The sequence below is a fragment of the Psittacula echo genome, assembly GCF_963264785.1.
Source record: "Psittacula echo genome assembly, chromosome: 4".
In the NCBI taxonomy this organism is placed as follows: domain Eukaryota; kingdom Metazoa; phylum Chordata; class Aves; order Psittaciformes; family Psittacidae; genus Psittacula; species Psittacula echo.
The window spans coordinates 66,291,822-66,436,000 of record NC_137738.1 but is presented as its reverse complement, the minus strand read 5'-3'; the positions used below and the strand labels follow the sequence as shown (position 1 = coordinate 66,436,000).

The 144,179-nt window shown below is 39.5% G+C and overlaps 1 protein-coding gene across 1 annotated transcript; it reads left to right on the top strand.

Annotated features, from left to right (window-relative positions):
• Positions 1 to 43,153: 43,153 nt before the first annotated feature.
• KLHL32 (kelch like family member 32) lies at positions 43,154 to 136,804 on the top strand (the record flags this gene model as incomplete). The annotated part of the gene is made up of 10 exons (XM_080616140.1): positions 43,154 to 43,176; positions 45,840 to 46,020; positions 66,518 to 66,625; positions 77,677 to 77,775; positions 99,586 to 99,801; positions 120,121 to 120,847; positions 130,030 to 130,088; positions 132,507 to 132,699; positions 134,753 to 134,847; positions 136,643 to 136,804. 10 exons carry the CDS (start codon positions 43,154 to 43,156, stop codon positions 136,802 to 136,804), a joined length of 1,863 nt encoding a protein of 620 aa, XP_080472266.1.
• Positions 136,805 to 144,179: the final 7,375 nt, after the last annotated feature.

Sequence of the window (144,179 nt, the reverse complement as noted above, 5' to 3'; positions counted from 1 at the left end):
ACATTTTCAGAGTACTGGCGGTGAAATATGCTTGCTTGATGTTAGAGATACACCTCCTACTTCACAGAAATAAAAGCTATGTGTCACATCTAACGTGCCAGACTATTTTGATTTCAACAGTGCAGAAGTGGAGAATGATTTTGTTTAAAGCAGTCCCAGGCTGAGCCATGTTTAACTGCTCTTTGGAAATAGTGGGGGTCTAGAAAAGGGAGATGAAGGAATAAAAAAATTGTTAACTTTCATTGGCCACCAGTTTACCTGCCAACAGTACTATATAGGTTGCTTAGAGAACTGTTTTTTAGTTTCTTGTCTAACCTCTACTTTCTTTTTTCCTTTCTGTAACTGTTAGGACTGCATTCAGAACAACACACGTAGCAGAGAAAGCATTACAAGTTTCAAAACAGGACTTTACGCACTTTGCTACCCATCAGGAAGCTTCCTTCCTCCTGTAGGGAATGACACATCATCTGACTAAACCTGTTCCAAACGAAAGAACCAGGTCAAAGCAGTAACTTAGACAACTCCAATGTTATAGCAAACACTACTATTTATATATCTACTACTGAGAAGGGAATAGTTACTCCCTTACCTGTTTTAATTTCCTATTGCCCACTGAGCTTCTTTTAAGCAGGTGCTGTCATGCAGTTGGTGTTTGTCAGCTCCACCAATAAGCAGAAAACCTGAGGCTGTTACAGATTTTCTTCTAGCTCCAGTTGCAAGCTTAGAGAATGGGGTTGCAGGTATTATTTCTTCTTCCTTTTTTTAATGTTGGACCTTTATTCTGTTTGTTTGCTTTAGATGCTTGTGGTTTTGCCATGTAATCTGGAACATGCTCAGCTGAGCAAACTGCTCAGAACTTAGTGTTTGATATTTTTATGGGTTTAATCAAAATAGTGCTGCTTGGTGTATTTTCAAATGTAACTAGGATTTGGCTGCATTTATCTGGCTAATTTTCAGAACATTGAGATAACATGCATCAGTATAGCAGGTTTACATTCAGCTTTGCAAATCAGGGAGAGCACTGTAAGAGGAAATGATATGGATGTGCGGATGAGTTGTAAAATGTCTCTGAGAACAGAAGGCTTACAGAATCACTGATTGCACACAGTCACTAGAACTTGTGGTTATGTGGGGAACTCACCGTAAGTCACCATAAGTTTCAGAATCTTGCAAATCCACACTGAGGTCTAAACTGAAGAAGTTTTCAGTGTACATAGCTGAGAGTGATACATGATCCTGATATAGGATGGTTATCATTTTAGATGTTATCCAAAAACTAGAAGGAAAAAACCACTTCCTATTGTGGCTGGAACCACAATTCAGTATAGTGTTCATACTGGTTCTGGTGACAGGAATTCTGAATTTACTTTTCCTTTATGGTGTCAGAAGGAGTAACATAAAATTCTCTATCTATGTTTGAAAACAGTCTCAGTTTTAAGTTCAGCCCAGCTGTACCCTGAGGCTGAAACATGGCCATGTTTTGGCAGCAGGGAAAACTGCCATATGTTGCTGTGATAAAGAAATTACACTGATGCCAGTCTCTGAAGTCAGACTTATAAAAAATATCTAAGGGAGTATATTTGTAGCAACATGAGCTTTATATATATATATATATATATGTAAGAGTCTGACAAGTCTGTATTTAAGGATAGCTTTTATGTCTCTCTAACAGTCATGCACTTTGTAAGTGCTGCAAGCCACAATTCACTATTGTTCTTGAGAGAGGTTGTATACAATACATAAATCCATCGCATTTCCACATTACAGGGAATTGCTTGCTGTCTAGCTCCCAGCCTCTAACAGCCATAGGACAATTCCATTCCTTGAATAAGTTCTTGCTGACTGGCTTTTAGGTAGTGAGCACATACTGGAAATCGATAAGAAGATTCTTTTTTTAGCAGTCATTCAGGTCTCTATATGAGAGCACAGATGTGGAGACCCTGACCGTGGCTGGCAGCAACATGACATGCTCTTTCTTTTTTTCAAGTCAGTATAGACCATCAGTTTTTAGATCTCATAAGTGACTTGTAGTGCTTTTAAAGTCATTAATTACTTTGATTTAATGCCAGCAGTATGTTAAGGATCTTTGAACACAACAGATTGTTTGTATTCTTGATATGCATATAATAAAATCTATTGTAGGATCTATTAATAAAATGTGGTAGTTCCAAACCATATCTACTGCAGCTTAATGCAGAACAAAATATCCAGTACAAAATACTAATCTCAATCATAAACCTTCTGTTTTCTATTATAAACACTGAAGCTGCTGTTTCTCATTGCTGAAGGACTGCTACTGATCCATAAAGATGACTGAGCAGTTTCAAATTCTCTCCATTTACCACCATCCTGAGACACATTTGTCAGATTGCTAAGAAGTTGCTGAAAAAAGCAATGGTTTCCACCAGCATCTTTTTGTTTTCACTATTTATGTCCTTGAGCTCTTGAAATAAATTATCCAGAGATGCAATAAACTTGTTTTGAAGCAGAAGTTTTACTGCTGACTAGGTCCATAGTTTCTAGGTAACCATTTTCTTGCCCAGCAGTGGTGGTGGTCTTCAAACTTCTATTTTTTGACAGTACACCAGCCAATTTCTTCTGTACCTCCTGTGCTGACAGATCCAGCTGGCTTCACAGCAAGGACACTAATACATTTGAGTTCTTTGTGTATACAAACTTTGTCATTTCCACTTCTCTTAAATTCTCCCATATTTTTCAGCTGACAAAAAACATTGGTTGTTTCTTCCTGTATTTTTTCAGGGTGAGATATGGATCTCTGTCGTGGTTTAAGCCCCGGCTGTAAATTAGAACCACGCAGTCTACTTCCCCCCCCCACTCCCCAGAGGGATGGGGAGGAGAATCGAAAGAATGTAACTCCCACGGGTTGAGATAAGAACAGTCCAGTAACTCAGGTATAACACAAATCACTACTGCTGCCACCAATAATAATAATGATAAGAGAAATAACAAGGGAAGAAAATATGATACCGCTCGCCGGAAAAGAGCCCGACCGAAAAGAGGACGTGCCCTTCCAGGTAGCTCCCAGTTACATCCCCGGGCATGACGTGCTGTGGTATGGAATACCTCTTTGGCTAGTTTGGGTCAGGCGTCCTGTCCCTGCTTCCTCCCGGCCCCTCCTCCTCCCTGGCAGAGCATGAGACTCACAAAGTCTTTGGTCAGTCTAAACATCAGTTGTTATCAGCTTTGTTCCGAGGCTGAAAGTCAAAAACACAGTGCTGCAACAGCTACTAAAAAGGAGAAAAACTGACTGCTACTGCTGAACCCAGGACAGTATCCACCCCTTATTCCATACCATTCACGTCATGCTCAGATCCCACATTTTCCATATACCCTCACTCTCATTTCAGTGCACTGTTATCTTAGTGCACGGACCAATTCCTATAAAGCTACTGAGTCCGTTCGGTTCATGATGTTGGGCTCCATCTCTTGTAACAGTCTTTCAGGGCAGGAGAGGCTGTGTGCAGTGTTGGATCGTTGTCTGCTGATGCTGATCGTTCCTTCACTGTAGAACTCATCCGGTTCTATCAAAGTTCATTCTCTGTTGGGATGATGGTCGGAGGGAAGTCAGGGCCAGTCGCTGGTGCCCTGCAGACTTCTAGTTGATGGCTATAGCAGGCAACAGCGTACAATTGAGTTCATTGGCTGTTTTCCCCTAAAATCAAATCCCCTTGAGGTACGTATCGGACTTCCCCATCTTCCCGCATTACCCACCAAGTATATCCAGGTCCCTGAGCAAAAGCAATCCCACGAGTGGGTTTGCCTTTACCTGAAGCAGGAATAACCCAGACTGTCTTCCCCAGCAAATTCTTCATGTGCACCACAGGAACTTTGTCCCCCTCTACAATATGTAAAAGTTCCGACTGGGCTGGGCCAGCCCTGTTGGCAGATCCTCTGGTGTTGACCAACCAGGTGGCCTTTGGTAAGTGTGTATCCCAATGCTTGAAAGTTCCCCCACCCATTGCTCTCAGTGTAGTTTTTAACAGCCCATTGTACCGTTCGATTTTCCCAGAGGCTGGTGCATGGTAGGGGATGTGATATACCCACTCAATGCCATGCTCTTTGGCCCAAGTGTCTATAAGGTTATTTCGGAAATGAGTCCCATTGTCTGATTCAATTCTTTCTGGGGTGCCATGTCGCCACAAAATCTGGTTCTCAAGGCCCAGGATAGTGTTCCGGGCAGTGGCATGGGGCACAGCGTATGTTTCCAGCCATCCGGTGGTTGCTTCCACCATGGTAAGCACATGGCGCTTGCCGTGGCGGGTTGGTGGGAGTGTGATATAATCAATCTGCCAGGCCTCCCCATATTTGTACTTCAGCCATCGTCCTCCATACCAAAGAGGCTTTAACCGTTTGGCTTGTTTAATTGCAGCACATGTTTCACACTCATGAATAACCTGGGCAATAGTGTCCATTGTTAAGTCCACCCCTCGATCACGGGCCCATCTGTATGTTGCATCTCTGCCCTGATGGCCTGAAGTGTCATGGGCCCACCGAGCCAAAAATAATTCACCTTTATGTTGCCAATCTAAGTCCATCTGAGCCACTTCAATCTTAGCAGCTTTATCCACTTGTTGGTTGTTCTGGTGTTCCTCAGTGGCCCGACTCTTGGGTACATGGGCGTCTACATGGCGTACCTTCACCACCAGGTTCTGCACCCGGGCAGCGATATCTTGCCACAGTGCAGCAGCCCAGATGGGTTTACCTCTGCGTTGCCAGTTGCTCTGCTTCCATTGCTGCAACCACCCCCACAGGGCATTTGCCACCATCCATGAGTCAGTATAGAGATAAAGTACTGGCCACTTTTCTCGTTCAGCAATGTCCAAGGCCAGCTGGATGGCTTTCACCTCGGCAAACTGACTCGATTCACCCTCCCCTTCAGCAGTTTCTGCAACTTGTCTTTGAGGACTCCATACAGCTGCCTTCCATCTCCGATGCTTTCCCACAATACGGCAGGACCCATCAGTAAACAAGGCATACTGCTTTTCACTTTCTGACAGTTTATTATATGGTGGGGCCTCTTCAGCACGCATCACCTCCTCTTCTGGTGACATTCCAAAATCTTTGCCCTCTGGCCAGTCCATGATGACTTCTAGAATGCCTGGACGACTGGGATTTCCTATTCGAGCTCGTTGTGTAATTAGTGCAGCCCATTTACTCCATGTCGCATCGGTTGCATGATGTGTAGAGGAGACCCTGCCTTTGAACATCCAGCCCAGAACGGGCAACCGGGGTGCCAGGAGGAGCTGTGCTTCAGTGCCAATCACCTCCGAAGCAGCTCGAACCCCTTCATAGGCTGCCAGTATCTCTTTCTCAGTTGGGGTATAGCTGGCCTCAGATCCTTTGTATCCCCGACTCCAAAAGCCGAGGGGTCGACCTCGAGTCTCCCCTGGAGCTTTCTGCCAGAGGCTCCAGGTAGGACCATTCTCCCCGGCTGCAGTGTACAGTACATTTTTTACATCTGGCCCGTTCCGGACTGGTCCAAGAGCTACTGCATGAACTATCTCACGTTTAATTTGCTCAAAGGCTTGTTGTTGCTCAGGGCCCCATTTAAAATCGTTCTTCTTCCGGGTCACATGATAGAGAGGGCTTACAATCGAACTGTAATTTGGGATGTGCATTCTCCAGAACCCCACAGCACCCAAGAAAGCTTGTGTTTCTTTCTTATTAGTTGGTGGAGACATTGCTGTTATTTTGTTGATCACATCTGTAGGGATCTGGCGACGTCCATCTTGCCATTTTATTCCCAAAAACTGAATCTCCTGTGCAGGTCCCTTGACCTTACTCCGTTTTATGGCAAAACCAGCTTTCAGCAGGATTTGGATTATTTCCCTCCCTTTCTCAAAGACTTCTTCCGCTGTATCACCCCACACAATAATGTCATCAATGTATTGCAGGTGTTCTGGAGCTTGCCCCTGTTCCAGTGCATTCTGGATCAGTCCATGGCAAATGGTAGGGCTGTGTTTCCACCCCTGGGGCAGTCGGTTCCAAGTGTACTGGACGCCCCTCCAAGTAAAAGCAAACTGTGGCCTACACTCTGCTGCCAAAGGAATTGAGAAGAATGCATTAGCAATATCAATCGTGGCATACCACTTGGCTGCCTTTGACTCCAGTTCATACTGAAGGTCTAGCATGTCCGGTACAGCAGCACTCAATGGTGGTGCAACTTCATTCAGGCCACGATAGTCTACTATTAGTCTCCACTCTCCGTTAGACTTTCGCACTGGCCATATGGGGCTATTAAAGGGTGAGCGGGTCCTGCTGATCACTCCCTGACTCTCCAGACTACGGATCAGCTTATGGATGGGAATCAGGGAGTCTCGATTGGTGCGATATTGCCGCCGGTGCACTGTTGCGGTCGCGATTGGCACTTGTTGTTCTTTGACCTTCAGCAACCCCACAACAGAAGGATCCTCTGAGAGACCAGGCAAGGTGGACAGCTGCTCATTTTCCTCAGTCTCCAAAGCAGCAATACCAAAAGCCCATCGGTACCCTTTTGGGTCTTTGAAGTACCCTCTCCTGAGGTAATCTATGCCGAGGATGCATGGAGCCTCTGGACCAGTCACAATGGGGTGCTTTTGCCATTTCCTTCCAGTCAGGCTGATCTCAGCCTCCAGTACAGTCAACTCTTGGGAACCTCCTGTCACTCCAGAGATATAGATGGGTTCCACCCCTTGACAGCTTGACGGCATCAGGGTACACTGTGCACCGGTATCTACGAGAGCTTTATACTTCTGTGGGACTGATGTGCCAGGCCATCTGACCCACACAGTCCAGTAAATCCGATTATCCCCTACCTCCACCTGGCTGGAGGCAGGGTCCCTCTAACAGTCATCACAACGTTGGACACCTAAGTCGTATTGAAAGGGATTATTCTTCGTTATCATAGGAGCTGGAGTAAAATCAGCTCTTCCGCTCCATCTGGGAACCTGCTCACCAGAGACTGAAGCCGCAGCTCTCATGGGATGATTAGTCTTGACCCTTGTTCCTATTTTCAATTCATGCACCCGTTCCTCCAAAGCTGAAGTAGGTTTTCCATCCCACTTCGTCATGTCTTCTCCATGATCCCGCAGGTAAAACCATAGGGTGGCCCGTGGTGTTTGCCTTCTATATCTTCTGTCTCGAACAATAGGACGTCTTTTGTTAACAGCTGAGACGTATGTTGGTACACGTGAGGAGCTGGATAAATCAGATAGATCGTCCCTCAATTGTTTGACATCCTGGGACAGTTTTTCCACAGCTGAGATGATGGAAGGGGTGAGATTGTCTTCGAACTCTCGGAGTTTGTGAATCATTTCATCCACTGTTGGTGTTACTATGTCACCCCAGGTTACTGTTGCCAATGAATGGGCATATGATGACGGTGCATTCCGTGTAAGTTTTCGCCACATGGGTCGTGTACATTCGACTTCATCTGGGTCTATGGGTATATCTCCGTTATTCGGTTTGATGTGATAAATCATCTCTACGATGGCTGATTCCCTCAGAGACTGGATGCCTTTGTCTAAAGTAGTCCACTTGGCCGAACGACTCGTAACATCGTCCTTGTATGGAAATCTTTCTTTCACAGCTGCCAAGAGCCGCCTCCAAAGACTGAGGGACTTTTTCTCTCTTGCAATTGCTTTGTCAATTCCCCCTTCTCTAGCAAGTGATCCCAGCTGCTTGGCTTCCGTACCTCCTAGTTCGTGACCATCGGCCCCATTGTCCCAGCATCGCAGCAACCAGGTGATGATGTGCTCCCCTGGTTGACGGGTAAAATCTTTTCGCATATTCCGTAGCTCGGTTGAGGTCCGAGGTCGAGAAGTCACCTCTTCTTCTTCTTCGTCATGTGATGATGACTCCTGACCAGATGCTGTCTTGAGTGGTGAATACATTGTTTCTTCATCTCGCTTCACCCTTCTTGCCTCTTTTTTGCTTTTTCTCTTGCGTAGAGGGGCAATCGATATTGGTACGAATTGGTCCTCTGGTTTAGCTGCAGTCATCACTGTGGTTTGAGTAGCAACAGTACTTGTTGCTGGGGGTGGTGTAGCTGCTGTGGTTGGAGCTGGGGTAGCTTCGCTGTCTGTTGCAGTTGAAGTTTGAGTAGCGGCTGTACTTGTCGCTGGCGGTGGTGTAGCTGCTGTGTTTGGAGCTGGGGTAGCTGCACTGTCTGTTGCAGTCGAAGTTTGAGTAGTGGCTGTACTTGTCGCTGGGGGTGGTGTAGCTGCTGTGCTCGGAGCTGGAGAAGCTGCGCTGTCTGTTGCTTCGCTCTCAGATCCAGGGACATTTTTTCCCTTTTGAAGGTGCTGGATAGCGTTGAACAAGGCCCGGTAGGCATAGGCCAAGCCCCAGCACGTTGACATGATTTGTCCCTCTCTGGTATGACCAGGATGACAGCACACCTCATTTAAGTGTTTTACTAATTCTTCTGGATTTTGCAGTTGTTCGGTGGTGAAATTCCAAAACACTGGAGGGGCCCACTGACCTAGATACTTGCCCATACTATCCCACACACCTTGCCACTCATGGCTGTCCAGCCTTGGGGAAAATCTCTCGGTCCCCCTATTTTGTCGTCTAACCCCAGACAAGACCCAAACCCGACTCTGCTTAACTCTTGAGATCAGACGTAATGGTTGTGGACAAAACACACTCTGTATGCGTGCCAACATGGTGACCCCCATCACAATCAGCAAACAGGTCTCAACAATATTAAAAGGCCACTCAAAAATTTCAAAACTCTCAAACGATGCTGTAAACGGTCTGGGAGGGGCACTGGGAGGGTAAAAGAATGTCTCCTTCATAGGTTGACCACCCAGGAAGGAGAAAAAAGATGTATAGTTGCTAAGCATTTGTATTATATACCTCCCAAAGTATAAAGGTGGTGACCACACTGGGAACACAAGCCAGATCAGTTTCATGATCAATCCTTCTATTGTATTACAAGTCATTGCTACAAAATACAACGAGACAACAACCTTAGCCCAAGCCCCACACTTGAAAAACACCAACACAGCAAATACCGGCTCTAAGTAACCTACGGCATATTGAGACTGTGAGATCAAAAACAACAACTTTGAGAGCCAATAAATCAGCATTGTGACGAGTGACTATTAATCTAAAACACTGAATGCTTATCACAAATACGATTAGACACACTCCGGTCAGATCTGTCGTTATCTCAACCCTTCGCGCCCCACGTTGGGCGCCAAAAAGAACTGTCGTGGTTTAAGCCCCGGCTGTAAATTAGAACCACGCAGTCTACTTCCCCCCCCCACTCCCCAGAGGGATGGGGAGGAGAATCGAAAGAATGTAACTCCCACGGGTTGAGATAAGAACAGTCCAGTAACTCAGGTATAACACAAATCACTACTGCTGCCACCAATAATAATAATGATAAGAGAAATAACAAGGGAAGAAAATATGATACCGCTCGCCGGAAAAGAGCCCGACCGAAAAGAGGACGTGCCCTTCCGGGTAGCTCCCAGTTACATCCCCGGGCATGACGTGCTGTGGTATGGAATACCTCTTTGGCTAGTTTGGGTCAGGCGTCCTGTCCCTGCTTCCTCCCGGCCCCTCCTCCTCCCTGGCAGAGCATGAGACTCACAAAGTCTTTGGTCAGTCTAAACATCAGTTGTTATCAGCTTTGTTCCGAGGCTGAAAGTCAAAAACACAGTGCTGCAACAGCTACTAAAAAGGAGAAAAACTGACTGCTACTGCTGAACCCAGGACAATCTCCTAAGAAGACATTAATTTCTTTTTATGACCCTCCATCTCATCAGCCACAGTGGAAAATTTCTTTGTGTTATTCTGAAACTGACAATTCAGTTCCAGGACAATTTCCACCATATAGCTGATATATATTTAATGCTCTTCCTAATCCACATATATGCTCCTCAGTCAACCTCAACAGCTCAGCTTTACTAGCAAATGGCAGAGTCATGTTTTTTTCAGACATATAAGAAAGCAGCGGTCAACAATTTTTTAACAGAGGCGAAAGACGCTGATACAACTAATGCAAATACATTAGCTGCTGAACAGCTGGTAGATAGGAGGCCACCTATAAAATATGCATCAGATGTCAACGCATGCTGCTTCTTCAGACTGTTCTAACTGAAACTTGTATTTTATCGAACAGACCCTTCACTTCACCTGCAAATGTATTTGCACAAGAGCATTGTGTCGATCAACTGCCTTCTTATGATCCAGTTTTATATAGATATATCTTTTGTAATAACAATAAATGGCTAGCTGTGACATCAAGTTTTCTTTGGTGTTTTCCAAAACTGAATTCCCATATTCTTTCTTAGCTAGAGGAACCTTGGTTTCTTGCAGATTTGTCTGTGCTTCTTTCAGTTCTTTCTCCTTGATTTGCAGACCTGTTTGCATTGTAAAGGTTCGTTTTTATTAACTGTGAATGGTTTAGTAACTGTTTTCACTTCTTCCATGGCGCTGATTACGTCAATATATTCTGCAACTTGTTCTTCCTGAACTGTCAGCTTTCCTTTAAGGGCTTTATGGTTTTTCAATGAAAATACAGATTCCCTTTTACTCTTGTGCTGCAGCTAGGTCTCCTTTTAGATGCTGAGTCTCTTCAGTACCTTCATTAATAATAGCTCCTTTTGGCAGCTGCTGGTTAACTTCAGGCTTCATTATGTTCTTTGCTCTGTGAGCATATGCCAGTGTACTCAATGTTTCCTCAGGATTTATAGATGTGGGAGAAACTGTGGCAATTATTGATGTACTTTGTTGTTCTCTGAGAGAGTCTTGAAGGATTCCTTGAATCCTTGAGTCTTGAAGGATCACCTGCTACAAGCTCAGGAGTGTTGCATCCCAACTAGAAGGAAGTGCAGCAGGAGGGCCAGGAGACCTTGGATGGATAAGGAGCTGCTGAGGAAAATGCAAAGGAAAAAAGAGGATTATAAAAGGTGGAAGCAAGGACAGGCGAACTGGGAAGAATACAGAGATGTTGTCCGGGAAGCTAGGGACCAGGTTAGGAAAGCTAAGGCCCAGTTAGAATTAAACTTGGCTAGGGATGTTAAGCATAACAGGAAGGGATTCTATAGGTACATAGCGAATAAAAGACAGACTAGGGACAACGTAGGCCCCCTCCGGCAGCTTTGGATTTGGAGAAGGCTGAGGTTCTTAATGACTTCTTTGCCTCAGTCTTCACTGGCAAAAGCTCTGACAACACCACCCAAGACTTGGAAGCCAGACGCACGGACTGTGAGAATGAAGACCTTAGGTCCACTGTAGGAGACAATCTGGTTAGAGACCATCTTAAAAACCTGAATGTACACAAGTCCATGGGACCTGATGAAATCCATCTGCGGGTCCTGAAGGAGCTGGCGAATGAAGTTGCTAAGCCACTGGCCATCACATTTGAAAAATCGTGGCAGTCAGGTGAAATTCCCAATGACTGGAAAAAGAATAAAATAATCCAATTTTCAAGAAAGGGAAAATGGATGACCCAGGGAACTACAGACCAGTCAGTCTCACCTCTGTGCCTGGCAAACTCTTGGAGCAGATTCTCCTGGAAGGCATGCTAAGGCACATGAAAAACAAGGTGGTTGGGGACAGCCAGCATGGCTTCACTAAGGGGAAATCCTGCCTGACCAATTTGGTGGCCTTCTATGATGGGGCTACGAAACTGATGGACAGGGGCAGAGCAGTTGACATCATCTACCTGGACTTGTGCAAAGCCTTCGGCACTGTCCCACATGACATCTTTGTCTCTAAATTGAAGAGACATCAATTTGATGGATGGACCACTCGGTGGATAAAGAACTGGCTGGGTGGCCGCACGCAAAGAGTTGTGGTCAATGGCTCGATGTCTGGCTGGACACCAGTAACGAGTGGTGTCCCTCAGGGATCGGCGTTGGGACCGGTCTTGTTCAACATCTTTGTCGGTGACATGGACAGTGGGATTGAGTGTGCCCTCAGCAAGTTTGCCGATGACACCAAGCTGTGTGGTTCGGTTGATACGCTGGAGGGAAGGGATGCCATCCAGAGGGACCTTGACACGCTTGTGAGATGGGCTGATGCCAACCTGATGAAGTTTAACCATGCCAAGTGCAAGGTCTTACACCTGGGTCAGAGCAATCCCAGGCACGGCTACAGGTTGGGCAGAGAAGAGATTCAGAGCAGCCCTGCAGAGAAGGACTTGGGGGTGTTGGTTGATGACAAAATGAACATGAGCCGGCTTTAGTGTGCACTCGCAGCCCAGAAAGCCAACCGTATCCTGGGCTGCATCAAGAGGAGCGTGACCAGCAGGTCGAAGGAGGTGATCCTGCCCCTCTACTCTGCTCTCGTGAGACCTCACTTGGAGTATTGTGTGCAGTTCTGGTGTCCTCCACATAAAAAGGACATGGAAGTGTTGGAACAAGTCCAGAGGAGGGCCACGAGGATGATCAGGGGACTGGAGCACCTCCCGTATGAAGACAGGCTGAGAAAGTTGGGGCTGTTCAGCCTGGAGAAGAGAAGGCTGCGTGGAGACCTCATAGCAGCCTTCCAGTACCTGAAGGGGGCCTACAAGGATGCTGGGGATGGACTCTTCATCAGGGACTGTAGTGACAGGACAAGGGGTAACGGGTTCAAACTTAAACAGGGGAAGTTTAGATTGGATATAAGGAAGAAATTCTTTCCTGTGAGGGTTGTGAGGCACTGGAATGGGTTGCCCAGGGAAGTTGTGAATGCCCCATCCTTGGCGGTGTTCAAGGCCAGGTTGGGTGAGGCCTTGGGTGGCATGGTTTAGTGTGAGGTGTCCCTGCCCATGGCAGCGGGGTTGGAACTAGATGATTTTAAGGTCCTTTCCAACCCTGACTGTTCTATGATTCTATGATTCTGTTAAGAGTCTCTGTGTCTCCTTCCACAAGAGCAGTAATAACTCTTTCACGAGTCTGAACAGACTACTTGGTATTTTCACTTCCCAAGCTCTTTTATCAACCACCCAAAACTGAAGTGTGTTCACTTCCTGCAAGATCATCCAAGTTTATCGTCTCAGTTCTAGAAAGCTCTTGTCCATCTGCTCTGGCTTCTTTCATATGGATGGTAACTGAAAACACAGAGTAGGATCAACTGGAATATGAATCCATGTTAGCAGCTGCAGTAGTTCGTTTTGCTGCACTTGTTTTCAAGATTTGGTAGGCTTCATTTTTGATGTGTATTTCTTCGAAACCTTTCACATTTACACCTGACTTGTTTATGGGATCGTCAAACATCTGCATTCCTTCTCCAGCACTGGGAATAGGATTCGGAAGATCAAAAAGCTCTTCAATATAGATTTCCATAAGAGAGAATTAAGAAAACAAAAAACCCCAGTATTAATTTCTGAAAGTTTTTCTAATATTCAGTACAATGTATTGTACCTGGTAGTCTTCCCAAGCATGTTCTTCACTGAGGCTCCCCTTAAATTGTGCAGGTCTTTCCAATACCAGTTTGGCCATAAATGATGACTGTTGTACCTATAATAAATTCATCCAAAATGTGATAACACTCCTGCACATATCAGTTGTCTGTGACTCATCCAGTGCAGACACATGAGTTAACTGGCCCTGATAGGAAGCATTGGCCCTGTGTTTATGTTTCTGTTTTGAAATAGAAACAGGCCTCTGCCTAGTATTGCACTGCATCAGCACCGACCTCCTTTAGGCTTGACCTGGAAAAGCTTTGCGTTACTACACAAAAGGCACCACATAGAGCATCCAGTGCTGTGCACTCTCTGAACTGACTTTCCAGTTTTTACTGTCTGCTCTGCAGATGGGGAATCATGGTATTTCTAATAACTTTTGTGGACAAATTATGGCAGAACAACTAATCTGTCAGTAGGTTTAACTAAAGGCCCACACTCGGAGAAATGTTTTAGGGAACTGTTATCTGAAAAAATCTTGAACTGTTCTGATGTGACATGTATTTAAATTTTAATATGGAACTATATTGGAGATGGAGACAGAGGTTTTGATAATCTACTGGTTTTGTACTAACTGTACAAATCAGAAAGCCAGAACTGACTCCCAGGAATATCCAGTAGCAAGATGCAGACTCTGCTCAAAACTAGAGCTCCTCCATGCAATTCTCAAAATTATATGTTCTCCTATATATTAATGCACTGCCCAGTCTTTCTTAATTATATAAGTAGTTCACGAATCATTAGATTTCAGTTCTCCTGAATGTTCTCCACAATCATATTAGAGAACGAGTTAGAGGGCAGGGAAAGAAAAGCTCCCACTGCCCCACAGTTCCATGAGGTGAGGTTGAAAGAAAAGCAGTTACTGAGCCTCATCGCAGAACTGGGTATCATGTCCCTGCAAAGACAGCATCTGCAAAAATACACTACTGCAGCATGCCTGCGTGCAGCAGGTTTATCTCAGAGAGATGTCCCTCATCACTCTGGCAATAAGGTTTTAAAAAAGCCGCATCAAAATCCTTAATAGGATAATAAAGCACTGATGCTTTAATAAGCTGGGATGTAGCGCTCAGGCCCTGACCCTGCAGCGGGCCTGCCCTTCTGGAGACCTCTCCCTTTCCAGCTCTATTTCTTGTCCTAAAATCCTCCTTCGCAGCTCCCCGCGGCTGACAGCCCGCTGTCCCTGTGGTGATCGCGCCTCTCAGGTGCTCTGCCTACAAACTTATTGCTACTTCAGGGGCTTGGCCGGATCTTCTCCCTCCATCCCCCCCAAAGCGCCGCGGCCCGGGCGGGGGGGGGAGCCGCTGGCGTTGGTGGCGCTCTTTAGACGCCGACGGCCCTGCAGCTTCTCACGGGTGACCAAGGATCGCCAACACAATCCCGCGGCCCAGGCCTGGACCCTCCGGCAGGTGTGGGCCTGCCGCGCCGGGCCGCTGCTGCGCACTGGGCGGAGCGGGGCGGGGAAGCTCCTCCTGTTCAGGCACCAGAGCTGCACAGCCGGGACGGCGGCTCTGCAGAGCGGGAGCTTCTTCCCCCGCGGCCGTCGGAGCGGGGCGGAACAGGCGGTGCCACTGCTGAGTGCGGGCCCGGCACCTGCCGCGAGGTGAGCGAGCGGCCGGGCCTGAGGCGGTGCGTCGCTGCCGCAATTACCTAACCGGAGTGGCGCGGCGAGGCTGGGGGGCTGCCGCTCCGGCCTCTCAGCACCGCTGCCTGAGGGGGGACGTTGCGGTGGGGTGAGTATCCTGGTTGCCAGGGAAACCGTTCAAACGGCAGCTCCGGCCGTTGTGGCGTCCCAAGGTAACGGCGGATGCTCGCCTCAGCGGTGCTGCTGGACCTGGGCTCAGTGTAACTTCGGTGGCGGTGGGGAGGACGAACCGGAGCCGAAGGGGGAGGCTTCGCGGCGCGGTGAGTCCCGCTCCCTCCGGGGTTGTGTGGGGACGTGCTCCAGGTGCTCGGTTTGTGGCTGTTTTCTAAAACATGGCTCTGCTGCCTCGAAGCGGGAGATGAAATGCAGCTCCTTACTTAATGCGACATATTCTCTTTTTGTATCCAGACTTGAAAGTACTCGTTTGGGTGACAGAAATAAGCTTTTGCTCTTTTCCGGTGTTTAAATATGGGAGAACTCCCAGCTGGGAAAGAGCTAGGCACCTTGATTGCTGGAAAATTAAATCTGCAGCACTGGGAATTTAAAAGGTACTGCTCAGGTGGTTGAATGCCTAGCTCAGGTTGGGGAAAGATTTTGTTCTCGGCTCTAAATCTCCTATTTGGTCGATCTGGAGCAGTTTTACAAAAAAATAAATCACAGGTTGCTGCGATGCTGCGTCTTGCAGTTGACTCGTTACTGCCAGACTCCCTGGGCATGGATGGAGGGTGAATTCAGCCTGCAGAGCAAATCCGGCTTGTCTGTACGGTCTCTGGCAGAGTCCGACTGACAGTTGATATACATAACCATTACACAAACACTGGGAAGCAGTATACTTGGCACCGTACACCGCAGTAAAATGTGGAGGAAATAGGGCTACAGTTTAAAACTTAGCACGGTAAGTTAAACTGCAGATGTAGATCTTAGCAAATAGTATGAATATATATATATTTAACCTTATTATAAATTTGGCTGGCTTTGTAGGGGTAGGAGGATGTCTTACAAATGTATCAGAAGCAAGGTGTTTTATTTGTGTAAATCTTAATGAGAGCATTTCTTCAGTCATGCAAAGATCAGTTGTAGACCTAGAGACCACAATCCTGGTAAGTGTAGCACTTAAGGTAAAGAGTTACTGTAGCCTTACCAGTTCCAAGGATCCATTCTGTGATCTGCCTGCATGAAGCGATTAGCAGGGGCAAGGCCTCTGAAGGATCTTCAACAATTGTTTAGAATTGTTATCCAAAACCCAAGTTTACTATTTAAGTAGATCCTACAGACATCCAGCGATATGCCAAATGAATAATGTCATTACCACAGATGCTTTAAAATCTAGCAGTATATCTGCTCAGTCAGATCTCTTTGTTTTTCTTAAGTTTACAAATTATTAGAAAGAATATTTTATTTAACTTTGAAAGTATTTTGGAAAAAAAACCCTTTCATCTTTTGTCTCCTTTTCAGATTGTGAATAATTTGCTGATATTTGTAAAGCACTTTGCAGTTACTATGTATGAAATACGAAGCTAGGTATGGCTACTCTGAGAAACTGCTAGGAAATAATAAGCTCTTCCTTTAGTAGGACACTAGAATAATGCAATCATACCATTTAATGAATGCTTCTTAAAATATAAGAGTTCTTTAGATGCTTACAGTGTTCAAAAAAAAATAATTGTGTTTTATTGTGCATATGAGAAACAAAAGTCCCTGTTACTTTCTTTATAAGCATGCATGGAGAAAATGTGCATTTGTGTAGCTATGGAGTTGACAGATGTGGGGAAAACAGTACTAATATTTAAAGGGGGAAGAAGCTGCCTAAGGGTTTCTTTAAAAACAATCCAGTTAAATTTGCAGGTATATTTTGCATTTAGTTCTGAGAGCAAAAACGTTCAAGGAAGAGAATTTTATTACAGAAATTGGGATATTGTTTAACTCTTTATTAGATCAGCATGCTATATGAACACAGATACGATTAAGCATTGTCTTTACTGTTAGAAAAACATGGTATTCTAAAAATAAGGATGTGAACAGCTGTGTTTGAGGTGGCAACTCCTGTTATAAAGTCTGTGTATTGCTAAATGTGTAAGTTAACTTGGCTTGGGATTTGAATTTGAGCACACAAAGAAATTTGAGTAACATCGGGGAAGGTGGTTTCAGTTTAGTTTTTTTCCTCCCTGATCATTCCCTTTGTATTAAAGGATGCAATAAATCTGCAGTTACAGTAAGGAGAAGTATTGTTGAAACATTGGTAGCAGATGGAAATTTAGGCTTGCGTGGGTCTTTACTTGCAAAGTAAAATGGGCAGGATTTGACCAGAGAAAATGCAGCATTCATTAAATTAAATGTTTTTTGTTATCTCCATTTTTGTTTTGGAATGACTTGCTTCTGCCTGAAAAGCCAGAAATTGATATAATGTAGCTTCTGACACTGATGATCAGCTTTTACACCTAAGCAAAAAGGAATGTTTTCAATATGAAATTGATGGCACTGCTGTGGTGATTTTGATTGACTCTGCTGACTAGCATATGATTGACTTAATGGCCAAGAATGACAGTAATTTAATGCCATGCTAGGCTGGAGAAGTGATGATTATAAATTGGACTAGAAATGAGAATTGGATTAAGTGACAAATGAAATTAATTTAAGCAGTTGTGTGAGAGCAGTTGACAGTGTTATCAGGAGAAACTAGCCATAAATATCATCCACTGCAATTATGCTCACCTACAATAACCACATAGTTGTCTCATTTTAATTCTTTTTAGTGTAAAGAAATTATCTTTCAGATTTTTCATACATCTAGGGCTTTTATATGGCACTTGCCAGTGTGTTCTATACTCTGAGGACTTCAATTACTCTGGAACTGATTGTGGGGACAGGGAGGGGAATCTCATGTTCAAATTTAGTATCTCACTTCTTTGGAGATGGTTAGAGAAACAGTGCCAGGATACTAAAAATTAGAGGGTTTCCTAACAAATAATTCAATTTTTAGAAACATTATTTTGATTTTTCTATTTATTTATTCCCCACAAAAATTATTAACTGATTGAGATGGTATAACCTCTTAATTTCTTGAATTATCTGACAATTATACGTAGTCAAAGATATAGGATCCTTGACATGGCAATTTCTGTATCTTCACTTTGTATTCTGGCTTTTGTCATCTTTTGACCACTTATGAGATAAAATGAGGTCTAATGTTGCTTCTGATGTTCTATATGCTTACCCATTTGCAAGAGTATGTGCTTGTAGATGGGGTGCTTTAATTTTACAGGCTTTTACTAACTTGATTTCAAAGGGATTTTTTAAAATTTTCCTATCAAATTTAGGTTACTGAAAATCAGTAGGGAGCAGATAATTTTCACAGTGTTTTTTTAAAGTTTTTAAATCTTGTTTAAACGTGGGCTCATGAGTCAGATCTACCTTTGCCTGAATTTTGGGTGAACGGTTAGAACCTTCAATTTGAGAATAAATGTGGTTAGGAGAGAATTTGAGGGACATTCTTGCTAAGTCTTTGAAGAAATCCCATGGGCCAGAAGCACCTCCGAGGGGGGGTCGTTTCAAGGGAAGAAAATGAAGCAATGCTGTTGGAGTTGGTAGTTTAAACTGGGAAACCAGGAGAGCTTTGAAGCTTCTGTTTCTGTGTGTTCCCATGTGGATCAACCACCCTGAATATGAATCTCCCTGACCTTTATAGAAAGGGAAATGTCTAATGTAAGCCAGGAAGGAGCTGCAGCATGCTCTGGGCAGGTGCTAATCTGAGTCCCAGGGAGTCTGTGTCCCAGGGAGTCTGTGTCCCAGGGAGTCTGTGTCCCAGGGAGTCTGTGTCCCAGGGAGTCTGTGTCTGTGTGATTTCCAGCATGCATGGAGGAACTTGGTGCTATTGACTGCTGAACAACCTAGCCAAGAGTGGAAAAGGTTGGATATAGCTAAGATTTGACACTGAAGTCCCTTACCAGACTTTCTGTGGACAGCAGTGTTTCTTTCTTGGGAAGAAATTTTGCACTCACAATTTAGCTGAATTAGAATTATCTTTTATGCTCTATGATGTCAGTGGACAGCTAAGTCACTCAAAGGGCAGTGCCCTATAGAAACTGGGGCAGTACTGATGGGTCTTTGTACATTGCTAACTCTTCAAAATATGTCTCTCTGTTGGCTTGACAAATGAAAGGTGTCATTTCAAAAAATTACATTCCAGTAGTGAATGCCATGCAAATTCTATTCACACTTGTGCCAATTTGAAGATATTGACTTGGATATCTGCAGTTGGGGATTTCTCTGTGATAATAAAGCAACAAAATATGTAAACAGTTATGAGTAAAATAAATCAGAGGCTTCAGAACATCAATAATACTTGAGAAAATATGATTTTTTTTTCTTATGTTAGGTGACTACACTGAACAATTATGTAAATTGAGAATGTGTTCTGCCAAAATTTCTGTAGCACTATGCTGCAGCAATTTAGAAGAGCTTTAATTGTAGAGAATGAGCCTTATAGGGAGATAAATATTGTAAATATTTTGATTCATCTGTACTTATAGGTTGTGGTTGTTCTGAAGGGTGTCTTTTTCTGCAGCCATCTGTCTTTATTTTTCCTGACAGGAATGATGTGTATAGTTGTGGGTTTTGACAGTATAGAAGATGTGATTTTGCAGCCTAATTTAGTGTTGTGTTTTTCTGAATGCTGTGATTACTTAGGATTTTTCTTAAATATGTGTATGTGTATTTTTTCACCCAGTAGACTAAACTTTAACAGCTTCAATTTTTCTAACCCCTTGAACCTCCAAAACAGCCTTTCATTCTACTCTTCAGAAGAGTATGCTTGAAAAAAATTCTCAGTATCACTAGTTCATATAACAAGGGGGGCTTTTGTTTTTAAGGTATCATATCTAAGAGTGATTGAGGTCCAATTCTGCTGTGTTGATATGACTTGATTCCTATCTGGTTTGGTTTCTTTCTCTTAAAGAAATGGTTGGTTAAGTGTAAACACATTGCTTAAATTAATAACAAATTTTGAAGTGGACATGAGCAAGCTTATGGCCTTATTATGTCTGAAATATTTTCCATCAGGATTCACTTCAGGTTAAGTAAAGTAAAAGGGTTCCTGCACTTCATAAGCTACACTGGGATTGTACCTGGCTTATCAAGACAGAACAGATAAAAACCTGTGGTTGAAGAAATGTCATCAGGATATGTGGAATGTGTACTTTCCTGGTTTATTTTTGAAATTCTTGAAAGTTAGTATTAATGTTTTTTCCAACAGCTACACTTATACAAAGAGAGTAGCTTTGAATATTTTTAAAATCTATGTTAGATCAGGAAAAAGTGATGTTTCTAAATAATAGACCATCAAAAGGTTCTCCCTTTAAGGATTTTTTTTTTCTTTTTTTTTTTCTCCTCATATTATACTTAGTTTTGAAAGCTCTCTTTCAGTCACTGACCTTTTAGTTGCATAAAACAAGAAAAACAAACAAACAAAGATAACTGAGGTGATGTTTTAAGAGCAGAGATGGGACTTTGACTTCAGCAAACTGGAGAGATCATAATAGAGATCTTAAGAGCTGCAGGCTGAAGCGTGGAACTTCTTTAGTGGGCATAACAGTACCTGTTCTGTGGGTTTGGTATATTCCTTAGATGAACTCCTTTCCCCTCCCTCTTGCCCCCTCTCCCCCCTGCAGTAGAAAACTCAGTCAAACAAGCAGGAAGGGAACAGAAAGGGTCCTTTCTGTCAGGGTCTTAATGCATCAATCACAACTGAAGGCTCTGGCATACCCCTGCTGCGCTGGGCTTCTCATCCTCAGTGAGGTTACATTAAAATACACTTTGCATTTCTTGTGGTCTGTGATGACCTTTGCATACAAATGCAACTGCTGTTATTTGCTTGTTGGAAAAGTGCATAGGAAATTCAATGATGTGGTACAGCTATGAAAACATGTGCATTTACTTTTCATATATGTGCTCCATACTCCAAAGAGAATTAATTACAGAAATGCAAAACCATAGGAGTTGCTGAAATGTAAGAGGACTGGATGTGCTTTGCTTGTTTACCTAGACAGGATAACTGAATGGAGGTGAATTCCTACAAAAGTATAAAGAAAAAGCTTTACAAGGAGCAAGTCAAACTCCACAATGTTTCTGTAGCCATGGCTGGCTGCCTAATACCTGGAGTTCTCTTGTACCAATGTGACTGGATGCTCAAGTATATACCTAGTTTGAAACATGCAATTTTTTACTTATTTTATTAGGTTTGTTTAGTTTCTTTAAGATTTTATAATCAGGTCCATTGTGTTAGATGCTTTATGGAGTCAGATTCCATGCTTTAGATCATTGGATACAAATCATAGAATCATAGAATAGTTAGGGTTGGAAAGGACCTTAAAATCATCTAGTTCCAACCCCCCTGCCATGGGGCAGGGACACCTCACACTAAACCATGCCACCCAAGGCCTCATCCAACCTGGCCTTGAACACTGCCAAGGATGGAGCACTCACAGTCTCCCTGGGCAACCCATTCCAGTGCCTCACAACCCTCACAGGAAAGAATTTCTTCCTTATATCCAATCCAAACTTCCCCTGTTTAAGTTTTAACCCGTTACCCCTTGTCCTGTCACTACAGTCCCTGATGAATAGTCCATCCTCAGCATCCTTGTAGGCCCCCTTCAGATACTGGAAGGCTGCTATGAGGTCTCCACGCAGCCTTCTCTTCTCCAGGCTAAACAGCCCCAACTTTCTCAGCCTGTCTTCATACGGGAGGCGCTCCAGTCCCCTGATCATCCTCGTGGCCCTCCTCTGGACTTGTTCCAACACTTTCATGTCCTTTTTATGTTGAGGACACCAGAACTGCACACAATACTCCAAGTGAGGTCTCACGAGAGCAGAGTAGAGGGGCAGGATCACCTCCTTCGACCTGCTGGTCACGCTCCTCTTGATGCAGCCCAGGATACGGTTGGCTTTCTGGGCTGCGTGCTCACACTGAAGCCTGCTCATGTTCATTTTGTCATCGACCAACACCCCCAAGTCCTTCTCTGCAGGGCTGCTCTGAATCTCTTCTCTGCCCAACCTGTAGCTGTGCCTGGGATTGCCCCTCCAGTGTATCAACCGACCCACAGAGCTTGGTGTCATCGGCAAACTTGCTGAGGGCACACTCAATCCCACTGTCCATGTCACCGACAAAGATGTTGAACAAGACCGGTCCCAACGCCGATCCCTGAGGGACACCACTCCTTACTGGTCTCCAGCTGGACACTGAGCCATTGACCACAACTCTTTGCGTGCGGCCATCCAGCCAGTTCTTTATCGACCAAGTGGTCTGCCCATCAAATTGGTGTCTCTTCAATTTAGAGACAAGGATGTCATGTGGGACAGTGTCAAACGCTTTGCACAAGTCCAGGTAGATGACTTCAACTGCTCTACCGCTATCCATCAGTTCCGTAGCCCCATCATAGAAGGCCACCAAATTGGTCAGGCAGGATTTCCCCTTAGTGAAGCCATGCTGGCTGTCCCCAACCACCTCCTTGTTTTTCATGTGCCTTAGCATGCCTTCCAGGAGAATCTGCTCCAAGAGTTTGCCAGGCACAGAGGTGAGACTGACTGGTCTGTAATTCCCCGGGTCATCCATTTTCCCCTTCTTGAAAGTTGGGTTATTTTATTCTTTTTCCAGTCATTGGGAACTTCACCTGACTGCTATGATTTTTCAAATGTGATGGCCAGTGGCTTAGCAACTTCATTCGCCAGCTCCTTCAGGACTCGCAGATGGATTTCATCAGGTCCCATGGACTTGTGTACGTTCAGGTTTTTAAGATGGTCTCTAACCAGATTGTCTCCTACAGTGGACCTAGGGTCTTCATTCTCACAGTCCGTGCGTCTGGCTTCCAAGACTTGGGTGGTGCGGTCAGAGACTTTACCAGTGAAGACTGAGGCAAAGAAGTCATTAAGAACCTCAGCCTTCTCCAAATCCTGGGTAGCCAGTTCTCCCGATATCTTCCGAAGGGGGCCTACATTGTCCCTAGTCTGTCTTTTACTCACTACGTACCTATAGAATCCCTTCCTGTTATCCTTAACATCCCTAGCCAAGTTTAATTCTAACTGGGCCTTAGCCTTCCTCACCTGGTCCCTAGCTTCCCGGACAACATCTCTGTATTCTTCCCAGTCCACCTGTCCTTGCTTCCACCTTTTATAATCTTCTTTTTAGCTTTGCATTTTCCTCAGCAGCTCCTTATCCATCCAAGGAGGCCTCCTGGCCCTCCTGCTGCACCTCCTTCTAGTTGGGACACAACACTCCTGAGCTTGGAGCAGATGATCCTTGAATATCAGCCAAGAGTCTTGGGCCCCCCTGCCTTCTAGGGCTATATCCTACGGAACCTTACTAAGCAGGTTCTTGAAGAGGCCAAAGTCTGCTCTCTTGAAGTCCAGAGCATTGAGCTTGCTGCATGCTCTTCTCACTGTCCTGAGGATCTCGAACTTGACCATCTCATAATCACTGCAACCAAGGCTGCCCTGGAGCGTCACATTTCCAACGAGCCCTTCCCTGTTGGTGAGCACGAGGTCAAGCATGGCACTTCTTCTTGTCAGCTCCTCTATTACTTTCAGAAGGAAGCTGTCTTCCACACAATCGAGGAACCTCCTGTATTGCTTGTGCCAGGCTGTACTGTCACTCCAACAGATGTCAGGGTGGTTGAAGTCCCCCATGAGAACAAGGGCCTGCGAGTGTGAGGAGGGGACAGTAATGTCCCCCATAGCTGTTCTCTCTTTAACCCGGACCCACAAAGTCTCTGTTAACTGCTCACCTGTCCCCAGACAAGAGTTCCATACTCTCCAGCCTATCACTAACATAAATAGCAACTCCCCCTCCCTGCCTGCTGGGCCTGTCTTTTCTAAAGAGCCTGTAACCTTCCATTCCAACACCCCAGTCATAGGAGCCATCCCACCATGTTTCTGTGATGCCTATTATATCATATCCCCATAGATGTGTACACATCTCTAATTCATCTTGTTTGTTCCCTGTACTATGGGTGTTTGTACAGAGGCAATGACAGAAGAGACTGAAGATGAGAATGTCATGCACAAAACCAATGTAGCTTATATTTCTTGCAGCTCTTCACATTTCCACAGGATTCCAAATCTGGCATAGTGCAACTCTAAACTACCTTAAAGGGAGGAAAACTGCTAGACAGCCCATTTGAATTTACTGTCTTTACTCTTGCACTGTGGACTTGCATTGATCTTTAGTGGTGTTGCTGGATAAGTGAACTAAGGCTGTAATAACTGAGCCTTGTAATTTGTAGTTTGTGGCAGTTTAAGACATAAATACCTCCAGCTTTCCACCTCCCTCCTCTTGTGTAACAGGGCTGGTAGAGTAGAGCACTTGCCTGCATTTTGGCTAGTTGTAAGCACTGTCATGGAATGTTAGTATGGGTTTGTACCGTAACGCAGTCACTGCCTGTACACTCAGGAAGGGGAGTGAAAGCATCTTCAATGTCATAGACTGCTTCAGTGAATTGCACTGTTTCTACCTTTTGTCCTGTCAGTGGCCTGTGTGCTGTGAATTTTGAAGGTTGTTGCTGGACACACAAGGACTGAATTTTCACAGGCTGCATACTTATTTTTTGAGAATTATTCTTTGGTCCAGGTAGTGAGAGAGATTACAATGGGATTAACAAGGAGCTCATAGCAAACCAGATGAAGCTCTGAACATTTAAAAGGAGATGATAAACCCCTGTTGGTTTAGCTATGGTGGTTTAAATATAGGAGAGATTTAAATATAGGAGAGAGGTGAAAGGTGACCTTTTGTTGTTTGCTTGTTTTTTGGTGGGTTTTTTTTTTTTTTAATGTGGTAGGGTTTTGTTTTTTTCTGAAGCCACTTGATATAGTCTGTGGGAGGGAGGAAAAAAGGACAAGGTTTCCAAACAGAAATGTTTATTTCACATCGATTTGAAGAGGGCTTAGAAGTCTAAACATTTGTCTGTTTCTTTTCTAATTTAATTTCTGATCCTAATTAAAGATCAAAGATTAAAATAATTTAAGATCCTTTTTTTTGAGTGTTTTTCCTTGAACAGAGGCATTTCTCCAGGTAAGGAAAAGTTGTGTCTCAGACTAAGGAGGTCAGGGAAATGTTGAAGAAAATCTTGAGCTATAAATTTAGAACAACAACAAGAAGTCCCTGTAGCTGTTCTTGATTATTTTCCATCTGTTTATCTGCATGATGCACATGTTTGAAAACTGTCAGAAGAAATAGGCTTTATCAGAACATTCAATCTAATGGACTTATGTTCCCTCATGCACCCTGTCTGGATACATGGAGAACAACAAGTTGTGGATCAGTCTCCTTGCCTTTCTGTCATCGTTTGATATAAGATGTTGTGGTTTAAGCCCTGCCGGTAACTCAGTTTTGTTCTCAGGCTAAAGTCGAAAACACAGCACCAGCTACTAAGAAGGAGAAAAATGACTGCTACTGCTGAATCCAGGACAGATGTCCTCCAGCAATACTGGCTTGAGGTACTTATGATCCCTCTGCTCTCCTACTGCAGTTTATTGGTCTTGCGTTTTGCTGATATCACTGTTTGTGGAGGTGTACTATGGACTGAATCACCAGTATGCCTCTTAAAGCTTTAAGGAAAACGGAAACCACCAAAACTTCCTAAAAATTGAAAAGCAACCTCACAGAAGTCTCTATACACTCTTTAGCCAGGTCAGGAAAGAGAAAGAAGCATAGAGGCCAGCATTGCTGCTGAGCTTGTACCCGTTTTCCCTTGAAAAAAAAAAAAAAGAGCAACCAGTTGCTTTACCCTGTAATGAATACATGCAGACTAGAGAAAAACATGTTGAATGTAAGTTTTCTTTCATATACTAGGGGCAATAGGTGTTAAATTAGTGTTTATATTTACCAGATTCTTGCACTGAATTGGAGTAAGCAAATGTTTTTACTACAGCTTGCCATAAATAAAAAGAAGCAGTATTTGGAAATCCTGGCCAGCTTTTGTGTAGGAGAGAGCAATCATAGCAAACTGGTGCTGTGAGAAACTGAAAACAAATAAAAGATGAGCTGTTGTTCATGGTTTACAAAGCAGAAGAGATTGTGCATAAAAGAAGCAAGTTATTTGCAAACACTGAAAACCATTATTTGCAAACCTGGGGCAAATTTCAGTAACAATTCCTGTTCTCCTGTTTTAGTCTGTAGGAGATATTGTGAAACCACAGGCAATGATTTAACCAACGTTGGCCTTAGAGAAGTGTGGAAGTCTTCTCCAATTACTACATTCAATGGTGCTAGAAATCTTCAATCTCCCCAAGATGTTTCCAAGAACATTTCCTACCTGCTTGAGTGTTACGATCTTGCAGTCACTTTCAATGTAGCAGTTAGCTAAAGCAAAGAATCCTTTCTTCTAACAAAACTTTTCATAAAGGAAGGCTTTTCTTTTAATACTTACATTAATGAGATTATTACTTACTACATTGAAATTATTTTAGTTGTAGTTTTGTGTTGTCATTTTTCAGTCTATCATTGCTGTCCAAAGTGATAGGTAGGCAATGCTCAGATGAACGGAGTACTCATTTCCAGTTGTGCAGCTGAAGGATGGATGGATGGATTTGTGAGTTGTTTTAGGGTGGTTTTTTTGGTTTTTTTGGTTTTTTTAAGCAGGAGTTGTTAAATCACACCAAATCCCAAAATCAATATTCCATTTTTACATTATACTGAAACTCGGGGTTTTTGACTCAGAAATGTCCAAGTATCTTAATTGCTGATAACTCGCATTGGCTTTTTTGCAACTCTTTTGTTTTCATGCAATCACACCTGTACCAGAAAGAAAGTCTCTAGCAGTAAAGGATAAGGGTAGACTCAGACCAGAAATGATGCTGATAAAGTGATAATAAAAATCATGCCTAAAGGTGCACCTTTTTCTTGGTTATTCCCTTTGTGGAGCAGAAACCTGTCTTAAGCAACCTTGGGGTCTTCACAGAGAATCTCTTGGTTGTAGGGTTGTGTTGGAACCAAGTAGTCTGGAAAATTGTAACCACAGATCAAATGGTTTTGTGACTGGTGGTAGGAAAAAGAAATACAGTGTTTTACAGAAGTGATGAAACCTTCCATATAAACATATTATCAAGACATACAAGTTCACTATGCTATTCAGAGGTACCCACTTAGTTCTGAACAAAGTAGCAAAGCCTGAACAAAAAAGCAAAGTAGGAGCAGTACTGTTAGTACTCTACTTCGTGTAGGTAACACAATGTGAAACTACCCAGATGTCTTTGCAAGCCTCTGCATTGGGCTATGTTGAGTGCAAGTGAGGTGGTGATCTTTTAGGAATTGCAGATTAGTAAATTCCAATCTAGATTCAGAAATTTTATTCTCTGTGAGAAATAGACTTCAAAGACCACAATTGCACAATGGTAAACTGGGGAAATACTTGAATCCTAGCACTATTGCTGTATCAGATTTCAAGTTATGTCTGAGAAGGTTCGTACTGTTGGTAATGCATACTGACAGAATTTCATAAATACTTAAGATCAAATAGCTTCTTTTAGTTCTAGTTGGTCTGTAGTTTGTGCTCTTTCTCTCCTGGAAGTATATGGGAAGAGCCTTTATCTGCTTATCTCAGAATCAGTATAAATTCAGAGGTAAAAGCTTGCATTTGGTTTTCAAATATAACCAATTGTTGCATGAAAGCGTGCTGCAAAGCTAGTCATAGTGGTGATGCAACAGCTTCTGTCTGGTCACTGACAACACTGTCAGATCAAAGGGTTAAAGAGCTGCAAGGTAGAAAGAGATCTTTCAAACTTTTTTTTTTTTTTATTTCCCCCTTTTTTTTTTTGTTTATTTATTTATTTATTTATTAGAAAACAAGTGTCTCTTGATTAGGTATGGGTGACTGTAGTGTTGCCAGGTAAATGAATGAACCTGGCCAAAGCTAGAAGTAAACCCTTTGTTTGGTTATAGTGACTCAGGTCATCTAGATGCAGTCCTTCTCTTCTTGGCTGCATTCAGTATGTTGCTGTCCAAACATGGAAAAGAAGCAGTAAGTCTGTGCTTGGATTGCTGGATCATGTACAATGCAACTGCTCAGTTTGTTGGCAAGGTGAGGAGCAGTCTGTCCCCTGAAAATCCTCTGATTCAAATCCAGGTTCTTGTGTGTGCCATTTGGTAAAGAGAGAAATCAAACAGCGTTTAATTATCCTCTTAGTCCTTGGATCTATCTGCAGTATCCTTAGGCCTAGTCATTGAAGGAGATGGGTGGGTACTTCGCACCATCTTTATTCCAGTCAGCAGCTTTTGGACCAGTGTGTCTGTGTTGCCAGCTCAAGACATTGATGAATAGCTTCCATTTGTTATTCAATGGCTTTTAATTTTACCGTTGTCAGCCTGAAGCATTCTGAAGTCAGTTCCCAGGCATCAGGAATGAAATAAATTCAGACACTTTCCATTAGAAGTTGTAAGTCTGGGGCTAGATTATGTTTTCAAGCTTCTCTTGGTAATCTTCAGACCTATAAACTTTCTTCTGTGTTTGAAATGAATGCTCCAGGTGCAGTTTGATTCCAGGAGATACATTTGGTGACAGGGAAGGAAACCACCACAACTGTTTTAATTTGGGTTTTCCTTAACTTAAAATGTATTTATTTTCTGATCACTGCTTACCTTTTTTTGCAGCAAAACTTTTCTTTAGTGGTAGAGACTGAATAAGCATTTTTCTTCCTAAATCAGTCTGTATCAAATTTTGATTTAGAAGGTCATTTGCTTTTAGTGGTGATGTTGTCTTGTTGATTTTTCTGGAAATATACTAGCACTGATAAATCTAAATTTTATTATTTGCTGTGGACCAAATATAGAGGCAACAGACAGCTTCTATGTGGGTTAGAGGCTGGGAATGTAAACTAATGAAAAAGTAATTGGAATAAAAGAAAATCTTAAAGAGTCCTGATACAGCGTAAAAGTCAGAATGAACTGGTTTGTCCTTAAATGTGTCCATGGAGAAGATTTGGAGGAACAAATGTCTTCAGAATTCTTTTGTAGAATCTTGATGTTACCATATGCAGGAAAATCTTCAGTGTTTTCTGGGATATGGTAATAACAGTAACAGGCCACTATTGTCCTTTCTGTAATTCATGGTCGCCTTTGTTTCTGAATTCTTTCTCCGCCTAGCAGTGCGTTTTTGATAGACTTGTCCACCAGGGCCTCTATGAATCCCATTTTGGAGCCTACCCACAGGAAGATGCAACTACTGGCTAGGTTGGCTTTACACTTAACACTGTTGATTTCGTGCTGAATGACGTGCATCTTCTCCAGGGACGGCACATGCCCCCACTTTGCTCAGTTGTAGCTTGCCGGTTGACTGACTGCCTTTTCCAGTTCTTCCCATTCAAACTCAAAGATCTGTTCTATGCTGAAATCCTAGGTATCAGGGAAAAGTGTAAAAAGTTATCTCCTACTGTGTAAGGAGCTTAGTTCCTTTTACTGCAAGGTAATGATTAGAATATGCATGATTTATTATTTAAAGACTTATTTTTTTCTTTCTTCACTAGTGGGAATGTTTTACACTTACCCTTGGAGAACTGCTTGCCAATAGCTAGGCATTTCATAATTTGCCTATCTGCATCTGTAGGAGTGATCTAACATTAATATTTCACTAATTTTTTTCAAATATATAGCGCATTTCTCCCAGCAAAGTATGAAACATTGCAATAAAGATTCACAGAAATGTAGGCTGTTAAACTGTGAATTTAGTCTAATTCTCATGGAAGATCTTGACCAAATTATTGATGAATTTAAAAATAGCAAGGTTTGACCTGAAATAAATAGTAGGATGTGATATATTTTGTGTAAGTTTATGCATGCATACAGTATATTCATAATCTTCTCAGCTGTACCATAGAGAATCACACAATGCACAGAATCATCTAAGATGGAAGGGAGCTGTTGATATCATTTAGTTTACCCACCTCTATTCAGGTAGGGTCAGCTAAAGCAGGTTGTCCAGGACTGTGTCCAGAAGTGATTTGAGTATCTCCAAGAATGGAGACTCCACAACTTTCCTGGACAATCTGTTCTGGTGTTTAACCATCCTCACAGTAGGAAGTGGGTTTTTTGTGTTCAGGTGGAATGTCATGTGTGTTAATTTGTGCCTATTACATTATAGAAGAAGCAATGTTTTAACTTGAATTATGGGTAGCTATTTGTAGCATTTAGTGATTTTTAACATGGTAATTATTGACTAATTTTTTTAAATATACATGTTATTTTAGAAGCAAGCGTTCCTAGAGCCTTGTTAAATTTTATCTTTTTTTGTATTATCATGTATACAGGTGTTGTCTTAGCAAAAGCTGAGCTCCAATTTTCTCCAAGGAATTAGGCTTGGCACTGTTTTCAATTTCTTAAATGTGGTGGGCTTCTAGTGATTGGCATGCAATTCACAAACTTCAGTTCAGCATTTAGGACTGTCTCCACAAATCATCTTGTGTTTGGTTCCAGGAGCAGTATTCACAAACCCCAGAGACTTGTTGAGCTTCCAGTTTAATGTCCAGGCAGTGGCAGATTCTTGAGAATGAAGATTCTCAACAAGCTGCAAGAAGTTTACATGTATATGAAGGGAAGAACAGGATGTCACTTTAGCTGATAGGAAAAAAATAATGGTATATGTGTTTAAAATTCCTCACTCTTCTGAAAGTAAGCACTTAACTGTAGCCTTGCAAAGTCTTTAGTGGGTGCCTATGTTCACAGCGCCCTTATGAATTTCAGCAGCAAGTTGTTTCACAAAAGAAGTGGTTTACTTCTTTATTTTGAAATTCAGCTTCTCCTGGTTTGTTTTGATCTTGTTCTTTTTTTAATAATCTAAGTATTGTTGTTGCAGCACCCACCTAATAATGGCTCTGAGTTCAGTTGTCCTTGCTGTGATGAGCATTTGAAATGTTCTCTCACTTCCTACAGTAAGTAAAATAACTGTCAGACTACAGGCAGAAGTAAGTACGCATGGGATGATTGATTCCCTCCTGCTGTTGTGGTTTATTGTCCAATGAAGAACATGCACTTTGGGTCAGAAGGACAGTGAGTAAGAACAGGTATATCCATTATCTAGTGATGGAGGTGGTGTTCTGGGAATAGGGAGACCTGGTTCTGTCCTGGGAGCTGGGACCAGAATGTTGAATTGGTGTTTGGAAAACAGGGCTGTACCGCAAGTTTCATGTACAAGCTGGTGCACAAGTATGAATGAAATGGGAGATTTGTGTTTACTTTTTCTTGTTTGGTCAGCTGTAAAGCACAGCTGATATAAAATACAGATGTTCAGGGTTCTCTGGTTAGAGTATCTCTGCATTCACTGAGTACTTCTATGTGTTTCCATTGCTGAGATGAGGTTATTCTTTCCTGCTTCCATGTATTTATGAAAGAGCAAATGTAATAAATAGAGAAAAACAAATTTTCTAAACCTACCTATGATGGTTCCAATGTTAGGAGTTTGCTACAACTTTGAATATTCTAGCACACCACTTGTGCTTGATGTGAGGATTCAAAAGTCTTGTTTGTGTTAGTAACTTTGCTCATTCCAGGCCAGAGCTTGAAACTCAGACATCTTTCTTAGTCAAACCATTACAACAATCTCTGGCAAGGTCTTGTCCTGAGCCATTTAGTGCTCTCCAAAAACATTGCCAGGCATAGCCTGGGAGCTAATGGTTTTTCCCAGTTTGTTGTTTGGATATGGCTATGTTGTTTTGGGAGCCACAAGGGACAAAATGTGGGCTAGTTGGCTGTATCGGCAATGGAACCAGCACTGGCACAGTTAAATTGGTTTAATACTGATGAAATTTTCCCAGCTTTCTGAAGATGCATGTGGGTGAAATTATCTACACTTCCAATGAAGAAGTGTTTAGGGTTTCTTTTGGCCTGTTAAAGTATATGAAAAATGTCACGCTCATTTAATGACATAAGGTAAAATTGATAGTGATTTTAGTGAACGGTTACTATTTGACTTGAATAAATTGTCAAAACAAAAACATGGAGGTCAGTAATCTGTTGCAGTGGTGTGATGCTTGAAGAACTGCCATACTGTCATACTGTTATGTACAGGCTGTTTTCTTTTTCCTGATTCCTGCTGTTGAAAGCACCCACCGAACAGCAAGCATTTTGTGCTATCGCAATTATGCCGCGAGTGGGAGGGAAAAGACTCCTTGAAATAGCCTGGTCACTGTCCTGGAGGTAATTATCTTCAAGTTAAGTTCTGCCACCCCGTGGCTACTGAAGGTCATTCTTAGAAGATGCATGATTGCTTAGCTACTGGTACTCACAGCCTTTCTCCTTTAAAATCGATGAATGTTTTTTTTGAATATGAATATTTTCTCCACAATATTTTGTGGAGAAAGTTGAAAGATTACTGTAGGTCCCACGGGGATATTTTTTACTGTGCTTTTACTGAAAGATATAAATACTCTTCAGTGGCAATGCCATTAATTATAAATCTCATGATAGTGTAGTATGTAGACACACAACTGGTCACCTGGACACCTCAGTTATGCAAGGTGCATATGCAGCAATCACTTATGCTTTTCTTAGGGTTTTTGTGTGGTTTTAAGCGGCAAACATGATCAGTTACGTTTCAGTCATAGGTATAAAATGTATAAATTAATGTAGACTAATTGCCAAGATTATATACTCTCTACAGTACTGTATACTTCTGTCTGACATAAATATTCCATATGCAGATTTGAAGGGGTTTCAAAAACATGCCCATGTATTTTTGACTCTTACTATTCTAGAGAAGAATGGTGGTTATGTTCAGTAAAAACGCCTTGATGGTCGTGACAGTTAAAACTCCAAGGCTTATCTGAGTGAGGCCTTGATGAAGTTGACAGCGTTTCAGAGCATGCCTTGCTCTTATGTGACAACTTCAGTGTTCATTTCTAGAGTTATCAGGAGAAATAATTATGATCTCTCTAGTTAAATCTATATTGCTTTCTACTATAAAGCATTCTGACTTAATTTAGAGAAAACGTCAACATTTTGCAACAAACATGTCAAATTTCCCAGAAGAAAAATGCTTAGGTTTAAAGAACGGGGTGGGGGAGTTATTCTGTTAGTTTTTATCCAATGAAAATGCAAGTGAAATACTAAAAGAAAGTTCAATTACAGACTGCTTAAGTCACCCTGGCTTTTCTTTTCTTGAGGTCCACAGGAACTTTAGCACAGTAACTGAAGATTTGGGTTCATACCAGCGGCAATATGCCTTAAAACTAAAATACCAGAGAGTTTTCACCCTGTCATTTTGTAATGACTGGGGACTCAATGTGTGGTTTAGGTATTTCACTTTGAGAGTGCTTTGCATAGTTGTTGTTCAAGTTTCAGAAAGATGAGAAGATTAGTTAGTAGAATTATAGAATAGTTTGGGTTGGAAGAGGCCTTCAGAGGTCATCTAGTGCAGTCTTGTGCAATGAGCACAACATCTTCAACTAGATCGGGACCACGATGTGATGTTTTTCTTCCAACTGTTCCCTAACAATGACACATGGGTCAGCTGTAAGGAATGGATTTCTTTTGCCACATGAGTAATTAGTATCATAGCTTAAATGACGGCAACAGCGAGTAGCCCTGACAAGCTAAGCTGATAGTGCACAATGTTATGTTATGTTATTACAGTTGTATAAAACTGATCTTTTTTTCAAACAAGAAATATACACACATCCTGGAAACAAATGTATTTGGAAAGTCATCAGACTCCAAATGTGTGGCTTCCAGTAGAGCTGTGGACTTTTTCCCTTCATGGGTAGTATGCTACTGCATTGAGTTATATGATTGCATGCAGTTTTATCAGTAGAGTGCAGCAACCTTTTGCTCAAGTGGTAGTGTAAGTAAAATTTGCCTGAAGTCACACAGATGACCATAGACCTGGCTTTTTATTTTTGATTTTTTAATCTGGATGCCTCTTCAGGAAAAACTGTTCCAAATACTGATGTATCCAGATACACAGAAGATGTAAACCTACAAAGAGGATATAAAGATGTAAAGATCTGGTTCTGTTTATACATCCTTTATCCCTGTGGTTTAATTTTAAATTTCTGTGGTTTAAAATCTTGATGATTCTGTGAAGTCAGATGGCAATTGGGTAGTCATAGACAATAAACTTGCGACTGTATCTGATGGCCCAAAGATAGCAATGACCTTTCCAGTCTCCCAAAAAAAATGGTTTGTAACTAATCAGAATAGTGTAACAGTCTGATTTTGGTTTGGTTTTTTTGTTTGTTTGGTTTTTGTTTTTTTTTTTTTTTTTTTTTTTTTACTGTGTTTTTACTTTATAGTTGATTTTGCTGGATGTTTTGTTGCAATCTTTTGACTGACTCCTGTTTTTTCCAAATAATCTAGGTTTTCCATTTTTTTACTTTGTTGGTATTATGTTCATTAAATCTAAGGTATTTTTTTCACTACTATGAATGCTTTCTCTTGAAAGTCAACTATATTAAGGCACTACATTAGATGAGGAGCTTGTGGTTGAGCTGAGTTATGATTTCACTGACAGCAGTGGGAAGTAGCAGTTTTCCTCACACTTGTGGCATTCTTGAATGTTTTTGCATGGAATGAAAAAGTATTTTACCTTCAAAGGTCTTAACAAAAAAGGGAAAAAGTACTGTCTTCCAGGTAAGGAGGAGAAGTGCTCAGAAGAGCAAGTTTGCAATCAAACTTTCTTTTTAGCTGTTTCCCTTTTGACAAATTAATTTGAGAAAGGATAGCATTATCTTCTAGTTTTTTATTTTCTGTGAATAAAAAGCTCATATATTCCTTTTTCTGAAGAGACTTTTACCCAGAGAAGGTGAATTATAGCATGAAGAGATGATTTATTCTGACTTACTAAACCCAGAGTACTTTAAAGATAAAACAAAAAGCTCCTACGAATAAGGATCTAAACTAGGAAAAAAATTGCCATGGGTAAATCTTAATGGTCTATTCCTTGTGTCCGTGACAGTCTCCTTCAAGATCTGCTATGTATGAAGTCATTCTGGAATGAAATGGATGTAGTGTACTGCTGATAGTTTTAAATGTTCCGTTTTCTTTTTAAATAAAGACCAAACTTAAACCAGATATTTGAAGTTGTCAAAGGGAAAATAACATCTAACAGAATACAAAAGCCTTATGTCCTGACATATGTAGTTGGTTTGAAATTTTGCTTTCCTATAGGAAAGAGTAACATGATGCTTATGATCCCTTCAGTTCATTTTTGCACCTGGTTTATGATGCTCTTTCTTCTAACTTAAAATGAAGAAGGGTGGAATGAGTGAAATTGGTTTTCAGTACTTAAAATACATGTCCTGGGTTCAGCAGCAGCAGTCAGTTTTTCTCCTTCTTAGTAGTTGGTGCAGTGCTGTGGTTTTGACTTTCGGCCTGGGAATAATACTGATAAAGCCGATGTTTTCAGTTGCTGGTCAGAACGCTTACCCTGACCAAGGACTTTGTGAGTCTCATGCTCTGCCAGGGAGGAGGGGAAGCCGGGAGGAAGCAGGGACAGGACACCTGACCCAAACTAGCCAAAGAGGTATTCCATACCACAGCATGTCATGCCCAGGGATGTAACTGGGAGTTACCCGGAAGGGCTGGATCACTGCGGGGTGGGGGTGAGGTACCGGTTGGTGAGTGGTTGTATTCTCTTCCTTGTTATTTCCTTTATCATTATTATTATTGATGGTAGCAGTAGTGATTTGTGTTATACCTTAGTTACTAAACTGTTCTTATCTCAACCCATGGGAGTTGCATTCTTTTGATTCTCCTCCCCATCCCTCCAGAAGCGGAGGGAAGAAAGGTGGGGGGGAAAGTGGACTGCGTGGTTCTGATTTACGGCCTGGGCTTAAACCACGACAATAACATAATTTGAAACAGAGAGCCTTGAGGGAAAGAAGATATCTAACTGAAGATAGCTACTTGAAAATGCAAAATCTCTTGAATTCTTTATATATTATTTCTAGTCTTGTTAACAATTTTTTTACATATGAATTTTCATAAGGTTCTGTCTAATCTAGTTTGGCAAACTGCAAATTTAATGAAAGTAATGTTGATTCATCATTTTCCAACATAACTAAAGAGTCAGAATTAATATATTAATAAACATATCTGAATGGAATATTGCTAACGGAATGATACATTATCTGTACTCATGGAAACAAAAAAAATAAAATCACATCTAGTGTGAAATATTACAAATCAACAGGTTTTAATAGTTACTGAAAACAGAGACAGTTTAGAAAGATAATTAAAAGCTACATACGTGGAATGAGATTAAAATCTTAAATCTTAGGATGGTTGGAAGTGACATTAAGGATCATCCATTTCCAGCTGCCCTGTCATGGGAAAGGACACCTTCCGCTAGACCAGGTTGCTCAAAGCCCCGTCCAACATGGCCTTAAACACTTCCAGGGACAGAGCAGCTGCAACTTCTCTGAGCAGCCTCAGGTTTTGGCTAGCTGGTTTGAATGAGTGTTAAAATTGATAATTTAAAATAAATTTTTTGATAGGTAGGATTTTTTAAATAATGTGGAAATAGATAAATGAGTGGCTTTCCCAAGACTAAAAAAAAAAAAAAAAATAATAGGGGCTTTTCACACACTAGAGGAGTAATTCTGAAATAATACAGTGACTTTCTGTGAAGTCTAATGGTAAATAGATGATCAGGAACCTTATTTGTGATTAACTGGGTAAAAGCCTTCTCTGTACTACTGTAAAGGACTCCCCAGTTCCCTAACTTTCTCACAGCATTGTTTAATAGGAGATGAATACCACAGATCTTCCCAGAAAGGCAAGCCAGTCTTTCTATCACTGTGTGAATGGGTCTGAAGCAGTAGTTGTTGTGGGGAGCAAAGCAGTACCTGCTTCGTTCCACTTGAAGACATCCTTAAGGGTCTTTGGCAGCCTGCTGTCCTACCTCACTCCAAATATGAATCGTCAGAAGAGCAGTGGTGTCAAATCTGGTTGCAATGAAGATTTCTGTATGACAGCTGTGTGGATCTCAGTGAGCTGTCTGAAAGATATTTGGCTTAAATTTTGTGTTGCAAAATTTCACAGTTACACTCTTTGGTGGGGGAAAAGGTATAATTTGCTGTGTAATTTTATGACCTGTCTTTTAGAAGGGTTCTGATGCTGGCCATGATTGCAAGAAAGGATCTTGTCTGTGTACAAAAACATCATAGAATTATAGTATACCAGCTTGGAAGGGACCTCAGGAATCATCTGGTCCAACCTTTCTAGACAAAGCATGACCTAGACTAGGTGTCCCAGCACCCTGTCCAGCTGAATCTTAAGTGCCCGACATTGGGGAATACACCACTTCCCTGGGTACATTATTCCAATGGCAGATTGTTCTCATTGTGAAAAATTTTCCTCCTGTGTCCAACTGGAATTTCTCCAGGAGTAACTTGTACCTGTTACCCTCGTCTTTTCCATGTGACTTTTTGTAAAAAGGGAGTCTTTGTCTTCTTTGTAGCCATCTTTGAGTATTTCTTGAATATTGTACTAAGCTGAACACCCTGAACTGGTAGCTGCCTGTGTTTCACTTTGATTTTTCTCAAATTGCAATTTGTCTGTCTTTGCCAAGTTTCTGGGAAGGGCAGAGTCTCACTTCTCACACAGCAGCACAGTGTGTTACTTAGAACTAGAGGCAGATGAGCAGAAAGCAGATGGATGGAAAGAGCAGCCCAGTCAAGGCAGAAGAGGATCCTCCTCTGTAAACTGCGATAGCTAATGACCAATGCTTAAGTGATCTGTACAGCTCTGTTAAAATGGAATTTTCTGACTTCTAGATAGTCAATAGACATCCCACTTTCCTCTAAACCCAGTGTGGGGCTGAGGGCAAGGAATGAACCTTTTGACAAGAGGGATAGGTTAGTAACTGCTGCCTAGGATGTAATCACCTTAGTAAAGAGGACAGAATTCATTTCTTATTTAAAACGTTTTCTGTTATTGTTTTAAAACATTACTTTTGCAGTAGGAACACATTCAAAATCAGGATTTTTCAAATTGCTTAATTCTTTCCTGTGAGGGTGGTGAGGCACTGGAATGGATTGCCCAGGGAGGTTGTGAATGCTCCATCCTTGGCGGTGTTCAAGGCCAGGTTGGATGTGGCCTTGGGTGGCGTGGTTTAGTGTGAGGTGTCCCTGCCCATGGCAGGGGGGTTGGAACTAGATGATCTTGAGGTCCTTTCCAACCCTAACTATTCTATGATTCTATGATCTTCATTATTTGTAAGTGAATGTCTCAAAGAAATATGTAAAACAAATATTTTAATGGCAAACTTAGCATGTATATCAAATGTAAGATCTAGAAAGTGTTTTCTGTTTGGCCTATATTTTTGCTGTTAATCTCCAGTGTAATGGAGTGTTTCACTAGAACAAAAGGATTTAGGTGGAATTAAAGTTTTCCATTCAAACTAAAAGTCTTATCCTTAAATTTATAAACTAATCTTTTAAACCGATTTAGTTACTTAAAGGAGTTAAATAGAAAGACAGTAGAATGTCTTAAACTTTCTAATACAAAGAGTTTCCTTATATATCAGACAGTTTACATAAGAAGAGAGATCCAGCTATCTGAAACAGAAAGAACTCTTAGTACACAGAATTTTGGAACTGTCAGACTCAGCGCATCCAGGCAACAGGTCAAAGTGCCTGTCTTTTTTTAGAAGGAGAAATAAATACATGAGAATTTCCAATTATTAAAAAGTTTGAGTTGCATAAAGTAATTCTATATGGCTAAACGAAATTAGTGCAGTATAGACTAAATGATTAAGATGCTGTTATAGTGCTATAGTACTCTTGTATAATGTGATGTAGACTTAATAAAAAGTGAACAATAAATAAATAAATAAAAACTGTTATAGTATTATAGTACTCTTGTATAATTTGATGTAGACTTAATAAAAAGTGAGGCATGCTGCACTGGCACTGGGGAGGAGAAAAGATGTATGGCAGAGCTTAAGAAAGCTTTATTTTTCTGAGTAAAACATTGAACTGAGTATGGGACTGTTTAAATGTTTTATTAATTCTTTGAAGAATAGGCCTTAGTTGTTTCCCTTGTCTTGGCCCTTCTCCTGTTTGCTTTCACTGCTGCTTGGGGTGTTTTGTGGGCTAGAGAGTTTGGACCTCTTGAAAAGGTCAGAAAAAGCTCTAATTTCTTCCCTACTAGTCTTGGGCTGGTGTAGGATTTCCTAACTGCAGCCAGCAATATCAGGAGTGTTGGACATTTCTTGACTTAAAAAATTGGCAGATTAGAGAAGATGAGGAAAAAGAATTGATTAAAGTTGGTTAAAGAAAATCCTGTTTATAAAAATGTGAATTGGGCTCTGTTGTTTCAGGGGAGTTTACCATTATGAAAATACTTGCTTCCACTGTGCCATGATGAATAGGGAGGAGGGTGGCCTGCCGAAATTTCTGATGATTTGATTGAGAAGCTTAACAGTTTATTGAGCTGTATTTCTAGTAGTGTTGACTCCGGATCATGAGAGGGACAGAAATAGAGAGAAAGCCCTTAGTAGCCTGTCTGCACTCAAGGGCCCAGTCAGGCCCATGTTTTGAGGTACCCTTGTATATGATTGCAGGGTGGCATGAGAACAAATCCAACAATGTGGAAAAAAGGCAGTGTATCCTAGACATGTTTTGCAAACCCTGATGAAATCCCCCTTGAAAATGCTATCAAGCTGTTTGAAGGCATCTAAGATTTTTCCTATTCTGAAACTTACATTCCTAGAAGAAGAATGGCCATTTTTCTTTCGTTCTTCAGAAAATGTTAAGTTCTGATGCCCTGAGACTGAAAAAAGTACCTTTGTTCAGATGTGACATCAAGGTGGATTGCTTTAGACTGGGACAGTGGCTAGTAAACCAATATGCTATGATCTTTATTCTTATGCAGGTATTTTGTATACATATCTTTATATATATATGTTATATATTTAATCAGAATGTCTGATAAATATATCTGCATAGATTTGATTATTGTAAAAGTTCTCATTTGATTTAGCTGAATATTCGGGCACCTAAGTATATTTCTGATTTCTGTTTGTAATGCATTGTTTTATGATACAAGGAATTCTGCATATCTGAGGAGAGTTGCTTCTGGACACTGTCTCTCCAAACAACAGAGTTCAAACCTTTTATTTGGATGTCCATATTCACAACTGTGGTGGAGTAAGGAATTTTTGCTCTAGAATCCTTTGTGCCAGTATGGGCAGTGCTGTCATTTATATGGATGTTGTAGTGGTGTAATAGTTACAGATACTAGTTCTGTATTAGCAGTTCTGGCACAAGACTTACACCATTTAAGGACCTAGTTAAAACTTTTTGTGTATATAAGTCAACTTAACTGCTGAGTTTCCCCTCTTGGTACTGACGAATGCAAAGTTAGAACTAAAAAAAGACCCCTTGCTTTGATGACTGAAATGTTTCATAGATCACACATTACTGTATACATAGCAGGTGCATTGATCAGGAAATGTTTGCATTGTTAGTTGCCAGCAGCAGGGCCACTTACTTATTATGCTGTGTTTTTCTGTCTGTGGAAGGATGAAGTGTCTTAATATAACTAGAAATGAAGTTGATGGTGAGAGTGAAATGTTCTGAAACCATCATTGGGAAGCACTGCATGCCAGTTTGCTGAGCATCCAGCTGAATCATCAGCATGAGTTCTCAATGACCTCACTGCCTTGCTCAGCATTACGGTCTTTTTGGAAAGGGGAGGAAAATAGGAAACATCCCCATTCTTCAAATTTTGTTGAACTATAACTCAATGACTGTGAAGTATTACATTAAATGATCCACATATGGTTTAAATAAGCAGCCAAAGAAAGCAGTATACTTTTCTGTTGACTATTCCATTAAAATCTATTTTTTCTTTTACATTACACGTGATATATGGAGTTGAAATGTCATGTGTTGGCTGTGCTGGCTGTTACATCAGTTAATAATTTGCCATACAACCCTGTCATCAAAAGCTTATTTCTTTGGATACTTCAGCTGTTGAGGATGTAGCTTTCTATGCCAGGATACTTGTTCCAGGTTGAAATTTTAGGAGTTGCTCTTTTTGAGAATGAGATGGAGAAAAACTACATTTTACCTAGCTAAACACACAATTGTATGTGAACTGAGTGGCTGTTGCTCCTTCTGTGGTTTAGAATAAGGACTTGAAGTCTACAAGGAATTCTCAAGTGTTCCTTCTATTGTGTTCCTAGACAATCAGCTAAATAATGTTACCGGACTCCAAAATTAAAACTCTTGTGTGGTCCTTCCACTGCGGTGGTGCAGGTGACAGCACTTGCCAAAAGGTACATGTCACAGTGCCTCCCTGGTGTAAGAGCTGTAGTTTTGTCTGTAGAATTAATTGTAATTGAGAGGAATAAGAAAAGGATTAATTGTCCTTTCTTGCAGGTTGTTTGTTTATTTGTTTGTTAGCTGGCTAACAACTAAGGGCTTAATTCTGCCTTCACATATCCATTGCAGAGTCTCCATGAAATTAGTGCTTTCAAAGTATTAGAAATTAGGCTTTCAAAGTAAAACTGCCAGTCAATGTAAGATTCACAGGGAAAATTAACAACAAACTAATACAAGCAAGGAACTGGATTATTTGCACTTTAATTAGTAACACTACAAAAGGGTGTTTGTGGTGTTTCAGTATTGATCTTGGTGGAAACCTCTGATAGCACTTGCAATAGGGCATAATGTTAATTGGAAAGGAGAAAAAAACCCCTTGTAGTAAATATGACTACTTCTACCGGGCAACACTGGCAACCAGCAGTGTCACCTTATTCAGGTACTGGGAAATCGGTGTAAGACCTGTAATTGTATGGCAACTTTTGGGGAATAATTATTTGTTACAATATCCTTTATCCTTTTTGTTACAAAGTAACTTTCAGTAGTCATTAAACAGCATGGATTAATTTATGTGGTGACTTTAATATTTTGCCTTTTAAAAAAAGCTATAGAGTTTATAAGTCTGATAATATCACTTGTATGTACTGGACTGTTTATATTTGCCAGAAGGTTTGTTCATAGAGTAATAGAATAACATAGGTTGGAGATGACCTTTAAGATAACCAAGCCCACCTGTTAACCTAGCACTGCCAAGTTCACCACTAAACCATATCCCTAAGCAGCACATCTACACTTCTTTTGCTTCCCTGGATAGCCTGTTCCAATGCTTGACAACCCTTTTGGTGAAGAAATTTTTCCTAATATCCAGTCTAAACCTTCCCTAGTGCAACATGGGACCATGTTCTCTTGACCTATTGCTTGCTACCTGGGAGAAGAGGCCAATACTGCCCTCACTACAAACCTCCTTTTAGGTAGTTGTAGAAAGTGATGAGATCTCCCCAGAGTCTCCTCTTGTCCAGGCTAAACAACTTGAGTTTCCTCAGCCGCTCCTCATAGGACTTGTGCTCTAGACTCTTCTCCAGCTTCATTGTCCTTCATCCAGGTTAACAGAGGTATCTGGTCATAGCACTAATTAGTCAATTGAAAGTGTTGCTCTGAGGGAAGTGAGAGCTGCCTGCCTTTTGGAGTATACAGTAAACATATCCCGTCTCCCCTACTAAATTGTGTTTTCAGGATAAATTAATATAGTCAAAGCATGATTTCAGGTGTATGGCAAACCTCCTAGACCCTGGAGAGGCCTGTGAGATTACACTGCAAGAGATGTAAGATTTTTATAGTTGTATGTTATTCTGGGAGGCAAGCAAACACCTATAGATGCTTCTGGCCTACTCTTCAAATTGAGGGATTTTGGGGAAGATATTTCCTTCCTCACCACTTTTCTACTTTCTTGAAATAATGTGTCCCAGAGTTTGCAGACAGGAGATGTGCCTCTAGGGCAGTAGGTGCAGGAAGTTCAGATGGTAGGGTGTGAATTTCTAGAAAAGACTAGGGGAAAGGCCACTTTCAGACTGTACTCAATCTAGCCAATAAAATTTCATCTAATCTATATGGCATGTCTTTCTGCAATAGAAGAATTGAAAAAAAGTTGCTTTTGAATTACACATCCTGAGAAGTATTGATTTGTAAGGCTGAGGCTGTGTATGCTTTGAATTTTAATGTGCCTTTCCTTTCTCTCTTTCTAGCTGGAATGCTTGCTGCTTTCCCTGTAGGATTATAAACTTTGATATTCAGAAGAGCAAAACTGAAAGATGCCATCTGAGAGGTGCCTGAGGTATAGTACTTGGTAGCATGTAAGAAGTTGTTCACATGTAGGATAATGTTTACCGAATCAGGTAACAGAAAGTACAAATGTGATACTAATGGTTTTGTTCATTAGATAGGAATTCACATTATTAAATACATATCCATGTTATAATCTCCAAAATAGTACTTTCTTTTTACCACTTATCTCTAGCAAAGGGAAGCATGTCTGGGATTGATATGGGACCCCTAGTCTCTTCATATGTTATCTTCTTTATGCCTTTGTCTATACTTGGAATTTTTTATTGTGGTAGCAACTGGCATTTTGCATTCATGCACCTGAATTGGTGGCTGGTGATCATTTGTGTGTATAGGGTTCAACTATTTAGGACATATATTACTCTTTCAGTTCTTTGAAATGGCTCCAAAGCATTCTTTCCAAATTCATCTTCCTGCCTTCCAGAATCCCCCATTCTCTTTTCCTCTATTCTCTTTCCCTCTTAAAGAATCTTATTCATATATATGTACTTGCCACTGTAGCCTTTCTAATTTATTTGTGTTGTCCATTGTGTCATCAGATAATTTGTTATTTATAGTTTAATTAGTTTTTGAGAGCACTTTCAGGCAGAATTTATAAGTCTAGTTGCTTTTCTGCAGAACCTTGCACTAGTCTGACATGCTGCTGTTTTACTGAGTAGTTGACACTCATGGACTGATATGGGAGCTCAGACACCTACCTGATGATATTAATGGGACATCATATCATTCCAGTTGTGTTCTGCTTTCCCTGCCGTGTTTCTGCAGCAGAAGGAAATCAGGAATTCCTTGCATTTGATAGCTGTCGAGTTTATCAACTAACAATATCACTACAAGGTGGCCACATTATGTTTATGAGTCAATGCCTTCTCATTCATAAATAACAGTTAAATTGCCTTGCATATGTATACATTCTTTATATGTTGTTAATGCAAGGGTTACAGGCAATTGATTTTCTGCTTTGGTCATTGAATTGAAAAAAGGATTATGATAGACTTAAATTTAAAACCAAAGATGCCTCTGTGTGTGTGTGTATGGATGGATATATTCACACATGTGTATATAAAATTTCCCCACAAAAATTACCCGTGTACCTTGTCCCTCTCATCTGTTTTCTGTGGAGTGAAATAATTCTTTTCTTGTGGAAAAGGACTTTGACCTCTGAATGATGATGAAAAAAGCAGTGTAGGAATGTAGGTCTTGGTTCACAACACTGGGTGAGGGGCTAATAAAAACAGAAATAAAGACATGCCATCTCTAGCTACACCTAGCTTTTTTATACTTGTGCCAATTTGATTTAGTCACTTTGCTATAGAAATTACAGAAGTAATTGTTAGAAATAATTCCCTTGTATTTTAACAAGTTACATTTCTTGATGATTGTCATTTAGAATATCAGTGCCATTCCACAAACAAAACAGCTGAAGAAAAAAGAATCAATTGAATCCATCAGTTTGAAGTGTATGTGGAGTATGTCCATGTGTGAAATCTAAACTATTGGAGAGGGAGTGAAATTCAGATGCATGTTCTTCTCTCTGTTTCCACTTTGGCCTTCCTTCTTCTAGAAGTAATGTCTTAGTCCTTGGGTTTTTTTTTAAAGATTAGCTTAGATTAGAGCAAACAATCTGCAAGGCAGGTCTGCATTAGTTTACAGATGCCCAAGGTGCAGGAGTGAGATAAGCAGTACAGACAGTGTGCCTTGCTGGGAAAGGAGAATATAGCAGCCACACAGCTGCTGTATAGCATATGTGCAGTGAGTTACATGACTGTAATGGAAAGACAATAGCTTATTTACCTCTTAATAAAAAAAAAAAAAAAAAGAAAAATAAATTAATTTTGATTTTCTTGGGAATCACTCTCTTGAAACTCTCCTTTAGTGAAAACCTAAATTCTTGGGTAATAAAAGTTGCTTTAGTCTCACGGACTTCAAATAAACTGCATTGTTTTGTGCCAAAGAGGATTTGCAGGTTTGTTTGATTTGTTTCTCTTTGCATCAACAGTTACATTGTCTCTTCTGCTGTAGAATAAGAAACTGCGATCAGATAGTCTTAGGCTGGATGACATGGAAATTTGTATTCATACATATTCAGAGGTGGTAAGCCTCAGCATTTTAAAAACAAGCACACATCCCTTCCCCAACACAAACCAAACAAACAGGAAAAACCCCACAACACTTCATAAACGTGAATGACCTGAAATCAGTAAAGCAGTGTATCAGACTTACGCAGGCCATCTACCAGTAGTCTTCATCCTTTTTAGTAGGACCAGTAGGACATACAGCTTTCCACTAATGTATCAGTTTGAGTTTTCTATCAGTCCATTGGCACTTAGGCCCTTTATTCTTCTCACTTAATTCTAAAATTATTCTGGATTAATCCTATGAGTCCAGCTGGCTTCCAGTGCAGGAAATGAAAATCATAACAGTTGAGATTTTTAAATTCAAATATATAATCAGGTTTCATAATACTTTGTTTTACTGAGCTTTTCTTGTTATGTCTATGCCAGATAATGTTTTTTGCCTGACCGGGTTCATGACTTTTTTTCCTTTCCAAGAATTATCAAACAGTATTGTCAGAAATAGTGAAGAACTTTTTCTAAGACAGACCCTGCTTATTTCCTACATTTTTTTTGACAAAATCTTTCTCTTTTCACCTCTCAGCGTTCAGGAAATGCTGACAGGTCAGAGGCTTTGTCAGTCCAGCTCCCATAATGATGCTGTTCTGGCAGCTCTGAACCAGCAAAGAAGTGATGGCATACTTTGCGATATCACCCTTATTGCTGAAGAACAAAAATTCCACGCACATAAAGCAGTCCTGGCAGCCTGCAGTGACTACTTCCGAGTAAGTGCAAAGTTATATTTTTTTCTTTTTTTTTCTTTTATTATAATGATATTAGAATTATCTAGGAGGGGCAGGGCAGGGATGGTATAGATACCATACTGAACAAGCTTTAAATTTGAGCCTATGGAAAAGTCAGGACTATTGCACATTCAGTAAAATACACAACTTCAAATATCCACATGCATGTCATAGGAAAGAGATGTTAAGATTATTAAGGGGTTTTTATTATTATCTATAATTAGTCTTCCTCCATCACTTAATAGAGATAGGCAGTACACATCTGCATTTGAATCTTATGCCCTAGTAAAGTCAGAAAGTGGAAGATTTTCAGAGCCTTGGGCAGCGTGGTCTAGTGTGAGGTGTCCCTGTGCATGGCAGGGGAATTGGAGCTATATGATCTTAAGGTCCTTTCCAACCTTAACCTGCTGGGTTTTTTCTAAAAAAAAAAAAAAAATATTCTATTTTTTTTTTTTTTTTAGAACATAGATGTTTGAGGCGGTTGCAAATAGAGCATGGAAGGATGGGCAAAGGAAGTTTAAATGTTAATAAATGCAATTTAAGCAAGTTCAAAAGTGGATTTTTTTGTAGGGATGCAAATGGTTACTCTCAACAAGGGGGCCACAGTAGTTTCTTAAGGGTAGTAAAACTTATTTTCAGAAACAAGCATTTCTGAAATGTAAAGATTAAAATATTCTATGGGAAATCTAATTCAAACACTCAGCATGGAATATTGAACCCAGGTGCTAAAATTGGGGTAACTGGAAAATTGAGGTTTCTAATAGGAAGAACATTCTTTATATGAAGCAATTGTACTAACATTCATTATAATGCACCAGTGCAAAATGTTGGACTGTCTATAGCTCTTCAGTTGACTGGTGTTTCTAAGCATGAGTCATCCTATTGTTATTCAGAGACTAAAGCTGAAATTAATTTAAAGGTCTGTTTTCTATAACAAAGTAAGTTTATTTAATATTTTGCTTGCACTGTAATTGCCTGCTACAAACTTCTTTATAGTGACCTTTTAGGTTTTTGTTACAATAGTAATACAGTGTATGGCAACTGTTCTGTATCCTTAATTACCTGAGCAGAATTTTTATCTTAATGTCAACTCTGCCTCTCTCTTTTGGTTAGAATTGAGAGTTAATTTATTCTGTGTACTTCAGAAATATTGTTAACTTTGATGTTACTTTCACTGTAGTGATGGTGAGCCAATTGATTGCTGGTTTTTCAAGCCTGTCTGCATGCATATGTGTTCTGCTGCTGCTGACTTTGTACTGCCATAGCTGCTTATGTTGCTTTGTCATGGTGCCCTGGCCTGCTGTAACACAGATTGTTTACCACTTTTTTCCTTTCACCCCCATGCACAGAGAGGGATTTGGAAGCTTTCTAGCTCTAGAAAGTGCTCTGTGTACTTGTTGATGATAGATATACTACAGGGCTGCTGTTCTGGTTTGATTTAAATATTTTAGTAAGGGTGTCATATAATTCCTCTGCACCTGTGATGTATATTGCTTCAAGAGGTCATCATACCCTGTGCACAGAAACATCATAAAGTGGGCAGCTGTACCCACTGTTCAAGCAGTATAGTAGGACAGCTTCTACCTTGGTCACTTAGTGATTATCTCAAGATTTGAGGTGCTGTGACTCACCTTGTTATTTCCAATTGAGTTACTTGGTATTTGCTGGACAGTTATTGCAAATTAAAATCTTAACGACCTACAGAAAAGAAAAAACCAAAACAAACCCAACAGTTTTACAGTAGATCAAATTGCTAATTGCTAAGTAAATCTTTTCCTATTAAAAAATACTGAAAGAATGATCAGTGCAGCATTTAGTAATTAGATCTGCCTCAAAATCATTATAATTTGCTAGGACATATTCTTTAGACTTTAGATATCAGCTGTAAATATGGAACTCATGCTTTCTGAAATCTGCCAAACCATTTCTATTATTAATGGGCAAAAAACCTTGTTAGAAAATTGTGAAATGAGATTTACATTCTGTAGGAATACAGCAAAAAAAGTTGCTATATGCTTTGTTCCTGATTCTAATAATGTAGAAAAGCAAGAGTTGATTAAAAAGCAGTAGTGTTTTGTATTTAAACTGAGATTATTAATGATTTTATATCTAAGGGGATTTTTTCTAATTTTGGCTATCCGAGTATTCATTTTCAAAGATTTAGGAGAATGATGCCAAGCTCCATTCAGTCGGTGAAGAGAAACAGGCATTTCCAGAGGATGATAAAGGAGGATAAAAGATTTATGTAGAATGAAATGAATGACCATCTGGAAGTGCCAGATCTTTCTCCACTGGCTGTAAAGACCAGATCCCATGTTTCAAACTTAGCTGCTAATGTTGCATAAGATGATTTCTATCCTTAGTTTTTCCTGGATTTTCTTGGGGGAATTTTTGGCCAAGCCTTGCAGGTTTTCTAACCCTGAAGTCATTTATGAAGAAGTAACTGCCATGGGAAGCTTACCTTTCACTAATTTTTGAGAGATGCAAGCTCACCCACTGCAGTAGATGAGATTCTGGGAACATCAGATGTTGGAGTTGGCTTGAATAAAACTAAGATGATATACCACTATACATCAGTGTGACACACAGAACTTACCTACCATAGTTTGTGCTTACTGTGGCTTAAAGATTTGATTAGTATACCAGCCTGTCTTCAGCCCTATCTGGAGAGGCTGTCATCCAATTCTTATGTTTTCACAGATTACTCCAGAAATATGTTTAATTCTACAAAGGGCTCCATCAGAATGAATCATGGGGGTTTTTTTTCTTTGTTTTCTCTTTTTTAGCCAGTAGAACAGCTTGTACATGAGACTGGATATCTGCTTTCTACAGAGCATTTTAAGGTTTTTTACATGTTTTTTGTCTACTTTGATTTAGATAGTGCTACTTCTGGAATTGTGTTTATTTTTTTTCTTGATAATAACAAGTCAGCTGAGGAACATTTTTTTTATTTTTTTTTTCAAATTACCACTTTTCTTTCTTTTACTGCAAAGAAAAGTTTGTTAACTCTAGAAGGGTAACTAAATATGTGTCATGTTACAGATTGAGGGAATCGGAGCCATTTTATATGGAAGAGCAGAGAAGGTCACACATCTTGCCTTATCAATTTGTTTTTGAGGTTATAGTCTGGAATAAAATTTTCATTTGCTCAAGTAAGACAAGCTGCAAACCTGAACTTCAGCAAGATATTAAGGGCCAGCTTTCTCAGATAACAGCCTGCCATCCCTTCTTCCAGTTGATCTAGTTAGTCTTGTAGTTCCAGCTATGCAGAAACATTAGAATTTAAATCCTAAGCGTAGCGCCTGATTTGAATATTTGTTACATCTGTACACAAAAATATTGTGTTTTTTTTCTGTAAGAAAAAAATCCCTTAGGAAATTGCATAGAAAGTCTGCATGAAAAATACAGTTAAACTGCATGATTAGAAATCCCCTGAAAATTAGGGTTTTCTATTTGTTTTCTCTTCAGAAGGAGCTCTTTAAAAATGAGCTAAGGAATGCAGTAGTTAGCTCCATGCCCTGAAAGATTCATATGAAGAACAATAAACATAGGTATTCTTATGAATTCTTTTTTAAGCAAGAAACAGCATTTTAGGCAAACTTTTCCATACACCATGCTGTCTATTGCAGTGAGACAGGGCAGTTGAGTTAGTGAGTATGTGTGCATTGTGATAACTCTTGCAAGCTAAGTCATTTCCAATTAAAAGATTCTTTTTCGTTTTTCCCCTCTGGGAGCAAAATGAAATGTTACTGCATGACTTCATTAGTAGGCATTTACAGTGTTGGCAGGTGATTATATAACCTCTTGTACAAAAATGCATGATTTTCTTGTACAAAATGCATTGGTTTTCCAGTCAGACCAACTTTCTTCTTCCTTATTTTTCATTCGAGTGGATTTATAGTCACAGGATTTTGATCTTTCTCAAAAAGATGCAGATTTTCTATATAATCTAGATGAACAAAATTATATCAATACCTGGAATAGATTATAAAATGTCAATAATATTCTTGCTTCCCTCCCCCTCAATGATTCTCCTTAGAAGAATCTTTCTTCTCTGAAATGAACTAGTAGATATAAATTTTGCATATAGACTTTGTTATTATAACTGACCAGTTGATTCTTAAGTGATTTCTTGTCAGGGTTTTTTTCTGTGCTGTCTTTCCTCCCTGTCAACAGATAGTTTCTTCTTGTGTACACAACACTGCCAATTGTTTGTATTTGCAATATATCATGTTTCTTGATAAGGTTAGAGAACTAATGTTTAGCAAGAAATCCCTGAGGTATGAAAGGCTGTATGATGCAATAGCTTTTGAGGTCTTCTTACAGGAATCATAAAGAGGAAAAGGCTCTCCCTAACATGTCTTAGGGTTAGATCTAAGGACCTGGCTCTGAGAAATCAAAATTACTTTTGCTTTTGCAGTATAACATGGTTTTGTTTTTCAGTATTTTACCGTTGATGTACACATACCAAACAAATGGCATTTTCCTTGCTATGTACCCTGGGAGTGCTGCTACTTAGAAATTGTCTTTCCACATAACATTTAAAAATGTTTATTTCCACTGGTCCAAATTAACTCTTCTTCTAGTATTATCAAGTCATTACTGAGACTTCCATGCCAAAAAGGTGCTCATATCCCATTTTTAGCTTCTGTAGGTTGAGAAATACATCCTCTTCTTATATGTCTAAACTTTTCTTGGGATCATTTTAATTTTGTTTGTTGAGAAATGAGAACTGGGTGCTGTTGCTTCTCATTAGGGGGAAAAAACCCCATAAACTTGTCTAAAATAAGAAAAGGCTTCTATTTTTTTTCTCTGTCAAAGTTGTACTGCTAGCATAATACAAAGGTTTAAACACAAATTAGAATTTTGTTACTAATTATTCAGTAATCCAGTTACAGTTGAATGTAAATAAAACAACATGTTCACTCATTTAAAATATTTTTTTATTGTAGGCACTCTCAATAGTTTTGCTAAGTTTAATCAAATCACTGGAAGCAATGCAGCATGGCCAAGTGTGGGGTGGCTTGTGTAAAAAAAGTTTTAGGCAAATATTACATCTGAAGTATACACAAAAATGGATTGCAAATATTGTAAGCCTTTGTAAATAAGTATTATAATTCTTTGAAAGTGGACAAAGTAGGGACATATATCTGTGTTATTTTACTTTGATCATCCTTATCTCTGCAATTAATGGGTTTTTATTCTGTGAGTCTATGAAGTAATTTTCCTTTGCTGCAGACAGAATTCCCATAGCCCAGCAATGTGGGTGCTATCAAAACCATTTACAAGATCTTCCTCTCTTCTGTATTCTATTTTTGAATTTCCAAGAGTTGTTATGCTGTCGGAGTGAATATGTTTCTGTTGCAATTCGCATTGAATGTAAATGAATTATTTGCAGTTCTGCCAATGTTGGATGGTAGACAAAATGGTATCTTACTCTCTGAGATATCTTCTTGATTATTTTTATTCTTTTTCTTTTTTGAAGTCCTTATACAGTAAGTAAGTGCACCATGAGTAAGTATGGCAGAATGAACCCTGCAGTTAGTGAGATAGGCCATAGGAGACTGTCTCATTGCCTCAAATTAATTTAGTGTTATAAAAACATGTGGTGTTTGCTTACTATTCAATTGATATATTTTCTCAGTTTAACAGCAGGATAGAAAGGGGTCAATGTAGCCGTGTTCCTGTAATTGCCAATTTTCTTTACCATCTTCTTTACTTGCTCCAGGCTACCTTGGTTCAATTTTGCAGCGCAGCTAAACAAAGTGTTCTGAAGCTGGGTTGGACTCAGCTGCAGTTTCTGTGTTGCTAAGTGTCTGCCCAGGGAAAGACAATTTCTTGGGACAGGCCTGTGATAGAGAACTGTTTCATGCTTATTTTCTTCTCAGTCCCTATAGTCTGCTGAAGAAGTCTTATATTTTAGAACATTGTTGGGTGCAGTAGACACTCCTGTATTTTGCAGTCTCCATCAGTGTCTTCCTTCACAACCTCAGGAGAAATTAAAGCTATTAATCTGTGGGTGTAGTGAAGCTGAAAGTACCATAGTGAATTATTTGGGCAGAAATACACAAGCATAGGCTACAAGCACAAATACAGGCTAGGTGGAGAATGACTAGAGAGCAGCCCTGAGGAGAAGGACTTGGGGGTGTTAGTTAACAAGAAACTCAACATGACTTGGCAATGTAAGCTCACAGCCCAGAAAGCCAACTGTATGCTGGGCTGCACCAAAGGAGCGTGACCAGCAGATTGAGGGAGGTGACTCTCCTCATCTACATCATTCTCATGAGATCCCACCTGGAGTACTGTGTGCAGCTCTGGGGCCCCCAGCATAATAAGGGCATGGACCTGTTGCGAGTGTGTCCAGATGAACGCCATGGAGATGATCAGAGGCTGGAGCACCTCTCCTATAAAGACAGGCTGAGAGAGTTGGGCTTCTTCAGCCTGGAGAAGGATCCAGGGAGACCTTATAACAGCCTTCCAGTACCTAAAGGGGGCCTACAAGAAAGCTGGAGAGGGACTTTTACAAGAGCATGTAGTAACAGGACAAGGTGTAATGGCTTTAACCTGAAAGAGGGGGAGATTTAGATTAGATATTAGGAAGAAATTCTTCACTATGAATGTGCTGAGGCATTGCAACAGGTTGCTCAGAGAAGCTGTAGTGGCCCCATCCAACCCTGGAAGTGTTCGAGGTCAGGTTGTTCAGGCTTTCAAGCAGCTTGGTCTAGTAGAAGGTATCCCTGCCCATGGCAGGAGGTTGGAACTAGATGATCTCTAAAGGTCTTTTCCACCCCAAACTATTCTATGATTTGGGCAGCATGTCACTTCTAGCATCAGTGACTAGGACCTACATACCATTTTCATAACATGAGGAGTATCCAAAGAAAGAGGCAAGACTGCTGAAGAGCTAAAAACACAATCCGTATCCTAGAATGTCTAGAGTTGGAAGGGACCTTAAAGATCATTTAGTTCCAACCTCCTGCCATGGTCAGGGATGCTTTGTACATACAGCTGGTGTAAGGATATTTTAACATTACAGAAATCGCTGGCTTTCTTTTGGATGCTCCCTCAGGGTTTCTTCCATTCCCCTTCATTTGTATAAGGAGAGTCCCATCGCAATGCATATACTTTCACCTCTTGTGTTGCACATCATGCTGGTTGGTAGTTTAGAGAAAATACTTTTCTTTAAACGAATCCTTCAATTGTTTGTCAACAGTGCCATTATTTCTACACCCTGTTCACAACTTCATTTTAGTATACTGAAATGTGATTCTGGCTAGTTGAATTCATATCACTGTAGACCTTAATCTAGTAAAAGGTTGGATTTAAGAAGTGGAACCTCTACATTTGACTGTCCTGAACAGCTTTGCAAAATGCTGCTGGTTGCTTATCTTTGGCAGGAGTTAATCTTCCTAAGTCAACCTGTTTTCAGACTTAGTCATCTAAAACCTCTCTAAGTCCCAATCCACTCTTACTGGATGATGTACTGTGCAAGTGGTGAATGAATCAAACTGCTTCTCATTCTACTACTTAATAGGTAATGCCTCAAAAGAGAGATACGCCCTTGACAGCATTGGGTGAGAACTGTGTTGGATTATTAGCTAGTTGCTTTAGCAGTAAATGGTTTTTATGCCTGGGGAAAAAGAGTAAATCCAGGCTAAGTGTACTTGGTGTGTCTGAAAATTCCCCAGGTGTTTTCAGCTCAGAGGCATTTCCTGAGCAGGTGTGATTTCCTGTCTATTCAGCAGCCCTAAATAGACTTCTCATCTAAGCTTTTATCCTCTTTCCCATAAAGCCTCTGTAAGATTTGCCATCCACTGTATTCTCTAACAAGGTGGCCTGATGTGTGAAGAACTGCTTTTTGTTCTGAATCTGATTTCCCCCAGTTTCCTTTGCTTCTTTTTAGTTCTTCTATTGGAAAAGACAATGAACCATCAGTTTCTAAGTATTCTTCTCATGCCACTCAATCATCTCTCTTCCAGGTTTGAAATTCCTGACATTCACATACAACTTAAATGGAAGCTTTTCCATATGCTTCATGATCCTTTTTGCCCTTCTCTGAAGCTTTTACAGCTCTAGTATAACTTTTGTGGGATGAGGGTAAGAGAAATGCATGCAGCAGTAGGCAAAGCATAGATTTCTGCACGGGCATAGGGTTGATCTTGTTCTCTCTTGCCTAACAATTTCTAAGCTTTGATTACTTTGGATATGAATGAGCACAGGGATGACTATTTTGTGAAACTCTCATATGCTAGTTTTATAGCTGCCATTTTAGAAACCAACCCCTCATTTTGTATAGTCCTGTTTATCACATTTGGCTATGTCCTTTCTCCTTTCAATAGCTTTGCCTCCACGGACTTTCTAGCTGCGCTGCTCTTGCCCTTTTTCAGATCTTCTCTGCATATATTAAACAGACCATGCTGAGGTGTTCCACTGGAATTATTACTTCTGTGGAAACTGGCCTGCTCTTCTCTTGTTCGCTGTTTTTTATGTATTCAGTCACTTAAAGGAAAAGATCTATTTTTCTCTCTTGCCTAGTTGTCTTCAAGGCCTTTGAAGGCCTTTGTCAAAAGCTTTTGGTATCCACTTTGTGGAAAAGTAATCTTTAGAGCCCAACATAACATACTCTTCACCAGTAGGCTGCAGCTACTGCAAAAATGTATGAACAATTTTATGTTTGTGTGTGTATATGTGCAAAAATGAAATTATCACTTACCATCTTAGACATGTGGAGCATTCTCAGGCACTGTCAAAAGAACCTGGCTTTCCAAGGTCATAGGGTACCAGTTATAAAAATAAGCAACAAATGTACACAAAGCCCATGTGAAATAAAAATTACTGACGATTAGGGTGCCTTGTGAAATGCATTTTCAGAAGTTGTCATACCTGCCACTTAAGGATTTACCTAACCTCCCACCTAAGGTTCTTACCTTGGTTAAATTTCAACCAAGAAGGAATATGTAGTGTGAGGTGTCCCTGCCCATGGCAGGGGGGTTGGAACTAGATGATCTTAAGGTCCTTTCCAACCCTAACTATTCTATGATTCTATGTGTCAAGACTATAAAATTTGAGAATATTTAAATTGATGTCATCGTGGTCTGTTGGTTTGGAGGGGATTTTGTTTGTTGGAGATGAAGGAAGAGCCAAAGACTACTAAAAATAAAATGAAGATATGATTTTACAGAGAGGTAGCTAATGGAGGACAGAGCTCAGCTGATGGTGAAAGCTACTGTGACAAATGACTGCCATATTAACACAAGCTTGGTTAGCCAAGTCATCCTTCTTTTATTTAGCATATTCACAGAGTCACACAGAATAGTTTGGGTTGGAAGGGACACGGAAAGGTCATCAGTTCACCCTGTAATAAGTAGCGACATCTTTAACTAGATCAGGCTGCTCAGAACCACATCCAGCCTGGCCTTGAATGTCTCCATGGATTGTGTATCTATATTGTTAGTGTTTAACTGTATTATCAGTAAAAGGATGTGGAAAACTGAAGAAGAATGGTCAGTGAGATGGTTTTACTCTTTGGTCTTAGTATGAAGCAATTTAATAAATAAGTTAGTGGGAATTATGGGTACTACTTTAGCAAAATTGTGCTATATTCTGACTGGAAAGCAGGATTTCTAATAATAATGTAAAATAGGATTTTTTTTGAAAATATATGAAAGGTATCTAGTTCAAACTTTCATAAAATGAGCCATTTCGAATTTCAACAGTAGGATTCTTGCATAACAAGTATGCTTTTACAATTAAGCTGCAGAATAGAAAATTGACATAGTTTACTGTTGGTTAGAACATTTGGATGCTAGTGTCTAATGACATTTACATCACACTATAAATGGCTTCTTAAGAAGCTAATTATAATAATAACTAAGATTATGTTACTCCAGTTCTGTTAGATTAAGCTTTGCTGTACAATTATTTAGTTAGTAAGAAATTTGTCTTGATGGTACTATATGAAGTATGCTTTTAAAAATAAGCTCCTTAAAGGTGTCAATGATTTGATCATGGTTTTTCCCTGCAAAAGTAAATCACAAGAAGCTTTGCCTCCCTGAATGAAATGTATTGTGGTAGTTAAAATGCTAATTCTAGAGCTAGCTGACTTTTTTTCCAGTTTTATTTTGGGCTTGCTTTTGATATCACTTGCTAAAATCATCATAGGACAGGAACAATAGGATTATGCATTCACTGGGAAGCATTAAACCAATTTAAGCCAAAATTTGCAAATGTGACTCATACTCTTCTGTGCTTGACTGGAGATGCTGGAAAAAAATGTGGCTTTAGTTGTGCTGCTCCATTTATATACCAAAAGACAGGCCTGTTTAAGAGTGACTATTGTTAGGACAGACTGTACATTAGTGGGGATTTATGCAGTGCTTTGCATGGCTCTGTCTTTATAATTCCATTTTCTTGCTTCTGCCACAATGAAAACAATGATTTTAGTATTCAGGACCACCTGTGATGACTGATTTATTTTGAAATATTGGAACTAATAAGGTTACTATGGCTGTAGCAGCTTACTTTTTTTCTTTAATTATTCTGGTATGGGGTTGCACATGAAAATTGTGGAATTACTGAGTTTCTACTGCACAACTTCAACTACTTTTGAATGTCTCTAGTGATGAGGCAGCAACTCATTAGTAGTGTGCTACAATGTATCCTTTTTCTTTGTGTCATAAATTATTTGTGCATCTAAGCAGCAATTTGGGGAAGACACATTACACTGGCTATTAAGCTGACTATCAAAACACAAATAAGGTTTGATGCAGGTTTAGCCAAGAAGGCAACTTCTTAGAAACGAATGCTTATATTTTTTTTATTTCGACTGGGACTGAAGATCCTGTGCCTTATCACAACCAAGAAAATTACTTTGTTCTTGCTGGGTTACTCCCCATAACAGGAAAAGAAAAAAACCCTGCATCCTTAAGCCATCTGAACTGTAGGCTAGATCTTTACTTCAGTTTTCATTACTTATTTCTTAGCATACTAAGAAAATTATATCTTTTTGTATTAACAGTGCAATGCAATAAATGCATAGCATGTATCATTGATTTGGTAAGCTCTTAGGGGCTGTGTAATCATATACCACTGTCTGACACTGTGATGTACTAAAAAACACGAAAGGTTCCGTGGAATTTTCTTTGCAAACAGTACTATATGTGAGACTTCAGTATGTGCATAAACCCGCATGTTTTGCTGCTGAGATTTTCTTTTATTTCTTCTCATTTCTAGAACTATATATTCTCTTTAAACTGTGAATGATATCTGACCTTTTCATTTTACAGGATTCATTTTAGTTGCTTGGTGAATGCTTAAAAAACAGTATTTAGGCAGATTTCATTGAGCAGGTGAATTACAGCAGGCTCAGTTATCAGTGACTGACACTATGTGACATTTTCTCTGGGAATTTATATAGAACTTTTTGAGAAGAATCATGTAATGAGCCTCTTAATCGCATTTCATGCCATTGGTATTGATAGATACGTTTTTCCATGTGCAAAACTCCAGAGGACATGGCTGATGATTGACTTAGGATAGACAGGCTTAAACTGGGAGGAAAACAAAGCAAAATATGACATACCTAGTTAAGAGAAGAACAAGCCGCATTTTTACATGCGGTAAAGAAACATTCACATATTCAATTAGTTATTTGGATAAGGATGCATGACCATTGCATATCTAGAACGTAGTTGATATTCGATGTGGACATCGTCATCTGTCAGCGTAGTACTTTGACTCCTGTTAGTACATTCTGAATATTTTCCTTTTTGGTGATAGGTGAAAACAGCAAAGAGGAAATAATATTGCTTAATGTAATGAAGGATTAGAACATGGAGTTAACACCTAATAGTAGTACAACAAAGGAGATTAAATAGATTATGATTTATTTATTTATATTACATAAACAGTGAGTTATTTTTAATATGAACTGCAAAGGAAAATATTTTGGCCTGAAATGCCTTAAAGTCCAAATAGATAAGACAGTCTCAGGTTAGGATACTTGTAAGTTTGAGTGACCTATATATGATATGCTTAGGTCTCAAATTAGGAAGAATGCACAACTGAGCTGTTCCATTGATACCAGTAAGATTTCTCACAGGCTTAAAATTACATATAAAGTAAAAATGTCTTGAAGTATCACATCATAACTCAGCTCCCTGAGCAGTGTAGGAAATTGATCCAAGTTCTCAGAAGAGTTAGTTTACTTTCTTCATAGTTTTTCTGATGCATGAGATAAGTGTGATCAATTTTCTGTAAAGAAAAAGATGTGAAACAGGTGAATATAGAAGTGCATATACTTGGGAAGTGAATTTGAATAAAACACTGCACTTAATGAAGATGCCTATCTATTTTAAAAATTATTTTAAAGAGATCTCAAGCAACATAATTGTGGAATTGTGGAGGCAGAAATTTGAAATTACAATCCTGTTCTAAGACAGTAAAACAATGCTAGGTAGTGTTAGTTACTTTCAGAATTCAGTGCAAGGAGATAAATAGCTAAGGAAAACCTTGGCGATGTCATTGATCAGTTCTTTACCAATTAGTTTGCTGGATAGATAGATGTTTAATCACTTTCAAAATTGTTGTAGTGTTCTTTTTCAGCTGTATGTATGCATCATTCTTTTTTGTTTTTTTCAGACATGTTTCTGAATTGGGTGGGAAAGTTTGTTAAACAGTTAACATGACTACCAAACAAATTGCTTGGTTCATTTTAGTTTTTTTCCTGTCGAGCTCAGCCTTAGTAATAAGAGGCTGGGTGGAAGACATACTTAAGGTTTAGTTTATGGTAAGACTAATAAGAATTTTTTCCCATAATATTTGACCAGAGTGCTTATAAAATAGTTGATAACTACTAGGAAAAGTAAGAGTGATTCTTTTAACACAGTGCTCTGACTTAGAGATGAGAAAGCTCATGTGTGTTGAGCTTAACTTGCTGTTAGTTCTTGTCTTCCTGGATGTTCATCTTGTTGAGTGTGGTGCAATGAAAGGAACTACAAGAATGCTAGTTCACTGTGCCAACTTTCCACTCTTCCTATCTGGTGGTGATTGTGAGGAAGTGCAGCAAATGCTTATGCACTTTACAGTAGAGAATGTATCTGATTCCTGGACAGGCACACAAGAGCAACAGCTGGAGATAAAGGCAGGCTCTTTCACATCAGTTGCAAAAGCTTTCCACTGCCAGTTAGTCAAGGACGAAAGGTGACAGGGTAAGCTTAGTGGGAGATGGACTAAGTTAAGATATATTGAGCAAAACAAGCAGAAAGATTTGCTGAAACCCTATGAGCATCATGTGAATGCAGCTTTTAATGCAGGCAATTCTACAATATCCCAGGACTTTATTATTGTACTTCCTATCGCCTGCTAAGTTGGTGGTTGAACAGAATTTGTATAGGTCAGAGCTATGCCTTGGTGGGAGGACCAAATATTCATTTTGTATTGTAGTGGACTTGGAACCAGGGCTGCTGGTGATTATCAAAACGGTGATTAAGAAAAAGAAGGAGGAAATTTGGAAATGTTGCTCTTCGGGTTATTAAAGATTGCTGTAGTAAGCTCAGCTTACTTTCTCTCTTTGAAAGCTTAAATTTCTTTTAAAAGTTGCATTTAGAGTTGAATCAAAGACAAACAGATAATGATGAATGTCTCTTCACAATCTTGCTGAGGGAACATTTGGATATTTTAGAGGTAATAGCTATGCACTGGAACCATGTACTTTCCTCCTAGAAGAGCTAGGGTATTTCTTGAAGGCAGTCATTTAAATGGTCATTTGCTCATCTCTCATTTGGAACACACCAGAAAATCTGGCTAGGGGCTGGTATAGCAGAAATAAAGGATGAGCATAAGAAGGTTAAGATAGACAAATTGAAGGCATTTTGTCTGGATTCAGCCTCTCACAATTGGTGATCTGTAACTGTTTGGTTTTTTTTAAGACCCACTCACCTAACGCTTTTAAACTGAATATTACTTTACGTGAGTTCAGAGAAGTGAAAGAAAACTCTGATTCTTATATATAGTAATTTGTCACAGGAAACAAACTTAAAGGTGCAAACATTTCTCAGTTTATTGTTGCTGTCATTGTTTGTAGCTTTCACTTGAGAAATACCTATCTTCAAAAGTTATTTTTCTTCTAAAATGAATACACTAGAAGGAACACAAATCAATCTTACCTCTTCGACTTTCATTCTCCAGTTCACTCAACCGTTTACACTTAGGATTAAAGTTTTCACCTATTTTGGGCATCTAGGCTAGGCTATGTGTTTAGGCTTACTGTTGAATTAGAGAAAAAAAGATACTTCATCCCAAGAAGTTCTGTAAATTGATGCCTAAACATGTCTATTTCTATCTATTGATTACCCAGAAAATACTTCTACTTATTTTTGTTATATAGCTACCTAACTTCAGATACTCTTATTACAGGCCCTGATGACAATTTCCTTTTCTGCCAAGTTTCCAGGCATTTTACTGGTTTCCCTTAAATCATATTATTGTTCATTTAATGCCTTTATTAATTTCCTTTAAATATCTTTTAAATGTTAAACAGGTTTTATACAGCTCTAAATTAGAAGCCAATGGTTACCTCAGTGTTCACATATATATATATATATATATATATATAAAAAATCATAGAATCATAGAATAGTTAGGGTTGGAAAGGACCTTAAGATCATCTAGTTCCAACCCCCCTGCCATGGGCAGGGACACCTCACACTAAACCATGTCACCCAAGGCCTCATCCAACCTGGCCTTGAACACTGCCAGGGATGAAGCATTCACAGCCTCCCTGGGCAACCCATTCCAGTGCCTCACCACCCTCACAGGAAAGAATTTCTTCCTTATATCCAATCTAAACTTCCCCTGTTTAAGTTTTAACCCGTTACCCCTTGTCCTGTCACTACAGTCCCTGATGAATAGTCCATCCTCAGCATCCTTGTAGGCCCCCTTCAGATACTGGAAGGTTGCTATGAGGTCTCCACGCAGCCTTCTCTTCTCCAGGCTGAACAGCCCCAGCTTTCTCAGCCTACCTTCATACGGGAGGTGCTCCAGTCCCCTGATCATCCTCGTGGCCCTCCTCTGGACTTGTTCCAACACTTTCATGTCGTTTTTATGTTGAGGACACCAGAACTGCACACAATACTCCAAGTGAGGTCTCACGAGAGCAGAGTAGAGGGGCAGGATCATTTCCTTCGACCTGCTGGTCACGCTCCTCTTGATGCAGCCCAGGATACAGTTGGCTTTCTGGGCTGCGAGCGCACACTGAAGGCAGCTCATGTTCATTTTCTCATCGACCAACACCCCCAAGTCCTTCTCTGCAGGGCTGCTCTGAATCTCTTCTCTGCCCAACCTGTAGCCGTGCCTGGGATTGTTCCGACCCAGGTGTAGGACCTTGCACTTGGCATGGTTAAACTTCATAAGGTTGGCATCAGTCCACCTCACAGGCGTGTCGAGGTCCCTCTGGATGGCATCCCTTCCCTCCGGCGTATCAACTGACCCACACAGCTTAGTGTCATCGGCAAACTTGCTGAGGGCGCACTCAATCCCACTGTCCATGTCACCGACAAAGATGTTGAACAAGACCGGTCCCAACACCAATCCCTGAGGGACACCACTTGTTACTGGTCTCCAGCCGGACATTGAGCCATTGACCACAACTCTTTGTGTGCAGCCATCCAGCCAGTTCTTTATCCACTGAGTGGTCCACCCATCAAATTGATGTCTCTCCAATTTAGAGACAAGGATGTCGTGTGAGACAGTGTCGAATGCTTTGCACAAGTCCAGGTAGATGACATCAAGTGCTCTGCCCCTGTCCATCAGTTTCGTAGCCCCATCATAGAAGGCCACCGCATTGGTCAGGCAGGATTTCCCCTTAGTGAAGCCATGCTGGCTGTCCCCAACCACCTTGTTTTTCATGTGCCTTAGCATGCCTTCCAGGAGAATCTGCTCCAAGAGTTTGCCAGGCCCAGAGGTGAGACTGACTGGTCTGTAGTTCCCTGGGTCATCCATTTTCCCCTTCTTGAAAAGGGAGGTTATATTTCCCTTTTTCCAGTCGTCGGGAACTTCACCTGACTGCCATGATCTTTCAAATATGATGGATATATATGTTTATTCATTTTTACTCCCAGCAGAAAGCTTATAAAAGCTCAATACTGAGAATTCCAGTTTGTTTCCCCAGGTCATACCTGTAAGTTACTCACAGGTTTGGTCACTGTATTTTTATTTTTTCAACAGCATAATCATTTGCTCTTTTTATATGCATTTACCCGTCTCCTGAGGCTGTGTATGTCTTTATTCTGTTTCTTGTTTTCAAAAGGCCACAAGTTGTGTGGAATTCACTGAAGGAGTTTACTTATGTAAAATACTGTACATCTTGGTTGTTTTGTGATGATTTACTGCTTGCTATGCCTCACATGGCTGTAAGATTGATGTGTAAAAATGAGGACAAGCTCATTACTCTCATGGATATGGAACATCTGAGTAAGTAAGAAAATGACTCAAAGGCAAGGAGCTATTTTGTACCTCACCATTGTGACAGTGAGCAATTTTTATTTTGGGGATTTTTAATATCATCTTGTGTTTCTGTGACCCCACTGTCTGTTCTTGAAGTTGTATGTTGTGAAGGAGTCTGTACATGTTGCTGCAGTGCTGCCTGAGTGATAAAATCAATCTATCTAGACTTTTTTCTTTTTTTTTTTTTTTATCTAATTGTACTTATTTTAGCAGTAAGATATTATTCTGATTTGGTGGTATTTTATACTTATCTTACATTGTGTTTTTGAAAGGTAAGTAATAGCAGAAGCTGAGCAAGGAAAGTTAGACCCAATGACTGTGCTAAACGTATTTTACTCAGGCTGTTCTGCCCGTAATATCAGATCTGGTCACATTTTAGTGTAGTCACGCTGTTGTTGTGTGCCATTCAGTTATGAGCTTTTGCTGTCTCTTGTGTCCTGTGTTTGCAGAAGAAACCATTTCATAAAGGTGCCTTTGGCTGCTGGGGGCAAATAGTGAAACTGCATGTAAGTGTTCTGTCTGTTATATGCCCGCCTACTTGCCATGTTACTTTGAAGTCAAACTTTCAAGAGTCTGAGAGTTGTTTATTTTAATCCTTCCTTCCTTCCACCTCTTTTTTCTACTAACGAAGTGTCTGCCTGCCCCACAAAAATGAGACCATCCTAATTTGTGGCTTAAACAAGTGTGATATATTCCACAAATGGAATATATCCATTGAGATGTTTATCTTATTGCTTTGTTTTTAATGTACCCAAGGGAAAAATAGACTACTAGCCTTGCATTAAAAGCATGACTGATGGATCTATTTAAGCTTAGAAAACCTCAGAGCACTTTCAGAGATGCATCTGAAATTGGAGTTTGACAGTCCAAATGTAACTCATTCTACAGGTATTGGTGAAGTCTCAAGCCAGAATTTAAGGATGCACATGTTTCTACAGTTAAAACTACAATAGGCAAGTACAGCAGTGCAAACTAAAGACTGAGTTTGAGCTTAATTTCTGCCCATGATTGAACAGTCTTATTCATGCTGGATTAAACCTTTAAACCACCAGGCTGAGTAGGAAATTTGCCTGCTGGTGAAGGCAGTGTGGATCACTGAGCAGTACTAGGTTCATCTGTGTGGGAGGCTACTTTCCTGGAGGCTAATCCAGGTCAGCTGAATGTGAACTGTCTGAGGACCATTGCAGACCTTATCTTTCAATCATATTCTTTGGCCGTGCACCTGCCACCTGAAAAAAACAAACTGTAGTTCATACACATTATCAAAAACTTCCACAGAATACTCAGAGGGTAGTATGAGACAAAATTAATTCCATGTAGCATATGGCACACAAAGCCATTGCCTTACAGATGTGATAGCCCATTGCACTATTAGACTATGCCTGTACTAGCAAATAAGATGGATAAGGCTTTTTCTGGCCCCAGGAGTAATTTGCACAGCATGGCTCATGCCCATGTGGCTAAACCTTGTCCTTTGTGCAGACAGGTTGGCTTTATCCATGTTGTCTATTGGGAACAGCCATGGCTTGAGTTAATCCCTGAACCATAGTGAGCTATGGTTTAGGCATTCCCTAGGAGAGTGCTAATTGGCAGCAGGTCAAAGCCATGCTGGAGGCTCTGTTCATCAGACACCATGGATGATAACAGTGACAGCGGCCTGAGCCTGCTGAATTTACCAAGTTAGGTATAGTAATAAACCCTGTGTAAGACTATGCTGGAGTCTCTGTGATACAATAGAGGAATAGTAAACAAAGCCTTCTAAAGGTAAAGTTGGTAGGTCTGCCAGTTCTTCACAGAAGTGATTTGTAGTCTACAGATCAGGTTGTTTCTCTTTATCTGTAAGCTTAACTGATAGTATGGGACATCAGCCCCTGATCAGTATAGAAACTTTATTAGTAGCCACTCTGTCTTGCTGGTTCCTGTGTACCAACAGGTAGTGTACAGACAGTTGCTGCAGCACAGTCAGAGAATGCAGAGCATGCAGGATCTTGTATCACTGAGCATTTCCAGCCTTACTGCAGGCAGTCTGTGATGGAACTGAGTATACAGAGGGTGTGCAAATCTGCCCCTATGTAGACAGGTGTTGCTTTGAGACTTCAATCTCTTTATTCATGCTTTGGTGTGTGAATGGAATATTAGCCAGAAAGTTAATTTAGTATTGAATTTCTGAGAAGAGAAGCTTGTCTATTCCAAACACAAACTGCAGGTCTGCTTTTGCAAGGAGCAGATGGCTGACAGTACCTTGCAGCTTCTGGCAAGCCCTGAAGCCTCGTGATACCTATTAGAGCTCCTTTGATACATCTAAATGACAATGCAATGTCCAACTCTGATTACATATTTAATAGAATTAGAAAAGTGCCTGAATTTGCTAGACTTTTTTTTTTCTTTCTTCTTCTCTAGGTATATTTCATGAGTTTTCCTTTGTTTGATAAATCTTTTAAACTATTTGAAGCTTCTTTTCTATTGACAGTTTAGAAGAAGACCTGATATCACTTTATTGAAATAGAAATTGCAAAAATACAAGGAGTGACTGTGTGATAAATGTCACTTTTGCTTATACTGGATGATTTCCAGGTGACAGATTTATTATAAAATTATGGTGTTTTAATGATGAAGATAATAGCATTATCAGAAGAAATTACTTTTTGCAGGAAACACTCGGTTCTTTAAAGAAGCCACCTGGGTCTAGGTGGGTGCTATGTGCTAAACTGCTAGAGGGAGTAGGGCTTACTTTTTCTTTTTCCTTTAAATTCAGCAGGGCTCGGTGTACAGGCTGCACATATGAAATCCAGTGTGCTTGTTGGCTGCTTCAGTTTCTGCGGGTATCAGTCAGAGTAGAGACAGAGGGTACATTCATAAGAAGTGTTTCTTTATGAGAGATCTCCAAGGTAAAGTTTGGTAGCCTCCACAGAGGCATTAAGTTTGGCACAAAACCGACTGGGGATAAGTTTAGACTCTCTTTACTCATGACAGATGGTAGAACTGTTCAGTTTATTTGTTCACAGTTTACTGTCTGAAGACTGTGAGTGGTATATTTTGTTAGAAAACGTGTGGGAAAGTGGCAAAGAATGGAGAAAAGGACTGATAAGAAGAGGGAAGGAGTGATAAGTAGGGGTACTGCAGCAGGAATGCAGCCTGAGAGGAAAGAGCAAAGGGCAAAAATAGCCGTCTAAGTTTATCAGAGATGGGAAGAAAAAAAATTGCAATGAGGATCTAGAGACTGAGTAGGGTTGCTTCAGTCCAGGAAGGCACTGAAGACTGATGATCTGTAAGGTAAGACTGGGTGAAAAGGACTGTGTCTCTCCTCGATGTTATTTTCAGAGAAGTTCCATAGCACCTTGTCAATCTTCAGTTTAGGTTTTATGATCGGAGAAACTGGGGCAGTAACAAGTAAGGGGAGGTTGTAAATTTAGGTGACTGCATCTCCATCCATCCTTCTCATTCAATAACTTGAGTATTATTCACATTCTGGTCTGAGATGCTTATTTGGAAATGATTGTTTATAAAAGATGCTGTAATAACTGGCCTTTGTCATGAGAGTAATTGTGTAGGCCTTATTGTTCCTTCCTACATATAATGACATTAAACATAAGTATTATTTCTAGTGGTGCTTGTATAAAGTCCAGTCATTTTTTATTGAATGACACCTTATTGTGTGACTGTTCCTATTGATTTCACCTGAATTACTTAGTTAAGAAGTATATACATGGACCAAAGGGATTTGTTTCAGGTTTTCCACAATAAGTTTTTGTATTTCTTTATTGTTTAAAGGACTCAGTTGCAAGATTGATTGCTATGGGGTTAGTATTCAAAACTTGTTATAGATCTCATTCTAACTTGCAAGTCTGTTGCTATTTAGAATTCTGTCTGAGGACAAATAAAGGTTAGTGGAGGTGGAAAAATCAATACTCCTCTTCCTGTATCCTGAATGGGCATTGGTTTTTAATGGTTAGTAACATTTCTTTTCTTTCCATAGGCAATGTTCAGTCTCTGCATGATTGAAAGTGAAGCTGATGAGGTGAATTTACACGGTGTCACAAGCCTTGGTTTAAAACAAGCCCTGGACTTTGCATATACTGGACAGGTATTGTGCAGCTTTTCAAATGAAGAGACACAAATTAAAGCAAACTGCAATAAAAGCTTAAGATGACCTTTACAGAAGTACTTGTATGCTGTTGAGTACAAAGTTTTTTGATTTAAGATATTACTTTTCATATACTGTTTGTTGGCTTGATTTCTTTGTTGTTATTTAGAGGGATTGTCTAATAAAAGACTGTTTATGTGCATTGTTGCCAGCTAGTGAACCATGTAAGACTTGTATATCCCTTTTATGGTGGCTGGGCTGTTCATAAAACCTTAATGTGAATTGATTCTGCATGCTAAATTACATGGACAGAAAGTAAAAATACCCTAGGTGGTTTTCTAAAATAAATATTTATAAAATCTACTGTGTTTGACAAATTATATAATTAAGGGGAAAAGTAGTCTTACTCTCTGGACAGATGTACTCTAAGAATCTTTGTAAGTGCTTATAGGTACTGCGCATGTTTATCGTAGCGTTTTTTATGATAGCAGGTTATGTATCATGTTACATCAGAAAATACAAAGTGATACTCCTCCTCCCTCTGATACCCCACCAAAAGAAACAAATGTATATATGATTTGCCATATCTCTGCACTGCATGCTTGGAAAAAGTTGCTGTGTGACTTCATCTCAGTTCATAGATAGTGAGTTCAGATCATTCAGCTGCTTTTGCTTTGGACTCTAAAATTCTAGATAACCAAACTATTTCTGGAAATATTGCTAAAACAATTGAATCCATTGATGTATATTTATTTATTATCTAATTTTGAAAAGGAAAGCTTAAATCTATATTATGTTACTCTGGAAGAGTTGCTGGATTGTACAGTTTTAAGGCATCTGCTTCCATACTGTGGATTGAGTATGTGGCCTTATCATTTTTCAAAGGGAATTAAACAGAAATAAGGGAAGACTTTTTTTTTTTTTTTTCCCTCCTATCTTAAAGGAGCTACTTTTTTTCACCAGCCCACACAGCAGTTATACTTTAGCATTGGCTTTACAGATTAGCACTTGAAATTTCAGTGTTTCTGCTGTTATGTAGATCACTTATTCAAAGATTCTTTGATCATAGAATCATAGAATCATAGAATAGTTAGGGTTGGAAAGGACCTTAAGATCATCTAGTTCCAACGCCCCTGCCATGGGCAGGGACACCTCACACTAAACCATGCCACCCAAGGCCTCATCCAACCTGGCCTTGAACACCGCCAAGGATGGAGCACTCACAGCCTCCCTGGGCAACCCATTCCAGTGCCTCACCACCCTCACAGGAAAGAATTTCTTCCTTATATCCAATTTAAACTTTCCCTGCTTAAGTTTGTACCCGTTACTCCGTATCCTGTCACTACAGTCCCTGATGAAGAGTCCATCCCCAGCATCCTTGTAGGCCCCCTTCAGATACTGGAAGGTTGCTATGAGGTCTCCACGCAGCCTTCTCTTCTCCAGGCTGAACAGCCCCAGCTTTCTCAGCCTACCTTCATACGGGAGGTGCTCCAGTCCCCTGATCATCCTCGTGGCCCTCCTCTGGACTTGTTCCAACAGTTCCATGTCCTTTTTATGTTGAGGACACCAGAACTGCACACAATACTCCAAGTGAGGTCTCACGAGAGCAGAGTAGAGGGGCAGGATCACCTCCTTCGACCTGCTGGTCACGCTCCTCTTGATGCAGCCCAGGATATGGTTGGCTTTCTGGGCTCTTTTCAGCGCACACTGCCGGCTCATGTTCATTTTCTCATCAGCCAACACCCCCAAGTCCTTCTCTGCAGGGCTGCTCTGAATCTCTTCTCTGCCCAACCTGTAGCCGTGCCTGGGATTGTTCCGACCCAGGTGTAGGACCTTGCACTTGGCATGGTTAAACTTCATAAGGTTGGCATCAGCCCACCTCACAAGCGTGTCGAGGTCCCTCTGGATGCCATCCCTTCCCTCCAGCGTATCAACTGAACCACACAGCTTGGTGTCATCGGCAAACTTGCTGAGGGCGCACTCAATCCCACTGTCCATGTCACCGAAAAAGATGTTGAACAAGACCGGTCCCAACACCAATCCCTGAGGGACGCCACTTGTTACTGGTCTCCAGCCAGACATCGAGCCATTGACCACAACTCTTTGTGTGTGGCCATCCAGCCAGTTCTTTATCCACTGAGTGGTCCACCCATCAAATTGATGTCTCTCCAATTTAGAGACAAGGATGTCGTGTGAGACAGTGTCAAAGGCTTTGCACAAGTCCAGGTAGATGACATCAAGTGCTCTGCCCCTGTCCATCAGTTTCGTAGCCCCATCATAGAAGGCCACCGCATTGGTCAGGCAGGATTTCCCCTTAGTGAAGCCATGCTGGCTGTCCCCAGCCACCTTGTTTTTCATGTGCCTTAGCATGCCTTCCAGGAGAATTTGCTCCAAGGTTTTGCCAGGCACTGACTTGAGAGTGACTGGTCTGTAATTCCCCAGGTCATCCATTTTTCTCCATGCTATATTACTGAATAGGCTGAAGATCTCAGTGTGTGAGTTGTCATTGATATGCTTTTTGTTTTTTCCACCTGAAAGGTTGATAGGTCAATTATTCTGAAGAGGGAATTCCTGTTGCTAAATGGAAGTATCTTTTGAGAAAATGGGTTGTAATTGATTTCTGTCTCACCCATCCTGTCTGCTGTGAATAGAGGTGTACTTCCCTATCATTCAGCCAAATTCAAAGTCTAATAAACCTGTGCAAAATACATTGAGAACCTTGAAAGGATGGATTTGGCTTTTATGTAAGCCAAGAATTCATCATGTTGCTTCCAGGACAGTATCCTCAGCTCACTAGTAAATAATATGTGCCTTTGATCCTTTAGAGACTTTGGAGTCTTTCATTTTCAGGTATAATCTACTTTGAATAAATGAGTGCGCTCCTTGGGTTAAATATAGATCTGCATGTATGTACAGTTGCTCATGTATGTAAGTGATTATAAAGGAAAGTTTGCGCTGTCCTGTCTATCAGATACACCAAGTGCTACTTCGAAGCACAGAGAAATGGGAAGGATTCTGTAGTACTTCTCTCATAAAGATGCTTTTGAAGCATATCTCAGTGATATGCAGGTCTGAGAATTCGCAGTGTCAAATTTTCCTTTGTCCTTAAAATTCTCTTCTGGCATTGGTTTTATATGTGTTGAGCATTGCTTACATACTGACTCAGGCTGACAGAATCTGGGTGAATGTTTCAAGGTAAGTGAGAGGGAGTAATCCACAAATGCTATTGATAAATAAGGGATTACTGCATGCTTACTTCAGAGTTCTGAAAACAGAGTTGCCTTTAGTTTGAGTCTGTGAACTCTTTCTGATGTAAGAACAGAAACTAAGTATTTCTTATTAACCCAAAACTCACTTATGGCAATTACAACCTGATATTACTCTGAAAATGTAGGTATCAAGACATGATCTGATGTGTTTATTTTTAACATGTTTGGCCAAAGCCTTCATCCCAAAAGTGGATTTTTTTTAGGTAATGCTATGGAACTGACAACAGTTTAGTGCCAGTCCTAAGGTATTGTCCTGGTTTCAGCTCTAACAGTTATTTTTTCCTCCATCCTAGTGTCTGGTGCAGTGCTGTGTTTTGGCTTTAGTCTAAGAACAATGCTGATAGCACACCAATGTTTTAGTTGTTGCTAAGTAATGTTTACTCCAATCAAGGACTTTCTGACTCTCATGTTCTGCCAGTGAGGAGGGGAAGCTGAGAGGAAGCAGAGATAGATCACCTGACCCAAAGTAGCCAAAGGGATATTCCACAACACAGATATCATGCCCAGTATATAAACTGGGGCAAGTCACCCGGAAGGACAGATTGCTGCTTAGATTGGCTTGGGTATCGGTTGGCAGGTGGTGAGCAATTGTATTGTGTATCACTTGTGTTTATTGTTTGGTGTTTTTTTTTTTTCCCCTTATCCTTTTAGTTTATTATTCTCTCCCCTTGTTATTTCTCTTATCATCATCATCATTAGTAGCAGTAGTAGTATTATATTGTACTTTACTTATTGAACTGTTCTTATCTGAACCCATGGGGTTTACATTCTTTCGATTCTTCTCCCCATCCTGTCTGGAGCAGGAAGGGGAAGAAGACTGGAGTGAGTTGAATGGCTTTGTGGTGCTGAGTTACCAGCTGGGTTTAAAATACAATGGGTATCCATGTCTAACAAGATAAATATTCAGTTTGAACTTTCTTCCCTTTATTTCTTTAATACTTTGCTAAATTTGCATCCAGTTTGAAGTGTAGTAGCTCAAATATAACTTTCTATGTAAAATAATCTATTGGAGACATCTGGTGGAAATACTTCATATTGCATGATGGCAATTTTGGATGCCTGCAGTTTTTGAGTAATTAAAGTGAAGAAATGTAATTTTTAGTATGACATTGCAATCTGAAATGAGACGGCCATCCTTGCTGGTGTTTTTTTTTGTTTGTTTGGTTTTGTTTGTTTATTTGTTTTGTTTTGTTTTTTTCTTTTCCTTTGAAATATGCCTGAGAACTGAAAATACAAACTTCATCTTCCTGTCTGCTTATGCAGACAGTGCCTTACCATAATTGCTGCTGGAAATATTTTGCTTTTAAGGGAAAATTGATTGTCCAACAGAGGAAAATATTGTTGTAAAGCTCAAGTTAAATATAATTAATATCATAATTTCAACTGAATTGAGCCAGTACTATGGTCCCTAATCATCACAAAGAATGAAATGTCGGCATGGAAATAAATACTAAGTAACAGAAGGAATAGCAGCAGAATTCAGTTTTGTTCTATGTGTGTAGGCTCTCGGTAATACTCTAATAATGAAATCTTTAGCAAAAAATATCATAAATACATTCCCTCTTGGCTATAGACATTTTACCACATAATCCTCATATTTGATATTCTGAGATGCAGCTCTTTTCCTGTCATAGTTGACTCTTTACCTGTTGTAGTTGGCATATCCTTTCTTTATAAAAGGGCTTTAAGGTCGTTCTCTTTACAACTGGCAGCAGTAACACCAGACCAGAGTCTCAGTGACAAGATTGCTCACCCTTCCTTCTCACAGGGGCATTCTGCAGGTGTCAGATATGTATTGGAAGGGAGATGGATGAAGTACAGTCAATACAGAACTATATATTTTACCTTATTAATATAGAGAAACAGTTCTTGGTGAAAAGTTTAGACCTCACAATTCCTTCTGTCAAAATAAGTCTTAACCACTGGCTTAGAGTGTTGTGGACACTGTTAACTGCTTTTTTTGACTTTTTTTGAGGGCTTTTAGCTTTTCTGTTTCCAAGAAAGAAAATCTAATTTGGATGAATGGGATAGGCCCTAAGTGGGCCAGTGTAGTTGGGTGGCAAGTCGCTCATCATTGTAAGAAAAGGTGCTTTTGATCAAAAGGAAACCTTTAGGCGTCTGAAAAGTTTCAGTGCTGAAAACAGGCTTTTATAAACTGGAAGTGTTGGGGGACTAAGTAGTTCGAACTGAAATTTTGAGCCTTCTGAGTTTAGATGAGGCTTTTGAATTCCTCCTCAAATTTAGGTCCATCAAAAAACTACATAATTTATGCTGATCTCATATGCATATGCAAAATCTAAGTGCTAACCATCGTTGAAATCAGCTGACAGGCACTGCGTCATAGTTTCAAGAAAGAATTGTGCAAGAACACTGGATTTAATTTGCAGTAGATGATAATGATCCTAATTCAACAAAAATACAAATACACAGTTGGAGTCCTGTGTATACTGGAATGTTTCGCGGACTTGAACTTTTCTTCTTTGTAATTATATATTCTATCATATGTCTTTGTAGTAATAGAAATATTTTGCATTTAGCTAGAATTTTACTTGAGGACCTCAAAATGCATTACAAAAGCAAGTAATTGCTTTTGTTTGTTATATCATAGACAGGAAATTGTTTTGGGAAAAATAACTTTCTAAGAGAAACACAGCAACCCAACAGCTTTATTAGGGCTTAAGACCAAGTTCTGACCAAGTCCTGGCTGGTCTCTCTTTTTCTAAACCATAATATTGTGTTTCTTTATTAATAGAAATTAAGTTGTTTTCTTAAAGTTATAACATTATTCAGAATTATCAAAGCTGAAAAGAAAGAATCAGAGAGGCAGCCTCCCCAGGGAAGTGGTCATGGCACTAAGCCTATTAGTTCAGGGAGTATCTGGACAGTGCTCTTAGCTGTATGGTTTAGTTTTAGGTAGTCCTGCAAGGAGCACTGAGTTGGACTATGATTCCTAAGGGTGCTTTTGAACTCAAGATATTCTATGATTTATATGCTGTGCATTTAATACAGATTTTCATTTAGTTTTCTGGAAAAATATTATGACGTATCAGAGAAATACTTTTCAGGATTCCTTCTGGTATTAACTAATGAGACATCTGGATTTTGTAACAAGTGCTATCAAACATTATAAGTCAGGGCTTTGGGCAGTTGCCTGCAGCAGACTAGAACATTCTTCCCCTGCTCACACTTTTCTGAAGCAACACTTCTCAATGTGCAAGGAACTCAGGATTCCACTGAAGCCGAATAAACAGGGAGACGGGCAGAAGTGCTCTGATTGCCAGTGAAATGCAGTTTAAACTACTCTAAAAGAAAAGTTAAGTTTTTTTTGATTGCTCTGAAGCACACAGAATGGTCTCCAGCAGGGAAAAACAAGTGGTACTTTTCTTAAATGCCTGTCTCATTGGAAATGCTGATCACCGCAAGTGGAATCGGGAAGAAATTTTCTTTTGCATCAGACTGGCAGGAATTTTAGAATTTTTTTTTTAATTTTTATTCTTTCTGTGTTAAATTCCATAGGGTTTACTTTCTAGAACTTCCTGACATGACATTACGTATTTCCCTACTGTCATAGCATAATGCGAGTTTACTTATAATATGAATCGTGCCACCACCTCACTTATTCCATGGCCCCACAAACAGCTGAGAAGGAAAGAGAGGTGTTTAAATGAATAGCTGTAATGAAGGTGATAGAAGTACCTCCTCCATCACTCCATCTTTGAGCACACAGTTTATCCTCCTTGGGCCTACAGTAGCTTTAGCTTAGTGTCTTTAAAAGTGTCTGGATGAAATATAGTGCCCTGCAATTTTACAGGGAATAGATTAAATCATCTAATTGTTTTTTCTAGATAGAAAACTCATGAAACTTCATAGAGGTGATAGTTAATCTGGACTTTACCTTTTCCCTCAGGCTGTAAGTTTCTTTGTTGGGAGGGACAGCCACATAAGTTTCACTCTTTTTTGTCCATTACTGCCCTCTTTGCAATGACCTTACAATTTTTCTGTTGGCCCATACTGGTTTGTTGGCTGTAGGAGGACGAGAGGCATTAAAAATCTCAGTCTGGGCAGTGTGAAGGTGAGGCATGAGTAGTTGTCCTTGAGGAAGGATAGTGGCACATACACTGTTCCTGGCCCAAGAGGTCATAGCTACTAGTTCCTCTGTTTTTCCAGGAAGTCTCCCAAAGAAAACTGATTGGAGAGGCAAGACATGTGATCCCAGTTAATCTTTTCCATGCTTACCCAGACCCCAAAGATGTATTGGGTTAGAGGGGATGCAGGGGGAGTTGGGAAAGGAAGGGAGAAATCTTGGGGGAAGGAGGAATGGGTTCCAGTTTTAGAACTGCTGACTGTAGGGTAGATGTACAGGGGAGAGTTTTCAGGGCCATGTGTATCTGTGACCTTTGACCGTGGGGCACATTATACAATTCCCATTTTTGCCTCAGAATTGTGATTCAGAAACTCAGGTTTAATTTATGAAAGTTTCTAGTTCTTGCATTTATCGTGCAGCTTTCCTCAATATATCAAAGAAGCATAAATGATGCATTTCCAGATAAATTTAAATAATACGTTTAAGAACTGTGAATGTAAGAAATTGTTTAATCTGACTTTCTGGCTCTTGTGAACTCAGCATTCTGTTGCAAAGAAACACCAAATTAAGGCATTTTTGCATCCTTTCTATCCCTTAGTCTACGGATTTGACCACAAGAGGGAGTGAAGTGGATTTAGCGCATGCTATCTGAAGGGGTTTTGGGAAGATGGGGGGGTAGAATGGCTGCCTTGAAGAACAGAATTCCTGTTTGAAAACACAGTTATTGTGAGGGAGGATAAAAATAGCTTGACAAAGGAAATCAGTTGGGAAACAAACAGCTTATCAGACCTGGTGGCTTGGGAAAGTAAGTTACTCAGACTAACTGCAAGACCTGCCCATTGCATGCAGGGAGGTGTTAAGCTGATTTTCTTGGTAGCATTCATGAGTCAGAGAAAAGCTGAGAGCATAATGAAAATTAACCCTCAGAAATAAGGGTTGAATAGAGGACTGATTGTAACATGCAGCCAGGTGCAATACCTGAATTGCGACTAATTGGTTTTAATATAAATCTAGCAGAGAAACTGGTCTGAAGAGTGCATGTGTCATACAAAGCACATCCTTCACTGGTGAAGACTGCAAAGTTTGTCTGAAGTTGATGGTTTCATATTATTATTTCTGCCCTTATAATTATGCCTTGTAACCTTTGGGTCAAGGATGGAGTAGGGAAAATTATTAAGCTTCTCTCTCTAGTTTACACATTAACAATTTGTGATGAATTTTTAAAGTACAAATCCAAAGTACATCTTGCTTTCCCTCTTCTTAATTTTCTGTAAGTATCATACTGAAGACCTCAGAGCTATTTCTTCGAGGGTTAGACAAACAGGAGAGTCAGTCACTGTGTGTACTTGTGTGAATATGGTGGTATTTATGTGCGTTTACTGTTAAAATTCAGCTGGTTGGCCTATGTAGCATATAAACAGCTATGCTGGTAATTAATAAATATCAAGTAATTGATTAATGTATGGGAAGTAAGAGCTCTGGAATAATTGTTAATTACTCCAGTTTCGATAGAAAAGAGGCTTGCAGTATTTTCTTCCATCTTTACTTATTTTTCTTTTTCTTGGGGGTTTCCCCAGCATGCGGTTTGCTGATGGTGAACTAATTCATAAACATAAATGAATTAGTATTTTTGCATGTATCAAAATGAGTATTGAATAAATACTCCGCTCCATTTAAGGGAAAGTCTTAGGAAGAGACAAAGTAGACTTTTCTCAGTTATCTTGGGAAAGACAAAGGTGGGTATGTTATCTAAGCAGAAAAAATATTGCCTGGGCATAGGAAAGCTGTAAGAAATGGAAAAACATCTAAGAAACATCTGTCACCTTGAAATGAACTTCTTTTGCTGTCTTTGTGCAAATCAAATACACCTCTAGTTAGTAACCAGTCACCCTCCTTGTCTCTTGTCCTACTTCTCATCTCATAATGTTACTGGTATTATTTGTAAATGGATTTGTGTAGCTTTAAAATACATTAATATTATCACAGTTAAATATAGTTTGTCTGTCCCTTCAAGGTAGTAATCTGCTTAGGGTTCTGGTTCTCTTCATGTTGTGTCTTTGACAATGCTAAGCTGGTGGCCGGCAGTTAGTAAGTAATATGACATCGAATGACAACTTCCTTAGTGTAAATGATATCTGAATAACAAATGCTGCAAGGTCTAAAGCAGCTTGTTTCATCAGTCTGACCTTGAATTCTCACTTGAAAATATTTGACAGTGCTGCTCTTTTTTTCAGTATACCTCTTGGAGATATTTTTGTAATTGAAATCCTTTCTAGCTTTCTATTTGAGCTGCCACTCATCATGCGTAGCAACCTCATTAGCACCAGCCAAAAACTCAAATTGTGCTGGCCCTGGTTCTCAGTTACATTAAGATCCTTACATGTCTTTCTGACTAGATAAAGAACTTTTATACAGTATGTAAATTACATATATGTTCACTTAAAACCTAGTATGACTATATATAGTGATTTACACAAGCTTTACACATGTCATATACTGACAGGACTCAATGTAAGTGAGTTCTTGATGTAAAAAAGAATCAATCCTTTCTTGCTTGTTTCTAATACGTACATTATGTTAAAGATACTTTGTGGTTTTGCTTGAGGAAATGAGTACTTGTGTTGTTTTTTTATTTTAATTTCTCTCAAAAACAGTCTAATTGCAAACAATGCAGTGTCTTCCTTTTTGTTTACCATCCTCCCTATGCCACTGCATTTAAGACATATAAATGATACATGAGATTAAACCAAATTGTGTGGGCAGAAGAGAAAGGAGCTGAAAAAAAAAAGCTTTACTGTGGAGCAGTGAGAGACTGACCTCATGTGGTGTGAAACCAATGTTGCCAGGCAAAGTACAACAAGGATAAAACTGAATAAACTGAGTGTCTTTGAAAAATTAATTTTTCTCATGCATTTCTGGTTTTTTGATGTTGCACCACTTCTATTTAAATATAATATTAGTTTGGATAGTTTGTAATGTGATTGCTGATAAGAAGTTGACTTTTGTGTCCTGAAAGGGATGCTCTAACAAGCTGACCTTGAGACAGCAGACCAGGCGCTGAGGCCCAATTATCCTGGCTGCTGCCTGTGCGTGATTTTAATTGAAATGAGTAGGAGTTTCATGCGAGCAAGTGACAGAATAATCGGTCTTGGTTTCGAACCCCTTTCTGGCACTTCCCCAGTAGTATGCTTGCTCTGTGCTATCACAACCTTGCTCTGTAAAATGAACACAGTGGTTAGGAAAATTAGGAAGTGGCACCATGCAGAATGGGAAGGGTGTTCCTAGTCTAAATATATTTTTACAAGCATGAATAATATTAATAGTGGAAGCTTCTGAGTCAATTCTGTTGACCTGATTCATCAGTATACATGGAAGCATCCAGGTATATGGATAACAAAAGGAGGTTGTGTTATTTTGAAAATTCTCCTTTATAAATAAATAACAGGCATTTACTTTTAAAAAATGTAGCTGTTAATGTGGTTTATGGACTCTAACGGGACCATCTGCTTAAAAATCCTTTGGGTAATTCAGGTGAATTTTGCAGGGTGGGAACTCCATCACCATCCTGCAAAGACTTCTCCATGTGCTTAATGGTATTCTTTCTCTTCTTTTATGTTAACTTAAATGTCAGAAATAACAAAGGCCTGTTACACATACTCTGAGTTCTACATGCCAACCTCCCATTTTCTTCTTTACAGATCCTCTTGGAACCAGGGGTGATACAGGATGTCCTAGCAGCTGGGAGTCATTTGCAGCTGCTGGAGCTTCTCAGTTTGTGCTCTCACTATCTCATTCAGGTAAGGCTTCTTTGCCCTATTATCAGCCATTTCTGTTTAGTAAACATTTGTTTCAAGTTTAATCTCTGTAGGAGAGTATTAGTGCCATACCTGGTGTAACCTAAATGGCAGTAAATGGATTTCAGGAGACATGAATTTTGAATGTAATTTGATGATCAGTTTTTGGTAGATGCTTTCTCTTCCCATCCATTTTGTCCATTTGAGTTCTGAAAACAAGGATGGTCCACTGATCATGCACATGGGAGTTCGATTCTCTCCTTTACCAGAGAATTTACTTTCTTCTGCCTCAGTTTACCAAATGTTTAATGTTTCACTACAGCAATCATGTATGTTCACAACAGAATATTGATGCATGTTCCAGGGCACTACCTATCAGAGAAGGGGTAGGCCTTATTACAATGGCACCTTATGCTTAAATACTGCCCCCCCCCCCCCAATTCTGATAATATTATCAACATTAGGGCTGTCATTATGAAGCACAAAATCTGGCTCCAGCGAACTAATTTTTTGCACTTGGCTTGTATAGAGATGGCTCATGATGGTAGCAACAGCATAGCTTTGAGGTGTATCTATGAAAATCCTTATTTTTAAAAAAGGCAATAGAAATTCTATAAAACTGTTTCCTTTCCATTGTAATTTTTCAGTATCGTTTCTGAAATAAGGTGCATTTGGCTGTATCTTTGCAACAGCTGGGCATGGAAGCGCATGTCAGCACAATCCTCTCTGTATGCACTTGCCTTCCAACAACATAACCGCCTTTGAACAGTCTGAGTGTGTTTGGCAGCACACTGAACTACTGAGTACCCTAGGCATGCAGGATCTCATGTTAAAAGCTCCAGGATGTACTTGAAGGCTCTGTGTCTTAGGGAGAAAGAATCTGTTCTTTGAGTGTCAGCCTTAGGGAAGCCTTCAAAATGCATGTTCAGTATGGTGGTATTAATGTGTGCATTATAAATTGATTAAACAGTTAAAGGAGCTGGCAATTTGTTTCAGTTTGTTTTCAAGAATGCATGAAGGGATTTAATTTTTCTGAGAAAATAGACATGGAATATGAGATGCCAAAAAAGTCACAAAACCATTTGGCCAGTTGTCAGGCAGGTGTGGGAAGAGGAGAGAAAGAAGATGCAATGAGAAAGAAGATGCAATGAGAAAGAAGATGCAATGAGAAAGAAGATGCAATGAGAAAGAAGATGCAATGAGAAAGAAGATGCAATGAGAAAGAAGATGCAATGAGAAAGAAGATGCAAGCCTAACACTGATAGTCATACAGTGTATTTAGTGCCCCCCTAAATAGTCAGTGTGAGCATGTCTCTGCTGCTTACATGCAATGTCTTTGTCAGAAATTAAACCAAAGAGACCATTGCAGCAAAGAAGCTAGGAGAAGTGTTAAAGAGTAGGGAAGAATCTGAGTATTGTAGTGCTGGTGAGGTAGGGACATGAGAGGGTTCTAGGAAAGGACCAGGTATATGCCCACCTTAAGTTGTTCTGCTATCTTCTGCCATGACCTATGCTGAGTAACCTCTGGTATTTGCAGATTTTCCTTTAGCACCACCTTAATACTTCTAATCCTGAAATCACTGCAGTGGAAATACAGACAACTGTAGAATTAGCAGTGCTTTGGATCTTGCCCATGATGTGCAAGCCATAGTCAAGTATTTAGGAACAGACTACTAATTAATTTAAAACAAAACCAACCAAACAACCAAACAAAAACAAACCAACCAACCCTGAAAACAAAGCCCCCAAAACCTGCAATCAAATCAAAACAAAAAGTCAACCACAAAACCATACCACATCCCCCCTTCTCCCCCAGAAAACCCCAACAAAAACAGGGTGAGCAATCATTGCTGCCAAATGGACAGTAAAAATTCTCTGGAAGTGACAGTCAACATGATTACTCAAATAATGTGCAAGAGCTCTGTTGTACTCCAAAGTAGCCTGCCAAGATAGGGTAACTGGAGCTATGCTGGTATAAGAGTGAAGTGAGACCGAGTGTCCAGATTTACGGTGATGGAGGTAGGGAATGAGAAGGAGAGTATGTATTGGGAGACAGAGCAGTGGTAGTTTTGTAGAGTATTTTTGAATCAGGGTCTTTTTGTAAGGTATCAAATCTGCATGGACATCTGTGAGATAACTGCAACTTACATCATATCAGTCTCTAGACTGCATTTTACTCTTTTTGCAGTATTTTTAATTTTTTAATATAATACCAGATTCATCACAACAAGGCATATCTGAAGGCAGATTTGCAGTCTAAGTAGATCACAGTAAGAATTAATGTCTTGTTCTGCAAAGCTGCAGTCCATGCAATTCAACCCTGAATAGTTGTGTAAGCTTTTTTAGCAGAGGTCAACAAGGTACCATACATAAAGACAGTGATATCTTTCAGGGTTCAAATTAATTAGATGAAATATCTGTTCATTTTCTACATCCTATTGGTTAATTAAAAAAGTGTTTATAGCTTTACTTTAGTACTATCTAAAAAGAATATCAAAGTAGCTAAAGAAGGCTTCCCTTGAAGTCACTTAATGCTTCCTGCAGTTGGTAACTGGAATGTCTTGTCAGCCCACATGCTATGATAAAGATGCTAGTAAGAGAATAATGTTTGCCCTTTCTCTTCTTTCTGATGAATCTGAGTGCTGCAGAGTTCTTCATTTACTGTACTAGTTCATTTCTTTCTTGCAGTTTTGAGTTGTTCAGGTATCAGTATCTGGAATCTAGCTGTTATTTATTATTGTTGCATAATGATGACACAATTTTAAATGTGTTAGGATTGTTTAGGACCAGGCTTTTCCCATAAAATAGTGCTGCTCGTATTGTTAGAGCTTGTTCCAGCTCTTCTCTTTCACTAGATGTTCCAGCTTGTCAGTTTCTTGCAGCTCAAGACAGTTTCATCTTTTCTTGCTACTTTTATTTGGGGCCTGTAATTATTCTATAGATTTCAGTAAGACTTTTTTTTTTTTTGCTGCAAATGCAGTTGGTACAGCTCATACGCATATCAATTTGAAGACATATTTGTAGTCTGTGAGGTTCCAAAGTAGATTGCACTGATCTAATCCATTGAAGATGGTGGTTGAAGTGTCTAATTGTTGAAGGTGATTTGCAGTGCACTGGAGCAGATTCATTTCCAGCCAATGCTGCCTTTCATATTCACTGATCTTTAAGGGCTTTCATCTCAGTTGTCTCAGAAAGAACAAGTTGTTATTTTGACTGTAAGACAGGTTCTATTCCTTATAGACCAACCAGCTTAGAGCACTCAATAAAATGTCAGTAACAAATAATTTGCATCACTATTTTTATTTTTATGAAGAGTTTTTGATCAAAGTAAAGACAGAAAAAAAGAGAAGGAATATTCTTTCTTCCCACCCCAATTAAGTAATATTGATTTCTAAGATGTTTATGATAGCAGGATGCAATGGAGGTTTCTGACAACACTGCTAATTTATTAAATGCATTTTATCATCTATAAACTTCAGATTATTAAATGTTCTGTAGCATCTGATGTTGATTCCATTTTCTCACTGGAAAACTCCTCATTTTGGCTTGAAAATTTACTGGTTTTTATTTTAAAACAATTGTAGATCATATTTTCTCTACTTGCCAACACGAGAAATGCCCAAGCATTCCTTACTTTAGGTCTAAATTCCAGCTTTGTGTTTTGCAGACTTCCTTCCTTGCTTCAGCAGTGTCGTATCTTGAATTATGCTTACTCTCCAGCCTCTGCTGTTTGGGGAGAGCTTGCTTTTAGCTTCATTTGTAGAGGGGAACTTTTTTTGAAGCATGCTGATGTATTTTGCTTGAGATGCATACGTATTCATGACTCTCTCTGATCATGTCATCTGCATAACTCTCAGGTACTTTAAACATTGAAATAAGGCTTGAAATCTCATACATCTGTCTCAACCTAAACAAACAGTAAGACAGTGTGATTGTTCTTAGCTGCATTGCTGCTACATAGGTGTGGAAAAGTTAAGCTGAAGACTTGAGTTTTATGTGTCTTGAATTGCACTAAGGTCTGTGATTGCGCACAGCATTTGCCTGCAGAGTGCAGATCCAATTCTCTAAAACTCTTTTTTTCTTAGTTCCTCTTCCAGCTCAGACTGTTTGTCAGTTTTGGCTGAGGTTTTTCAAAGGAGGCTAATGCAGACAGCTGCAGCCAACAGGTAGATTTTGAAATATAATTGGAACAGGTTATCAGAATGTCTTGTTTCCTTTTTGAAAGAAGTTTTAGCCTTTAGAGTTCCAGTAGACTGTAACTGTCCTACTATTTGGACATTGAAAGGGCAGGGGAAAGCTAGTTGAAGATGTTGAATGTGATGGAGATCCAAGAATGGGCTTAAATTGAGGTAGTTTGGATGTTGATTATTGTTGATTGTTGATGACCTATTTTGCGCTTAATGTTTTTCTGAAGGGTACATGACAACTTTATTCTTATGCAAGAGAAGAAATGTGTTAAAAGATTTATTCAGAACATAGAAATATTTGTTTCATAAATATGTCTGAGTTATATAACTGACTGTAGACGTAAGAAGTTTTGTCTATTTCCTCAGCTGTTTTTGTATTCAGTATCAAAGAGAGACACAAACTGCAAATTATTTCAACAGTCAGAGTCTTAATAAGGAGGGAAGGCTATTGAGAATATGTGTTTTCAATGGAATTACCTTCTAGTGATCAACATCAACTCAATATTGTGTGAGTGTGGCTTTAATAATCAGATTTTAAAACCAAAGGCTGATTTTCACTGGCATTCAGGGATCTGGGACTAAGAATGTACATGTTTGAAATCTTAAAGCTAGGTGATTTTTCCGTGTTCTCTAAAATCCAGTATTATTGTTTTCAGTGGAGTTCTGTATACAACCTGAGTTACGTTCAAGGTAATAGGGTGACTGGTGTGAGCTGAGGGGTTTAAAGCTGCAGAACTGGCCAAAGCAATGCACTCGTTTCTAAGAGGCAGGACATTGCAGGATTGTTAGCATTTACCCCTATAACTTTCTGCTGATAAGTCAGGCACAATTTGTGAAAAACAAATTAAATTCACATGTTGGACAGTGTCTGGGATATAATTTATATTAATTGTTTGGACAGTTGCATATTTTAAATGCAGCCTTATTACAAGGGGTGTTAGCTGGCTGCCCTTGTACTCAGTGCTGGAATTCATTTCCTATTCTCACAGTAGCTAGGAGCAGCAAGTATAGTAGACACAAGCAGCAACCCTGATTGCCATTAAAGTTCCCCTGATTGTTAAAAATTGCTCTGGGGATCATAAATGTTTTTGTGTCAGGGGAAGCTGAAAGTTTGATGCCAATTTTCCTGTTAATTTTAACTGCATTAAGTTCCCTGCTAAATCATAAATGTACTGTATTACCTTTTAGAGTAGGTAGAACACAGCCACAGGTATAGCTGCCTCTTGCTACTGGTGTCAGTTGTAGTGTCTTTAAAGAGGGCTAATTTAAGATGAAAAGAATATTTTTGGGTGAGTGATTAAAATGAGCTTGAAAAAAATCCAGCACTCTATAGCAGCAGTCAATTAGAATTTTCTTGGAGCCACCTCTGTACTGTATGCTCTGGATTCTTGTATACAGAAGCAGACAGCAGGATCAGCCTTGGAATGCAAAAATTAATCAACTCTCAAATGATAAAATAAAACCTCCTGGAATAATTCTTGGTAATAAGTGAAGCAGGCAAATTGTCTTGGGTAGGGGCATTTGATTTTTTAACCTTCTACTGTAATGGTCAATTTAGGCTTATAAAACAAGAATTTTTATGGTGCATGAATACCTAATGATCCGGATCTTTTCTTTTACTAATTTTAAACTATTTGAATGTGTTTATAGATTGAAATATGTTACTGATTTTAAAAGGAAAAAGCTACAAATGAACCTGCCTGTGGATTTAAAAGGAGCGTTTATGGTTTACAGAGCTTCAAAGCTATTAATTTTTTTTTAATGCAACATCTCCATTTAGTGCCAACAACACAGTCCCGACTTTCACTAAGATGCACTCTTTCAGAGATGAATTAATTCTTACACCTGAGATTGAGAGCATCACCTTTGCATTGCTAGAAGCCCCAGCTCAGTTGGGATTTTAGCTCCTGGGTTTTTAATATAGAGCAAATTAAACTGCTGGAAAAAAAATCTAAAGGTCATGTAGCAACCAAGGCTTGCCTTTTTTTAACTAATACTGAGTTTCTAATCGAAGTACACACATACGCACTCTCCAGCCCTCCACTCCTCCAGAATTAGACTAGTGTTTTATAAAGCCACCACTATCAAACTTGAGTCTACCAACTTTATCCCATGGTGGAAAGAGGGACGTTCCCCTACTAAGAATACAAAGTAGACAGAAATAGTGTCATCTTGCATTTTACTGGTTTTGAGTTCCGTGCAGCCAGTCAGTTGTTGCCGTGCTAGCCTGCTGATTTTTGAAGGAGCATGTTTTGTCAGCTGTTGAGTCATTGAGCCATTGACAGACATTAGAAAAGTTTTTGTACAAAGCTCAAAAACAACTTCAGGAATTTATTTCCTCTCTTTAACATACAGATACGCTAAATTACAGAGATACAGGTTTATATATATATATATATATATATATATATAACATGAATGCAGTACTGAGGATTTCAACTTAGAGTGTCACTTAAGAAAAAAATGATGGGGGTTTTCTCCATTTTTTCAGTTGGTGCCAATGAGGAGGGTAAAAAATATAAACCCCATCACCTTGAATCCCATTCTTACTGTAACCCACTTGCTGCTATTTAGCTGCAATGTGATAGTGGATATTCTGCTCCTGTGGTGTTAACTCTTAAAGTGGTGCAACTATCGTGAGGAACTTGCTGACCTTGTGTGTGTGTGTTCTGCTTTTCGTAATGAAGTAATAATTGATAAAACTGAATTAGAACTGCTGATGGATGTGTGAAGAATGATACTAGAGTATCGAAGTTTACTGTTGCTGGCAAGACTGAAGCTTCCAAGCTGCCTAGCTATTTGTATGGATACACATTGCTGGTCTTCTGCATGAATCATAGGAGGGATCAGAAGCTGGGAAGAGGTAGATTCTGCTACATCTCCTTCTCTTTGCAGTTTCTGTCAGGAAGGGAGAGCAGCTTATAGTGTGTGTTTCTAAATAGGAACAAAGAAGCGGGATTGCTTCCCTGTTTCCCTCCCTGCTCTTCTCATGTTGTCTTTCTAGCCAATATGGCCTTCCTTACCTAACCTTTTCTGTCCCTGAGCCCTTGAAAGATTCCTGCCTTGAATCTTTCTAGGATTTTTATAAAGCTGTAAACAGAGGCTGATGAATCCCAGAATGCTTAGTGCACAAAATTCTTCTTTGGTTTTATTACCATCTGATCAATACTAATGTTTTATGTTCCTCTGTCCCTCCTGCCCCCCAATGTCTTTGGCTTTTAATTCCCCTTACTAATTGAGGTAGTTTAGATGCATGAACCCCAGAAACGGCAGTATTTGTAATTGGGTAGTACAGCCCTCCTTAACCGCTGATGTCCTCAGTGACATGCCCCATTAGCAGTCTGGCAGGAAAATTTGTTTGATTGCAAGAGATGAAACCCAAAAGGCCGAAGGCTGAACAGGACTTGAAATGAGGCAGTCGAGTCCTTCCTCCCCAGGAGTAGGCAGCAGGTGGCACTGTGAGTCCGTAACAGTTTGAGCAGATAAATTCAAGGGAAAAATCAGAAAAAATGAAAAGAAAAATTATTTATTTTTACTCCGTATTAGTCTTCTGACCTAATCAGTAAAAAAGTCATTATTCACACAACACTGGGCAATATGCATTGTAATTTTTAACAAATAATAGGAAACTGTTAATGTTTTCACAGGAAATACAGTTCTGTCTTGTGCAGCAATGGTCATTTATCACTGCACTTTGTGAAATCACTCATTTGTTCTAATTTGAATGTAAATGACTCTAAGGTTTTACAAATAAGGTGACAGACTCACATAAATGTAATTGCAGGGTTCATCTCTCTCTTTTTATATATCACTCATTAAGTTATGAATTAAATACATCGTATTAAACCAGGGGCATGTCCAATGATGATGTTGTAATGGCAAATTACTCTATGCTATTAGAGGTGTATTTTTTATTCATGGACATTAATTTGTCATTAAGCGGCATTAGTTTAGCACTTTTATGTGGAAGACGTGACCTGAAAGAGGAGACTTACAGCTCTAATGTGAAAGAACAGGAATACAGGCACCAGATAATACAGAACATTTTTATTTTTTTACGTCCTGTAAAGAAGCAGAGGGACATTTTATTTAAATCTGCTTTGATCTAAAGCAGTTCTAGTTGTGTTAAGCCATTTTAGCAAAGGTATTTCTGAAACATGTAAATGCTTTGGCTATAAAGTATTTACCAATGTGGGAAAAGCCAGAATGTTAAGTACCATGCAGTGACTATAAATCATTTGTAACCTGTGAACCTGAAGAGAACACTGGGCCTGAAGTGAGTTGCAATCTGATTTTATCTCATAAGTATTACTGTGGTAGGGAGTTTATTGTCCATCTTGTTGGCATAGCCAAAATAAACTTTTTTTTAAAAAATTTCCTTACAATTGTGAAGTTACCTCCTCTATACTTTGTATTTTAAACATATTATTATTTTCATGAGAATCAATTTCAGGTTGGAAATGTTAAGCAGGAGGAGAATCTTTCTTAAGAAAATGAATGAGAAAATGTGTTATTTGATGGAATTTGAGAGGCAACTCGGTACTTGAAATATTAAACTGAGGAAAATAGTGAATGACTTTCTCTGCTCCATCTTTAAAAGCTATTAAAAAGATCGAGTAAATTTTATTTTAATTTTACAGTCAGTTTAATAGATGAGACTGTACTTTCAAAACTTGGTTAGGGATCAAAGTTTATATATCCCCAGTTTGGCAGTGTTTGCAATTTAGACTTTCCCATAGACTGTCTTCTGTTAAAGGCAAAAAGTCTGAATTTGATAATCTATGTATTTGTTTCCCCACCCACCCTGATATATGTTAAGTTTTTCAGTAATCATTACTATTTGATTCACCTATCTGAACTGCTCACAACCACCTTAAGTAGCACAATGCGCAAGCTCAGTGTGAAGATTTGTAATGAAAGCCCAAAATATATATAAATAGTATAAGAAATGGAAGTACATCTAGTTGTAACTACTGTTAAGTACTATTTCAGTACTTAATAGAGAACCATTTCAGTTTGTAGGGGAGCACAAAGAAGGAAGCTAATTCTGTGTAAGGCTGTTCATGTTTTCCAGTAGATCTCTAGCAGCAGTAAGTAAAACCAGCATTTTTGCACATTCCATCATCAGTGTTTTGTTTGCACAACTGCATCAGAGTAGACTTTGCCAGGGAGCCAGTATCTTGCTTTAGAATTGTGATGTAGATTAATTCTACTAAAAGCAAAATCTTCATTTCTGTCTAGGGTATTGAATAGGCCTTGAACTGCAAATGAATATAAATGTATATATGCTGTCTTACTGAATCTTCAGCCAATATGTAATCAGAGTTTTCAAAGTTATAAATTGGCCTCATTCATGTCACTAATTCTAAAAATTAAAAGGTACAAACCTAAAGATTAGTGGTATCAACAACTTTATTAACCATCAATAATGTCCTGTGTGTTATGCCAAACTGAATAATATTTGCAACTTTATTCACTCGTTTTCCTGTGTAATCTATTCTAAACAGCTGTTTATTAATTTGGAGGAAGTTGCTGCTATATTTCTCATCTGTTTCAACAGTGTCTTACAGAATTTGTGATATCTGCCACAGAGTATGTTTAGCTGCATAAGGTGGCGTTGGATCCTGGATGACTGAAACCAGGACTTTTATTTGTGGTTCAGTGGGAACTGAGCTGGTAATGCATGGATTTTTCTCTACAGTAATGCTTATAGGAACTGTCATGTCCCTCTGGATTAGAGGGGTAGTAATATTTCATCTGAACTTGCTTTGCAATATCACCTTTGTTGTGAAAGTTGCCAAACCCACTCAAAGGAGGTTCTTTCTAAATTCAATTTCAGTATTTTCTCCTTGTTTACTGTAAGCCACATGTGTTCTAATTATATATGCAAAAGGCCTGGAATTTCCATAGCATCTAAGCTCACCTGTTTTTCATGGGGAAAGTACTATAGTAACCTCAGGTATGTTTAGCCACCAAAATACAGAGGGATAGGAATTCCCACTGACTTGAAATGGAGTAGTGTAGACATGGAAAAAGCTAGGGGTACAAGCCCAACGTCACACACCAGGCATGAAATCCGTGTTTGTGTGCTTATATTTTGTTTTTGCATGCCTCACAATATTTTTACTCATATTTGCAGCATTACCATCTTCATAGGCCACTGAAGTATGCAGGAAGTATTTGTATACAATGGTGATGTCAAGGACACCCAGAGACTGATACTGAGTGTTTGCTATAACTAAATACTTGAAAGTATTTGACTACCTAGATACTGTTGTGAGTCTGAACTTGCACGTGTATTCCACACCACTGGTAAAAAGTCCTAATCAAGTTCTGGACTCGTATACCATCATTCAGCCCTAGACCAAAAGTTGAACAGACTATTGGAACTTCTTGAAAAGGAATAAAAGTAGCAGCAAAAATTACCAGTGTGTGTGGCGAATATTTCAGAGTGGGGGTAAAAGAAGCAACATTAGATATATGTAACCTGTGATAAGCTGTTGTCAGTGTTTTGCTTTTAGCTGTGTGGTTAAAATCTTTGAAATTTGGATGTTTCAGTAGCATTTATTAAAATTTGTATTTAAAAATAATTTTAAAAAACTACACTGATTTTTATAACATTGCATGGAATAAGCATTGGCTAAAGATTTTTTCAGTAAGCTCTGGTTCATTTTTAAAAAACAGTGACTGTTCTTGTTAAATTAGCTGCAGAAATACATTCCTTTTGAAGTAGCTGAGCTATATCCCTCCTCTAAGTGCCCGTCCAATTTTTTGTTAAAGGGTGTCTGGCTTCATTCTCATTGTCTTTAAAGGGGGATACAGAAGAAGGTCCCTTCATATACTTCGTGATTTTGAGATACTGGCATATGTCTATAGTTGTGAACACTTAGAAATTGTGCCTGCAATGATCTATTCTGCTTTTAAAGGTGGTGTCTTCAAGGTGGAATCTTGAAGGCAGAGAAAATTTTGTCGTTTGGTTATGTCTCTTAAATATGCAATGCATTGATTAAGTATTTTTCTCTTCTGTATTTTTTGGGCCATGGGGGGCATGGACCAAGGAAGCCTTGGTCATAAAGCGAAAGGAATCTTGACTGTAGGCTGTAAAAGGAGTCCTGACTGTTAGCTGTTTGAGATTTCAGGTGCAGGGGAATTATTTTTTTCTTCTTGGTAAGAGCTGCTAGACACTAAATGAATAAAAGTCAGCATGATCTTTGAAGGCTTATGCTTTCTTGATACTTGGCATCTTCAGCAGTGTGAACATTCACATGTGTTAGTTTTGGGAAGACTTGTGACTTGTTTGGCACCATTGAAGATCAGATGTAAGAAATGTCGAACTGGACATTGAACCAATGTCCGCTTTTTACATTTGGGCTTTGGTCTTTCTAGGTTTTCTGCATTTGAGAGTTATATTTATAATAATTTTTGACTGAGAGGGATAAGTGAATCCCTAACAATATTTAGTGTAGAAGCAAATCCCCCTTGATCCTCACATATAGTGGATTTTTTTTTTTTTTTTAATTCAGTGGTATTTCCAGAATACTTTACGTTTTTTTACTTTACTTTCTCTATGTCGACTACTACTATGCATTTTTATCCTGTTTACTTCCTGAAATCAGTTCTGATTATTATGTAGTAAACCTACTAATCAGCACAGCTCCTAGTCAGGGAAGGGAGAGATGTTCTTTTCACTGCATAAATTTAGGACAGAGTGTTGTAGAGCGTTTTATTTTACTGAGAAATAATGCTTACACAAAACATGTTACAGACATTTTGCTGATATGTTGAGCTGTATAAATGAATTGTGTTAAAGTTGGGGGTGTGGTGAAGAAGAAACAGAAATCTCTAACTGAGAGCTAGACCACTGGACTGGGTTCCAAGCACTCAAGGTTTTTTCTATCTTCTGCATCATGGGAAATTACTCTTCCTCTCCTTTTTTCTATGTAAAATAAGAATTTGCTTTGCTTTAGTGCTGTGAGCAAAAAATTTCTTGGTGATTTTTGAATTGAGGTCAGATATTGCAGGAACATAGAGATACCGGCGGAAATGAAGAATTTTCCAAATAAGATAGAAATGTTGCCTTTTTAACATTCACATACTTACAATCAGGTTCTTGTACCCTGTTTGAAACTGCTGATTCCCCTCCTATTTTCCTGCAGCTGTAACAAGTCTTGCTCTTCAGAGGGAATGTGAAAGCATGTAACCTCAGATATCAAATTGTGCAAATATATCCTCCTTTACTATACAGACAGTTGGCAAAAAAAAAATAAAATAGTTTTCAGTGCAGTAAATGTTTTTGTTTTACTGCAGAGTTGCAAAATGTTCATAATCACACAAAGGCAATGCAAACAGCCCTGTACCTCCTAGTTCAGCGGCCAGGATAACTTTGATGCTACATTCATGAGGCAAAAACCATTTTCTGAAAATTTGGCCAGATTTTTTTTGCTTTTATATATTCTCTCTATTTTATAAATATCTTTGCTGAAGATCAAACTCTCCAACAGTCTTTCTTCAAAAACCTAAGTTGAGTACCTTGAATCTTGCAAAGTTGTTTTTCCTGCCTATAATATTTTCGTAGCTTTTAAGTGTGAACTTCAGAACTGGGACCAGTATTTGAGCCACAGCTTAAAAATGCAATGTTGAAGCAGCAAGGCGGGGTTGTTTCTTTTATTGGACAGTACTTGGTGTGCATTTTCTAAGCCTTTTTTTTTCCTCAGAGAACTGATGCTGCCATTTATGACCACTTTGCCAGGAAAGCCAGACAATGGTTATATTCTGTCACTCTCATAACTTGTTACTCCACTGCTTTTGAAGAGCCTTCTGTAAACTCTGCAGGCAAAACTGCACTGAATTCGGCCTTTCTGTACAGTATCACATAATGCCTTAAAATTATGAGAAAGTTTTGTTGCTTTGGGTTGTTTAGCATACATTTGAGATTTGAATTTGTCTGTGTTAATTAACTCATAATTCCATACATTTTAGATAGTTTGTTTAATTCTCTGGTGATATTAGATGTCTGGCTTACTACAGTTACCCTTTTCCAGTTTTCAGATGTGCCTATTAGCTTTGTAATCCTTAAGCATTTGGTGACAAGCTGTTACTTGTGGCTCTAAAGCAGAAACAGGTTTTCAAGAAAAGTGGTCCCTTGCTGGGTTTATTACAGAGCACGTGTATGGATCGTTGCAATGTTCCAGAAATAAATGTCATAAAAAGATTATGAAAGAGTTGTGTGAATCATATTATATATTCTTTACACACAACCACTTCCTCTGTTTTTATTTATACCTACAGTGTTAACATTAGTGTGCTGATAATTTGGGAATATGCTGTTTGTTCTTTAGTGTAACATTGAGTGTTGACTTCCTTTTTTAGTTAGTGACTATCATGCTATTGCGTCATTGGTCGCTTGAGATTGACCCAGGAGATGACAGTCTTGTTCAGAATGCAAGGGTAAAACCCTTTCCAAATCTTCGTTAGCAAAGACATGCCTTCCTCATAGGAGAAGGAAAACTCCTAACTTCAAACCGGGGCTGATGGAGCTCGTCTAGCCTTGGAAGGTTTTCCATCTAAGAGAAGGACACTCTTACAAAACCTACAACCTGAGGACTTTGCTGTCACCGTCCTAGATATCTAGGCTGTGGCAGATAAACCTCAGGTGTAAAGGGTGGGGTCAGTTCTGCGCATGCTGCGCCCTACCTAAAAAAATCCATTGCGCAGGCTAGAAGGGTTTACTCACACTTGCAAAGCCCTGTAGCAACAGGCAAGGGTCGAAAAGGCAGGTGACAAGGTGCACTGGAAGCTGCAGGTCCAACCATGCCTCAGGGCGGTTCAGGCCTTTGGTCGCTCGAGCTTGATCCAGGAGATGACAGTCTCGTGTGGAATCTTCCTGATTGCCTATGCAGCTTTTCTCCAATCAGTTTTGCCTATTCCACTTGCCGTTAGTCATCATGCTTGTAGTGAGTGTGGTAATGCCCTTCCCAAATTTTCGTTCGCGAAGCCAAGCCATCATCATCATCATGCTATTATCGGTCTTTGTCATTATTCATTTACATTTAAGCAGAGCAGTTGGAAGATCTATCAAACACCTAGTTTTCTCTGGATTGTGATTCTAGCTCTGTTGCTACATTCCCGTACAGTTGTTTTCTCTGGGCTTTTTGTTTGGATCCCAGGCCTTTGGTCTAGGTTTTTTTCCATGCTTCTGCATTTGAAAGTGGTATTGTCTTTCTCTGGCCTGCCAGGGCTCCAAAGTGAATACTAAGCAGCAAAACAGAAACAGACTTCCAGCCTTCAGGTTTTGTCACTATGATTTAGCCCACAGTAGTGCAGGCAAAATCTTGCTTAGCTGTGGAATGGATTATGAACTGTGCAGCTAGAATGGGATGCGAATTTTTAGCTGCAAAGTTTAAAGAAGTCATTACCGAGAATGTCCAGACTATTTCTTTTTCTAGAGGCTGATGATGGGGTGGCAATAGAAGTTCTTCAAGTGACAGCAACTCATACCGAGCAACTCCCATTCTGAATATTTTTGATGTGGAAGAGCAATGGTCTTTTCCTATCAGTCTCATTCTTAGTAATGTGTTTCACTTGATGACCAAGTTTACCAAGAATTGTCATGCATTAAATCATATGGTAGCTTTGAGCTACTAACATGATACTATCAAGAAAAAGGCAGTTTGAGTCTAGGATATTTCATGAAAGGTAATTTATAAAGGTAAAGAAATATTAATACTGCTGTACAAGGTACTGCTAAAAAATAAGAGCACTGTGAAGATTTTGTCCATGCAGAAGAAAAAATTAAGTCAGACTGAGAGAGGTATAGAAAAGGGCAGATAAGATGATCAGGAAGGCCTCTTTTACATGAGTAGCTTAAAAGAGCTTGGCTTGTTTAGCCTAGGAAAATGAGGGCTGAGGAAGAATATGGTTGTTTTCTATAAATATATCAAGGGAATAAATACTAGGGGAGGGATGAGGAGGGAGCAGGGAGGAAGACAGTGCTTTTAAAACTAAAAGATAGCATTGGCACAGGAGCAAATGCATATAAATTAATGTGTAAATTAAGCTGGAAATTAGGAGATGGAGTCTCAGAATCAGATGAACCTTCTTGTAGTAGTGTTTGGAGCAAGAAAAGTGTTTTAAGATGGATCTTTCTTGATTTATGATGAAGATGATTTGATGAGCTTATCCAGTATAGCAAAGGAATAGGCTTCCACTCCTGTATTCTCACGGCCTTAAACTGTTACTAGAGTCTGAAAAAGAATTGGAAGAAACAGTATTGTACAGTCTTATTTTTCTTTATTATTCTTGTCTATAGTTTTGTAACTGCTATGATGTGAACTTTGGGTTTCTAAAGGACAAAACTTGCTCTTTCTTGATGTGATAATATTAGCAAAACCAAAAAGTGAATATGGAATATGGAAGATTACAGGTGGTTGATGGATTAGCCAAGTAGCTCTCAGCTTTCCCTAAGCACTGTAGTAACTGAAGAATTTGCAAAAATATAAAGTGATAAAATATCTGTAAAGACTAGGTACCAATATTCTGTGATTTCTGCTGGACTATAGAATGCAGGATTATGCCATTCCTCATGTTTAAAGAAAAGACAGGCTTTCAGAATTGGCAAAATGTGTAAACATTGATAAATCTGATAAAACCGTCCCTTTGGGTTTCGACAGTCTGAAATGGTGTAAAAAAGGCCAGGTGAGGGGTTAGGTGATCTCAATGTTCTGTTTCATCCTTGTCTTTTTACTTGACAAGTAATACTGATAGCTGCAGTTATCTTGCCAGGAATACCTGGCAAGATGTGAAGCCCAATGAGATGTGAAGCTTTTCATTTGGGGAGTTTCTGTGCTAGGAGCAGTTAAAAAAAAAATAAATTAAAATAATAAACCAAATTAAAAAACATTCCCACAGCAGCCTCTGTTTAGCAAGAGAAATCGGCTATTGAAAACTCTGCAGCACCCTACCTGTGGCTGTTCCAATAGTACCATCAAGTTTTAACTGTATAGTCTTCATATTTCGTTATTATATTTCTTTCCATAACACACATAATCATTTATGCGATATATAATAGGCATGTATAACCAGGGTCACTTACAATACTTAACTAGATTGCCATTTGAAAATATTTGTACTATTTAATAACTTAGATTAATCTATGTGAGATTCTAGAAAATGTTTACTTTTTAGGTTTTATGTTTGTATATCTGCTTATGGTGTGTTTCACTTTAATTTTTGGAAGCCACACAGATGTCTCATCACATGAGCAATCTGAGAATGTCATGTCTTTCTACTGTGAAGGTCTCAGGCTTCTTCCATGCCTTCAAAGAGGGGGCTTGCTAGCACCAGCCAGCAGGTTGAACCTGGAAACTAAGCAGGTACAGGGAAACAGTAAGTGAGAAGATAAATTAATTAAAAGGAGAAAGAAAAGTAATAGGGCTGAAATGTTTTGATTTGTTGCTTTTGTACTTAGCCCCAGATCTACTTTGAAGTAATGGCATGGGTGCGAAATAACTTTTCATGCTTTAAGCAGCAAACAAAAGCAGGAATCGTAGAAAGTGTTGAGAAAGCAGTGATCTACCAGAAAAATTTAATTTCATAAAATAAGTCATTTAAAAAGACATTCTTCACTGTGCCTGTAAATACACCTACAGTCTGCATTGATCTAGTAATAAATGTAAATGTGGGTTTATTCATTGCAAAATTCTGACCCAGCTGTTCCACTGTGACCAGGCTTCCACAAAATATTTTTTCATGGTTCAACTGGAAGTCTTTGGTATTTAGCGGAGGCAAATTTCGAGTTAGATCTACAGTATGGGGTTTGAAGGATTTGTGCTTATGCTTAGTATGAACTATATATGTCTGCTGCTGTGCTCTTTAGTATGTGCACAATCTGTTAGTTCTTATGTAAATATGTGAGGTTTTGCAGAACTGGATCCTTGATATAGAAAGGAAGAGCTAGAACCAACAGAACCAGCTTTCTTTTCTTGTAAAATTATGTTGATCCCTTTTGTTGCCAGGGGAAAAATTGTCACTACAATTTTTCATTTGGCACAGTACCTTTATCTATTTAGATAGTCTTTGCTATGATTTATGTCAAGGCTCGTTCTGAATGGTGCAGCTGGTTCAGAGTATTTAACATAGAAGAGAACCTTGAAGACCAAGACGCTGTTGTGCTAGGTGCTGCTTAAGGATTTTGAGTAATCATGTCCCTGTCCCAGAGACCTCACACTTCCTCTTTTGCTTTAAAGAGGCTGAACCCCTTTTAGGAAAAGTGAAAATAGTGTCTTCTCTGTTACAGCAGCAGGACTAGTCACTTAATACCTTGATTTATAATAGTGTTGTAATATAATAGGAAGCAGGTGGAGTTACAACTGGGTATGATACTTCAGATATTAATGGCTTGGCTTGGCAGTGGAATTCTAAAGCTGTATATACTATTTCTGTCTTAATTATGCATTCATTAAAAGCTTTTATACCCAACAGAATAAAGTAAATATTGTTTGATCTCTGTAGTGTGCTCCCAGACTGTAGATTTGCACAGCAGGGTCTTGATAATCTGAATAAATTGTATTTCCCCAAGGAGTTTATCTTTCAAATAAGGTCATAAAGAAATGCATTCTTTCCCCTTAGTTTTCCTTGTGCTTTTTCTACTATTTATAACATGGAGCAGAGGAATAGAGGTTTATTGTAGTCTGCTATGTACTTGGTTATGATTAACTCTAATTTATCAATCTGTTGCATCCTTGTCTGTGGCTTGTGCAAGGCAGTTATTCTTTAAAGTACAAATGAATAAGGATAGACTTGGAAGTAATTTAAATACAATGTTTATATCTGTTTTTCCTGTTTGTCAGTTTATCATCTCTCCATATTAAATTGCTCCTCTGTATTAAAATATGGACAATGTCACTTCATTTATTTTGAATATTTAATATGGTCATCTTTCAGATTATGCTTGTTCAGAAAATTGATTTTCTTTTATGGGGATTTTAAACATTAGCTCATTGTTAAATTGGTTTGGCATCTAAAGATTGATACTACTGAATCAGAAGTCCAGTAGTGTAGAACAATGGATTCTCTTACTTCAGGGAGGGAGGAGGAAGCTGGGTGATGTGGAGTAAGTAGCATGCCTATGATCAAAGATAGCTTCTCATTTTAGAAGTAGACACTGATAATTTGACCATTAAATTGTTTTGACTTTACTGTGAGACTTTAGAGCTATTTCAGCTGTAAGTTGTAAGATCTGTATATATAAACTTACACATATTTTGTTAGTCTGAATGTGTCCCAGCAGTGTAATATACATCACATTAGAAGAGATAGGATCACTACCTTAATTCTCTTCAGCTCTTAGTGACAGTTCTGCTTGTGTTCATATTTCATCCTTCAGTTCAAAAGAAGAAAAGTGGCATGTATTTAAAAGTTTATGAAAACAATATTAAAAGTTACAATAATTTGCATAAGACTGGTTTGTACTGTATCTTTTTAAAGCAATACAGTACCAGAAGAAAGTTGCACACGCATTTTAGATTTTGTAGTTGCTCTTTTAACCTGTGGAAAACAGAGACTGCCAGAACTCTTATTCATGACCATACCTCAATTTCCTATTTAGTGACTTATTTCATTTTTAAACAAGTATTTAAATTCAATTAAGGGTTTAGTTTGACAGTCTATTAAAATCAGACTCAGTTGACAGTGATTGCTTTGATACTGCCTGATAGATTTTTTTTTTTTGTTTGGTTTTTGGTTTTGGGTTGGTTTTTTTTGTTTGGTTGGTTTTTTTTGTTACTAACTTACACACTGCAATTTAGTCTGTTGTTCTGAAAGCCATACCATGTATGAAGAGTGTGGCCATCTGATCTGTGATCTACATGGTGCAATCTCAGTGTGACAATTTTTCCCTCAAGTATCATCACAGAGACAGTAATGTGTAGCACTATAATTTAGATTTGAATATTGGTATGACAGTCTGATAATTTTCATTTGTAAAAGTTAATGCACTACTTGCTGCTTTGGCTGTGAAATACAAACCTGTAGATCAACTGTAACCTTACGGAACCAGAAAGGAATGTTTCCTATTACAGGCTAGGACCCATTTTAACAAAATATGCCTGTGATATTCACCAAGCAGTAAACCATAATTCCAGCAGGTCAGTAACACGTTATGTTAGGTGAAGCATCAAAAATCACCTGAAGCTTATCTATCAAAATAACTAAACAAAGAGACCCCCATAATAAATAAATAAAGACATATAAATAAGCAAGCATCTGAAATACAAATAAAAATAATATTGTAAATAAACAACTGGTGAGAGTTTATTTATCCATCCATAAGTAGATTTAACCTCTTCCACTATATGGCAGCTTTCATAAAAAACTTCAATTAGTGTTGATTTGAGCGGATAGGGGTGTTTGGGGGATCCTAAAATAATACCCAAACCAAAAATGAAGGCTTACCAATGTCTTTCAAATATCACTGAAAATGTAAAGTTTTTTCAGGGGAAGACAGCATTTGTGTGTCAGATTACTGTTTCTCTCTAATGAAGAAATATTTTATTATGCTATCTCCAGTACTGTCCTCTTCTGAAGTCCACCGAAAGCCATCTGTTCTCCTCTACTGCCACTTAGCAGGGTTCAATCAGGCCTGTATCTTGGTGGGGCTGTTGATCCTCAGATCATAATGCTTGATTATTTGGTTTTTTTCTCCTCTCCACATGCAGCTGTTGACTACAAATAGCTTGGTAAATATACACTGACCTCTTCCAAATTTCTTTCTGGATGTTTGGCATTCATTCAACTGAGGAGCTCTTTGGACAGATAGTCTTCCAAACCAGGGACAATAAATCATAGTTATTGCTTGTTACATGCTGTGATATTTACTTCAATTATATTCCCAGGTGTTGTTGCCACCATTGCATAGCCATCACAGAAGTAGTGGTGTGAGGTACCATCTTTGATCTGCAGATACTAAATCACCGAGCAAGCACACATACTTCTCCCGTAAAATTCATTCTTTTTTCTATCTTTCCGCAACTGGGGAAGATTCATCCTTAACTCCTCTGTGTAATGTGAAGAGGAACTGGCGCTAGAATATCTGTGGCTTTTGGGATGATGGCTGTTAGGGCTTGGCCTGACAACAAAAGAAATTTCTCTTTGTTCTTTGAAGAAAACAATGTGAACCTCCTATGCAGCAGTTGAAGTAGATAATTAATAGGATTTCTCTTGGGTGTACAACTCTGCCCGGGAATGTGCACAGACTGGGCGACTGTGTAACAAGCAGGAGCCTCCCCAGGAATTTGATTCACTTTCCTCCAGTACTGGCTCCTCTAAGCAGGTGAAAAAAATTCTTTCTCCACTCTCCATTGCATATGCATAAACAGCTCCACAGTCATTGGGACAGCCACCCAATTCACACGTTCAAGATGTAGTCCATAAAACATTCCAAAAAACCTTCTCTTCGCACTTTCCCATCTTCCCTGTTGCTCTGCTCTATCTGCCAGCCGCGCAGCTCATTTGACATTTACAAGATTTCTTGTCAGTTTCATTTGGTGCTGCCATGCCATCCAGCAGAGCAGTGAAAGTGAAATTGACTTAATTTAGTCTGTTTCTCTTTCCTGTTCTAGTCCCTATGTTAACTAACCAGCAAAGTGAAACTGACGAGACTTCTTGTCAGTTTCGCATGTGGAGCTGGTCAAGGAGGAGGAGGCTGATAGGGAGCAATGCGGTAAATTGGAAGATGAAAACCAGGATTGCGGAGGAGAGAGGAAGAGAACTGTGAGCATACAGCAAGAATAGAGAAAATGGCTAAACGTGCTGAGATGTCCTGGGTACTTTTCTCTAATATCAGAGGAATCCTTGGCCTCTCCCCTGAAAGCAGCAGTATGCTCTAGAACAGTAGTCGTTATCTGTCCAGACACTAATTTAGAAAGGATGCTAAGTTGAAAACATAGCCTGTAAATACAGGCTATCTGCCACCATGATGGAGAAAAGCTTCCTGCTCTGACTTACTGTAGTTTTTGTCTCTGCAGATTTTCTGCTGCTAGAAGGAGGGAGAGAAAGTATACGAAGCCAACATCCACTATAGGTTGATGTCAGTGGTAGGAAAAAAAACGTTTGTTTGTTCACTGAAGATAAATTTGTATGTAATAAAAGGTAGCTCAGCATCTCATATTTTGGGAGTTTTTGTGGAACTAAAAGTCGCACTACACAGTGCTCTAGCACAATCAAAACTGTAAATAATGAACAAACAATTGCTCTGTAACAAACCATTGTAGTTAACAAATACTTTTTTTTTAATCCACTTGTTAACTGCTGCAAGCTCTTGGCATACGGGGTAAATCATGCTCGTTGATTATATTATGTACTAATCCATATTTCTTACAGATGCTTTATGCATATATAACCTTGCTATATAAATTAGTACTATTATATATATTTGCATATATACATGTGCACTGGTAACATACATACATTTTAAATGAGACTGTGCTAATTAATTTCAAGTTATTTTGCCTGCCTTCTCCACAGCTCCAAAAGAAACTTTTTTCATTATTTGAGACCTGTGGGGATTTTTCTTCACTGTTTTGTTTGGGGTTTTTTTGTGAGACGTATTTTGTTTGCTTCACCTTTTTAGGAATTAAATAGTTTTAATTACTTGGACCTGTATAAGCTTGCAGACCTCTTCAACCTCACTTTGTTGGAGAACGCAGTCGTTGACTTCTTAGTAAAACATCTCTCTGAACTATTGAAGAGTCATCCGGAAGAAGTCCTGGCACTCCCATACCATCTCCTTCGAGAGGTTTTTAAAAGTGATAGACTCACTTCACTCAGTGAAGAACAAATCTGGCAGGTAAGGAGACTGGTGAATAAGCAGAATGCGTGATACTCTATAAACCATAGCAGTAATCTGTTGTTTTAAAACCCTGGAGCAATCTCGAGGGAGAATAAGCACTTGAGCAAAAACTGTGAATAACAACTGAGGGAAATTTTTAAATGAAATTCAAAAAACGTTGTGTTGTGTTAATGCAATTAGTTTGTTTGAAAGATAAATTTGTCTTACTGCTTAACTTGTGTTGCTCAGATATGGACAGAGATTTTCTTCCAGATCCAAGTTTGTTCGTGGGAAGAGGAAACTGATGCATGTAACTCAGTTATCATTGCTCCTGGTGCGGCTAGTGCCACAAGTCTGGTGGCAAATTTGCTTCTGCACTCTCTCCTGTTCACTTCAGACAAATTTAGCTGTTAAACTTCCGTTGTCATTTGAACTGTTTAGGCCACCACAGGTGACTTTCCCTCAAGCAAATTAGAGAATCATCATGCAGGCTGCTCTGCTCAGAGGTTATTGGAGGCTTCAGCAGAAGGTTTGCAGCAAGAAGCTGGAGATGGTGATCATTTCCTTTTAAAAAGCTGGATCTAAAAAAGGGCCAGCTTGCTAGCCGTAGAATATTAGTAAAATAAAAGCATTATGTTGTGACCTTTAGTGTGTGTGTGAAACCTAATATGAAAAAATCATGTAATTTGTAAAGAAAAACATAAAAGCTAAACTAAGATTTATCCTTGGAAACTTTCCCATCATATGTCTGTACAAATTGCAATTCATGATATAATGAAAGGACATCAGTATAATGTTGGTATTTCAAGGTAGAACGTAACCTGCTTGAAAGAAACCTGTGCTTTCTTTTTAGGAACTGGGTTATATTGGGCCAACCAAGAAGACTGCTGTATTTTTGAATCCCTGGTTTCATTTATATGCCGTCTTCCTTTCCAAGTGTAAAATGTGTGTTCATCTGGTGAACTTGAAGCAGTTCAGTTCAGAATTTCAAGTTCAGTTCAGGAAGTGGGGCACTTCATGTTCTTTGGATGGATAATGTCATGCGGGAGCAAAATATTTATTCTTTAAAAAAATAAAGTTAAGCTCTTCAAACCACAAAGACAGTATGCAGCTATAACTTAACCCTGCAGTCTGGTAACTGGCATATTTGCTCTCAAAACTTTGAGGCTTTAGATTATGGTGTATTTTACAAAGATTATATTTTCTGCAACTACTAATGTAAGGTTACACTCTTTCCTGGCTCTATTCTCTGGAGGATGTCTGTGCAACAGAACCTGCAGCACACTAACCATGATGGTGGATTTGGTTTGGGTTTTTCAGGCACAATGCTCTGGAGTCCTAGTTCATTTCCCTTTATCAGGAAAGGTTTTGATGTACAAGTTCCTATATGGGACATGGCTGATTGACCAATTGGGGTTTATCATAATTTCTCTGCAGAGTCACTGAGATCTCCTAGCTACATGCTTGGGTATACTTTTACCAGAAAAGTTGCTGCAGAAAGAGATACAAGGATAACCTAATGTCAGCTCAGTAATGAGCAAGCCTATCCAGAGTAATGTGGCCTCTGAAACCTGCTGAAACTGTTTTGGAAATGGGAATTTTCACAACTTGTGTCATTGCCTCGTCCTGCCGGAAGAACTCAGAAATAATTTTTTTAATTGTGTGCACTCCAGTCAATGAACACTTCTTGAAGCAAATATGACAAATCTTCTGTTCCTGTTGCAGGGTCATACAGCGGAGAGATACTTGTAGGTAATGTGCTGCTTTCCGAGTGACAACAAACTGTCCTTTTAAGTGTTATCATAATTGCCTCTCTAAAGGTTACTAATGCTGTTCCAAAAATTGTTTTCAACTAGTTTTCTGCTGCAGGCAAAAACTATGTGTGTCTTTTTAATTCCATCTGTACAAGCAGGAATAAATGTATATTTATAAATATTACAAGTCCTCAAAATGAATTAAAAGACACACGTAAATATTTACCAATTTAGTAATTCGGAAGGCAATAAGAAACTTTTTTTGGTTTTATCTTTGTAAATAAGTAATTTCCTCGTAGTCAACCCAATAGAAGAAAATAAAATCAGACCAGCTATATTGCCTCAAGTGTAGTTAAGTTCATCATTTTTGCTAAGGTTATAGTGGTAATGCAGTATACCATGGAAGAATCTAATATTCAGCCCAGGGTGAAGATTGGGTATGCCAGAGGATTAGTGTCAGGGTGCTTTATAGAAGTGAAACTTGATGGACAGGCTGGAGACAGATCTACAGAATCTCATTAAATTGCTGAATTGTTCATTACTGAGCACTCTCACTGTAATAAAGTGCTCATTGACTTTGACAAATCCCCATCCCATGTCTTAAGGAAGAACAGCAAAACAAGTGGTGTTGGGGAAGCTGGAGGAAATTGGCACGAAGTGGGGCAGATAATAGAAAAGCTGATGGGGGGGATGCTACCATTTGACTTGTCTGTTGTACCTGTAACTAGTGTGGCCTCCTGCACACACACCTGTGCATGTTATGGTGATATGAATTCAGTGTGTCCCTGAGGCACCTTTGCTAGTAGTGCTCCCATGAAGCCTTAAGCACAGATTAAAGCTTCTCTCAGAGAAGCTGGAAAGGGTGCTGCTGTCTGCAAAGCACAGGTATTTTCACTAGTTTAAATTCCTAGTTTCTACTGGGTGATTTGATCGTAATGCACAGAAAGATTAAGACAGGTATTTTAATGTATCAAAATATGGACACAGTGATGCTTGAATGTGATTTAAGCTGAAGTGACTGAAGCTCATATCTGGTACATTCTGTGTTAGACCAATTCATAGTTGCCCAATTTTAGTGAATAAGATGAAACATAACCTTGCAAAAACCAAGCTTGAGAAAGTTAAACGGGAATAATAATGGCAGTATACTAGGAAATGGATTAATGTAGAATAGTACAATAATTCCTTTTGTTTCATTCAGGAAGTTGGAGGGAAAAAAGCAAATTCTTTTGTATTTTTTCTCTTCATCATGAGCTGTGCAGCATGCGTTTTTTTACCACAGGAAGCAGTCGTGACAAAACCATAAGTGTCTAGTTTATCATGAAGTGAAAAGTGAATCTTTTCTATTTGGCATTACTAGAAAGGCTCATTGGCTCTACTTTAAGGAAGCAAATGAATTCCTTCCCTTGATAATTGAAAAAGTAACCAACCCTATAAGATAGAATGTGTTCTCAGAAATCTAGCAGTAGAGGGTTCTTGTTAGAACCTTAGCAAGTAAAAAGTAAGCCAAAGATTTAAGCAAAAAACTGATGCTAGCCTTAGTTGTAATAGTTATGCCTTATCATGTTATTAAAAACTTCAGCATCATGAGGCTTAAATATTCATATTTCAAGGATCCTCCTAATAGTTACAGATAGAAATATCTACTGGATCATTCTGCCTCCCAGACATACATTGATCAAATGCTGTTCTGTTAAATACTGCACTTGATACGCAGTGAGCTCTCAAATCATATTTGGCAAAAAAATCTTAACGTGAGATGAGTATGGACTAGTTTCTTCCTTCTCTGCCACTGGTTATGTAAGTGTTTAAAGGATTGATCAATTTTAGTATTTGCTAATACATCTCCTAAAATTAAGGTTTTCTTGGTCGTGTTTTGTGGTTTTTCTTTTTTTACTTTGCCACATAACTCGGTTTCTTGGTAATCAACTGATAAGCAAGGAGTCTAAGAAAAATTGGTTGATAAATCTGCATGAGTAGTTTATTATTCAGCTAGAAAGTATGCAACTATGTTGTGTCTTTTCCAGGGCTAAGCTCCCAAGATATTCCAGCCCTGTTCACTTCCTTGTTTGCAGCTTGTGAACTTGTGTTTATAAAGTAGATGTTCCACTTTTGAGAGAGTTGCCCTAGTTATTCCTTTTGTTACTGTGGATGTGACATGCAAAATCGGGCTCTGATTTCTGTATAATAGAAACATCTTTGCTTCAATAAATAGACAAATAAAATGGGAAGACTAATGTTACAAATTGATATGAGTTGCTAAAGATCTATTTTATAAAAATAATAAATGTATACATTCAAGTTATTACAGTCATGTTTATCCTCTTCTAAGAGAAAGTAAAGTGCCCAATTTTCAACTTTATTTGAGCTCCATTTTGAATCTCTTGGTGGCATTTGTGGAGGACCAAAATTATTCTCCAACAGAAATCCCACAGGGTTCATTACTATAGGGTTCACTACTTTAGGAAATAGTGTGGCGTACACATCATAACAGGCTGTTATGATGGAACAGTTCTCTGCTGAAGGCAGGCCCACAGACATGTTCCATACGTCTTCCGTGACGCCCACATTTTCCTATGCAGCACAGCAATTTCTAAAGTGGTTTGTCATGTTCCAGTACAAGCTTGCCATTCCTTTAGTGCAGGACTTGATTTTGTTGGGGTTTTTTGCTGTCAGTCTTTTGATTCTATGGAGCTGTTTTTAATATGGAGAGAGCAAAATTCATGTTTCTCAGGGGTATATGTATGTTTTGATGAAATGTGGACTGAGTACCTTGCTAAACGTGAACTTAAGTTTTACTGCAAAACAAAAAATGACATAAAATAGTATGTGAAGTAAAAGCATCTCAGTAATCAACGATGTATTTAAACAATATATTCTCCTTTCACTGTTCAAGAAATAAGCATAAGTACTCTCTTGGGCAATTACTGATATCCTGTCTGGTGGTCTAATGCTTGTCCCTAGTGAGTATTTACCCTAAGTAGAAAACCGCCGTGTTAAAATGTGGCTCACAGCCTCTCATCAGGAGAGGCATAGGAGGGGAAAAAAGGAGTTTGATCATATCAAGGCCGAGGTGAGCTGGTGAGGCTATATGGGAAAATGAGCATGTTGCCCGTGCATGTTTTGCTGTGTTTTCACCCCTTTTTTAGTACCCTTTTCATGAGTAGTCTACATAAAGTGCCAGAGAGCCACCCTTGAATCCCAATATCCACTGTGCTGGATCAGTGATGGTTACACTGTGTATCGTGACTAGCTGTGAGGTAGATTATATAGTTCTGCTCAAATAAAAAAAGTGTGAAAATATAACCTATGGTAGAATGTAGGTTTCCTTTTCCTAAGGCTAATCCTCATAATCACAGGTATCTCATCTGGATTGACTGTATGCAATGGTAATATTCTCTACAGCCTTTCCATACTATTTGTGTGGGATTCATTTTTATAAACATAGGCATGTGGGGTATTTTTGGTAGGACATGCAATTATATATAGGCCAGGCTGGCAGTTGTGGCACAGGATCTGCAAGATCAGTGTGCACTGGAGCTGCAGACTAGACAGGGCTCATGCAGGCTACAGTGGATTGAGGCAGTGGATATAGGCAGCTGAACCTGACATTCTGCTCTGCTGATGTGCTCAGGTCATGCACATTTTTCCTGATACAATTTCTGCATCATTTGTAATAATAATGACATTTTGGCTTACAATGAAAATGAATGCTGCCTCTGTTGGCACTGTCCCCTTGCTTTATGAAACACCTTCCTGCTTTGTCTGCCTTAATGTAAATCTAATGGGCTCTTAATCTTGTCCTTTATGGTAAAGTTTTGGGAACTTTATGTATGCTTTTGTTCTGAACTTTTGAAAGTTTCTGCCTGTTATTCCTTGAATGTTAGCTAATCTTGTTACTGTTATTTATCAAGTATAGCAGTATAGAAAGGGATTTTCTATATTAAAACTAGGTTTATGTTAGGAGCAACTGTGTGTTCTTCTAATTTTCTGTTTGATACATGCCAGTTCCAATCAGAAAACTTGATTATTTTGCTGCTATTTCTTTGAGCAATAGAGAATTACCGGAGGGCATTACTTTTGCCTCAGTGTCCTACAGTAATATTGGCTTACCTTATTTATCCCAGATTAACTTCTGAACTGCACAGAGCATCCCACTAGTGTTTAGGAAGGCTGCTGTGCCCACGGATCATGAATTTAGGTCACTTCTGCAGCAAAGCAATAGATGTCTGTTTTGATTTAGAAAGCCAAAGAAGAGACCAACGTGTGCACGCAGCAAGACCGCTTTTGTGATACTGCATTCTGTATTTGAATTAGTCTGTTATGGTGGGGTCTGTGTTGACTGTTATGCTCTTTGTGGCTCTGAGCTATTGGCGATTAACTGAAGTATAATTATATTAATACACAGGTATGTGGTAACACGAAAGTAAATTGCTCAGGCTGCTGTGAAAGCCTTTCCTTATTGGAAATATACATTACTTCCATTTTCAACTTAAAGAACAACATAAATGAAGTCTAAAACCTACAGATACCATGGATGATCAAATGAGGTGGTCTGTTGTTACTGTCTTAAGGTCTTCCATTCAGAGATAGCAATGTTAGTAACCTCTACTCATTCAAAATCCAAGTAAAGCTGTTTAACACTGTTTCTGATGGATTTAAGCTTGAGGAAAATGATAGAAAATTAGAAGCTCTTTTGAGATTTCCCAGCTCTGTATTTCAACAAGTTTTTCTTTGGGAGCTGGTAGCATTACTCTATTTGTAACTATGGAGACAAAGAGGATGGAGAAAGAAAACTGAATTACAGGTTGTCTAAACCCATATAATTTGTCCATCAGTATGCTAAGATAGCTAGAATCCAGTTTTGGGGTTAAGTACCTAAATTAAATGTGTAAAGTTAGATGAAGTAAATTTGCACTTGTACGTCTAGATCTGCTTTTAAATGGGTTAGTTCTGCATAACTTGTGAGATATGACTAGCTGTTGTCCATTGCTATCACTCCTGTCCTGAAACCAGGACACCTGTGGCTCCAGGAAGGTGAAGAGGTAAGGAGATGGATAAGTAGTAACAGTCCTGCATGTGCTTGCTTATTTCAACAGGGCAGCCCTTGACAGCTTCCAGATATGTGAGTGAGCTGCAGAGCTGGGGGTTTCATTGCCTTACGACGAAGGGGTCCTTATACTCCTTTGATCACCTTGGACTCCCTCATGTCAGGAAGAAATGGAAGAAATTACAACAAATACATTTGTCAGAAAGATCTTAAGAAACCTCATTGTCAAGTGGCTTCCAAGCTAGAGGTCTGTGTGGGAAAGTAATGACAGATCGAAAGATCAGTCTCTGAAGTGAGAATCTGTGCTAAAAAGCTTTCAAGCTGCTCCTTTAGGGTGGAGCCTGTTTTAACATTTGTGTGAAACCATAGAGGTCTGTATTTCATGAGATTCACCTTTTAGCAGCTGCAGTTGTTTCAGTTTGCTTCAGATGTTTTAGTCAGTTTAAATAATAAATACATTTGTTTTAATCTTGTAGTAGAAAAGCTCATGTTCCTAATTTATAAGATACATTTGGGATATTAAATGCATTTATAAATGTGGCTCCAAGTCTTTAAGCCTCTTTTTAAAATTAATAACATTCTTAGGATAATTAGTTGATTTTGAAAAATTAACTTATCACTTAAAAATTAATATGAGTCCTGCATTTATCTGAAGCCCATCATGTGGGGGATTAAATCAAGTCAATAAAATTGACATAATTAAGAAAATGTTATTTGATTAAAAGGAAAGCTATTTTGTTCTCAAAAAAGCTGAGTGAGCTTCAGCTAGTGTACCTGCTTGTTCTTTTTGTATTTAAAAAGCAATGGGGAAAAGATACCCGTTTGTGAAAAATCAGCCAAAAGAAGTACCAACTCCTAAAATACATATATAACTTTCTTGTCGTGCTGTCCTCTGAAGCACATTCTTCATGGGATTTGAGAAGGCAGAAGTAAATTGTCTGCTGACAGGAAAAGGCCTGAATGTTCCCACAGTTAGTATTAGTGGGCTTATTCTAAAAATGACGTTCCAGCAGCAGTTTAAAGTTGAAGAATCAGGTTTACTAATGTGTAATGTGGACTTCAGTGGCTAATGTTTGATAACTGTGGGGGTGAAGTGACTGGGAGAAAGTAGGGGACACTCGGATAGCTTTTGTCTGTGAGATCCAGAAGGGTAAGCAAACACGGTCCTTGTCAGAGGGCTTAGTTTGTTCTAAATGTTGGAGATATCACTTGTTTTTTAAAAAAATGTGACATAGTAACATAAAACCACCTGTTAATTTCACTTGTTAAAATTGACCTCAGTGATTTTATAGTAACATGGCATGTTGAGAGCTTACGAATATGTAAACCAACTAAGGAGAGTATGTACTCTGATGCACGTTTTTGTGTGTGACCTAAGGTATTAATGACATACAAGTCATGTATAGCTGTTGTCAAGGTTATTATAGAAAATGATACATTATTATGTGATTTGTTGGATTTACCTATTAAATCCATAGAAAATTATACCCTAACAATAGGGAAGAAAGGAATAGGAATCTTTCTACGTTCAAGAAACATTTAGACTAATTTCCACATAGCTGAATTGCATTTTTATGGAATTTTGTCGATTTTGTGCCTATTTTATTCTGTAACAATTTTTACTGATGAAAGCTTTTAGATTCTCTGTCTCCATAGAGAGCCACTCCTAAAATATATTTCAGGGGGAAAAATAACAAGAGAGAAATAGCAATAAAAATTATGTGTATCGGATGGTGGAAGATTGTCATTTCCACTTATAATTATGTACCAGCAAGTTATTTTAATGCTAAATGTGGCTATGTAAAATTTCAGTGCATTTGATGTCAGCCTGAATGTTTCCTCTAAAAATGAAAATGAGCAATTCTAGATTTTTAAGTGATGGCTGCTGTGGAAGGAAGGGGGGAGTGTCTCTCCTTCCACCTCCCATGTGCTCTGTCCTCACTCTGTTTGAGAAAAGAGAAATGCCATCATAAACTTTGATCTCCTTAAATGGAAATCAAGTCACAGTTGGGAGCCCTAGTTGGAGAGCTGTGTTTATGAAGAGATAAGCTTCTTTTCATTGCAACTTCAGAAAAACTTAACAGAGATAAAGCACCTGGCAGTGTTGGTTTGACCATCGTGACAAATGATGGAAGGTCTGAACTTGAGCATTTTGTGATGCATTAGAAAATGAATGGCAAGAAATTGGTACCTTGGAGCTTCTTGCTGTTTGATCCAGTTATTAAAGACAATCAGATATTTTAGGCTCCATAGGTTTTAGGAACTATGAAGCTATGTTTTAGGAATGTTTATGATTCAGAGGCTTGCTTCGTATTTCTAACTGTCTATGGCTGAACCTGTTTGAAAGGAAAAAGTGAGGTTCTGCCTCTGGGTGCCGTATTTTCATTTTGGTTTTACTGCTTTGCTTTGGATAGACTGTCACCCTCCACACTCCTTTTTGATGATCTTGTTAAAACAAAACTTACTTTGATTGCAGGAATGAGTAGAGCTTTTCCAGTGTGAGCAATCCCAGCTCATTTATTTTATTTGTGCACAGGTGTGATCGTCATTCCAGTGCATAGGAAAATATAGTGGTTGTCAGTAGTGGGGTAGCTGTAAAGTGTGTTACAACAGGGAATGCACACAGCTCATAAAAGTTTTAAACACACAGTTGTACATATGGAGTGTCATTCCTAGGTATTGTACTAGGCCTTGATTGTTCCTTCCATCACTGCAGAATGAGTTAGGTGTAAAATGCACATCTGTAGATCTGCCTTTGTAGAGAAACTCCAAATGACTGTAAACTACTCCATGGTTCGAGAACTTGATCATATAAGAATGCACTTCTCTTGAAGCATAGCGCAGGATAGTTTGGTCTTTGCTGCCCCAATAAGATTAAGAAAAAATGCAGTCCATATAGAGATGTACTTTTCAGCTGCAAAGGTATCTCAAATACTTTTGTCAGGTGATATTTAGGGATCCATTTTGTCCTCAGTTTCAGATACTTGCATCTCACTAGGCTTCAGTCTGTGGCATGGAGCACAGAAATTTCCATGATTTTGGTAGTTGAGTAGAGAGACTCTGTCATGGACAGCTTGAGGGGACAAAAGATCTTGTTTGTGTCAGCTGTACCATTGCTGTCTTTTGTCATATCACTTAATTTTTCTCTCTCTTCATTCTCATGTTGGAAAAGTGGTTGAAATGTACCCTTTTCTGAGAGAAGCTCAAGTTTTACTGCTTAAAATTGCTTTGAGATACTTGGAAGGAAAGTGCTGTATAATTTGAAGTTCAGATTCCTCAGAAGGTGTAAAATGGCAAACTTCCATGAGCTGTGATGATTTACAACAGCTGAGAGTTTACCTTCTGTCCCTACCTTACTTCACTTTGAGCTTGAGTAGATTAAAAGTTCAAGTTTTCCATTATAGTAACTCTTTGCTTTAATATAATATGATTCATTACCATATATAAAGGTATATATTAATGTAGTTAAGCTAGGCTTTTGTAAAGCTGATTTTTTTTATCATAGTTATGTTACTGCAAGTCTAAAAAGCTGATATATTTTAATTGAGGTTAGTCAATGTCTTCTAGATAGATTTGTGTCTAGTCTCATTTCCGGTAAATATAAGAAATGGTAAAATAAATGCATTGGATAAAGTGTGTAAAAGGAGTTAATACAGTTTTGAAAAGTGTACATTCTGTTCTTATGATAAAACTGATATTTTCTGTGTGTTTCATAGGAAACACCTACATAAAAAATGAAACTAATACTGTCTCTCTGACAACCTTTTTGATAAAATAATGTCCCTTTTGGGAAGGCCAGTATCATTATGTGGCACCAGGGAGGAAGGAAGCTTGCAGAAAAGCACTGGACTGAGAATGCAGTGGACTATATTTGGTTGGTGGAGAGTTTGTCTTTGGGATGAAGAATGATTCCCTTCCTCACAAGGATGCTGTGTGGAAACATTTATTAAAAATTTCTGAGATGGAAATACAGCTATTAAAACTGTTACTAATGGAGCTGTTTAATTATGACAAGGAAATCTGCCAAAGACATGTAGGTTCCTTGTACCTGTTGAAGACCTGTGAAGACTGTGTGTCTAGCACTGAAGATTGTGCTAGATGGTATCTTTGTCTAGCAGCCCTGTGAGGAAGTCAAGGAGCTGGTGATTGATGCTTTATGGCTTAAATGTTTTAAGAAGATAGATCTGACCAGCACTTGAGAAAAATTGAGAAGCATTTTTAATACATTTTTGAATCACTTTAATGCCATTAATTTTGATAAATATTTGCTATTAATACAGCTGCATTATGTACCTCTATTTTAATCACAGTATAGTATCATGAAAACATCATTTGTGCTGCTAGATAGACTTTGGCCAACTGTTCTGCTTGCTGCAGGTTATTCAGTGCTGGAAAATCAATGGAATGTGGCTTACAGACTTCAGGACTGGTTTTCTGAAAGTTGCAAGTTGTCATCTTGATATCATGTGGATCCCAAAACAGCAAAACTCCTAGCCAAGAGTTTTTCTTTACCAGACCAAGAACTTCCTAAAGCAGTAGAGTGGACAAATCCACTGCAACTTCTGCAGAGACTAAAAGGAGATCAGGGGACATAAGCTTTCATTCTCCAGATCTAATGGACATTGGGGTTCTCTAATCTTCCTTTTGGGCCTTGTATTTCCTGAAGTCATAACTCATTTATACTTGGCTTCCCTCTCTGTTACCTGAGCCTATTGTCTGATCCCTCTGTCCTCCAAACCCTGTCCATCCGTGAAGCTGTGGGTCTGTGACAGGATGCCAGTGATTATGGTTGGGTCTGGAAGGATGCATATTTTATCTTTCCTTGCTTTCTTGAGAGGTACAAAGAGGTTCTTTTGATTTACTTCACCTTCTGTACAGTGTCATCATGAGGATGGGAAGTCATGTGACTGGAATTGGGTGAGGCTGGGAGGGGAAGCTAACTGTGGCTGAGGAAATGCAGGAAATTTGAATCTTCCATTCTTTCCAAATATCTAAGCAGCCCCCAACTTTTCTTCTCCTCCCCTCTCATTATTTTGTGAGGCACTCTGATTCTGTGCTGATGAGTATGGCAAGAAGCATCTAGTGAGATTAATTTCCCATCCTTTAAAAAGTGGGAATGAACAGCCCACCAGAAAACTAAACATTGATGCTGTCAGGGGCATGATAATTGGTCTCTGCTTTCATCTCCAAACAATCCCTTGCTTGGATTTCATTATTCATTCTAAGAGGAAAAAGATTATTAATGCACTGTTCTTTAATTTTTTTCTTGTGTGTGTGTGAGAGAGAGAACAATAACGCAATAAATACATTGGCTAAGAGAAAACATTTGCAAGAGAGCCTTGCCCATTTTTTTTTAATCTTCTCTTATCATGAAGAATGTGAGCCATGACAAATTGTTCTGCTAATCAAACAGCACTGAAAGGTTAGGTCATTGAAAGTCTTTAGTCATTTTGTGCTTTTCAAGAGTGAATTTGTTAAAATTATGCCGAATACCCACTTAAAGCCTGGGCTGAAAACCCTACCTGTGTTTTATAACTCTGCACTGTCAGAACTCATAATAAGTCAAACATTCTTTCAGAGGTACTCATAAGGGAGAAAAAACCCTGTAAATTTAAGAGTAATTTCAGATTGTAAATGAAAAAGAGAGGCACGACTGTTCATTTGCACCAATCATGCCTTCCTTTCATCTGCTCTGATTAGGCCTGGTGCGGTTTCATCAAACTACTCCATCACTGAGCTGTCACTCCAGTCGTCTGTTGATTGAAAACAATCAGGGCTCTGATGGCACAATTATTCTGACCCTTTAACTAGAGGCTGCTGTGATAATGAAAGGTTGATTATGATAGTTTGTGCCTCTTTCAGTTTGCCAAGAAGGTTAATTTGGGCATCAGACGGATGTTTAATGGGCGTTTGCTGGCTACACTGAGGTAAATGAGAACGTGCAGTCTTCGATATTGCACGGATATAGTTTGGCTGTCAATCATTGTCATTTTGAGTTTGTGCCTCACAGTCTGGAAATCACATTTTATTTTTTCCTTGGGATTTAATTTATTCTGTGCCCTGAGGAAGTTCTTTCACTCTGTGACCTTCACAGTAGCTTTCTCTGTCTTTTTTCCCTTCCCTCAAATGGAGCCCAAAGGCATAATACATCTAGAGGAACATTTTTCTTTCATTTTTCACATTAAGAAAAAAAAAAAAAAAGGAAATCTAAAAATCCCTGTTTATCAACTCACCCTGAACAGAGCAAATGTTTTAATTCTGATTGTAAAATCAGAATGTGCAAATGAAAGCATGCCTGCTTGGCTAACACAGTGCCACAGAGGGGGTTGCTTATGTAGACACACATTTGTAAAACTGACAAACAGGTAATTTTAAAATGTCTCTGTGTAAAGAGGGTGGGGGATGGCAGAGCTTTATTTTCACAGGCTACACACGTATGCCTCAGCTCGGTGCCTTGTAAATATGGTCTCAGTCACTGTACTACAACTTTTTGAATTGGAAAGTCTCTCTTCAGGGTTCAGGGGCAAAAGGTATTTCATTGCTGATTCAGAGATTATTAATATTTACTGTGTTCAGATTGAGAGAATCCTATGCATAATTTTGTAGTTGTTTGGCTCAAGGTGCAAAAGAAATGCAAATACCTCATAATTTTGATTGTTCTACATGCAGCTCATTACAGTCTTATTTTTATGCACATTTTTAATTCAAAAGAAAGAGATTTCTATCTTTAAGGCTCTCCTGCATCTAGGCTTGGGCCACTTATTTCCCCTGCTGCCCACAACTGTAAAGTAGTACCTGACTGATTCAGTTGCAAGGAGATTGTGCTATGTGGTTACTTACTAACTTCTAAAAATGTTCATGTGTAACTCACGGCTTTGAAAAAGTGTGTGTGTGGTTAGTTTATTTGTTATTTTTTTTTTTCCCAGCAATAATTCTTCACCCATATGTTTTTATTCTTAAATGGGTGATACAGACCAACTAGGTCCACTTTACTTAAAATGTCCTTTGTAGTTTCTGAAGAGATAGAGGAGGACTAAGACCCTTCAGAGATCCAAATTCAGGCCCTTTGTAAAACCGCATTAATTTTGAAAAGGTGGAAGATCATCCATAGCCTTCAGTGGGCTTTGGTTTAGAGCTTGAGTAAATGTCCTGGTTTATCCATAGATTCTCCTCCCGGACTTGAGATTTGAAGAGCCAGATGGTACTGACAATAGCCAGCTGAGAGTGACAGCAGTTTTGTGGCAAGACCTTCCAGTCTGGAACACCTAAGGCTTGCCGAGTTAGATAAAATTCAGCTAAAGTTCAAATCATGTATGAGTTTAGCTGCAAAATACGTATTTCTAGTGTTCACATACTGAACTAGTTAAGTCCAGGTTTTGCTTTTTGAAGTTCCCTTAGTGCCTTAAAGTGATGGCTGTAGCTGTTGTGTTGCTTTCATGATTCTCTTTGGCTTATTTATCAACAGGAGCAGTTCTATAGTATTTTTCAGTTATATTAATTTGATTTTTTTTTATTTTTTTTTTTTTTTTTTTTTTTTTTTTCTGAAATGTTTTTGCTTATGTTAAGCACAGAAGGACTGCTCAGGTGAGGTTTGTGTTGAAAAATGTTCTTTCTCTTTCCCTAGTATATATATCATCATCAGATCGTCATGCAGAAATCAGACAATATGTGTTGAATACATCTGATCTCAGTCCAGGAAAATGCATCCCTCCACTTGTGTTTTCATATTTAGAATTGTCCTTTCTCCTAAAATGAGAATCTTCACTATGTTACTGTATTTAATATTTCAATTTGCTTTAATGAAACAGTGTGAATTCATTGTTTTGAAACTTTATGAAATTTAATGTTTCCTTTTACTTGTTGTTGCTAAAAAACCCTAAACTCAAACCCCCTCATTTTTCCCCCTACTGTCAGTTTTTGGCTTCATGTCAGTTATTGGGGACCTTAAATGGTATAAACTAGAGTAATTCCTTTGCAGTCTGTGAGGCTACAACATGAATACATCAACAGAAGAGCAGACCAAGGTAACTTCACTGGAGTTCCCATGACCCTTGCCTCTCACAGAGCTCAGGGTTAGAGGAGCATTTTCTGTCAATGCACTGTGGACAGAAACTTCCCCTGCCACTGATTTTATGACTTAAAGCAGTTTCCAGGCAAACCTGGGTCTAAATGAATATGCCAAGCTTTTTGCAGTCACAAAGTAGCTTGGCTTTTCTGGTTAGCAAACTTGCTGTGATGTAAAGTGAAGATCTGCTACATTTCCTGGCAAAGTGGAATGAGAAGGATTGCAGGGGGATGCCGAACAGGCAAGACACAGGCATGCTGGGCTCTCTTGGTACCTGGGATAGCTAGCAACCCAAAAGATCAGGTAACTACTTATTAGCACTACTTATCTTCAAAAGGAGTGAAACTCTTAATTCAGCTTTAATCTGTGTCCTCTCCAGCTGTGGCATGTGTGTGGTACATGCATCATTAACAGCAGGGAGGAAGGCCCATGTTCCGAGGCTGTGTGAATTGGACTGTTGAAGTACCCTGCTGGAAGCAGAAGCAGCTGTTGGAAATGCAATGAAATCACAATCCAGCATGCAGGTGTGCTTAAAAGTATGCTCCAACTGTGTCACAATATATTTTTCCATCTGTTTTCTGCTGTTTTGAGAGTGTAGTCCGTTGCTAAATCAAGTAATGTAATGTAACCTTGGAGAAGAAAAATCCTTTGGGTTAAGGCTTTAGAGTAAGAGAATTAATCTGATTTGAAAATCCTGTCCTTCTGAGGGTCTACTTTTGTCATTTGCTTAGTTTAGAAGATGAATATGACAAAATATATTATTTATTAAAGTTGATATTGGCACTAGGCTGTAGCTTCCTATTTTCTCACATTCATACATTAAAATTAATAGAAAAGAAGCTTCTAACAGTTTAAACAGAATTTGCCTATATGGCACTAGGAGTAGGAGTCGTTCCTCATTTTTGTAAATTATTTAGTAGTGATACAAATATTTTAAACCTCAAAATTGTGGATGGTCTCTGTGGCTTTGTTGGTTTTGGTTTGTTGTTTTTTGGGTTTTTTTTTTTTGCTTGCTTGTTTGTGTTTTAAACACAGTTGTAATTTCAAGTGCTATTGGCATCTCCTTAGAGAAGCCTGAATGTCTTTCCTTGCAGTGTCGTAAAGTGTATAATGGCTTTGAGTTTATTTTGCCAATACTGATTATAGTTGCTAAACACTACTGCCAGAGAAGCTAAGAAATAGGTCCTCTAATTAGTATGTAGATGGGGGTGAATTTGAGGGTTTCTATGTAGACACCAGGTTTATAAGTCTAGATTAAACAAAAACTGAGTAAAGGTGGTAGAAATTGTGTTGATAAATATACAGATGTTTGCTGATATGTTACATGGAAGTTTGCAAATCTGCCATATGTTCATAGGAGTTATATTTCCTTCCTTTATACTGAAGGGAATTTAGAATTGTACTACAGTCTATCAGTGACTATTTCTACTACAAGCAAAACACTTGAGAACTTAGTTTTCTTTCTTTTGAACTTCTCTAGCCTTCCAGTAGCTGCCAAACCATCCAATGACTAGAATATCACCCACACAGATAACTGTATTTTTTAACATGCCTCCACAGTGTGAAACACCACATTCTGCTAGGGAGCACTGTAACAGTGTGTGCTGCATAACAAATGTAGAAGTCTAAGCCTCAGTTTGAGTGTCCCTAAAACCATATGACCTGTTCCATAGCATTGTGTCATACTTTAGGAGTTGGTCCTGTATTCTATGAATATACATGAAAATACCTACATTTGTAGCTTAAATTCCTAGTCATTATTATTTAGGAATTTCCCAAAATGAATTTATGGCATTTAAAATCAAGTAACAGTTATTGTTATCAATAGCAAGACAAGGAGATGAAAACATTATAGCTTTTAGCTCTTAAGGCCTTTTCTCTGCCTTGTAGTGCCAAGGATTAGGTGTGGGTCACACAGGATACTGTTGTCAAACTGTGTGCAAACAGTAACATGAGTTGGACAGGAGCTTCTAATCACATTGTCATTCCTAGACCTCAGATACCTCCCTAAGACCCAGTAGAACTTCCCTACTGATTAACAAAAGCTGACAGACCATCCAGGTGATAGTGATGTGCAGGCTTCTTAGCCCCGCTTTCTAAATTATTATAGTAAAATGCAGTACTGCACTGCAAACTGGTCTGGTAAGGTAGTCTGGTCAGAGCCACTAGCAACCTACACAAAAGACAGCCTGGAATTCACCTTACTCTCTGTGTTGCAGTTGCTTGCCAGAAGGGAAAGATGGAACCAGTGTAGATCAAAGATACCTGTAAGTGCAGCATGTAGAGGATTACAATAATTGTAATTGTAAGTTGCAATAAACTTAATTGTGAAAGATTCAAATGTTTTCATAAATGTGCAGGACAGATGAGTGGGGATGAAATAATGTAGGAAAGGATTGTGAAAGTTTTGATTCAAGACTGGGAATAGATTGTACATCTTCTATGAGTGCCACCAGAATTACTTTGCACCATCGCTGTGATGGTTTAAAAATTCTGTGATTTTAGAGAAACATTAAGCGTTATTGGTTTCAGGGAAACAATTTTACAACTCCAGGAATATTCTCAGCGCAGACCAAACTCAGTATGAACCAAGTTGCTTTTGCCCAAATTCATGGAGCAGAAAAAATGTAATGCAACGTCTATCCCTTCTACTGCATATCATCACACATTCTGTATGCAGAAATGAATGCAGATACTGTGTCTTTTTATGTAGTGTTGCTTGTGTGTTTATATAGTATTTCTTGAGGTGTAGGAGGTAGGACAATAAAGAAAAGAGGAAGGATGAAGTTCTAAGATATTAGCAGCCATTTATGTTGAATTTCCTTCAAAAGCCTTGTGGTTATCAAGACCTGGTTTATAGAGTCACAGAATCATAGACTCAACTAGATTGGAAAAGACCTTTAAGATCATCGAGTCCAAGCATTACCTCAGGACTGCCAAGTCCACCACTAAACCATATCACTGAGGGTCTCATCTACATGGTTTTTGAACACTTCCAGGGCTGGTGATTCCACCACTTCCCTGGGAAGCTTGTTCCAATGACTGAAATCCCTCTCAGTAAAGAATTTTTTTCTAATATCCAGTCTAAACTTTCCTTGGTGCAGCTTGAGTCTATTACCTCTTGTTCTAAAAAGACAAGAGTTTACAAATGTTTACATTGATGCATGTGTTTAAGAGTCTGTAATACCTTTGAAGAGTCTGTCATTTATAGCACAGGTGATATTTCCATGGTGCCATTTTAGATGTGAATGAAGGCATGAACTATAAGGAAAAGAAACTAATCTGCTGGATGCAAGTGATGACAGATAAGAACTCAGGTTCTGTAAATGCTCTCTTTTAATATAGCAACTCACACCTCATTCAGTTGGTATGAATTCATTTAGGGCCTTCATCATGATGAAGGTAGCTGGAATTTCGCTTTGATTTAAAGTGTCTAGTCAATGATGAGAGCTAAGGGTTTCTGAAGACCTTGAGGAATGATTCACATGGCCCAAGGCATGGAGTAGGGAGTTGCCTAAAACCAGTTGGTCGGAGACAGTTGATACATGGATCTGGTGGACTTAAAACATATGAATATAATGCTCAGTGATTTCAAGTCCATAAACACTTTCAAATGTATTTAAGTAACACCTTTTTTACTAGCAAGTCTAAACACATATAGTTAATGCACATTTTGAAATTCAATACATTTAACTGTCTGAACTACTGTTGCAATTTTTTATGCCCTCGTTCTTTGTTTCACAACGGTTGAATAGAACAGTGAAGAAAAAGTGTTTCCAATGAATCTTAAGAAGGTGGGTTTGGTTTGTTGGCTTTCCTCTCTGACAGAATACAGAAGTAACAATAGATTTGATAGACTACACATATATTAAAGTAATGAGTAATGGAAGCCTTTCTCTTCAGCTCCTTCTTGTGACATTCTCATGAGCAGTACAGGGCAGTAAGTTTTAGCTGAAATTGTTGTTACTGCACAGCTAATTAGGAACTCCTGCTCCACAAGTTGTTTGACAGGATGAAATGAAGTGTCAAGTAGAGGAGTCCGTCTTCATCCATAACTAGTCAACATCTTTGTTAATGACTTGGATGGAAGAAAAATACGGGGTTTATGGTTTTGGACAATCAGAAGGTACAATGGTCTTCGTGCAGTTTTTAGTTAAGATTGAGAATGATCTTGACAGATTGGAGCAGTGGCCTGAAATAAGTAGTGTAGAATTCAGTAATGAGAGAGAAAGCATAACACTCTGTGAAAGTCCAGCAGAAAAAAAGAGGTAGGAATAATACTCAGCCATAAGCTTAAATGTGAAGCAGCAATGTCATTGTGCACTGGGAGTCTTGTGTAGTGATGTACAGGCAAGAATGGCAATAGATTGTCACAGTCAAAGAGATCCTTCTAATCTACTTGCTACTACTACAGCCCTAAGAGAAAGTTCATATCCAGTTTTCTGCAGCAGACTTTAAGAAAGAGGGGCATTTTCTTTCAATAGTAGAGAACTGTGAGCCATGCAACAGAGGTTTAGAAAAGGTGACCCAAGATGGATTGAGATACTTTTTCATTCAGGGAAGAGGAAAGTGCACACACACATTAAAATGCGTCAAAGATGGAGAAGTAAAGGAAGGTAGCAAACTGGAAAATCTGTCTGAGGGGATAGCTGAGCATGGGAATGGTTTTCCTGAGGAAGTCTGGGTATCTTCATCACTGGACATTTTCAATAATAACTTATACAACAGTTCTTGAAATGGTTTAGGCCCTCAAAGCCTGGTTGGATTTGATATACTTTATGTAATTTAAAAGCTATGTTTAGTTTTGGCTGTTAATGCCCGCTGTAATTGCTGAACAGTTTTAGAGGCTTTCCTTGCTGCTCTCTGTCAGTCCCAACCAGTAGAGCCTCTTCTCTGCTTAATTTATGGTCTCTTTACACTCCTCTCCACTTTATGAATGAAATAAATTAAGAAGGAAAAAAAATTGAAGGATTCAGTATGTATTTTGTTATATTCCTTCAAAATTTTGTCAAAAATAGAATGAAAGATGGAGGGGAGAAAGGGCTTTTCTTTCTAATCATCTAGTGGTAATCTTTCTTTTCTTTCTAGTGTGCCCATGGTCTCCAGTGATCACATAGTCCCTACATTAATCCTATTGCTCCTGCAGCTTGATTCTGGGATCTTGTAGTTTCCTACAGCATTACTAACAAGAGTATTGCATAGCAGTATTGCAATCTGATAATGCTGTGGAAATTCTTCAGTAGAACTGGAGCAATACAATGCTTTTATGTATATTATAGATAGAGTTTTAGGAAGTATATTTTGACTCACATGCTTTCATAACTGCTTTTTGTATTGATAGGTGTCACTACTGAGGCAAGTATACAGCAGCTCTTGGAATGCAAGCAGTTTTCAAAAGACCAGATTTCGACAGAATTGTACACAAATAATTGGTGTCTTGTTTTTCCCTTCCTTCCCCCTGCATTTAGCTGGCTGTGAGGTGGTTGGAACACAACTGCCGCTACCAGTACATGGATGAACTTCTCCAGTATGTCCGCTTTGGCCTTATGGATGTGGATACACTGCATACCGTAGCCCTTTCTCATCCTCTTGTCCAAGCTAGTGAAACTGCAACAGCTCTTGTTAATGAGGCCTTGGCTTACCACCAGAGCGTCTATGCACAGCCAGTCTGGCAAACCAGAAGGACTAAACCTCGCTTCCAGTCAGACACTCTTTACATTATTGGTGGGAAAAAACGTGAAATCTGTAAAGTGAAGGAATTGCGATACTTCAATCCGGTAGATCAAGAGAACGTTCATATTGCAGGGATTGCAAACTGGAGCGAGCTCGCACCCATGCCTGTAGGGAGAAGCCACCACTGTGTTGCTATCATGGGAGACTTTCTTTTTGTAGCTGGTGGAGAGGCAGAGCACTCCACAGGGCGCACTTGTGCGGTGAGAACTGCCTGTCGATATGACCCCCGCACTAACTCTTGGGCTGAGATAGCTCCAATGAAGAACTGTCGGGAACACTTTGTGCTGGGAGCAGTGGATGAGTACCTCTATGCAGTAGGGGGCAGGAATGAATTACGTCAGGTCTTGCCTACGGTGGAACGCTATTGCCCCAAGAAGAACAAGTGGAACTTTGTACAGTCCTTTGATCGATCGCTCTCATGCCATGCAGGATATGTGGTGGATGGTCTTCTTTGGATATCAGGTAGAAAACGTTTCACACAGTTTGAGGTACTAACAAAATACCAAAATACTGTCTCGAATGAAACTAATAAATCTTCTTTGGTTTATGTGTCATGATAACTTTTGTCTTAGAAGTTGAGTATTTCAAAGAATTTAATCCTGGAAGCATACTATCAAGCTTTATTAGAAGTATATGAGCATAACATACCTATACAGGTTTTTTTGTCTGCTAAATATCTCTCTGTGTTTCAAGCTATGTATATGCTACCTTTTTTGTTAGAAATCATGCATGGCTGACTGTCCATAACAAAGGCACAGGACTTCATGGGTAGCTTTATGGCAGACACACAGACAGAAGTCTAGGCCTTGTAATTTTAAACTAACATATCATTTGCAACATAGCACATGCAACTTATGTGCACATTGATGGAAGTTGAGGATGTTGTGTCGTCAGTCTTTGTAGTGACTTTTCTGGTATTAGTCACTTTGCAATAAGCTTGATACTGTCTACAGAAGATTTGACAGAAGATACCCACTTTTTAGTGAGTGTGTCACAAAACGTTATAAAGTTGTAACATTTATCAAGGAAGTTAATAAGTAAATGAGGCCAGCCCTTGAGGAAAATGTTCATTGGTTGCCATCTTCATTGTAGGTATCCTCTGGGGATTTTAATATGGTCTGGGATGCCTCCAGTGAGAAGATGGTCTATGAAAGAAAGATTAGGTTAGCTACTTAGGCCTTCACTGTGCTCCTCAAAGTATGTCATTCAAGTTAGTGGAGTAATTTGTAGATGTACCTTCCTGCCCGCATGGATTAAGTGCTTTATGGGAATGGATTCCCAAGCATTGGTGGGGAGGTAGTAAGTATCTATTTTTATACATATAAACTAAACTAATGAATCATGACTTTGGAATTAAAAGCATGACAGAACACAGGAAATCACCACGATCCCTGGCAGGTGCTTTGGGCTGTTTTCTTCAGCAACAGGCATTGAAAGAGTCTTGTAGAGTTTGTGCTGCATGTTCACCCTGAAGTGTGCACGAAGTGGACTTTGAGACCCAGGTACGGTACAGAAACAGGGTTTCTCCTTTAGGATGCCTGCTGGGTGTGTTCAAAGCATTACCCTGTGTTTATTCAGTACCTTTCCTATTTTATCAGTAGAGAGAGATGTGTGTCTGTGATGGGCAATTCAAGCACATGGATGCATGATGGGCAATTCAAGCACATGGATGCTACTACCATGCTGTGTCTAGATTTTTGTGTTTTCCTTCCCTCTTGTGGCTTATGTTTGTCAGCGTATTTATGAAAACCAAGGCTTTTTAGGAAATCGTGTTAAGTATATTAATATAAAATAATTGAAAGCACTAGAAATATCAGAGTGTGGTCCTTGCTTCAGTACATGAAAAATTATGCTGAGGATTAATTAATGTGCTTTGTTACGTAAGTGCAATGCATGCCTCTCTGTGTGTTTAAATACTATCTGCATTTATATGATGAAGCAGTGTGGTATTGTGTCCAAGGATATGCCTCTAATACAGCTGCAGAATCAGGAGAAGAGGTAAGTGGAAGACTATTAGATGAACTCTCTAAAACTTGGAAAACCAATGAAAAAAAATTTATCAGTATTGCTCGATTTATATTTGAAAATGCTACCAACATGACTTTGGTTGTAAAGTCACAGTAAGGAGCCATGTTTTAGCAGTGGAATAAAATAGACAGGATTTTTTGGTTGTATTTTGTATAATTTTTGAGAAAATGCTTAGCAGTTTTGAATTGCTAGATTTTGACAGGTTATCATGGAGTAAGTGAGCATACTATGCAATACTTCAGTAGGTTATTGATCTGAATTATGTACTCACAGATTGAGAACTGTTTTCTGTGTATTGAATAGAGTTATTTTAAAAATGAAAGTAGATGGAGATGCAATAACTGTAGCTAGCTTTCTCTTATTAATTAATTGCTTAGGGACAGAATGTAGCTCGCTGTACGTGTATATTTGGGCAGGGGAATAGTTACAGAGAGATGTTTCATTGCTCAAAAAATATCAGTAGTTACTGCTGAAAAAAATCCGCTATTCATCATCAAATATGAGGTGTTAGCATAAAAGTAATCAGTAATGCAGGAGACAACATAATTTTGAAGTATGTGGCCTAAAATTAACTAATTAAAAAATTAGTCTGCATTAGGGTTGTTTCTGAGCTGTATCCCTGCTGCTTTTTCTGGGAAATACAGGTCACCACTGAGAGTTCTCAAAATCAGTCTCCTACTACTGGCTGACAAGGTAGCCATGAAAATGTGCCCAGATTTTTAGTAAGTAACTAAATTAAATGTGATAATAGAAGTTTCTAGCCCTTGTATTTGTGTAGAGAGTCAGAAAAATATGACCCGCACATTGACCATTTACTTTATAGCCAAAGCATCAGTGCCTCTGCTACAGCCCCTTGTCTCCTAAAGGCTTTGCTAATCAAAAGCTGACTAAACTTAAGGGGTTTCTATTATTATTATTATTATTGGGATTCATTTTCACCTTTGCTGCTCCTTTGCGGCAAGTATGAGAAGGAATAAAAAAATTATAAAGCATAAAATCATGGAAATGTGCTAAACAAAATGCTGTACAAGTGTAAGCATATGCTGGCAATAGGAGATGTGTGGCCGATGTTTCAGGTGACAGAGGGATACCTAAGCTACACCACCTCTTTGCGGTTTTTAACCTGCCAGAAGGCTCAGAGGGAGTCTTCTGAACTCTGGAACTAGTTGGACCCTGTGGTCAGAACAAGTGGGTTCAGCTCTTGAGGTTTTTGAGCTCTGTTTATTGTGGAACATATATTTATATTTGTGTCATTATTATTATATTTTTTTCATAGCCCTCATTATATTTCATTTTCTTATTAAAAAAAAAAAAAAGAAGATGGGAATTCATTAAAATAATGTGCTGGTTATGGCTGGGATAGAGTTAATTTTCTTCATAGTAGCCAGTATATTTTGGATTTGTGCTGGAAACAGTGTTGGTAACACAGGGATGTTTTAGTTATTGCTGAGCAATGCTTAAACAGGGTCAAGGCCCTTTCTGCTCCTCATGCTACCCCACCAGTGAGTGGCTGGGGGTGCACAAGGAGTTGTGAGGGGACACAGCCAGGATAACTGACCCCAACTGACCAAAGGGGTATCCCAGACCATATGGTGTCATCATCAGCATACAAAGCTGGGGGAAGGTGGAAGAAGGGAGGGACATTCAGAGTGATGCTGTTTGTCTTCCCAAGTAACTGTTGCGCGTGATGGAGCCCTGCTTTCCTAGAGATGGCTGAACACCTGCCTGCCCATGGGAAGCGGTGAATTAATTCCTTGTTTTGCTTTGCTTGTATGCATGGCTTTTGTTTTACTTATGAAACTGTATCTCAGCCCACAAGTTTTCTTACTTTTGCTCTTCTGATTCTCTTCCCAATCCCCCCAGTGGGCGAGTGAGCAAGCGGCTGTGTGGGGTTTAGCTGTTGGCTGGAGTTAAACCAGTTAAATGTTGTGGTTTAACAAATAAGTTTTCCATACTAACAGTAGAGCATTGGGCAGATGGTTTGGAAATTTTATAGAAAAATGAATCTTACAGGCCCCAGTTAACATCTGACCCTGTGACCCATTTCACAAATGAATTGTATGCCACATGCTTGAAAAGCAAAGTATTTGAGTGAAAGAGAAACAAAATGCACCAAACCCTTTAGAGTTCAACACTGCTAACAATCATCCCCTATAAAAGCAGGGAAATATTTTCCATACAAGTGAAAACTTGAACTATGCCCATTTCCCTGCATCCTCCACGGCATGCACATGCAAATCTGGAGACCTACTTTTCTATACACGTTAACCTTCATCCTCCCATATAGGTGTAGTGCCCCCGGGGACAGAGAGGGGCAGGCACCCTCTGTCAGGCACTTCAGCTCTGGACCATTTATGCACCCAGATAAAGAGGCTTCCCGTCTGCCTTAAATGCTCAGGAGATTAGCACATCAAAAGTCCTCTCTGAAGCAAAGTATTCTGTTGTTTTGCAGAGGTCCAAGTTGCCTGACAGTGTGTCAGGAAGTGTGAAATCACATCCTGACTTGCACATGGAAATTCAACTTTCCCGCTAATGGTGGAGATTTTGACTAAGGAAAGGATGGGAGATCACATCAGTAGTTTTTTGAGAACTATTCTGAATTAGCAAGTGGTTTGGGGTGAAAAGTATCACCTTACTATCAGTATGCTGTTGTGAAGAGAAGAATTTTTTTTTTTTTTTTTCAGTAAATACCTATAAAAACCTTTTATGAAAAATCAAGCTTGAATAAATAGAAATTTGCACTGTCTAACCAAGTCAGGTTTTGCAGTGTGGCTAGCACAGAAATTACTAGGAGAGGAAGATTAAGTAGTACATTCAAATTGCCTCAGTGGCCTAGTCTTAGTCTGCATATAGAACAGTATTTCTTTATGATTATATTTACTTTTCATAGAATCACAGAACCATTGAATGGTTTGAGTTTGAAGGGATCTTAAAGATCATCTGCTTCCAACCCCCTGCCATGGACAGGGACACTTTCCACTAGATCAGGTTGCTCAAAGCTCCATCCAACCTGGCCTTGAACAGTGTCAGGGATGGGCCAGCCACAGCTTCACTGAGCAACCTGTGCCAGTGTCTCACCACCCTCTTGGTGAAGATTTTTTTTTTCCCCTAAATCTAAATCTACTCTCTTGCAGTTTAAAGCCATTGCTTTCTTCTGGCATTACATGACATTATAAAAAGTCCCTCTTCAGATTTCTTGTAGGTCCCCTTTAGATACTGGAAGGCAGCTATAAGGTTTCCCCACAGCCTTCTCTTCTCCAAGCTGAACAACCCCAGCTCTCTCAGCCTATTATTGTTATACTGTTTAAATAAAGATAATGGTTCTCACACCCTTTCAAGCATGGACATTATAGGTTTAATGCCATTGATTCTTTCTAGATTGAATGTAGATGTCAAGTTTTAATAATTTGAGAAAGCCTACTAGGGCTTGTGTCCCTGTTTGAAACTCAACTGCATCTGGGGTGGAACAGTGTTAATTAGAGATGGTGTCTTCCAGGGGACTCATTAGGGTGGGCTTACATGTTGAGGAAGGATTATCTTGTGTTTAACACACAGACATGTAAGAGACAAGAGGTTTCTATTTTAAAATAGGAGAGTGCCTTGGGGTGCATGTCATGAGATTCTATATATTCCCTGGATTTGCTGAAAGGAATACACATGGGAGCTCTTTGGCAACATGTAGTTTTACATGTCTCCCAGTGAACTCTGTTTCATACAGGCAGGCTAGCACTTGGGACTTCAGAGAGAGCTGTGAGATTTTCTGGGGGGTTTGGATTGAATTAGATTTCTCGAGTCATATGGGGGTCTTACTAGGACATGTTATAAATATGGATTATAAATTTTCCATTGGGAAAATGGTGTTGAATCTACTGCCTCCCACTCTTCTCTTTTGGAAGTGTCTTTATTGAAGGTGTTTTTCAGTGTAGTTTGTGGGCTAATGGGGGGCTGGAACAACCCAAAATATTTTCCGTGTGTGGAGAAGGGCTGGACAAAGTGGATCTTGAAATCCTTCAGCAACTTCCCTGTGTAGAAGGGCACTGTTGTATGAGTTGGGAAGTTATGGCTCTTGGAAGGCTTAAAAAGCAGTGTTTACAGCCTGCAAGGGAGTGAGCAACAGTGACTGTGGCAGTGGAAAAACACTGTAAACCCACAGGTTGAGTGCTGGGCTTTGGATGAGCATGTTGTCATGTCTGTAAGAGCAAGAGAGACACGGGCTTATCCTGAGGGTGCTCCTTCCCTCTAAGAAGCTCTAGTCCTCAAGGCAAGCTGCTCATATGATGCAATCATCACTCTGTTTATAAAACCCAGCAAGCGCTGCCCAAGCTGTTAACTTTCTGTCATTTACCCAGACAGACATTTTTTTTTCCTTTCTTTAACTGACGGGTTACTACCACGTGCTTGACATCAAATTTAATAGCAGAGTTTGTATTTTTAAATACTTCTTTTCAAGTGTTGTTATGATGCCTCCTTGCCTTTCCCCTCCTTTCCTCATAGAAAACACTGCAGAGAAGTTTAAGAAATTATCTTGGAATTACCCTGTTTTTGTCTACTGAGGAAACGTATTATTTTTAGTATCATGGAAACTTTTTTCCCCTTTTCCTATTTTTGAGGAGACTGCTCTTGTTTTGCCCTTTCCCAGCTGCCTGGAATATTTTAAAATAAAAAAATTAGTTCAAGAGGGCATTGCAGACTTGTTAAATTTGAATTTTGGCAGAAAATTTTAAACTTTTGCTATAGCACTTCAAAGTTAGGAGGAACTTGAGTTTGAAAATTGATGCAGATATAAGATGGCATATTTAATGACAGATGTATCTATAGAAACCTGTTAAGATGCAGATTATCCCCCTGGGGAGGGGAGATCAAAACTGCCAATCTATAAAATATACTTGTTAGGGGAAGGCATGGAATCTATCTCTGCGAGCACTTTGATTGCAGGGGACAGTGTAGCAGCATGTGGCATCATAACCTAAGAGCAGACAAATCAGCTTGATGACTTTCAAAGCCAAGAATACTGCTGGAGGCAAGGGTACTCGAGTCTAGAAGAAATTAAAACATATAGAGACTGTTATTAATTCCAGATCTATTTTTGTGTAGTCAAATCTGTATGCAAATCCTTAGCATCTCATTTTGGCAGATTAATCTAAAAGTGAAGAGCGGTATGTGAAGGGAATGTAATGATAAACCACCACAGATGAGCAATATTGCAGGGAAAAAATGTAAGCTGTGTACTTGATATGAGGGGCTCTTTGTGAAGAGAAGCAAATACTTTTGCTTATTTGATTATTTCATTATTTCACAAGAAAGCAAGCCCCTTCTTTCTCCCTCCATATCTTTCCCCCAAAATTAAGGTGTCCTTTCTGAATGGAAATACGTGACCCAGCATTGTGTTTCCAGTGCATCTCCTGTAATTTAACATTCTGGAGGTAACCACCCAAATAACTATGGTCTTTATTTCTCAAAAAACTAATCTGACATCTCATTTTTAAACAATACGCTAGGAGTGAAAATAACTGTGTAAAAGAAAATCAAACTGCAAAACAGGTATTAGAAAAGATTGTATTGTGCATGTGGCTGATGGCTGCTAACACTGTGAAGGCTGCACAACAGTGCAGAGAGAAATAACAGACTGTGGGACTAGACACAGGAGCAGTCAGTGCTTTCCAATGCGTATTCTTGCGTGTGTACTTCACAGGTGCTATGGTGGGCAGTGTGTGGCATAGTATTATGGAAACAGTTTGGAAAGAGTACATCTCAGCTGTCTCTTAGCCTGTAAGCATCTTTGAGGAGCTTGTGCTCCTATCCAAGTGTAGTCCCAGCACAGGCTGGTGCTTGCAGAGATGGACCCAAACAATACTGTTACTCCTTCCTGCTACTGCGGTTGAAGACAAGATTCTTGGATAGATTTGTCTGTAGTTTCTACTATCCATTGATGAGATTCTTGGCCTCACTCAAGTAATTTTGCAGTGATCAATGGGTACATCTGTGTTAGCAAGTAGCTCAGCCCAGTAGGAACAGATCAGCAGATAAAACTTTGGTGATGAGTTCTGTATATCTATCTACTCCATGTACAGTTCACATTTTTTGCTTTGGATTATATTTACTCTGGTTCTCTGGACCAGATGTTCCCAGTACTCAGCTGGTACAAAGCCATCACATCCTTACTTCCTATTAGGAACTGGACATCTGAAGCAAAGCTTTTGGTTTAACTTGAATACACACCAGTCACACCCTACAGCCTGAAATGACACATGACAAATGGGGAGTTGCTTCAAAATCACGGTATGGCTCTGAACCAGAATGCTGTGCTAGGTGCAGCTGGAAGCCAGAAAAGTCAGGATTCCCCAGCCCAGAGCCATGCTGACACTAGAAAAAGACCCAATGGCCTCAGTAGGAGGAGGGCCATAGGTCAGCCAGCAGGAATGAATGCAACTCTGCCACTGCTCTGTCTGAAACAAGGGATGTCCTCACAAAAAGAGGAGCATCAGCAAATGTAATGACAGATGAAATTCCTTTCTCTCATTGCTGTGGATTTTGTCTGTCATCAGCACATGCTGTTAAAACTGTAATATAAATAATTTGTCAATATGAATTTCACTGGTTTGTAACCACTGGCATGTCCTGGTTATGTCCAGCCCTTCTGGGAGGATGAAAGGTGAGGGGCGGTTCTCAGGTGTCATTTGTGGCCCAACGGTGATGGATAGCGAGGGGACTGGTACCTGTGGCCATGCTGCAGTGACACCATGTCCCCAGGAGGCCTGAGCACCCTCTGGTACATGTTTACGCAGGGAAGATTAGAAATTTGAGTCTGAAGAATTTTTCCACCAATGAAATTTGCCATTTAAAGCCAAGGGAGAACAGCATGATTGGGCATTAAACGTATACTGTATTGAGCTAAATAGTTGGTTTGAGGCATCTGTTGGGGTCAGACATTATTCTGGGCTTTTCTGAGGTGCTTTATCTCTTGCTTAAACATTATTGAAAAGTAAATGGTAGTGTTGCTTCTGGTGACTATGGAGGAACCTCCCAGTTTTAAGTCTACAACTAAGCCAGGAGATGTTCTCTCTATAATACAGGATTTCCTTCTAACGTGCAGGTAAGCACAGTTGTACAGGCTTGCATTATGCTTTCCAGCTGGCAGCAGTGTCCCACATCATGGTCCTCATTAGGCAGAGCTCCTCTTTGACCTCTTCCTTCTCTCAGACTCAAGCCCACCTTCTCCTCCTTTACACGGTGTCACACTCTGCGCACTTCTTGAACAGGGATGGGTTTTATCTTTGTGTCTTGACAACAGCTGAATGCACAGTCATGTATAAACAGATCAATTTTTATCTCAGTTTTACCCATAGAATTAGCTTTACAAAGGAAGTGTGTGTGTGGGGTGGTGGTGGTGGTGGTGGTGGTGTTGTTGCTGGTTTGCATTTCTAGATGTTTGACAAATATGCCACTTGTTCTCTTATAACCAGATTAAAAAGTGCAGTGGAATGTAAACATAAGTGGTGCTATGCAATGTAATTATGCCAGCAAATGAGCCCTAGAATTGGTTGTTTTGTTGTACCTGATCTTGGTCCTCGTTTTGCTTATGTGAAAAAATGTAACCTGTATAAACTCTTTCATAGGAGGAGTAACAAATACTGCACAATATCAAAACAGGCTCATGGTCTATGATCCCAAGCAGGTGGGTATCTGTGTTGTGTGCATTTTTTCTCATATGTTTTGCTTCAGTCAGGTCTCTTAGCAAATAAATACGATGATTTTGTAAGGCTAGAAATAATGACCATTTGAATTAGTGATGTTTTAAATCCACTTTGTGTGGATACGTGAGTTTAACAGAGTAATGGAGAAACTGACTTCTTATGTTTTTTTAAGCCCATAGGCATTAGAAACATCTTAGATTAAATACAAAAATGTGCTTTAAATCCCCTGTATTTATCAGTATTTATTTTGCTTGTTCATTTTTTGTGTAATCCAGCAGCCCTGGGCAACGTATACTTAAAGTCAATGTCACAAAACTGCTGCTTGTCACTGGCATTTCTGCTTTAAATTTCATATACAGGCTTTTTGCTTTCTGCATACTTTTAGAACTATACTACCTGGCCACAACTTATTCTGCTGGCTGCAAGGGTGCCTATCATTTCATTACCCAAGCACCTAAAATATCTTTTAGGGATTATTTCATACATTATGTATGTGTTTTGATTAGGTTAGCATGGCTCAGTAACCATTTCAGAAGGTTAGGGCATGGTTATGCCCTCTTGCTTGTATTAGGAATTAGAAGTCCTAAGCTTGCAATCAGAGTTGCGTAGCCTGATTTACACCCACGTGGAAGGGTATTGACTTTTCTGATTGTAGGATAGGGGCTTTGATTGCTTTATTTGGAACCAGATTGTGCCAAGAGATACTCCCGTATGGTTCCCACTGCCTTTCTAAACATACAGGTCCTGAAGCAGAAAGCAGGCAGTGACACACCTGCCTCTTTCTTTTTGAGGTGCAGTTTTATGCATCGATTGTACAAATGCCGATTCGTCCTAAATCCAAGTAGTAATTACAGGCAGCAACCTTACTTTGCTTATGAGCGGGACATGTGTTTAGATACTCTCTGTTGTGTATATCTTTGGCTTTGATTTTTTTTATGTGTTGACGGGAAAGTTGCACCCCAAAATACCAGTGGCAGGGCCACTTCAGCACGTCATGCTGACAGTGAAAAGCCTGGCCTGGCGTGTAAAGAGTTACGGAGGAACTGTGCGCTTGCATTCTTCAAATGAGGTCTGCTCCATGTTTGTACACACAAGCTCTTTTTAAAAATTCTGCTGGCATATTGTTTACGGTGGGTACTGGAAACCATCACATCTGCTTGCATCTCGCACAGAATCTCAATAACTCTATCATTCAGCACCAGCGCTTGCTTCTGCGCGAGGCCTTTGTGGCGAGTCGATAATGCCTGCCATCTGCCACAGAGCACACAGCTACCTGCCAACAAGCCGGCTGGGGTGACCTCTGCTTCCCCACCACTGATTAGTATTCACATGCCAGCTTATTAGAAATGACCCCACCAGGCCCCTCTGTTTCTTTGCCTTTGCAGTGCTTTGCGGCTCACCTGGCAGGCGCTGCAGTGGAGGAAGCTAAAGATATAATCAGGGGATGCAGGCAGGCTTTGCAAAACAGATGGTGTCTATAGTCTGGTGTTAAGAGAGCAGACTACTAATGCAGATATTAATGCCTAATATTCAACTATTAGACATTGAAATGGATAGCTATATATTGCAGAGGTTAAAAGGCAGTAGTATTAGAGGCTCTTGAGTTACCGCAAGCGGTAGCACATGTAACGCGAAAAATTTCATCACAGATTTTAACTTCCTTCACTTAAACCAATTAATCTCTTCCATTGTCAGGTTGTTTGATTTGGTAAGCATAGCAGAAACAATTGTTTTCTTAGGTTTAAAATGCCATGCTTTAATCCTTCTTCTTCTGTGCCTTCCTACCCCTCCCTGAACAGGTATAATTCTTGAATATTGTTAACCAAAAAGAAAAATATGCAAAAAGACATTACTTTGTAAGTGCCCACAAATAAAGGGTTAGCATTAAACCAAATACATGAATCATCTGAGAAGATTCTTTAGGAAATTATTTTTCCTGATTGCTTCATTCCCTAAGGATTAAGATCAAATAAGCCTCTGAATAACGAAAGGTAGAAGAATCTCCCTTCTCTCATAACAGAGCTAGTTGGTACAGATAATTTTAGCACTGTATAAAAGGAGACATCTAATAGTCTTCCTTAAGGAGGATTTACTGCTGAATTACAAAGAAGGAAAAAAGCTTTGAAACCTGATAAGCTAAACAGAAAAGATACAGAGCAAGAAATACTGCTAAATTAATGAATTTAAATTTGAGAACCGTAACCGTGTGTTGAAAGTCCAGTATGTCTAGTCAGCATTATAACCAACACACATTTATCATGTGAACAACACAAGTATATTCACTTGTGATTTCTGGCCAAGGGTTAGGAGGACACCAGCAACATGCTACTATTACTTTACTACTACTACAGGTATGTTTCTGAGCAGTGCTGAGACAAGTTCTGTCTTTCTCTTTTCAGAATAAGTGGTTAAGCCGTAGCCCGATGTTGCAGAGGAGAGTGTATCACTCCATGGCTGCTGTCCAAAGGAAACTTTACGTGTTAGGCGGGAATGATCTTGACTACAACAACGATCGGATCCTGGTTCGGCACATAGACTCCTACAGCATAGATGCTGACCAGTGGACACGCTGCAGCTTCAACATGTTGACAGGTGAGTATGGTACACCAGAAGGGGAAAATCCCTACTATTAAAATAAAACATAATTTCTTGTCCCTTTACATGCCTTTGGTATGTGGAACTCCATGACTTTGCTGCAATTGCTTCAGATTTAGGGACCATCACTGGCCAACAAGACACTTGATTACTGTTCTGGCATTCAGTGTTACCACCTCATAGACTAAATTTTTAAGAAGGTGCACATAAATTTAATTAAACCATCAAAAAAGGGGGTTTAAAAAAATATTAAAAAAGAAAAAAGATTAAACCATCAAAAATAGTACTACCAGTACTTATTTTTGATTCTTCAGAAGCTTGCCAGCAGTGATAGGTTTAGCTCCTTGTTTGAGAGTACAAAAGGCAGATGTGTCTCTACCATGATAACATCAGTTTGTAGTGCTTTCTACTGACATTGCAGGGCAAAACTTCCACTGAAATCCATTAACTGTCACTTATTTCTGAACGGTACCTTTTTAATGAATTACTTGAAAGGAGGTGTCTTTGTTGGAATTCTGTCAAGTCAGGGTTGAGCTGAGCAGCTCAGTGAAGTTCACTGTCATTAGGAAGAACTGTTACAGCAGTAACTTGCAAAGCATTGCAACTCACTGTCCCTGCCACCCAATCCACCAAATTTCTCTGCCACCTGATATAATTCCCAGATGTACTACCACCTTGAATCCCTGGGAGAGACAGGCATGTGACACATTCCCAGAGTAGCACCAACTGCAGCTTTGCAGAAAAGGGTGGATTTCTAGGACAGGACAGCATTAATGGTGGGGCCATTGTCTTGTACAGCAGAATTGGAGCTCAATTAGTAACAGTACTGGCTTTTACAGGAGTCCTAGGACTGAGCCTGCCTCACTCTTCATCCTTTTCAGTTTCATGTTGCATAGATTTCTGAGACCTACCACTGAAAAGGATACAAAGGATGTAGGAGCTTAACTAGAAGCTCAGGCTAGCTAGAAACAGCATGTCAGAGCAATGAATGTCTGACAAATAAGACAGTCACCTTGGGTCATTTTCCTCCTGGTAGGTTGAAAAGCTGTTCTAGTGGCAACTTCATTCTGTAAGATATTTCATTGGCTTTCTTAATCTCTGGGATGTGGAGCAGGGTTGTTTAGTTTCTGAATCTAGTCATCAGAATATTTGATGGACACTGGGGAGACAGACATAGATTAAAAAGGAGTTATACATTGTCAAACAGAACAGTTTTTCACATCCCCTTTGCTTTCCAGTTTTTATTTTACATTATTTTTATTATTTAATTTTATTATCTGGAGGTATTGACAGCCTTTGAGAATGATGTCATCTGATTTGCAGCTCCAAAGGCCCTGGCACTGCAGGCACCCTCGTTCTGGAGCTGACCTTATACCACTAAATGCCGTGAAATAGTAGCCTCTCCTGATACAACCTGACGGGTTGTTTGTATAACCTGCACCTTAAGAAGCCATGTAAGCCCTTCTTTGCATCTCTGCAACTGGTGGTAAATGTGCCTGTTGCACTGTGTAATGCAGACTTTCTTAAGGCTGTATTTATCCTTGAAAACTTCTAAACTTGTTCAGGAGATTGTTGCTATGGGGATGAGCTGCACAGCAGCTTCTGCAGTTGTCACCATACTTGTACCTGGAGGAACAGGGGGGTGAACAGGTGTGGGCAGAACGTGAGGAGCGTTCAGCTCTCTCGGCCTGCGTGTCTATCCGGATGTTCATGTGTGATAGCGTAGTAGCTGAGAGGCAGGTGGGGAGCTTGCCTATCACCTAGGAAATACATACAAAAACCTGTGTCATTGAGGAGGCAGCAGATGGTCCCCTGCATAGCCTCAGTTTATTGCTTTTCTGGGGTATCTCTCTGGACAGCACTGTACGGGGCTCCTGCAGAGAGCAAAGAACAGACCTCATGCTCCACCTTCACTCTTCCATGTTGTGAATTTTGAAACAGTCAAATTACTGCCAGGTGCATTTGCATCTTATTACAGAACTCCAACATTTGGTGTTAAAAGGGTTAATTAAAAACTGAAAGTGGTTTCTATTTTCTTTTTTTGCTTTAGGTCAAAATGAGTCTGGAGTTGCTGTCCACAATGGTAGAATATATTTAGTTGGTGGCTATTCGATTTGGACAAATGAGCCTTTGGCATGTATCCAGGTGAGTGATTAAGGTTTCTTTTAAAGTCTTTTCCAGTAATTTCACAAGGATACATTTTGCACAGAGGTTATTCAGAAAGAAAAATGCATGTGAAATGGAGAGATTAAAGTTGTTTCTCATGCAGCCACTGAATCTGCATAAACAGAGAGAGGAAATACTACGGATATTAAAAATATTTCCAGGTGAGCCAATAGATGCAATTCTTCTACGATATTCTAGTAAAACAGGATTGAGGAGTCTTTCCTTTGGCAAGGTTTGGATAAAATAATGGCTATATAGTCTCAGGTTAAACAATAAACTCCAAAAGTAAAAGGGTTGCAAAAGTGAATGATGGAGCACAGGCTAACAATTCTTTCAGCACATGTTTTCATTTTTTTTTCCTCTCCAAGTTGCCTTTCTGAAGAGCAGCCAGAGTTAACAAGTTGTTCTTTGTCAAAGTTCAGTCAGCCTGCAACCTGCCCTAGCACTTACTGCTTCAAAGCTTGCTTGAATGGAAGTTTTTTGATCCCTGCGGTAGGCAATAGGTTATCCAACAAACTCTTCTGCTATCTCATCTTGTATAAGAGCAGCTTGCCTGCAGATCCATGGCTTTCAGGTATTCCTGTACAGAAATTGGGAATTCTTATCTTCCTGAGTGTTTGAGTGAAACAAATCTGCACCACAGCCATTGCTTTGTGACCAGCTGAGCAGTTACAGACAGAAGCTCTTGTTTACATCTCAGTTTCTGCACTTTTGCTGATAAACAAAATTTTTATTAGCTTCCAACTTTTTGGATTTTAGGATTTCACCTCCAAACTGTCCCATAAGACTACAAGTTAGACTTAGCATAAAAAGGCAGTGTATTAGATGTTGCGCTGCTGGCCTCATAATAAACACTTATTAGCACATGTTTGTAAAGAATAGATAAGCAGTTAAAACCATGTTCTGGTCATAGCATAACTGTGTTTTACAAAAAGTTGTTGGATACCATACCTAATAATTGTTATTAGAAAAAGTCATTCAGTCTGCCTCAGGATATCATTAGCTGACATAAAATGCTTCAGATGGAGTAACAGCACAATATCGAGGTGGTGGTTGTACTCCACCAACGTGCTCTTTTGTAATCAGCAGGTACTTCGTTGTATTGCATCTGGGTTTAAATACTGCAAATGGTCCTGGGATCTTGCTTTCTTAAATGGACATTTGTCCACATCCCCAAACTGGTCATGAACTTGGCAGCCTGCTGAGACAATCCATGTATTAAAGGGAAAAGAAGGATAATGAGTGCTTTGGCAGAGCTGTGTGCACTGCCCCTTCTCAGTTGTTGGCAGTGTGCCTGGCTTTAACCAGCAAAACTAACCCTTTTATCTTCAAATACAGCAAAATTGAGGTTGCACTTTACTTTGGAAATAAAAAATTCCACTTTTTCCACACATATTCATTTTTTTTCCGTCATTTATTTGGCCCTTCCAGCTTTCGCAGAGCTCCCTTGCTCTCTATATACCACCAAGCTGACAAGTGATTCATGCCCTGTGGTAACAGTAGCACCTCTGCAGAGTACCTTACTTGCACGGTTGCACTTTCTGCTGCCAGGAAGCAGGATCCAGTGTCACTTGTCTTCTGCTGAGTGCCTTGACTAGCATTAAGATTTGGGTGATGAGGACACCAATACATCACCAGATCCATAAATACAATCTAAAAATGAGCTGAAACTACCTGTTGGGGTAGTTGGGGTTAATACATGTGGTGTGTGCCAGCAAGTTTGTTTAGTCTTTCTTCTGTGATCCCTGAAATATTTGTATGCTTTGGCCTGCAGGTGCTGGATGTTAGCAAGGAAGGGAAGGAAGAAGTATTCTATGGGCCTACACTCCCCTTCGCTTCCAATGGAATAGCAGCATGCTTTCTTCCAGCTCCTTATTTCACATGCCCCAACCTTCAGACTCTGCAAGTGCCTCACCACAGGATCGGCGCAATGTGAGATAAGGAATGTGCACTGCATAAAATCAGAAGTGGAGGGGAGGGAAAATCAAACCCTGTGTATAGAAGGGTTTCTCTGCATCAGAAGAATCAATCCAGACAGGCTGCTGCTTTACCTTTACACATTTGTCTTAAAGTCGGATCACAGTAGGCAGGAAGGAAGACACAAAAACTGTCTGCCCTTTCTCTCCTTTGCCTCAGATGTAGAAGCATTTACATGAGAGCGTTGGGCATTTCTGCTGGTGACTACTCGCTACCTGTCTCTACTTCATTTCCTTATGCAACTTCATCAGGCATTGTGAATACTCTCAGCTCCTCCTGGGGTGCTCTTCTTTGGAGTTTGCACGCTCAGTTGTTCACTAATGGCACTTTCAAAGCTGATATAAAGCTCTGTTTATGTTGACAAAGATGATATAATACTGTGGTAATTATGCAACTTACTCGATACCTTTGGCAAAAAGAATAGCAAATGTATTGACTTCCAATTCCAAACTCCATCGTTTACAGTTTCTCATTTAATAATACTTCATTTGACATTTAAATACTGCAAAGCAGATTAAAACAAAAATAAAAACCAAAATAGCTCTATAGTAAATAAGGAACAGATAAAAGTTATCTTAGCTGAAAGAGACACTGAAGCCTCATGGTTGAACCAAGTCTCAACTGAATGTGTTCGTTTGAGAATCTAAAGATCATTTGCGATGTCATTTACCAAGGTCTACTATCAAATAAATGTTACCTTCTGTCATATGATCAATTCCTCCTGACAGCTGCAGTCTTTTAATGGTGGAGAACGGCCTCTTTACTGTGTAATTAAAATGTGCCATTTACTTAATATTTTTAATATCCAGTTTGCAAGGGGTCACCACATTTACAATTATCAATGAACAGTCTCATTTTGTCCAACATATGGTCCCACAAATCACTGGTCTCCAGAGGCTAAACAGGTGTAGAACAATGTCAATATTTATTTATTTATTCTTTCGGTTTATATAGTGTGTCTCTGTTTCCTACTCCAGACATATGCCAGTTCACAATAAATACTCCAACCTGTTATATTTTGGCTTTGCTTGGCTACTGCAGCCCCTGTCTCTTGTTTCTGTGTTTTATTTACATATCTAACAACTTCGATGTTTGTAAATATTAACCAAGCATGTAATTAAATCTCTATTTATGATTTATGGGTACTATGCACTTCTCTGCTTTATCTACTGATCCATTCCCTGCCACTGTGCTGCCTGAGCAGACCTACGAAATTCCTACTGATGCTCATGCAGATGCCACGTGCAGAATATGCTGCAGCAGTAGCCTGCACTTGCTGGACAGGAACAGGTTTGACTTTGCCCAGTGAGCAATGTTTCCAAATCAAATGCAGCTTTTAAGGGGCTGGTTAGTGATCCAGGGAGGTGAACTTTATCACCATTTCTGTCTCCAGCTGGGCAGTGTACATGCAGAACATTACCTTTCCCAGTAGTTTTCAGGTTAGGAAGTTCTGTGGGGTTTTGTGGCTGAGCTTTCTCACTCCCAGTACATGGAGTGGAGCTGCAGCTCCACATGGAGGGTTTGCCTGGCACACTGAGTGCTAACAGCATCTCCCTTCTGCCTACATCCAGGCAGTACTTCTCTCTGACTCCATGGGAGCTGTTTAGAGTGTACCTCAGGATGTTTTATTTGTCTTAGTTTCTTTGGTCTCCTGGACATCAGCATGCAAGGGCCAGCCCTCGTAGACTTAAAAAATCTGGCTGGTGCTCTGCGTGGGCTGCATGCCCCAAGTGTAGCAAGTATTCAAAGCTCTACTGATGTGTGACTTGCAGGGACACAAACATATCTCATTTTCAAGAGAAGGGTGAGTAAAATAATCAAGAGATCCCTGGGGCTTTGAGCCTCCTCCTGGACGTACCGCACCAGGTAAGTGATGAGCTTTCACTCCGGTGCAGACCTCATATACACTTCTTATTTTGCAGGTGGTGGGAGAATTATTTCTCAGCCTTTGCAAAGCCAAGCACACTTCCAGGCAATAGTGCAAAGTATGTTTAGTATTTCTCATCATAGCTTTGAGGCTTTTATTCCTAGGCCTCATAGCTTACCACAGCTGTAAGCTATGGGATAATTTCTAAAGTGCTCCTTCTCAGGAGCAAATGGAGAGATTCTGATGGATCTGGCTGACTACTGAGTGGCAGCAGCAAACTGTAACAGAAGCCTGGGTTTGAGAAGTGGAGGGGCAGGTTCCTAGTGCACGGCAACATGTGCCTTGGTACAAGGACTGAAAGTCAGGAGTGTATGGCAAGAAAGTTATTTATCATGTTTGTCCTGCCCTTTAGACGCTTTCACTGTTCCAGTTATTACCCCCAATTGCCTGTACTGGTGAATAGCAGTTTTAAACAGCTGTGCAATTGCATTAAATTAGTTAAGGGTACCACAGCCACAGAGCCTCAGGACAACACATATGCTCCTATTAGTGTCAGGATTCTGCTCTGGCTCTTAATCATCAGGCTCCACTGATTACAGAGAAGTCTTTTCACGGCAACCTTAGCCCATAAGTTTTTGGGTCTTTTTGCTTTTGTTGCAGGACCTCCAGGAGAGATGGGGGTGCTCTGCTACACCTGAAGCCAGAAAATGCCATATAGCCCTTGCCAGGCAAGCACAAACCGGTTAGTTATTGCCAGGTAAGAAAAGAGAACAGTGTTGTGTGAGCAGAGCACACTGGTGCTAGCAGAGGCTCTGTTCTGGCTGGGGTGGGGGGAGCAGGGCTAGCAGGAGTCCTCCAGGCAATAGCTTCCACAGAGCCTTAAAACTGCCCATCTTAAGAATATTTGCATGCTTGATGGTTCCATTACTAGAGCCTGATCAGCACAGCATGAGAGCAGCTGCCAACACAAGTCAGTCGCAAGGTAATGGCGCAGGTTGCAACTGGTGAGAACTCATTAGTGCTCCAGGAAAGAGGTATCCTAACAAGTGAATAATGCAGCAGCAGGTACTAACTATGGTGTTTGGGAGCCAGTGCAGGTCTGTGTCCTGGATTCCTTGTATTTACAGATTAAAGCTACTTATATCTGCAAGTTGGATTTTGGGCCACAAAGTCTTGAGAGCTGTGCTGTGAGCTCCTGTTTTGGGCTATTTCCAGAAAGAGTGGTATTTCATCCTTTATATAGCATACTTCACCTTTAAGTCCTAAGATGTGTTATCAGCTCCTTCTAGCTATAAATAACCACAATAGCAATCAGCTGCTTTGTGCATTTTATCCAAAAAGGACACAATTGCCAGAAGCCGCAGCAGCACCAACAGCCTCTTCTGCCCCTTTGGTCTCTATTGAGCAATTCACACCCAAATGCTGACCAAAGAAATACTTTTTTGTATGTTATGAGCCAGTGTGCTTCTGCACGCTATTGGTTTTGTAATCCTTGCCTTTCCAGTGGCAGCTTATGATTTTCTTAGCTTTCAGGGAAGCTACCTGGCTCTCAGAATAGTTCAAACTTCTGTAACTCTTTTTCCTGTAAGTTTTGCTTTCTCTGGTTACCCTCCCCCAAACCTGTACAGACATTTAGTACATCAGTTGCAGAATCATGGAGAAATAGATAATTGAATATTCACACATGCAGAAACAACACAGGCAGAATGTGGAACAATGTGGAAACAAGCGTGAAAAGAGGCGGCATCTGTTTATTGAAAATTAGAATGTGGAATACAGGCAAGGTTAAAACACTTCCTCTGCAGGCAGAGCTTGTAGAGGAGGAAGACTTTGCAGGAAGTTTAGCACAGAGACTATATAAAGGACTTATCCAGTTTTATTTTTGCAAAATGGGCTGCTATTTTCTCTTTCCCAAGGATGCATTTTAAAGGGATAAAAACTGTCCACATGAAGAATGGTTTTCCAATGGAGATGATTATAGATAGCTGTTTCACAGTAATGCCAGAATTAAAATGCTTAAAATGTTAATTCTTTCTTACTGTGGGTAGATTAGGTGATGTTGCAGTGCTTCCAAATACTGAAGAACAGAGTATGTTTAGCAATACCCTCAATCCATGTAAGTAAGTGAAGGCCATGCTGATTTTTCTACCTGTGCTCACACGGGTCATGCTGTTTCTAAAAGGAATAATGAATTTAGCAAACTTGCATTTTTAATGCCTGTTTGGGTGGTGGTGTACGGGGAGGAGAGTAGAGCCAAGGCAGTGTTTGATGGACTGAAAAACGCAGGGAATGTGGTTGTGAGGAGGAATTACTCTGCTGGCATTTCCCAAGGCCTGCAATGATACCACATCTATGAATACAGGATTTGGGCTTTTAATTTTAATGATTTCTTTTTGTGCTATACATACCTCCACATTTCACAGATGAAGTCTACAAAAGGTTTACCATTTTAAAGCTGCTCAAGTAGACAAAAGCCATATCCTAGTCATTCATCACAAAACAAACTTAATTATGCTAGGACATTTTGACACTGCATCAGATTTTTAATCTTCACCATCATTTTATAACCATTGCTAACAGATGGGCTGATTACACTGAATTTGAGGTTGAAGTAATAGTTAAAAATTATAAAATATGATTACAGTAGAAATACCCATGCATACATAATTTTCAAAAGCTACTGAAAGGAGGAAAACCAGAGTGCAATAAAACCTCTTTTCTGTTTCCTGAGGGAAATACATTGCATTTAGGTGGACAGTTATCAGAGTTCCTTAAATGACTATAAGTAGTGTATGCTATTGGCAGCTCCTCTTCTGTGCAATTACAACAGATATGCAGAACCTTATTCTTTCCATAGGTCTGCTGCTCTATTCCAGCATAAAAGGCATAAATTTTTCTATTTCAGAAGCTCTTTTATTGAAACATACCTTCCCTCCCCCCCCCCTTTTTTTTTGTCATTGCAAATGAAAGCAAGGAGTAATTTAAATTACCATGTTCCTGCTCTTTAATAACAATAAGAAATGGGAAATTCTTATAAAATAGAGGGACAGCTCTGCGGGACTAATGGAAGTTGCATGTGAATGTTGAACAGAAGGTGTCTTTTTTTCAGTTATCATTTTAAGGTTACTAAAGGAAAGATAAGCCAGACTTTCCTCACCCTGCTATTGTTCTTGATGCACTGGACATCTGTTTCATGTCCCAAGGATGATAATGGGTCAGAGGTGAGCGTTATCCTGAATTCTGGAATAAGGACAATATAAAAATGAAATACGTTTTTACTCAGCTCTTACTTCTATATATTGCAAAAAGGAAAGGGCAGAGTAGTCCTCTTATACCCTGGAACAGTTCTCTGGCCAGTGCCATCAGCATACACAAATGCTGACAAAGCTCAGGCCTGGTGCACTTTAAACAGGTCTCCTGTCAACATTATTAGTGTTTCTAAATGAAAGGAGGTGATGGGCACGGACCATGCATCAGGCTTGGGGGAAGAAAAAGCTTGATGAAATGTAGTAAACTTGTTAAACCTCCATTGATGTACAGTGATCCTGTAGTTAATTAATGTTCAGAATGGCTTAATACCACCAATTTTTTGTTACATAAAAAGGGGAGCAGGACTAAGCCCAGGTGTAACCTGTTGAGGTTTCTCTCAATTTCATCAGGTACTTTATTTTCAGGATCTTTTCACCTTCAATTACAGCAGTTAGAACTGCAGTAAATGTCCATCCTGGCAAATATCCTCCTATTGTTGTAAAATTGTAATGCAGATGCTAGGTGAAAGAAGGGAATGCACGTTATGCAGGCTGAGTTGCTTGCCAGAGTCACTGATCCCTAACAAATGCACAGTCCTCACCCATTTGCTGCAAGCCCCTACAGTTAAGGGTTGGCGTGCCCCTGGAACCACAGCCATCACCAGCAAAGAGCAACACTGCTGCTGCTCAGGGGTGGTGACATCCCAACAGCAGTTTCTGTTGTCTTCTCTGCAGTCAGTAACAGAGCTCATATTAATTACCAGTCTTAGTACTTATGGAATAAAGCTTAGTACATATTTCCAGGAAAGTGATCTAGGTACATACCTTCCTCATCTGCTGGAAATCATCACAGATCTGAGGCATGATCCTTTTCCTGTAATCGACAATCTCATCCCAGACTCATGGAAGCTTTGCCTAACAGCTTTGCTGTGATACTCACCTAGGTAAAGTGGCAAACAGGCAACTCATCTATATTACTTAGTGCAGAGCAGGTCATCCTGCAAATGGGTCGGCAGAGACAGACATCTGCCCAGTGTTAGTGGAAGCTTTTGGTAACTCACAGCCTCTTGCTTCTGAGATACAAAGGTGCCAAACCCCACAAAGCCAGTCTAGGCAGTGACACATCTTCACTCTGTGGTCTGCCGAAAATTTCTGTCCTGATGCTTCCTGGATTTCTCCCTATACAACCTTGAAAGCAGATGTCTGAAACTGCCAGTCCCCGCACCCACAGTGCAGAGGTGACTATATCTCAGTGAGCCCCTGAGATGGGTATATGACTTCCTGGTAATACCAGAGGCATCTAGTGGTTTCTGATTCAATGTTAACATGCTTACAATCCACCTATATGCACACTGGCAGGAAAACGACTCTGAAGCAAAGAGTATGAGTAAGTTTAACATCAGGGAATTGCTCAAATTTCTTGTTGGCTGCTGTACAAAGGCACTGCACACTTAACTATCTGCTGAATAACCTCTAACATAATGTTTTCAGCTGCCCAGGAGCCAAGTTTCGTGCCACCATGCTGTTGATCCCTGAGAAAATTAACAGCAGAGTTGCTTCTGCTTTCATACGTCTCCTCCTCTGCCTACAGGGTCCTGTACAACGTCCTGTGCCGAGTATCACAGTACACCCCCCAATTTCAGCCTTGTCTTTTAAACACCTACTAAACACATCATTAATTATTTTGTTATAATATCTGCTCTATCTTTTAAAAGTCACAGGTTTTACTTTTGGGAAGTAATACTAAAGTCAGGCATCTGTTCTGCATTCTACAGTGCAGTGGGACTCGAATTTTGAGGACATCTCTCTATATTAATCTTTCTTGCAGAGGTTTCTATTTTTTTAATTTACTTAAAAAAAAAAAAAAGGCATCTTTTCAGAAGCACAATCCTCCTGAGATGAATAAAACTCCTCCCAGGTACAGCAGCTCACAAGCAGCTACAATGCAAGTTCAATAAGTCACTTTCATAATGAAAAGAACCTCCATGTTCTGCACTATTAAGTAGCCTAAAGAGGCTTTTAGTTACTGCATTATCTGAAGTAACAATAGCCAATTTAGGCAAAAAGATTATCTAGTTCAACTTGATAAGATTACTGTACCCAAAGAGAAGCCGTAGTGATTTTTTTGTGGAGCTATTAGACACAAAAAGAATCTTTACTTCTCATTAATATTGTAAAGTTGAAATTTGAATAACTGAAAAACCAGGCAGCCTGTTCAC